Source organism: Anabrus simplex, chromosome 14, assembly GCF_040414725.1.
Source record: "Anabrus simplex isolate iqAnaSimp1 chromosome 14, ASM4041472v1, whole genome shotgun sequence".
Classification (NCBI taxonomy): Eukaryota; Metazoa; Arthropoda; class Insecta; order Orthoptera; family Tettigoniidae; genus Anabrus; species Anabrus simplex.
In genome coordinates, this window is record NC_090278.1 from 49,859,182 (window position 1) to 49,987,234 (window position 128,053).

Here is a 128,053-nt window from a genome sequence, read left to right on the forward strand (position 1 = left end):
CTGGGTTACCTTTCCTCATGTAGTTACTCCATCGTCGATTTTGATTACGTTGTAGTGTAGGATGGATGCGATGATTCTAGTGAGTGGGTGGTCACCAATCATTTGTTTTAGCTTTCCTATCAGCATATCTCTGTAAGGTCGAAGGCTTTTCTGTAGTCCAAGGTCGAAGGCTTTTCTGTAGTCCACAAATACGACAGCATTTCCCCCTAGGGTGTCTCAATGCCTCTTCTACTTTCTCTTTTAGGTATGCTGCGGCTTGTATCGTGCTTCTTCCTGTACGGAAACCTGGTTGGCATTCTGGTATGAACGCATCTACTTCTATGGTCAGGGGTTTACTAGAATGGTTGCAAAAGTTTTATACAGGTTGCTTTGGAGCACTATGTCTCTATACGATTTGGGGTTGTCAATATCTCCTTTTCCTTTGTAGAGTATCTTCAGCATTGCTGTTCTCCAGGTTTCTAGTATTTTGGCTGAGTTTAGGCATTGGTTGAATACATCTGCCCAAAGTGACAGTAAATAGTCTTGTGAGATTTTCAAGTGCTCTATGTAGATGTTATCCAGACCTGTCGCCTTCCCCACCTTGCCTTTACCGATTGCCTTCTGCACTTCATTTATAGTTAGTCCAATTTCGTGTACTTGGTCGTCATAGGGGTTTGCGGTGTTGCATGTTTCCTAGTTGTCTTTGTTTAGAAGTGTTGTGAAGTGTTTTTCCCATGTTCCCCTGGTTATTTCCCTCGGCCTGCAAATTTGTTTCTTCCTGTGAATAGTAAAAGAGTCCTTCCCGCACTCGGCATCGGCTATTAGCTTTATGGCTTCTTCCTCTAAATATTTGGCTCTCTTTATCTTTTAGGATTTTTTGTATTTCTTTCTTTTGTTCGCGTATGTCCCTAAGTGTTCAGAGGTCGCCGTCGTTCTCGTTGTCTGGAGTGCACGTAGAATGTCTTTGCGTGCAGTGTAGCACTGGCTGTCGAACCACTTTTATGCTCGCCTTTTCTTCGTTGGTAGGGTAGCTTCCTATATTAGATTTGTAGCTGTCTCCACTGCTTCATCTAGGTGCCCTTGAGCAACAATGGCTCTTGCTTTCTGTATTTTCAATTGGTCTTGCATTATTATTGTATCAAGTTTTCTTGAAAGTGGTACTTCCTTGTTATTGGGGGGTCGTGGCTTCCATTTCTCTCTGCGTTCAAATTCTCTGTAATTAGGTATATGCTTTCTGATTGGAGCTGAGACTGAGGACCGTAAACCTTCTTGTTTCTTGACTGTAAATCTTACTCCTCTGTAGAACACAGGGCCAATTGCGCTCATGCCATTTGGGGCCACAGGCATATAGTACATAGACTGGCAGCGATCTATCTCGTAGCATTGGTGCTAGTGAAGCCGGAACTTGCCACCGCCGCCACCCCACGTCACTACACACCTACTGTAAACATGTGTGTTACCGTGTTATGTGCAGTTTTGGCTTATGCTGTTTTTATGTATATTTCGCATTAATTATTCGACAAACTACTGTGTGGCAGAATGGTGAATACCTGCGTAGTGTTTGGGTGTCTTTTTTCATTCACGAAGTGGGGTAGTAGTAGTAGTGGTAGTAGTAATGATAATAGTAATAGTTGGTACAACACTGATTATAGGTTAAGATTTTGTTTTGGTTATGTTAGTAATTGAATAATAGTAGTCTCGGTCAATCAATCACTACTGATCTGCATTTAGAGCAGTCGCCCAGGTGGCAGTCAACGGCCGTAGCCGTGGTGAAACACTGGATCCCGTGAGATCTCCGAAGTTAAGCAACATTGGGCGTGGTCAAGATTTGGATGGGTTGTCACGCATTGTTGGTGGGGGTAAGGGAATGCAGGAGCGGAAAGGAACTGGCCATCCTACCGTACGTAAACTCCGGCTCAGGCACACCTCTGCGGACAGAATACAACCTTACTTTAGCCAGGTGGCAGATTCCTTACCTGTTGTTTTTCCTACCCTTTTCTTAAATTATTGCAAAGAAATTGGAAATTTATTGAACACCTCCCTTGGTAAGTTATTCCTGTCCCTAACTCCCCTTCTTATAAACAAATATTTCCCAAATTTGTCATCTTGAATTCCAGCTTTACTTCATATTGTGATCTTTCCTACCTTTGAAGACACCACTCAAAATTATTCGTCTACTAACGCCATGCCACGTCATCTCTCCACTGAGTGCTCAGAACTTGTCACTTAATTTAAATAATAACAATAAGTTATTTTATTAGATTGGCCACCCAATCAATACAATAAATCTTGTCTTTGTTGAATTACATTGACATGCTAATTAAAATGGTAGGTACATGTTTCGCCTTACATATAGGCATCATCAGCCATAGTTTTAACCTCGAAATAAAATCAGGCACCTGATTTACTTATGGACTAATAATAAAATAAAACTAATTTATAGAAAGCCGTGAAGAGGCTTGCAAGAAAATTAATATATGGTAAGAGACTAGTACAATGCTGATTTAAAAAACTATTACTATGAAAGTATTGGTGAAAGTATTAGCAATAGTGATTTTGGAAGACTATTATTATAAGTAAAATGAATAAAGCAACAGTTTGTTATAGACAAGGGGTAAAATTGCTATAAAATGATGTTGAGCGTTTAATGGTTAAAACTTTAAAAAAAAGAGAAATGACGATCAAAGTCGTACTTTAAAAACAAAATGTTGAATAAAATAATGTTGACAGGTGGTCAAGTGACCTGTTATTATTTATCACATGTAACATGCCACTTAGTCCAACAGCTCGTCCTCTATCTTCCTGGTCTTCCTAACCAAAAACTTTGCAACATTTTCGTAACGCTACTCTTTTGTTGAAAATCACCCAGGACAAATCAAGGTGCTTTTCTTTGGATTATTTCCAGTTCCTAAATCAGGTAATCCTGGTGAGGGAACCATACTCTAGTTGGGGTCTTACCAGAGATTTATATTCCCTCTCTTTTACATACTACAACCCGTAAATACCCTCATAATAATATACAAAGGTCTGTACCCTTTATTTACAACCCCATGTGGTAAAATCTGACCAAACTCAATGAAGCACTAGCACATAATGCACGGCACTAATAGCCTCTAGTTTCTAAAACTAAATACATCATTAACACACATCCTTCAAGATATGTCAATAATATTGTTAAAATTAGAGTGAAAGTATTACTAACCTTGTATAAATCGAAATAGCTGTTAGGTTTATTATAACAGAATATTATTTGAAAACCGTATATCTCAGAATTTGTGGTAGAGATGTGATACTTGTAAGTAAGTACCAGTAGTTGTTCAAAAAGAACATTCTTATTCATTCATTTCTTTTAAAAATGGGGTAAATTGTAGGCCTATGTTCGTACGAAAGATGTTGTTCATGTGTAGGCCTACAAACTTCCCGAGATGTATTTCAGACCGAATACATGTAATGGTTTATGTTCAGGCTTGAAACGGAACATACCTATTGAAGTCACAGCTCAGTTGTATGAAACAAATTTGTTTTGAAGGCTAAGCTCACATGCCTTAGATCTAAACCCAATAGACAGGTGTGTTTATCGCCTTATTAGTATCTAATAATAACATTCTTCGTATTTTTCTACCACTTTTCCCGTGCGAACTGTGTCGCCCGTGTGGATTTGGCCCTGTTTTAGGCCGGATGCCCTTCCTGACCCCAACGCTATATGGAGGGTTGTAATCACTATTGCATGTTTCTGTGGTGGTTGTTAGTGTGTTAATATGAAGAGGAAAGTGTTGGAACAAACACAAAGACCCAGTCCCCGAGCCAGAAAAATTAATTTGAGACGATTAAAGTACCTGGGCCGGCCGGGAATCGAACCGTGGACCCTCTGAACCGAAGGCCTCAACACTGACCATTCAGCCAACGAGTCGGACAATAATAATAATAATAATAATAATAATAATAATAATAATAATAATAATAATAATAATAATATGTAGGTACTAATAATAATGATGTTATTGGCGTTACGTCCCACTAACTACTTTTACCGTTTTCGGAGACGCTGAGGTGCCGGAATTTAGTCCTGCAGGAGATGTTTTACGTGCCAGTAAATCTACCGACACGAGGCTGACGTATCTGAGCACGTTCAGATACCACCGGACTGAGCCACGATCAAACCTGCCAAGTTGGAATCAGAAGGACAACCGTCTGAACCACTTAGCCCGGCACGCCTTATTAGTGTAATTGCATCACTGTACTTGAAGATATATGCGAATCATGCGGTAAGAGAGTGAGTGGAAACAGAACCGTAGATCCGTCTATAACAGCCTGGCTATTTTAAAGCATTTGTAAATTGATATACCCGTGTTTCTTCCTTTTGAGGGTAAAATAATGGACCTAATACGCCTACGTCTAATTAATCAGTCTATTGTTCTTATTTCTATGTGCTTTTAACTATTTTAATTATATGCTGTCGATTATTCCTGTTTCGGGCACTGGTTTACATTAATGCATTAGGATAGTGTAATGATGTAAGGTGGCGGCGGCCGCACGCTTCCGGCTTCAGAATCATGCTGCTCATTACCAGTCTAGATTTATATGTCTGTGTTTGGGGCGAAGTACCTAAGTTTTAAGCTCTTTTCTGTTTATCATTATGAAGCCTTTTCCTCTCACAACTGGGGTAACTATTTCCGATTTTATGTTCGGCTTGTTTATCCTGCAATTGAGGTCTCCCGCGATTATTACTTCTTCATCAGCATTTACTTTCTGTACTGTGTCGACCAGTGTTTCAACGACGTCATCTGTTGGTTGTCCGGTGCAATATATATTCCTATTGTTGTCAGTTCGCTGATCTTAATTATAAAAGTGTTTACTCCTCTTCGGACTTCCTTTACTGGCCCAAAAGTCGGTTTGACGAAACATGAGACTCCTCCTGCCGGTCTGCCCGCTGTTAGGATTGCATATGTGTGGTACCCGTAAAATGTTGGCATGTTTGTTCGTTCTAATAGAAAAGTTTCCTTGGTTATCATGATATCAAACTGTTCTAATGCCTTCGGGGCTTGTATATTAAGGCGTTCCTTAGCCATTCAGTGTTCCAGAGGAGGATTGTGGTTTTTGCACTACATTCGAGGGACACTCCAATGTTGCGTTTTTGCCTCGAAATGAAAATCTTCTAACGAGGGTCTCTGCAGGCCAAAAGCCCGGGTTATCCGTCATTTGTAGGAAATGAAAGGGGATTCCCAGTTTGCAGGCTTTCATGGGACCAGCTGTGTTAAGCGTCTCACATGCCTTTATCTGCGGAAGGCCATCTTTTATTAGATAGTTTTTTATGTTCTCTTCTGTGGTTCCTTCTTTTATCTTTCTCACGTATAGCAACATGGTTTGCTTGCCGGTTGTAGTTAGTCGTTTCTTTGTTTTGTGCCGATGATGGTCGTACGTTTCCGTTTGGCCTTTTCACCATTGTGCTCCAGAGCGTCTTTTCCTCAGGTCCGATGTCCTCAGTCATTGGTTGAGAGCCATGGTAATTTAATGCAACCCTTGTATTCTTGTCTTCGGGGTCAACATATGAGCAGGGTGTAGGTTGGGTGTTTTGGGCTGTTGGTGTTCCGTCTTCGTGTATTTCTTGATTATCTGCCACTGAGAGAGTTGGCACATTCGATGCTTCATCCTTGTGTGCTGATTGAATATCTCTTGTTAATTTTTCTTCTGGTGGTGTAGGAGCTACGTCTTAGAATATAATGAACCAGAAACTGTTAGTGCGTTTTCATCCAGGATTCAGATCGATCGGAGTATACCGTATTTCCCTAACTTGAAAACGCCATGTAAACGAGGACTCACTTCGGATTGAGTCTGAAGATCAATACGGTAGAGTCTGGGATTGTATCGCACTCGGTTCGAATTGAATTCCATGTAAACGCGCATCGTACTGAGATCGTACTGAAAACGACTGCGCACACACTGTTATGTTTGTTCTGTCGAAAATAATGTTGAAAATCGATTCTGTTCTATTCATTTTCATTCATAATGGATAATACGACCATTCTACTGACGATTGTTTTGGTTTCTGAAGCCGTGTATTGATTTGTGCGATCGTTGTCTAAAGCAGAGATCAGTTTGGTTCGAGCATTCATATAGTGTACGATTCTCAGCATCGGTTAAATCACGTGCGAGGGGCTAAGTGAATAATTGTACATGCCTTACTGTAGTAGTATGGTTCTATTCGATAGTGGGGGCGGAGGAACAAACCGCTCACCAGGCATAGACTCTTCTGGTAACATCAATGATGAGGAAACAGTGCAGTCGGCAAATAATGGTGAAATTTTCAGTCATACCCTCAGTGGTAATCATAATTCATCCAATATTCAAACTGATCAGCTGATCCACTATTCTACTATCCTTATCAAAGGGGTCTATATGTAGTATACGTGGAATCAGCAGATGACAAAATTATTGACAATATAAATCCAATGGCGCTTGGTAGGATTTTATATGATAAAAAAAGATCAGAAAAATTATTGTTAAGAGCATTCAACTTCTCTTCAGTTCCAGTTACCATGCCAACAGTTTTCTTCTCCACGCAATTTTGGAATCTAAAAGTCTTAAAGCTTTCACACTGGAGTCCAGCATTTTTCGCATTCGGTTAATTCGGGGAGATGATAGGAATTTGGTGGAGGAGGATGTTACGGGGATACTGAGCTGGACAGAGATGAAAGAAGGTGCGAGAATGAATGGGTGGATTGAGAAAAGACCGAATTTTAGTTAAAAACTTTAAAATTAGTAAATTTATTTTTCCTTTTGCTTTTTCTTTTCTTTTCAAATTTTAAACATTGCTAGACAAGAACAAAATTCAGGTACAAATGTCTAGCTTGTGATCTCAAGAAACATTGTCGGAAACTCCTAGAACATTAGAGAACATTAAATAACAACACGAGCTTGACGCTGCCCAGTTACAATTTGACAAGGGCACTACTGTTCCTTTCAGTCAATACTCAAGGAGACTGAGCTCGAAAATTTACAATACTAGAAAGATCGCCTTTGCTACATGTTACCGTGGTTTGGTGGATTAGCAGAGGTGAAAGAAGGTGCCGGGGTGAATGGGTCTAACTACGAAGCCGAGATATGAATTAAAATTTCATTAAAGGTTATATTTTCGAAAATAGCAAAACTTAACAATTTTCACATAGAATTTCAAAGTTTAACAAATAACAACATGCCAACAAATAACCGACAATCAGGTACAAGACCAGGAAAAGCCAAGATTTAGAGATAATTTAACAATCAGGGCTTCAAGTCCCAAGTTTTACAATTTCTGAGTTCTCAGCTCACACAACACATATTTACCAAAGGACCGAAATGCCCTCCATACATGGAGCACTTACTCTCAGCTTTTAATATCAAGCCTCTCTGAGGCACTTTTTACCACAAATAAAAGAGCTGACCCGCTCTCAATTTTCTGAGCCTATTAAAGGCCACAACAGCCTTTACCATTAACTGCCCTCAAGGCACACTTACAAGGAAACAGGGGTATCTTGTACCCAACCTACTGGGCCTTAGCAGAAAAGAACAGGTTAAGTAAATGGCCCAAAATACAAAGATGAATGGAGGCGTGCACTTGCACTCCTATATGAAACTTCTTAAAACCTAAGAGGCACTAGCCCGATGAAACAGGGGCTATTCCCAAAGTATGGAGGTGACTCGTATAAGAAAAATTTTAAGGTATTACAGAAGGGAAGAAAACCAGTTACAAGACGTAGTCACCTCAAACCAATATGAAGGGGAGCTCGAGAGGGTAAAGCACTCTCTATCCGCGAATTGCAGTTACAGATTTAATGACGTTTTTACATCAAGCGGCAAAAAAATTACATGTCGAAAAGATAGTTTACATTGTAAAGGGATTCGGACCTTTCCCGAGGGTTAAACTGCTGAGCTAGCAAGAAAAAAAGATGTTAAACGGCCATTACCTTACTGAAGAGCTGCTGCCTGATGAAAGAGCCGCTTCCCGCCTCCTGCTACATGTCCATACACTAGGTTAGATGTTGATGAAGTGGCCGAGAAACAACAAAATCAGCAGTTTTTATACCCTCGGGGAAAACTCGAGACCTTTCATGAATAAGACAGCCACACCCTCTCAATTTTATTGGTCAGTGTAGACAGTAGACTCAAAATCGAAGAAGAAAGACATGATTGGTCAAAAATTAATTACAGATATTCTGGATTGGCTCAATTCATAACTGGCGGAAAGAAAAGATTAATATTGCCAACCCACAAATGAATGAACGAAATTTAGTAAAGAGAAAACTTATGAATACAAAATTCCTTCAAAGAAATTCCTTCACTTCGCGACGTGGAGCCCGAAAATTACTCGAGGACGGAGGGGTCTCCTTTGCGACACGCAAGGTGTCGGCATATCTAACTTCTTCGGCTGAGACTGCCATAGCCTCTAATTCAGCAAAGGTTTGAGGACTCGACGCAAAAAACAGATATGACCTGTAGGGTGGTGAAATCCCTTCCACAATGGCCTGAACAATTTGATCTTCTGGGAAATGAAGAGCAAATACCCTAGTGTAAAACTTAATATTTTGGATGAAATCGGCAAGGTTTTCATCCAGACGCTGTACTCGGTAATAATATTTTTGAATTAGAGATGACCTAGCTCGAGCCGGAATGAAATCAGCTAGCAGATGGGCGTGAAAGTCTTCTATAGAGGATTGATCAGCAATGGCTCTTACTATTTTGTCTGAGAGGACACCAATGGAATAGGGATAAATAATCTGAAGAATTTGACACGTAGAAAGATAAAAGACAAAGGCGTGATTCGGAACTTGACTAAAAATCTTAAAAATGAAATGACATCATTAGTAGAGTTAACGGAAAACTTAGAAATACCCCTAAGCAACATCGCTAAAGGATGAGGCAAACTACTGAACCCCGGTGACATAGTAGGTAAAGGCCTAGGGTGCGGAGAAGCTGTTTCAGAGAGTGCATTATTCAAGACAAATGTTGGAATGGATGTACAACGATCGGACTCAGTTTCTAATGGGGCAGATGTTTGTTGGACTCCTACGGATTTCCTACTTTCTTCTCCCTTGGGGGAATCCTCCTCACTTACGATATTTACCACCGTGGTCTGGTCGGTTTTGGGAGTAGCAGATCCAGATAACAATTGACTAACCTTACTAGACATTTTAGAAAGGTGTTCAACAATAGCACTAGCCTCCTTCCCCTGAACGTCATTTAATTTAAGAGACAATAGATCACTAACCCTATGGTAAAATTGAAACAGTCTAGCTTGCACACGTTTAAGTTGATTTGGAGATGGATCACTCACTTCAAATAAACTAACTACAGATGCTAGCTCAATAATATTGTCAGTGAGAGTGGAGAGAGCCTCATCAATATCCTTCTCTCCCAAAGTAGGGATACTAATTGGCAATGCAAGGGATTCTTTAAGCTTGGCGGTATCGGCCGCAACCGTGCCTCCAGGTTGAACATTTCTAATGGTTAATTCATAAATCAGTTCCTTCTTGCGCAAATAGCCGGGATGGAGGACTTCGCGAAGGCCGGAGATGATGACAGAAGTTGACAAATTTAGCAACTGAGAAAATTGTTAGAGTTCAAATTAAATGCAATGTTTAGCAGTCAATAGGGGCTTAATTGAGACCCATTCAACCACGCTCTGCTACCAACTGTTACCGTGGTTTGGTGGATTAGCAGAGGTGAAAGAAGGTGCCAGGGTGAATAGTTCTAACTACAAAGCCGAGATATGAATTAAAATTTCATTAAATGTTATATTTTCGAAAATAGCAAAACAACAATCTTCACATAGAATTTCAAAGTTTAACAAATAACAACATGCCAACAAATAACCGACAATCAGGTACAAGACCAGGAAAAGCCAAGATTTAGAGATAATTTAACAATCTGGGCTTCAAGTCCCAAGTTTTACAATTTCTGAGCTCTCAGCTCACACAACACATATTTACCAAAGGACAGAAATCCCCTCCATACATGGAGCACTTACTCTCAACTTTTAATATCAAGCCTCTCTGAGGCACTTTTTACCACAAATAAAAGAGCTGACCCGCTCTCAATTTTCTGAGCCTATTAAAGGCCACAACAGCCTTTGCCATTAACTGCCCTCAAGGCACACTTACAAGGAAACAGGGGTATCTTGTACCCAACCTACTGGGCCTTAGCAGAAAAGAACAGGTTAAGTAAATGGCCCAAAATACAAAGATGAATGGAGGCGTGCACTTGCACTCCTATATGAAACTTCTTAAAACCTAAGAGGCACTAGCCCGATGAAACAGGGGCTATTCCCAAAGTATGGAGGTGACTCGTATAAGAAAAATTTTAAGGTATTACAGAAGGGAAGAAAACCAGTTACAAAACGTAGTCACCTCAAACCAATATGAAGGGGAGCTCGAGAGGGTAAAGCACTCTCTATCCGCGAATTGCAGTTACAGATTTAATGACGTTTTTACATCAAGCGGCAAAAAAATTACATGTCGAAAAGATAGTTTACATTGTAAAGGGATTCGGACCTTTCCCGAGGGTTAAACTGCTGAGCTAGCAAGAAAAAAAGATGTTAAACGGCCATTACCTTACTGAAGAGCTGCTGCCTGATGAAAGAGCCGCTTCCCGCCTCCTGCTACATGTCCATACACTAGGTTAGATGTTGATGAAGTGGCCGAGAAACAACAAAATCAGCAGTTTTTATACCCTCGGGGAAAATTCGAGACTTTTCATGAATAAAACAGCCACACCCTCTCAATTTTATTGGTCAGTGTAGACAGTAGACTCAAAATCGAAGAAGAAAGACATGATTGGTCAAAAATTAATTACAGAAATTCTGGATTGGCTCAATTCAAAACTGGCGGAATGAAAAGATTAATATTGCCAACCCACAAATGAATGAACGAAATTTAGTAAAGAGAAAACTTATGAATACAAAATTTCTTCAAAAAAGTTCCTTCACTTCGCACCAGAGTGCATGATCATAGTTTTTTTGGTAGAGGCATCTATAAGAGAATGTCCACACTTCTTGATCAATGTAAAACAAAACAAGTTGAAATCCACACAGTATTGACAACTTCGTAATCACAAAATTTACGGTAGTGACATCTTCTGAGAAACTTATGAGTTGATCCATTCAGAATTCAGAATTTCCCCTGTAGAGGTGGATTATTTGTCGCAAGATTTAAAACTGCGTCATAGGGGTGTACCGCCCAGTACAATCCACATAATAACTCTCTAGGAGAATGTTCTCCAAAATTTTCAAGGATAGCCCTCTTAAAGCCACAATCTACATTTTACTGAAACCAAACTGTATTCAGTGTCTTATGAGCTTGACAGTCAGACTTACATTTGAAAGGGAAGTGAATAATAGGAGTTAACTTTCAGAGGGGTAATAATAACTCATTCTACATGGCCTAAGTTAACAAAGAAAAGGTTAAAGTTACTGGCCGAAAATATAAATGTTACGAGGCGAACTCTTGCACTCTTTTGGAATTCACCAGAACATCATTAAAACCCTGTGTGGGCTGATGACCCTACGTTACAGAGGCTAAGCCTATACTACGGAGGTTACTAGATGGAGAGAATGTTTAAATTACAGGGAAAAGATAAATTTAAGGTGTACAAAATCATTGTCACCTGAATACCAGGTTGATAGGGAATACAAGAGGGTTACCGCTCTTTGTTTCCTAAGTTCCATTAAGTTCTCTAGAATGGTTTGAAAGTTTTCACCTAGAAATGGAAGTTTACATTCCCAAAGAATTTGGAAACCTTCCCCTCGAACTAGCTTTCTGAGACTATTACATACTTATAAAATATCTGCCATTACCTTGATCTGTTGGACCTTCCGCAGATGGATGGGGCAAGCCCTCCCCTGCCTCCTCTACTAACATACTCTACTGCTGGACTGGAGCGATCGAAAGACAATATGGCCCCAACAGTCCCAGCTTTTATAGCGGAGAGGAAGGTTCCAGATCCTCTGGGCCGAAGCCCTGACACACCCACAATTCCCATTGGAAAATCAAATAAATATCAAACATTTTTTATTGGTAACTTAAATAAATGTACAAAATTTCCTATTGGCTACAATTTTAAGTCGGCAGGAAGAGATAGAATTGCTAGTAACCTTAGAACACCAAAAACAATATATAAACAATTCAGTTTAGGAAACCTTAACACACAAAATTACTTTGAAAATTACTTGTTCATCTTCGCCCCCGTGGGCGTACATAAGTAGAGACATCTGTCGATAAATGTTCAAATTTCTTCCGCTAGCGGTATCAGAGTTTATTATAGATCGCCTTCTAAAAGGCGCTTAATTTAAATGCACCGAGCGGGTGTACCTCCGGTACAGAGGATATTGTCGAATAAATACGACCCTCAGTTCCTATTGTCAGGACACAAGGGTTAAACAGAACAGCGACAGTTCACAGTCAAATTAACTACATTCTCAACCGAATAGTAAGGATCACCTGCAAATGCCAAACGTTACCCGTCGCCATTTTTCATGTAATGGTAGAAGTACAGAATTTTATTTTTTGCCCCATTGTTTGCGGTAATGTCAAAGGTATGAGCATACTGCCAAGAACTGTTAAACTAGAATCCCGCGATATGGTCACTGACTCATGAAACTGACAAATGCTCTGATGAACTAAGGAAATGCCTCCATTGTGGCCTGAATCACAGTGTGGGTTCAGATCGCTGTCAAATTCACAAGCAACGAACAGTGATTAAGCACATTATGTGTGTTGACAATATATATTTCCAACAAGCACAAAAAACTACAGCCAAAGGAATTTCCCCGTCTTTGGGTTCCACATCACTTTCTTCCGATTCGTGAACCCGATTATACGTCTCCACATGAGACACCACGAAAGCGCAAATTAATTGAGGTGGTCCACAAACACAAACGACCAGCCCCGATTCCATGTTTCGACAAGACACGGTATCATGCTATATTGCTATATCCTACTTTGGAGTATGTCCCATGAGAATCAATACCACAATCTCTACTGAAAAAAGTGCATGTTGTGCCTTCAACTAACACAGCTTCAAATTCATCTAATCATCAGACTCCATCAGATCTCAATAACCTCCCTAGCTCAAGTGACCAAGCTGAAATCCAGAGAGATTCCCAACGGTTAGCCGAGGTTTACTTAAAATCTTCTTTGATAAAGTAAGTCCTTTTTTCCTAGAGGAGGATCCTAGTAATGCAATGGAATAGTAGGAGTATTACTCGAAAGAACATGAATTAATACTATTAATTCAAGAATATCACCCCAACATCTCGTGGCTAAAACCTGATTCCAACTTTTATGTATCAGGTTACAATGCTGAACGCATGGGTGACTGTGGTCATGGGGACGTGCTTACTTTAATTGAAGCTAATATACCATATAAAACAAAAGTACTAAATAATATTATCCTTTCTGGACATATATTTTCTACCTGCAATACAAGGAAACACCATTAAATGGAATCAGTACTTTGCTCAGTTTTCATCCCAAAAAATTTTAATTATAGCCGACGATCTAAATGGACATCACATTGACTGGGGAGGTATCAATACGACAAGAAAAGGTCGCAATATTTTAAATGCAGTATTAGATAACCAGATGTGCATTTTAAACGACGGCTCACCTACGCATCTATCACCACCGGGACATCTTAATAGTGCTGTAGATTTATCGATTTGTTCTGGGAATATAGCATAAAAATCAAGATGGTATACGAATAAAGATACCTTATCACAGTGATCATTTTCCAATATTCATAGACATGGGTACACAACTTCATTCACAAAAACATATTTATCAACTCAGCGTCGAACTAGAAATTTGCGCGATTCTGATTCTTGACTATTCCATGACTATATGTTAATACTTTAAATTCCATATCAAAGACCTCGTCAGCATATAATACCTTAAACAACAATATTCAACGCTATCTCGATATATAACACTCTTTTCAATTTCGGAACTATAGGAACACTCAAAGAAGTATTAATATTCATTGGTGAAAAAAGCAATGTACGGCAATGCTGACACAGTGAAGAAGCCTGCTAAAATATAAAAACAAATTTTACACTTGACAATTATGTTCGACTCAAAAGGTACACTGCACACCTACGGCAATTTTTCAATCATAGACGGCGAGAAGCTTGGGAATGTTTCATCAACAACCTCAACAGAAACATTAATATAAAAGACATATGGTCTGGTATTAACAAACTAGCTCATAAGGGAAACTACAAAATAGGAAACATGCACTTACAAAGTATCAACACATTCTATCATACACTTAATAAAATGGAAATTGCAACACCATGAAAGCATTGGTCGTTTGTGTTGATTTTCAAGATATCGAACGATACCATGTAGGTATGTAAACGATCAAAGTTTCAGACCCATTGGATTGCTGCTACAGGTCTCCCCACGTGATTGATTGCGGAAGAATTAACTCCAGTATACGGACTCTGGTGTTGCGTAGTTGACTTGCAGTCTGTGCAGTGGAGTGTTCCCCGTCAAACATGCCTCGACGACAGAGAAGAGCACGCTGTCAACAACTGTCGCCGTTTGAGAGGGCTCGGATAATTAGGCTGTATGAGACTGGATTATCGCTAAGGACTGTCGCTGCACGTGTTGGCCGACAGGCATCTACGGTACAAAGTGTATGGCAGCAGTGGTCAAATGAAGGTACCCACACTCGTAGACCTGTCACAGGCCCAGAGTGACAGACAACTGTGAGAGAGGATCGCCGCATCATTCGGTTGGCCCGGCTGGAACCCCATGCAACAGCAGCGCAAATTCGAGCAGCTATGGCTCCCCACGTTACACAACAAGCAGTTGGTAATCGCCTACGTGCAGCTGGCTTACAAGCCCGTGTCCCTGCAGAAGGTGTTCCATTGACCCCACAACAGTGTCGTGTAAGGCTGGCCTGGTGTCGAGAAAGATCGACGTGGGTCGACGAATGGCATAGGGTCGTCTTTTAGAGATGAATCGCGCTTCTGTCTTGCCCGCAGTGATCGCCGGAATCGTGTGCGCCGACGTACCGGGAAGAGGGTCCGCCCAGATCTTATTGTCGAGAGGCACACAGGGCCAACACCAAGCATTATGGTCTGGGGAGCTATTGGTTTTAATGTGAAATCACAATTAGTGCTTGTTGAGGGCACTATGACTGCTCGACTGTACGTTGATAGGGTACTCAAGCCAGTGGTTGTCCCTATGATGGCAAAATTGCTAATAGGATGTTTCAGCAGGACAATGCCCGGGTTCACACTGCACGCATCTCCAGAGAAGCTCTCCACGACATCACAACCGTAGATTGGCCCGCCAGATCCCCGGACCTCAATCCTATTGAGCATGTGTGGGACATGATGGGTCGACAACTGGCCAACCGTCCTCAGCCACCCACAACTCTGGAAGAACTGACCCGTGCAGTGCAGCAAGCATGGCCCACACTTCCTCAGGAAGCGATCCAGGGCTTTATTGACTCCATGCCCCGACGAATTCATCAAGCTATTGCAACTCGTGGTGGGCATATCCTGTATTGATTGTTGTCCAAACTTGCGGTCAGAGGGACCTAAAGGTGTAATTATCGAATCACAACCGAACACTCGTCCTGCATGTTCAATTGCAGTAATGTAGCACCACACCTTCTGGGTGTTGCAATTTCCATTTTCTTCAGTGTACCTCAACACCGGATTCTGATATCACAAATTATAGACAGAATAATACAGAGCCTATTTCTGATAAATTTGCCACACTTTCACAACCTATTATTTATCTTGAATTCTTTAATATTCTAAAAAGAAGCCTACTTCAGCACCAGGCCCAATCCTCTCAAATGATCATCCACCTCCTTACCATGCACACAGGACAATAACAGAAGGTTAGAAACAAACACTAAAAACAACTAGTACTCCTTCCGAATGGAATGCATTTACTCTTGTACCAACACAGAAACAAAACTCTCACCCAAAAATTTAATAGAATATAATAGAATCTTTTCAACACGTACTATATGTACTTAACACGACCTAAAAGAATGAAAGTCTATTTCGATTACAATTCGGTCGTGAAAGTTTCAATATTCATTGACTTGGCCCTCAACGGGTGACTTGATCGCACTCTACAGTGTGATAGCAATTGTGCCAGACCTATCGCCTAATTCCTTTCCAACAGAACAAAGATGCCCTAGGCCACCATAGCTCAATTGTTAGAGCAACTGTCGCGAAATCGGGTGGTTGAGGGTTCGGATCCCGTTGGTGTCTGATTGGCCATTTTTGCTCTGTATTTAACATCTTTTCAACACATACTAAATGTACGTAACCCGACCTAATAGGTTAAAAGTCTATTTCGATTAGAGGAATCTGTTCAGGATCCTGTTTAAGGAAGGTGTTCCTCAGCATTCTGTTAGAAAGACGTTTTGGTGCCTATCTTATTACAATTTACTGCACAAATATTAATACGTTTTAATGAAATGGAGGAACACAGCAGACACCATAAATATTTTATTCATAGATCTGTTGCTCACGAAACAATGTTAACAAGGAACAATTGCGTTATAAGCTGCATACGACAACGTGCCCATACACGTCTTATTAATACAACTCAATAAATTGAACCTCCTCAATATTGTAACGAGTTGGCGTGGTAGTAGGATCAATTAACGCTAGACTGGTGGCTTCAATACTAAGAATTATTTGCTACGCACTAAACTACAGAAGACTACACGCAACGTTTGCTCATAACACACACTCACACACTTCGCGCGCTCTCTCTCCCTTACTTTCACACTTGTTCTCAACTACACAGTTTTACACTCACACACAAGGTCCCACGTCGCACGGTTACACGTTTTCTCCTTCGCCGACAGTCCGCACTGGAGCACACTAGTCCGATAATCAGTGCAGTTCACACACTTCACTACACTGGCAGTCGCTCACGACTAAACCACACCAACTTATAACTCAGTCCAACTCTCACTAACTCCAGACAGGTCGTTCCTCTCTTATATATCTGCGCTGGCCCTTCCAGAATAGTCCGGATGCTCTATGGATCCAGGAATCTCGCGAGATGGAACATTCCAGATTAATCGTGGAGTCATTTCCATACTCCTCTGTTACGGGACCGCGGGCGGAAGCGAGTGGGGCTGGCATAGCACTTAAATGCTGCTTGTGATAGGCGTGGTTGAAGGGTAAGGGGTGGGCCGATACGGTAACGGGCCGGGCACACTGCCAGTTGGCATGGCGGACGCTATAACTATTACACTGCCCCCTTCTCAAGGATGCTCGTCCCGAGCTGCTCGACGATACGGTGCCAAGCGATCCAGGTGAACAACCATCATCTTCCCTCGGGGAGGTCGCCGGATCCGGTAGACCACGTCGTTGATCCTGGTGACGATAGTATATGGGCCTTCCCATTGTGGCTGCAGTTTCGCACCGGACGGTACAGCCACACTCTGTCACTTTCCTGGAAACACGAAGAGTTCGCGAGCATGTCGTAGCGGGCTTTCATTCGGTCGCTGGCTACCCTTGGATTATGTCGTGCATAATCGTGGATGCCGTTGAGACGAACTGCCAACTCCCATGCATTGTCTGTCGCTGGTTGCTGCTGGTCTGGTGCAGACCCGAACATTAGATCGCATGGCAGGCGGAGCTGCCTTCCGAAGACCATGTTGGCAGGTGTCACACCCGTCGTCTCATGGGTGGACGCTCGATAGGCCATCAAGAAGAAGGGGACCCTCTCGTCCTAGTCCTTCTGGTGCGCTGAAACCACCTTCCTGAGGTGCTCCTCGACGGTTTTCACAAAACGCTCCATTATACCATCTGACTGAGGGTGGAGAGGCCTCGTACGTGTCTTGTGCACTCCTAAGCGTTGCAGAACCTCTTGCATCAGCCTGGACTCAATGTTTCTGCCTTGGTCGCTATGAAGTTTCCTCGGGATACCGAATCGACAGAAGAAGTTCTTGACCAAGACGTCGGCTACTGTCGATGCCTCTCGAATCGTGCCCCAACGTTGTACTGCATCATTTGGCCCCTACTCCTGGTACGTGGGCCCCGGCTCGCCGTGGAGGTGTCACACAGCTGGCACATCCTCTCAACATCGTTCCTCAAGTGCATCCAGTAATAACGCTGTCGAGCACGAGCTAGTGTCTTATTCACTCCCAAGTGGCCGGCAGTAGTGCCCACATGAAACTCAGTCAGCACCTCTTTTCTCATGCTCCTCTGGATTATCAGCTGTGCAATGTGCTTCTTTCCGTCGGTTGATTCCCACGTGCGGGTAAGTATTCCGTCACTAACTATGAGAGATTACCACTGGGCCCAGTACGCCTTACAGGTTGGACTGCGTTCGGCGATGTCTTTCCATTCCGGCCTCTGCCCCGACTCTACTTCTCGTAAGATCAGCCCGATTTCGTCGTCCTTCAGCTGCTCCCTCCTGCTGGCGTCTCGATCCCATCCTTCAGCGGCGGTGGCCCTCACGGCCCGGACGTCCACGATGCCTGCCTGTCTCTCCACTTTCTGGCAGTGTGTACAGTTCGCAGGGCACGGTCTTCTCGATAGAGCGTCGGCGTTGCAGTGCTTCTTTCCTTGTCGGTGCTCGGTGGTGAAGGCGTACTCCTGAAGGCGTTGAATCCAGCGAGCTGTCTGTCCTTCCAGGTTTCTGAAGCTTAGGAGCCAGGTCAATGCGGAGTGGTCGGTGCGCAGGCGGAAAGGTTGCCCATACAGATACTTGTGGAAGTGCTCCGAGGCCTTCACGATGGCCAGCAATTCCCGACGCACCACGCAGTAATTTCTCTCAGCTTTTGACAACGTCTTGCTGAAATAGGCGATCACCTTCTCCTGGCCGTCTTGCGCTTGTGACAGTACCCCACCAATTCCTACGTCGCTGGCGTCGGTTTCGACGATGAACTTCTCCCCAGGCTTGGGGTATACGAGGATGGATGTAGTACACAGCGACTCCTTCAGCTTCCGGAAGGTAGCCTCCGCCTCGCTGGACCATTGGAAATATCTCCTCTCCTCGGTGAGCCCTGTAGGAGGCTTTGAGATGTCTGCGTAGCCAGCTATAAATCTGCAGTAATACGTGCAAAGGCTGAGAAAACTCCTTAGTTCTCACTTGTCCTTCGGCACCGGCCAGTCCCTGACAACTTCTAACTTCTCCGGATCGGTGGCTACTCCCTCCGATGACACGATGTGACCCAGGTAGCGGACCTCCTTCTGGAACAGCTGGCATTTTCCGGGATTTATTTTTAGGTGGGCCCCACGTAGCGTCTCGAACACTTTCCTCAGGTTCTCCACGTGCTCTTTGAACGTGCGTCCCACAATAATTATGTCGTCCAGGTACAGGAGGCAAGCGTCGTGAGTTAGCCCTCTCAGCACGGCCTTCATCTGTGGCTCGAAAGTCGCCGGCGCGTTGCAGAGGCCGAAGGGCATCAGGGTGAACTGGTAGAGCCCTTGGCCGGTTGAGAACGCCGTCTTCTCCTTGTCTTCCGGATGGAGTGCTACTTGCCAATATCCAGACTTCAGGTCCAAAGTCCAGATAACATGTCCAGTGTGTCATCTATCAGAGGTAACGGCAGACAGTCCTTCTTCGTGACGTCGTTTAACTTCCAGTAATCAACGCAGAAACGAAGTTGACCGTTATTTTTTCTTCACCAGGACGACTGGCGATGACCACGGGTTGTTTGAGTCCTCGATAACTCCCTGCTGATTCATGTCATCTAGCATCTGTTCGATATCCACCTTCTTCGACAGGGGTACCCTACGAGGTGGCTGTCGGATTGGAGCGTCATCGCCGATATTAATGCGATGGTACACTCTGTCCGTCTTTCCGTAGTCACCTCCGGTAGCAGTGAAGATGTCCTGAAACTCATGGATTAGTTCCTTAACCTCCCTGACCTGTCTCGCCTCTAAATGTTTCCGGGCGTCGGATATAATCTTCCGGAGCTTATCCAATCCTTCGCCTCCTTCCAGGGTCTGTGCGTCTTCGTCGTCCACTGGCACGACGCGCACGACTGGTTCACAAATCCCAAGCTCGGTCCCGCTGGGTACCCTCTGCTCCCGCGACGTCGAATTCAATATTCATAACGGCACGCAGCTTCCTGCCGGAACGAGCGTCCTGGCCAGGTAGAGTCCTTGATCGGTGTTCAGCGAACCGGGTTCCACGAGCAGGCTGTCCCCTTGTATGGGTTCCTCTAACCGTGCCGTAACCATCACCTCGCTGTTGGCTGGCATCACTTCGTCGCTGGCCAACGTTACCCACGCTATTCGAGGTTGCGTCCCTGGGCGTCGCAGCATTACCTCTTGTTTGCCGAGCCACAGTACACGTCGTCTCACGTCGACAGTCACCTCGTATGCCCGTAGAGCGTCTAGGCCCAGGATTACCTCATTCGTGATGGCGGCGACGAAGGCCCAGACCCGTAGGCGTCGTTGTCCCGGTGTCAGTTGAAGTAGCACCTCCTTCAAGACAGGGATGGTGTCTCCTGGGAGCGTTCGCAGCAGGTAAGGGCGGTGGTAGTCCCTCTCTGGCTATCCTTCAGCGATGTCTGGCCTGGCGATGGTCAATGCCGCCCCCCGTGTCTATCGTGACTCGGCACGGTCTGTCTCCCAGCCACCCGTCGGCGATCAATCTGTCGTCGCTCCGCTCGCTGACCACATTTAGCGTGAAACGAGGGGACGGTAGTGACGGTGCCGGTGAGCTCCTCTCCTTGTCGGCCCTTTCTCGTTTCCCTGACCAGGGGCAACCTCCATACGGCAGTTCCTCCGCAGGTGGCCACGCTCGCCGCAATTCAAGCGAGTGATCTCGCTGGTGTGTCGGCGTCTCAGCGGCGGCGTGCGTCGTTCTCCCGTAACGGCGCCTCCTCGCTTCTCACGGCTCGTTTTGAGGCAGTCTATCCAGAACCTTGTGGGCTAGCTGCTTCACATCTTGCGCGAATTCTTGAAGCATCTCATTAGCACGCTGGATCCTCTTCCTCTGCTGGACTCGGTAGGCGGCTGCCAGCTGGTGGTTACCGTATCGGCTGTCGAGTGCTCTAACAATCTCGTCGTAAGTGGTACCCGGCTGAAGGCTGTGTAGTACTTCCGCTGCTAGTCCTTGCAGTCCAGCGATTAGGTACACGGCCCTTTCCTCCAATGTCCAACCGAAGTGCCCGCACACGGTCTCGAATTGGGCCCGGAAGGTCCGCCAAGATGTTGTCCCGTCGAAGCGCGGGCGTTTGACTTTCCCGGCGCTGGAGCCGCTGTCGCTGCAGGTGGCCCTAGCACAAGTCTCCATGGCGGTCACTCTCGTATACAGGGCACTTACTTCTTCTTTCAGGTCTCGAACCACTGACTCCACAACCTGCGGTATTTCTTTGATCTGTTTGTCAACCAGTTCCTGTACGTCCTGCATAATGTCACTCTTTAATTTTCTTTCGAGAGAGCTCATTTCCTGTTCTAATTTACCTTGTCCACCCTTAAGTTCGTTTAATTCCAATTTCAGTTCGCTCTTGATTTCGTCCTGTTTGGATGAGAGTTCGGTGAACTTATTGACGAGAGCCTGAAAGTGTTCGCTATCCATTTTACGATTCACTAGAAATTCCTAGTTACGAAATTACTGCTACCAGTCGATCCAGATACTGACACCAGTTGTAACGAGTTGGCGGGGTAGTAGGATCAATTAACACTAGACTGATAGCTTCAATACTAAGTATTTCGAGGTATCTGTGGAACAGCAGAGGTGAAAGAAGGTGCCGGGGTGAATGGGTCTAACTACAAAGCCGAGATATGAATTAAAATTTCATTAAAGGTTATATTTTCGAAAATAGAAAAACTTAACAATTTTCACATAGAATTTCAAAATTTAACAAATAACAACAAGTCAACAAATAATCGACAATCAGCTACAAGACCAGGAAAAGCCAAGATTTAGAGACAATTTAACAATCTGGGCTTCGAGCCCCAAGTTTTACAATTTCTGAGCTCTCAGCTCACAAACACATATTTACCAAAGGACAGAAATCCCCTAATAACATGGAGCATTTCCTCCCACCTAGCAATGTCAAGCCTCCTATTCTCCGGACCACCTTTTGAGCAGACTAAAACGGAAGTGACGTCATTGTCTCGTCACACTCGCCGTGGTTGCCAAATGAGCCGGCGCGCGATTCAAACTTGTACTCCACCGCTATAATACTGCACAGCTCACGGATTGAACCTCGAATGGATTTAAAATGATTAATACATTCACGTATGCGTGTTAGAATCCCATACAGTTTTTTAACGGCTTACATGTTTAAACAATTAATTTACTGAATTACATTTTAAATGTAAAAACCTACAATCTGTTTTCCAGTCAATGATTGGGTCAGGAATGGAATAAATGAAGCCCCATCTTGCGGCGAGGACAGGAATTGAGCCGGCTGCCGAAGCCTGTTTCACTCCTCTGGGGCAATGATTAATGACTGACAGATGAAATTAAGATGATACTGGAGAGTGACGCTGGAATGAAAGATGACAGGGAAAACCGGAGTACCCGGAGAAAAACCTGTCCCGCCTCCGTTTTGTCCAGCAAAATTCTCACTTGGAGAGACCGGGATTTGAACCACGGGACCCAGCGTTGAGAGGCCGGCGCGCTGCCACCTGAGCCATGGAGGCTTTCACAATTTTAATGTATTAACTACAATTTCACGCTTAAAGCATTGCGAACGAATTCTTTTGACATAAACAGTAAGCATTACATTCATTAAATTATTATTATTATTATTATTATTATTATTATTATTATTATTAGTATCAATATACAGTATATATAATATTTTATTATTTATTATTCACTATCCGCCTCTGCGGTGTAGTGATTAGCGTGATTAGCTGCCACCCACGGAGGCCCGGGTTCGATTCCCGTCTCTGCCACGAAATTTGAAAAGTGGTACGAGGGCTGGAACGGGGTCCACTCAGCCTCGGGAGGTCAACTGAGTAGAGGTGGGTTCGATTCCCACCTCAGCCATCCTCGAAGTGGTTTTCAGTGGTTTCCCACTTCTCCTCCAGGCGAATGCCGGGATGGTACCTCACTTAAGGCCACGGCCGCTTCCTTCCCTCTTCCTTGTCTATTCCTTCCAGTCTTCCCATCCCTCCACAAGGCCCCTGTTCAGCATAGCAGGTGAGGCCGCCTGGGCGAGGTACTGGTCATACTCCCCAGTTGTATCCCCCGACCAAGAGTCTGAAGCTCCAGGACACTGCCCTTGAGGCGGTAGAGGTGGGATCCCTCGCTCAGTCCGAGGGAAAAACCGAACCTGGAGGGTAAACAGATGATGATGATGATGATTATTATTCACTATTATTATCTAAATATATGGCCTGATTCCTAATTGAAATGAGCTGCTACTCACGGGCGATTTATGAAAAAGCGAGAGAAGTGAGGATTATGTAGGGGCCTACTCGTACTGGAATTAACTTGAAACTGACAGATGAAGTTGGAGATCCAGGCGAAAACCTGTCCCACCTCCGCTTTGTCCAGTACAATTTCAACAGTCCACCTCTGTGGTGTAGTGGTTAGCGTGATTAGCTGCCACCCCCGGAGGTCCGGGTTCGATTCCCGGCTCTGCCACGAAATGTGAAAAGTGGTATGAGGGCTGAAACGGGGTCCACTCAGCCTCGGGAGGTCAACTGAGTAGAGGTGGGTTCGATTCCTACCTCCGTGGTTTCCCACTTCTCCTCCAGGCTAAATGCCGGGAAGGTACCTAACTCAAAGCCACGGCCGCTTCCTTCCCTCTTCCTTGCCTGTCCCATCCAATCTTCCCATCACTCGACAAGGCCCCTGTTCAGCATAACAGGTGAGGCCGCCTGGGCGAGGTACAGGTCATTCTCCCCAGTTGTAACCCCGACCCAAAAGTCTGAATCTCCTGGACACTGCCCTTGAGGCGGTAGAGGTGGGATCCCTCGCTGAGTCTGAGGGAAAAACCGACGCTGGAGGGTAAACAGATTACGAACGAACGAACAATTTCAATAAATTAATTATTACAAATATATTTTTATAAAAAATATTATTACATATTATTATTATTCAGGAGGTTTCAACGTCAATTTACCTTGTGCCTCAGTAATTAATCTGTGTCACTATCGAGTGGCTGCACACCCAAGTCGGAATCAGAGCCGGTGTCAGCACAACAGGTAAACTAATCCCGCCGTCAATACTATTCGCTCGGAAATGCTTATAAACAGACAGAATCATATTTCTCTCGCCTGAAGTAAAAATCTTGCGTTTCTTCTTCAACTGATAACAGTCTGGTGAATTTTTGTTCGGATCCATTGCACAATAATATCCTGTAACGAGTAAGAAGTAACCCACAAACGTACAAGAGACTACAAGAATATTATGAATTAGCACACAATATGCACATACACTGTTTTTGTAAAAGCGAAGCACACTGATAAAATTCTCTCACTGCTGTTTTAAACAGACTATGATTGGAACTGCACTCACGTGTTTAGGACATCCATTGAGTGAGTAAGTATGGCAGATCCGCATTGACTGCACCATTGCCAAAACTCGCTCTGAGTGGCGCACCCCCCTTGCCCCCTCACCTACCGTGTGGCAACACCGTAGGCGCTGTCCCTGTCACCCGCTCCATCCCCTGGTCTATACACTCACTTCCGCTTTAGTCTGCTCAAAAGGTGGTCCGGAGAATAGAGGCACATTTCCAATACTTAAAAGAGCTGACCCGCTCTCAGTTTTCCAAGCCTATTAGAGGCGATACCAGGCTTTACCCTAAATTGCCATCAAGGCACAACTTACACAAAATGAAACGGGGGTATCTTGTACCCAGCCTATTGGGCCTTAGTAGGAAAATAATAGCTTCAGTAAATGGCCCAAAATGCAAAAATGAATGGAGGCGTGAATTTGTACTCCTACATGAAACTTCTTAAAAGCTAAGAGGCACTAGGCCGATGAAACAGGGGCTATTCCCAAACTATGGAGGTGACTCGTATAATGAATAAATTTAACACATTAAGGAAGAGTAGAAAATCAGTTACGAAAACGTAGTCACCTCAAATCATAATGAAGGGGAGCTCAAGAGGGTAAAGCACGCTCTATCCCCGATTTACAGTTAAAGATATATGAAGTTTTTACATAAACTGGAAGAAATTTACATGTTAATAAAGATAGGTTACATGGTAAAGGTTTCGGACCTTCCCCGCGGGTTAAACTGCTGAGCTAGCAAGAAATAAAGATGTTAAGCGGCCATTACCTTACTGAAGAACTGCTGCCTGAAGAAAGAGGCGCTTCCCGCCTCCCGCTACACATCTATACACTAAGTTAGATGTTGATGAAGTGGCCGGGAGACAAGAAAATCAGCAGTTTTTATACCCTCAGGGAAGATTCGAGACCTTTCATGAATAATTAAGACACACCCACAGGCTTTTATTGGCTACAGTACACAGTTACACACAAAATCGAAGAAGACAGACACGATTGGTCAAAAATTAATTACAGAAATTCTGGTTTGGCTAAGTTCAAAATTGGCAGGAGGAAAGATTAATATTGCCAACCCACAAATGAAAGAACGAAATTTAGTAAAGACAAAACTTATGAGTACAAAATTTCTTCAAATAAAGTTCCTTCACTTCGCACCACAGTGCATGGTCATAGGTTTTTAGTAGAGACATCTATAAGAGAATGTCCACACTTCTTGATAAATAGTAAACAAAACAAGATGAATTTCACACAGTGACATCTGCAGAGGAAAAATTTAAGTAGGTCCAGTTTTAAGTTCAGTGTTTCTCCAGTAGAGGAGTTCTTTAAGGCGGAAATTCAAATGTGCGGCGAAGAGGTGTACCAGCCGGTACATTATGAATTATTTGCTACGCACTAAACCACAGAAGACTTTTGCTCATAACACACACTTACACAGTTCGCGCGCTCTCTCTCCTTTACTTTCACACTTGTTCTCAACTACACAGTTTTACACTCACACACAAGGTCCCACGTCGCACGGTTACACATTCTCTCCTTCGCCGACAGTCCGCACTGGAGCACATTAGTCTGATAATCACGGCAGTTCACACACTTCACTACACTGGCAGTCGCTCACGACTAAACCACACCAACTTCTAACTCAGTCCAACTCTCACTAACTCCAGGCAGGTCTTTCCTCTCTTATATATCTGCCCTGGCGCTTCTAGAATAGTCCGGATGCTCTATGGATCCAGGAATCTCGCGAGATGGAACATTCCAGATTAATCGTGGAGTCATTTCCATACTCCTCTGTTACGGGACCGCGGGTGGAAGTGAGTGGGGCTGGCATAGCACTTAAGTGCTGCTTGTGATTGGCGTGGTTGAAGGGTAAGGGGTGGGCCTATATGGTGCCAGGCCGGGCACACTGCCAGTTGGCATGGCAGACGCTATAACCATTACAATATCTTTAGTAACATATTAAAAAATCCTGTTTACCTGTCATATTAATGTCTGGTATGCATCAAATGGATTGCCTCAAGGCGATGTTTTAGGTGGTCTATTACTTGCTTTATACTTAAAAGAATTGGAAGACATAGTCATAACAGATGCTTTAATATTAATTTAGACAGATTATATGGTAATTTACTCTTCTAATGCATGTCTGGAAGTGTGCAGAAAAAATATTAATAAAGCTTTAAATAATGCTAAGGCATGGTTAAACAATCAAGGCTTCGATTAATCCCCTACCGGGAATGTGGCCATGATTTTCATGCATAAACGTAACTACAATAAAGAATCTTTTAGATTCAATAATATTACAATTCCAATTGTAGGAGTACAGAAATATTTACGCATATATTTAGATATCAAACTGTCTTGGAGATCCCATTTTGAACACCTAAAGATGAAAGCACAAAAGTCTACTAATATATTAAAAATATCAATTAGACGAAAATGGGGTGCTGATGGAGTACCAGCTTTGCGACTTTACAGGCATACCATACAATCACATCTAGATTGTGGGTTCTTTTATTTTGATATTACATCATCTACTGTTATTCAAAAGCTCAACGTAATTCATTATAAAGAGCTCCAATTATGCATTTGGGCCTAAATTCTACCCCGATTAATGCACTACTTGTTGAAACATGCAAAATGCCTCTAAGCTGTCAACGATTGTATTAGCTCCCAAATATTTACTTCAAAGAATGACCCTAGCCCAACATCCTGTACTATCTAAAATAACACTACCGGTATTTGCGGAATATAGGCAACATACTCAACAGCAATCAAGGAACCCTGCCCTGTTAGAAGCCTTTCAGATGACACGACAATATCAAAATGGTATTGAACAAAGTCTTTCGCTTCCACATAATACAATGTCCTATAACGTTATGTATTATAACCTAATATTATAGTGACCCGTCATATTCTCTTTAATAACAGTACAATGCAATTTCCAGAATGCCGAATCTGGTGGTTGAAATGGCAATATCTAAACCTTACTCTCACAATATAAACCGATGGATCCAAACATAATGAAGCCACTGGTGCCACATATTATATCCCAAATGGTAACGTCAGAGAGCAATTTATCCTTCTTAAAAATGCCTCAATATTTACTGCTGAGGCTTTTGCTATCAGACAGGCTATGTAAAACATCACTAAATCCCCAATGCTATCATTTTTACAGATTCCTTAAGTGTCCTTCATACCTTAATGTCACACAAATCATATAAAAATTGGTACATAAGACGACTGTTTTTTGAATTAGAGAAAATGGCTATGATATGACTCTAATATGGATAAAGGTACATTCAAACAACACCGGTAATGATCAGGCCGATACAATGGCAAAACATGCTGCATATGGAAAAAATATCAATGCTTCAATTGCCCTTCCATTCACAGATTACACCCCGTTATTTAAACTTACTATTAAACAAAAAGGGCAACACAACTGGATACAATCCACTAAATTAAAGGGAAAGTATTACCATCAAAAGCAACTGCTCATTCCTTTTCTCCTGAGGTTTTATAAAACCAAAATGTGTTCACGAAAACATGTTACTACCATTATCAGATTAAGATTTAATCATGCTCTTACCCCAGTTTATAAATTCAAATTTAAACTGACAAACTCAACCACGTGTTCATGAAATAATAGAATTGCAGACGTCAATAATTTTTTCAATGCTCCCATTTCACGCTACATAGAAAAAAGTTTTTTTACAGAAACTGATATTGCAAAAAATACAAGTTCCAACAACAGCTGGAGATTTACTAGGTAAAAGGTTTAAGAACAGTCTAATATACAAGTTAGTGCAGCAAGAAATGGAAAGGAGAGGCTACACTACAAAAAAATGCCAAAAACTAAAAACTAAATTGAAAATTGGAAGTCATATAACTGCTTCTTAAAAGATAGAAGTAGAAGCAGTGCGGGCAGAACAGGATGTGAATTTTTTCAAAATCTGGAGCCACCGGCAGTGCCAATGCACTATGAGAGACTTAGTCTCATTACAAGATATTGATGCCTGCCTGGCCAACGTCCCACTAACTACTTCTTTTACGGTTTTCAGAGACACTGGCGTGCCAGCACCTTAACCGTCTGAGACACTCAGGCCAGTGAATGACATTGGTAGAAGAATAAGCTGAAAAGACCTCTATCATCTTATGACCAGGCAAGCATCAATTTTTGGTCATGAGACTCTCTCATAGTGCATTGGCACTGCCAGTGGCTCCAAGTAGCCTATGCAGTGGCCTCCACGAGAGGAGCCGGACTGTAACAGTGATATCGCTCATAGAAAACATACAATTGTACAATTCTGTAGAAGAAAATAAGCAAAAACCTATAAATAAAGGATAAACTAAATAAGCATTCAGATACCGTACATAATTTTAGAAGCAATAAATCTGTTGAATATATATTTTAAGAAGCCTTGAAATTTGTATTTTAGATTGTAAACTGAATATACCATTTGCTGTAAAACTATTGACCTTGATCCTATTGGTTTTTTTCCTTCTGTATTTTAATGTAAGATTTTGTAGTGTACTGCAGTTTGAATTTAAATATAAATCACTTGTATCAGTGTCCTTATAATGACAAGTCTTGCATGAATTTCTATGGAACACTTTTTTGCCTTGTCAGTACTTCACATTTTATTATAATTACCTACCATACATGTTTCGAGAGCTGAACTGCTCTCTTCTTCATCGGTGCAAAATATCAAACAAAAGTCCTTGGACTTGACACATTTGTATAATACAGTCATCAATGAAACATACTATACATAAAAATTTTGAAATCATTAAAATATGGTATCTCTTTTGTGACTTTGGGAGTGGCGACCCCATCGTACTAACAGCCTATATCTGTTTCATTCATTACATCCCTGACCCGGTCAATGACTGGAAAACAGGTTGTAGGTTTTCATCTCTTTTGGGACAAGCTGTTTTACACTTACCATATCATTTGGTAAAAACTTTTAAAATAGAATAATTTTCAAATTATAAAATGAATAAAACCTATTAAGTTAGTCACTATATACTAAAATTTGAAATGCTGTCTGCTCTGCTCTTGAAATCTACTTCTTTCCTTAAATCCTTTCTTGGTACCTAAAAAAGAAAAACATTATATTTAATCCATTTATGCCCGGAACTTTTTATTTTGATTTTTAAAGTCAAAATGAGATATATTTATTAAATTTTAATTTTCTCAAATATAGTTTCCTGCACGCAATACGGGAGTGGGTATGAATGTGCCCATTGATCATGAGTCCTATTAGAATACCATGGAAGGATATTTTGAATATAAATATAGTTGATAATGATAAATTACATTTCTTTACCGTTAAATAACTTTTTTATTTCATTACAGACACTATTTTGCAAATCTTTTATTAAATCATCTATTTCAACTAACGTTTGAGTATAGTCTCAAAGTTAACAATTCTGAATATTTTCACCATATTCATTTAGAGTATATGACACTCAAGTTTTCTCTTTGTGATATTCAACAAAGCAATATCTGTAAAGTGGTCTTGGCATCTCTCATTTGCCATTACTGTCTTCACCTTGTGACAAAGGTCACATCTCTTAGCTTGACCTTTTTTGATGAGATGACTTTCACGGGTCTCACGAGCAGGTTTGCTTATCCTGTAAGAATATCGCATTGGCCCTGGTGTCTTCAGAGCAGTGTCATACTTCTGTAGAAGTGTTGCTCAAATCTTCATCTGAGCTACGCCTTCATGATGTCCAATACAAACATCAGTACCAAGAGCATCTGGCAAATCTAGCGTCTGAAGCTTCTCAGTTATCTTTGCCACAGTAAATGCAATGTGCTAAAAGATGGATGTTGAGATATAATGTTAATATTCTGTGCAGGAACATAACAGAAACAAGACCAAGGGTGCCTCATAAGCAGACTAGTTATCCTTTGAAATTCAACAGATATAACAAACATAATGATATCAACATTATTTTTTTTGAATCTGATTTTGATTTTTGGATCTTTTTCTTAATTATTTTGTATAAAGGTTTAGATAATTGTTGGACAACCATATCTTCAAGCATTATGTGCCAGAAATATTTCAGTTACTTTGGCAAAAAATGCCAAATAGGTTACGAACATGTTTGTAGGACTCATGTCCAATGGGCACCTTCATGCCCACCTTAAGTTTTTCGTATCATAGAATCACACTGAGTGCACATGAACACAATCTAGTTACAATTATATCATTGCACATGTTGGTATGATCTTTCTCAGCTAACAAATTATTTACACAGATTATAGTTTATGAAGCTTACCTCCTCTTTGGAGCTTGTGATGGCATTCCAAACATCCTTCCTTCCTTCCAATTGTCAATAAATGATCAAATGTGATAGTTGATAGGCACACATGCATACATCCTCATTGTTGTGTCTATTTCTTGCTGAGAATGCCCAGCCATAATTGAAACATTGTACATTAAATTTCCTATAGGGCCCAAAAGTGCCCATTGAGCACAAATGGGTTAAATTTCTAATCTGTAATTCAAATATCTTATTTGTGTATTTTATTCCAAGAATTGTCAATTAACTTACTGCTACAGTTCTCTTTCAAATAAATCATATTTTCTCCTGTTAATCTCGTCCAACCACATGAGCCATTTTAACCGTCAACCATCAAAACAAATTTAGAGCCTTTTGTTTTGTGAAAAAGGTGATAACTCAGGCGACTAGTGATTTTCTTTACTTATATCACTTTCAGCTGGAACCAAATTTGTCAAAATTAAAATAAAATTACACTTGTCTTAACCAAACAAACATGTCCCTGCTCCTGTGCTTGCTGCCATTGACATCACGAAGACAGCTGCTACTTGTCACTATGCAGCCAGTTATATATTGTAGGGGAGGGATGGGGAAGCACAGAACTGTTTCTTTCACTCTTTCTTTCTCTCCTGATGAATGAAGAAAATGGGATGTACAAATCAGCACATAATAATATAAGGAAAAAGTAGAGAAAGAGAGAACGAAAGAACTAGTTCTGGTTGACATGCTTCCCCCCCCCCCCCCTCTTCATTATGAAACCAATAGCATAGTGACAAGTAGTAGCTGTCCTCATAAGGTCAATGGTAGCAAGCATAGGAACAGGGACATGTTTGTTTGGTTCAGACAGGCATTTGTTTTAATTTTGACAAATTGGGTACCAGCTGATACTTAAGTACAAAGAAAAATAATTCACTATTCATCTGAGTTGTTGTCTTTTTCATGAAAAAGTCTAAAATTGTTTCAGGATTATTTATTTAAAAAGGAAATTGATGCTTAAAACTGGCTCGCATGGTCGTACGAGATTAAGTGGAGAAACTTTTAATTACATGAAAGGTCTTAGAACTGTAGCAGTAAGTTAATCAACAATTTTCGGAATAAAATACACCAACAAGATATTTGCATTACAGATTAGAAATTTAAATACTGGTATTATGTTTTTCTTTTTCAGGTATAAATAAAGCTTTAAGGAAAGGAGAAGTTTTTAAGAACAGAGCAGACAGCATTTCAAATTTTCGTATATAGTGACTAACTTAATAGGTTTTATTCATTTCTGATTTGAAAATTATTCTATTTTTAAAGTTTTTACCAAATTACGTTGTAAGTCTATGTATAATTTGTTTTGTTGATGACTGTATTGTACAAATGTGTCAGGTCCAGGCATGAACATGTACGGTAGGTAATTATAATAAAATGTGAAGTATTGACAAGGTGGAAAAGTCATAGAAATTGAATGTAAGTCAATATGGACAAGATTGAACCATCATGGTTAAAATAATCAAGTCTTGCATGCATGCACCACACAAGCACAAGTACCTTCATTGTGTTCTAGCAGTTTGTAACTATAACCCCACCATCGGCCGGTACTACATACAATATTATCTTTTTAATATAATATACACTTAAGATATGTAAATCATGAGGATTATTCAAAATGCTATTGAGAAAATCATTAATACTTTATTTTTATTTCAAGATGGGAAAATAATATCTGAATAATTCAATGCTTTTAATTTTGACAACTCAGCAAATCTGCATTGTCATATTTAAGGTACTATGGGTGATAAAGACATTAAGATGATAGAGCTCGGCAACTCGAAGTGAAACCATGTAAGAAATGCAAACTTGGAATAACTCCCTCCTGCCTTTCCCTCCTTAGTCATAAAAGATGTGATGATCACCCAACATTGCCAAATAGTGACCGTAGGTCAATGCTTGCCCACCTCTTATCGGAAACCTTTCCGTTAAGCCAGCATTGAAGTGCTCTAGGTCTGTGCTTTGTCCGTCACTTGGCACGGCTTGGCAACACCAAGCATGAATCAGACCTAAACAGCCAGCACTGGCAGCATTCATATGCCAAGTGTTGCACTGTACTGAGTGCGAGATTTTCCTGATGTCCTTGTTGGAATGTGATATTTTACCCTATCAGAAGGATAATTATTATATCCCAGTGTTAAGTGATGGCAAGTGCTGAAAACAAAGTTGTTCATAGGAAAGGAAAAGAGATATTATGCAAGCCACTAAATGAGCTTCAGTGGCAACAGGAATATCCAAGACATTTATTAAGGAAATTATGGAAACATTAAGAAAATTAAAATCTATGTTCCATGATAACATGGATTACAAGGGGGTTCGCGAGCATGTGAGGTAAGTGTTTTTTTGGTAGCTTTAAATTTAAGGAGTGTCAAACTAAAAGGAAAATGCTGATGGAAAGAAATGATATTGAGTTTAAGAGATCAATGTGTCTGAGAACTTTTCTAGAGAATGACAAGCTGGGTGACAAGAAGTGTTTTTGTACAGTAAATTGTTTTCATCAGGTTTAACAGTTGACTGTGGCTGTTGTGTGTGTTTTGCTACATCAGCAACAGCGCGCTCACAGTCTTCTCTCTCATACACGCCATCCTCTCTCTGTTACTCCAACTGATGGAACTAGCACTCACATTGCTTGGATTCCAGGGTGTATTCATATAGTTTTGCCTTAAGGTTACATTTTCAAAGAAGACATATTACTCATATATTTTAATCGTGACACTTAAGTGTTAATGAACACTGTTTGTCAATAAGTTTCATATATATTTCAGTAAAATATTGGTGACTGTATGGAATAAGGTTTTATATGTTTTTCTAACTGGTAATTAAGGCTGATGATGAATCAGTTTACAGGTTTGAGACCAGACTCTTATATCTAATAAAGATATTTGGTATTAAATCAAATGGTATTGAACAGGTGGGCTTTCCTTCCTCTATCACTGCTCATTGTCAGTACAGAACAAAATGAAGTTTATTACATATGAGTTTTGTGGCAATGATGGGATAGGAAAGGGCTAGGAGTGGGAAGGAAGCAGCCCTGGCCTTACTTAAGGTATAGCCCCAGTTAAATTAAAGTAAGTCAGTAACCAAAGTCAAAACATTTTCCATAGATGAGCGTTCTTTTCTACTGTACAAGCCGTGATGGACAGCACCCACCAAGTGTTGAGCTATGTATTTATTTAAATACAGTGTAGGGACCCATTTGACAAAGCTGGTAAAGAACAACGCATCAAGTCGAGGGAGTCCACAGAATTTGCGAGCGGTTGTGTGGTGGAAGTGATTCTGGTGTTGCGAGATGTTACACATAATTAATACCAGAGAGGACAAGAAAACAAAATACGGTAATTATGCTATACTTTCAGATAAGAAAGTGAAGGGTAGTAATGAAGAGATGTCGTGTTTCTGTAGAACCTGTCCAAGGAATCCAAGACCCCATCCTAATGAAATTCTTCTAAATATCTCAGACGTTGTGTATTGTTGACTGATTCAAAAATATAAAATTGTGTGTAGATTTAATTTTAAAGGGTGAATCATATAAAATAAATATATGTATTTTTACAAAAATTTGCCTGACTTTGGTGTAGGGGTAGCATACCTGCCTCTCACCTGGAAGTCTAGGGTTTTATTCCCAGGCAGTTCAGGAATTTTAATTCTTGATCAAGAACTTGAACAGGGTTCACTCAGCCTCATGGGACAAACTGAGGAACTGTCTGATACCATTGATGAAAACCAAGGAATACAGTTGAAAATGTTATCACGACCTCTTGGCACTACATTATCTGCAGGCAATCTTCCTGGACAGCAGTCATCTTGGCAGACCAAGGAATAAGCTGTTGTGCCATGGGTTTGTTGTTTATAATTACAAAAGACTGAATTTTTGCAGCCCTCTTATGTCAATCTCTAGAAGAGGAATATTTATCCACCAACAATTCCTTACTACATGGAGAAATACCAGCTGGAGGAAATCAACATAGTGAGTCTGATGATTGGAGTGAGGGGAACAATTCCCGTTTTTGCCACCAATGTTTGGAAACAGATTTCTCTGCCAGTTACAAGGTTTTTCACAATTCCCATCATAGCCTTGTTAATAATTTGAAGAAGTCATTGTTATAATTAGGTTAGCATCTAAATTTCTCAAGTATTACAATTTCTTTTCTAAAAATGAATGTAGATGTATACTTTGTCACAAGGCAGTCTCTGCATGAGAGGAAGTACTTTATAAAGTAAAATTATACTGCCAATTAATTTTATATTTGATGAAACTAATATCTTATTCTTAAGCACTTCAGTATAATTACTGGGTGAACTGGAGGTACGAAGTATATAGCTTTGTCTCACTCCTCATCTTATTAGCAGTAGCTCTGATATCCTGCACAGTTTGCTAACTTATCTTTATACTGAATACTTAAATCCTGTTCCCAAACAATTTAAAATCTTTTTTTGTCTGCAGTTCGTTTATTGAAAGCAATGTTATTACTTTTGAGACTGAACTCATTAATGTTGTATTTCATATGGATGGCAGCATTAAAAATAGTTGCTCATGCAGTCATATGATTTTTATCAATGTTAAATTAATAGTACCATCTATGAGCCAGTGACTTTGCAGTTTTCACTGAACAAGCCAAGAACAACTGTAATATTATCATAGGGTGAATATGATTTAGAATAGTTTTACAGCTGGTGCTGATTGATATGTTCTGCCACAATGGGGCACAAGTGTAGCTAATTAGGGCACAGCAGACTGTGAATGAGTGTTCTGAAATCAGTTGTAAAACAGCGACCCTGTACCATCATGACATCAAGAAACTAAAATAGTTTTATCAGCAGAAACTTTGTTCAGTCTTAAATATTAGATGGCAGAACCTTCAAACTTGCAGTTCCTGAGAAAGCATGTATGAACAGTGCAAAAGCCTCCGTTATTGGTCATTAGTTTCTGTAGGCCAGGCATGGTACCATATGAGAAACACTAGACTTCTTTGCCATTTTTTAATGGTGAATTTTCCTCAGGCACAAGACCCTGTGGTGCCCCTTTCAAGTGGTAAGGACAAGCTTAAACAAACCATTAAGATCACAAACATCAGCTCTCAAACGTGAGACACAGTTACTAAAGATCGCTTGCTTTGGCACTAGTCTACCTCTACTGCTGTTGAACTGTTTGAGCAAGAGCGTTGAAGGCATGAAGAGGCTAAACGACAGTTACCCATACTCCATTCGGATGCAACCTTCTCCTCCCCCATCCATTGAGTGCAATCTATGTGGATGCCTGTTTCACACTAGAATTGGCTTGTTCGGTCATTAGAAGTAAAGCAAAAACAGCACTGAATGCTAGTGGGTTATAACCAGAAGAATTTGTATACTCAGGAACAAGTAGCATCTCCTGGCACAGTTGACTATAATATCATGGTCAAAATGACATAAGTTATCCTCTATACTTAATGCAACCATTATTATGTGTGAATTATTCATCCCATATGAATAGAGGCATCTGTTTGTGTTGAAAATTTTTGCCTAATTTTGTCAATTTTTAACAGTTATTTTGGTATAATTTAGCTGCTTTCATTTTATTTCATCAATAATTTTGCTAAATTTTATTTCCACTTTTCAACAATAAAAGGTAAACCAATAACTTAGTTAATAGCATATTTGCAGTGTAACAATATTGTATTTTTGCATGAGTATATAAATACATGAGTTATGCTTCTACTTAAAACACATACAGTATTACACATTATATTAAAGCATGGAAGTTTGAAAAAATGTTATCAGCTGTCACTCTAAAAAGTAGGACCTAGCCTAAGTATATAATTCACATATCAGTCTGGAAAGGACAGAGATACCATGAGTTCCATATTACTGGGAGTCAGAACTGTTCTCCTGTCAGACATTACAATACAATATATTGAGATTGCCTCTTCACTATCAACATTGCTAACTGAGATCCATATGGTCTTCACTGCAGCTTTCACAAAATGCTCATACTCTGGTTTCAGGGAAAGTAGAATGGCAGTTACATCATTATCTCTACCGGGTCTACATGAACTAGTAACTAGATCCCTAAACACTGTGTATGGTTCAAGGTATTCTGGCATTGAAAGTTCTTGCAGGATGGGGAATTTGCTTTATTAGATGAGAGAGTTCATCATTTTCTAAATCACCTACCATTATGCTTCTTGGAACAAAAAGTATACCGAGAGAAGAAACGATCAATTTTCCTGTGTCAAACTCTATTCATTCGTTCAGCTTTTTCAGGCTTGCTCTACCTACAGAATGAAACAAAGAAGTTGAATGCATCTGCATTTGTTTTGGTAGTTTGGAAAGTTTATCCAAGGTTGTTTTAAAAATAAATGTATCCTCTAGGAATTTAAAGCCCTTTGAAGGGTCACTAATTTTTTTGCTAGTTGTTTTACGTCGCACCGACACAGATAGGTCTTATGGCGACGATTGGACAGGAAAGGGCTAGGAGTGGGAAGGAAGCGGCCGTGGCCTTAATTAAGGTACAGCCCCAGCATTTGCCTGGTGTGAAAATGGGAAACCACGGAAAACCATTTTCAGGGCTGCCGACAGTGGGGTTCGAACCTACTATCTCCCGAATACTGGATACTGGCCGCACTTAAGCGACTGCAGCTATCGAGCTTGGTGAAGGGTCACTAAGCTTAGATTTAACTATAAGAATTAACGGCATGTTGGAACTCTCTAATGTGAGCAGCAAGGTACAACATTTTGAGCAATGCTCAACAGTTAAAATAGCTATGTAATGAATTTTTGTTACTTAATTCAGGGTCAAGGCTTTAAAATAGTTTACAGCAATGCTCTCATCTCCAATAGTTTTAACAGTCTACTAGATCATGAAGATATTCTATAAGGTACTCAACACTTTTAAACCAAAAGTACTACCTGGTGATCACAGGAATAGGGTAAAGTTGAGCTTTAGTGGAATCATCTTCATATTTGTTTCATGAATTGAATGTATGCATGTTTTCTCTTTCGTATATTAAGGAAGATGTGTTTTGCCTGTACAACACTGCCCACCAAATTCAGTTTATGAGCCTAGCACTGTGTGTGTACCAACCCTTCTGAAATTAAAACCCTAATTGCGTTTATACACTTGCCCATGTAACGTGCTGAATCTGAAGTTCTAGAAACAACATTCTGGTTCCGAATTTCAAGTTTCGTAAATTACACTGATAATTGCTTGTGAACATTCTGTAGCATTAGCATTTGCAGTAACTTTCATTTCCCTACAAATAACTTCTTAACTGTACTATCTCCATAACTAAGCACTTTTATCAGAACCATAAATACACATTGCCTTTTCTCACAAAGAATTGAAACTCTCTCATCTCTCATAGCTTCTTTTAATCCTTCCTTCTCCTCTTTGATGGTTTGAGGTAGAGAATCTTCTCTCAGTCTTCCAGCTGTGTGCAGTAAGCCCAATATTAGAGGGCTATTTCACATTATATTTAATGAATTAAATAATTTATAATTGTAAGTAAATGAGAGATCCAGCATGCATTATCTAGGCCTAAATGTCACTAAATAAGGGAACTAGCATAACCGCACAAAGTTATTAGAAAAGCATAAACTCATATCTCTTCCTCAGAAAAAATTTATAGTATTGCACAAACGTGGTATATATTTATCTATCCACTCTCTGTTTTGAATGGTCAATCTTTTCCAGCGGAATATTTGCCTACATAAAAGCTTGAGTTGTAGATAAAAAGAATGCATCTTTATTGTATATTGCTCATTTTACAGCTGAACTAGTGCCTCTGAGACTAGCTTTTCTCCTGATGCCTGTCATCGTTAGGATATTTTCCTTGTTCTTCTTATGTAAAACTCTGTTATTAATGTTTCAGGCTCATGTCTTTCTCTGCCACTCAACTCACACATTGCAGTATTTGCACATCAGTATCTTTCTAGTTTTGTCAAACACATAAAATCCTTCCAATGCAAATTCTTTTTCTCAATAAAAAACTGTCAAAACCATTTTAATAAACTGAGCACAAAATAGGAAACTAAATGCACAGATCAGCAGCGATTTTCAACAGGCATGAAAAAATACACCACCACGATATACGTAATTATGAATAGGATAAATTTCTCGCTTCACAGGAAGCTAATTTAGCTATAATCGATTCACTATATCTTAGTTTTTTATATATATCAGAAGGGTGTGTGTTCAGTCTTCAGCCCTAAGGCTGGTTGGATCCTCAACAGCTCTGCCATCAGCTGTCATAGATGGCCTAGGCATCACTGAAGAGGCATACTAGGGAAATGAGGAGTGAGGTAGTTTCCCGTTGCTTTCCTCACCGAGCCAGAAGTTGCTACTACATTTCAGTCTGCCAAGCCCACTGAAATGCATGCACCAACCGACCCTATGAGCAACGTTTTCACACCATTCATAGCAGGAACTGGCTGCACAAGGAATGGCATTACTAGCATCGCTCATACCTCACTTTCATATTGTCAAAGCCAAGGATAAGACAGAGACAGATCAATGAAAGTAACAAAATTGCTCTAGCGCATACCAGAAGACATAGTGCACTGTAAACACTAGGTACTGCCAGCAAAATAAAGTCGATTTGTGGTAACAATTATCAGATTTTATTGCAAACTCGCTTCGAACCTCCATCGTAAACTTCAAATGATGCAATTATGTATCTTTTTGCAAATTATTTTGTGATTTTGCTTAAACACAAATAATTTTGTGTTTTGAGCTAAATTTGAAAAATTTCACACAAATTTTGCAGTTTCACTCTTTTCCAAAAACAGGTGCTTCTATCTATGAATCATGCAGTTTTCCTTTTGATTGATAGTAGAATTAAGATCTGATATATTATAGTCAGTCATGACTAGTGGAATGGAGTATGAAATAATCAAAGGTAGAAAAAGCATCTGATCTGGTTGACTGGTATTAAAATGGAGATCCTTTTACTAGGTTGTTTCATCATAAATATTTTGGAAAGTTTGGAAAAATGTGTGGGACAGCTGTGGGATCTATTTTCCACCTCTGACTTGGAATTTCCCCTTTTTCACCATTAATAATGAAACAGTCACATTCTGGATATGTTTGGCTGCAAAATGGGCATCACAGACACAACTTTTATCATGTAGGCTGAACCACATTAAAGCATACAGACAACCTGGAACTGCCCAAGACAAAATGTTTATGGTGGGTTAAAATAACTGCAATAAACATACAGCAGATGCATTGAGTCATAAATGTCTTTGGAGGGGGAAAACATTGATGAATGTATACCATTACTGTGGTAGTGGTTACTTTTAAATGAATATTAATGACAAAAGATTGTTTTCATCTTTCAAATAATATCATAGTGTACCTTTTATATGAACTGCACAATTATGAAGATAAGTTTCTTAATTGCACAAGATGAGTTGTGCAAGTTTTTATTTCCTACTTTGATGAAGAATAAGATTAGGAAAGAAGTCACCAAATTAAAAAAAGAACCCAAATGAAAGAAAATGAATTAAAATGCATGTTTTAAGGAAAATCATTAATTTATTTTTTCTTACAAATATATACACTGAGTGGCCAAAAGTCATAGGAAGGGGTGTCCCATTAGAAAATGTGTCATGAATGACCCCCGAGCGTTGCAGCTAGCTGCAGTGTAGCTGAGCAGTCTGTCACAAACACCAGCATCGTAAAGACGGCAACTGTTATGTGGCCCACTTGTATTACCAGTGTTCTCTGACTACAGAGTCAAGCTCTCAACTGATGTGCTCCCACAGTTGAAATGTACGATGTATGTAACACTAGAAAACAGACGGTTCATCTTCACTAACAACTCACATATGTCAGCCTATGACTGAATACAATAATTAAAATAACTGTGTACAGATATCAGTTGAACTACATCAGGGGACAACAAGAATATTACAACAAAAAGGCCTCCAGCTCAAAAACTGTTTTAATGACCACCATCTAATATTTTGAAAATTTTCATCATGTTTTTAAGGAAAATTTTTTAACAAGTACTTCATTTTATGTATCTAATGTTTAGTTTATTATATATGTATTTTACTGAGGATGACTCTATGCCAGGTCGGAAAATGTCTATCTATGTGGGTTACTGTAGTCACGTCCTAGTTCGTGAACCATGGGCAACGGCTGAGTGGCCTAGTAAGTGGTCCTGAGAGTCGGGATACCAGTTGCTATGGAATGGGAGTGGGCATCTCGGACATATTCTCAGTCCTGGCCCTCCTTGTGCTCAGGCGGCTAGGACTATACAATCCACCGGTGGTCCATAACCCGTTAGAGGAGAGATCCTCACTTGGACTACATGTAAGTACGGTAGCATCCTGCTTCATGAATCTACCGAGCTCAGAACATTTTAAGCAAGCCTCGGACCTATGGGAGTAACGGAGTCCCACTCCCATTTGACAGGCGAGGGACTCCTTGGAAACAACTTGGCGAACGAAATGGAATTCGATGGGGAGCTATCAATATTAATGGGGCTTATGGAAGAAAGAAAGTAGAACTGGCTGAGTCAGCAAAGAGGATGCATCTGAATGTGCTAGGAGTAAGTGATATTCGGGTAAGGGGAGATAACGAGGAAGATATAGGAGATTATAAAGTGCACTTGACGGGTGTTAGAAAGGGAAGGGCAGAGTCTAGGGTAGGGCTCTTTATCAGGAATACCATTGCACGCAACATAGTTCCTGTTAGGCACGTAAATGAGCGAATGATGTAGGTAGATTTGTCATTTGGAGGAATTAGGACTAGAATTGTGTCCGTGTATTCACCATGTGAGGGTGCGGATGAGGATGAAGTTGACAAGTTTTATGAAGCATTGAGTGACATCGTGGTCAGGGTCAACAGCAAGGATAGAATAGTGCTAATGGGCGATTTCAATGCAAGAGTTGGGAATAGAACTGAAGGATACGAAAGGGTGATTGGTAAATGTGGGGAAGATATGGAAGCTAATGGGAATGGAAAGTGTTTGCTGGACTTCTGTGCTAGTATGGATTTAGCTGTTATGAATACATTCTTCAAGCATAAGGCTATTCACCGCTACACATGGGAGGCTGGGGGTACCAGATCCATAATAGACTATATCTTAACAGACTTCGAATTCAGGAAATATGTTAGGAATGTACGAGTTTTTCGCGGATTTTTCAATGATACAGACCACTATCTGATCTGTAGTGAACTAAGTATCTCTAGGCCTAGGGTGGAGAAAGTGAAATCTGTCTGCAAACGAATAAGGGTAGAAAATCTCCAGGACGAGAACATTAGACAGAAGTACATGGATATGATTAGTGAGAAGTTTCGAACAGTAGACAGTAAGCAGGTTCAGGATATAGAAAGTGAATGGATGGCATACAGGGATGCTGTAGTAGAAACAGCAAGGGAATTCCTAGGAACAACTGTGTGTAAAGATGAGAAAAGGCGAATATCTTGGTGGAATGATGAAGTGAGAGCAGCTTGTAAACGTAAATTAAGGCTTATCAGAAATGGCTCCAAACAAGGGCCGAGGCAGACAGGGAGTTGTACGTAGATGAAAGAAACAGAGCGAAACAAATAGTTGTTGAATAAAAAAAGAAGTCCTGGGAAGATTTTGGTAACAACCTGGAAAGGCTAGGTCAAGCAGCAGGGAAACCTTTCTGGACAGTAATAAAAAATCTTAGGAAGGGAGGGAAAAACGAAATGAACAGTGTTTTGAGTAATTCAGGTGAACTCATAATAGATCCCAGGGAATCACTGGAGAGGTGGAGGGAATATTTTGAACATCTTCCCAATGTGAAAGAAAATCATCCTCGTGGTGTTGTGAACAGCCAAGCTCATGGGGAGGAGGAACATGATGTTGGTGAAATTATGCTTGAGGAAGTGGAAAGGATAGTAAATAAACTCCATTGTCATAAGGCAGCAGGAATAGATGAAATTAGACCTGAAATGGTGAAGTATAGTGGGAAGGCAGGGATGAAATGGCTTCACAGAGTAGTAAAATTAGCATGGAGTGTTGGTAAGGTACCTTCAGATTGGGCAAAAGCAGTAACTGCACGTATCTATAAGCAAGGGAACAGGAAGGATTGCAACAACTATCGAGGTATCTCATTGATTAGTATACCAGGCAAAGTATTCACTAGCATCTTGGAAGGGAGGGTGCGATCAGTCGTTGAGAGGAAGCTGGATGAAAACCAGTGTGGTTTCAGACCACAGAGAGGCTGTCAGGATCAGATTTTCAGTATGCGCCAGGTAATTGAAAAATGCTACGAGAGGAATAGGCAGTTGTGTTTATATGTTTTGTAGATCTAGAGAAAGCATATGACAGGGTACCAAGGGAAAAGATGTTCACCATACTGGGGGACTATGGAATTAAAGGCAGATTATTAAAAGCAATCAAAGGCATTTATGTTGACAATTAGGCTTCAGTGAGAATTGATGGTAGAATGAGTTCTTGGTTCAGGGTACTTACAGGGGTTAGACAAGGCTATAATCTATCACCTTTGCTGTTCGTAGTTTACATGGCTCATCTTCTGAAAGGTATAAAATGGCAGGGAGGGATTCAATTAGGTGGAAATGTAGTAAGCAGTCTGGCCTATGCTGACGATTTGGTTTAATGGCAGATTGTGCCGAAAGCCCACAGTCTAATATCTTGGAACTAGAAAATAGGTGCAATGAGTATGGTATGAAAATTAGCCTCTCGAAGACTAAATTGATGTCAGTAGGTAAGAAATTCAACAGAATTGAATGTCAGATCGGTGATACAAAGCTAGAACAGGTCGATAATTTCAAGTATTTAGGTTGTGTGTTCTCCCAGGATGGTAATATAGTAAGTGAGATTGAATCAAGTTGTCGTAAAGCTAATGCAGTGTGCTCACAGCTGCGATCAACAGTATTCTGTAAGAAGGAAGTCAGCTCCCAGACGAAACTATCTTTACATTGGTCTGTTTTCAGACCAACTTTGCTTTACGGGAGCAAATGCTGGGTGGACTCAGGATATCTTATTCACAAGTTAGAAGTAACAGACATGAAAGTAGCAAGAATGATTGCTGGGACAAACAGGAGGGAACGATGGCAGGAGGGTACTCGGAATGAGGATATAAAGGCTAATTTAGGAATGAACTCGATGGATGAAGCTGTACGCATGAACCGGCTTCGGTGGTGGGGTCATGTGAGGCGAATGGAGGAGGATAGTTTACCTAGAAGAATAATGGACTCTGCTATGGAGGGTAAAAGAAGTAGAGGTAGACCAAGACGACGATGGTTAGGCTCGGTTTCTAGCGATTTAAAGATAAGAGGTATATAACTAATGAGGCCACAACACTAGTTGCAAATCGAGGATTGTGGCGACGTTTAGTAAATTCACAGAGGCTTGCAGACTGAACGCTGAAAGGCCTAACAGTCTATAATGATAATGTATGTATGTAAAATTTTGTATTAATTGGATGTAATATGGAGTACTGACTAAAAGGATAATGAACACATTCTTGTACAATTTGTAAGAAGTTCAACCGGCAATACGGATATAACATGAGATTTATAGTCTGTAATTCCCCTGTCTCGAGAACTGGATGTTTGTGCCCTTTTGAATATTAGATATAATTCTAGGTAAGACCCTTCCCTAACAGGTGTACAGGCTGCCCGTGAGTGTCAACTCGAAAGACCTCTGTCAGGCCTCTCCTGAGGCTACATGTCATCAAATACTTCTTTTGTGATGATGACCAACAGCTTTAAATGAAATATTGTGGATCAAATTTTTGGCAGAAAGTATTTTATTTCTGTCTCCACTGGTTAGCCATTTTGAGGCATTAATTCAGTGCCTTTATTTCTTGAATATAATAATCACTTGTAAGTGCATTATTAATTTGTTTTAAGAAGGTAATTACTAATTAATCACAAATGTGTTCTGTTTACAGTTCAATATCACTTAACTTAGGAATTGTTTTCAGCAAAACTAAGAAACTGAAAAACACCATGTTTTAGGACACTAATAAATCCATATCAATGAATCAATGAGATGTACAAATTTCATTTTGATAATGATGATGCCATCCATTGTTTAGTCTGACCTTTGGTGATTCTACAAATCATAGCTCTCCAAGTTTTATTCCACTCTGCCTCCTTTAGTTGTCCCAGGCTGAGGGTGGTGTCTATGCCACATGTCCTCTGCAAGCAAATCTCCTTGTTCTATTATCATTCCAAGCATGACTGGTTTTTATTCCAAGGAATCTGATCTCATAACATGGATAACGAATGTTAGTCTGAGCTCCCCAATCTTGCCAACCAGAATAATGTAACTTGACACACTCTAAAACTTCCTCACTGGTGACTTTTGTGGTCCAACATATTTGTAACCGCCTTTGCCAACACCACAGCTCAAAAAATGCCAAATTTTCTCTGCTCTACTTTTTCAGCATCCAGCTCTTGCATCCACACATGAATATTCGGAAGATGATCACATCTGTATTTGGTGGTTAAAGTGATATCTCTGCTCTTCTAGATTGGGAACAAAATTCTTCAAAGTGCTCTGAACAAGTCAAATTTGTCTTAATTTCAGGACCACTGTCTCCACTTAGATTGATTTTGGCACCTAAGAAAACAAAGTCACACACTCTCTACCTCCTTTTCATTCTGCTTTACACAAGATGTATCACATTTCTTTGATTTCATAATTTTGGTCTTTAAAAAAATTTAATTTTTTGCTTTCATCTTTAAAACAAGAAATTATGAGCTTTTCCCTTCAGTTTTTGGCAACATATCTCAAATTATTGATCACTCTTCCTCCAATCTTCACACCAATTCTGCATAATAGATAACTGCAAATTTCAGTTTTTCTGTTAATTTGGAGAAGTTCCCTCTGTCTCCTGCATAAGGAACAGGCAGAGATATTTCCTTTCACCACAGCAAGGTGTGCCTTGGCCATTTAAATATATCGAAGTGAAAAGAAACTCCTTTGTCTACTGACCAATTCATACATTCTTGACGTGTTTAAGTCAATATTAAATTGCTGATAATTCTCAAAGTTTTTTTCAAAATTCTACTTGAGCATGAATGTTAATTTCCCACAGAATAAAGTAATGTGTGTTTATTTCATTACTATTACAAAATGAGTTTCTAAAATGTGAACTTAGGAAGGCATTATTTGAATGTGTAGTTCTAATCCAACTGCAAATGGGAGGGTGTAATGTATTGTGTGAGCTGAGGGAGGAAAATGTGAATTGCTCTACAATAACACTTGGCCATTGTTTGATGGCAAAGGTGTGTGAAAGATGAGAAGAGTTACCAGCAACAAATTGGACTTCAGGCAGTTAATTGTGATGGTATTAGTACTGCTTGTGACAAGTGTACAGAAAAGGTCAAGGCAACAGGAAAGAAACTTATCAGGCTGAACACACGAGAGAGCCAATCCATGAATAACATAATAAAATGGGTAAAAGGAGGGTGAAAAAAGAACCTGATCTGGAAAATTAGAAATGCCGAAGGCTCAAGTGAAGGGTTTAAAGGGAGAGTTAGGACAAATAAAATGTTCAACCAGTAAGGAAAAATACAAATTCTCGTCTATAGTGTTTTTTTACAATGTAATCTTAAATGCTTCTTAAGATTGGCTACCTCACGGAAAGCTTTGCCACACTGTGCACAACTGAACGGACGGAGTCCTGTGTGTATCATGGAATGCTTCTTCAAATTTCCTTTTGACCGGAACGCCATATTACACGTACTGCAGGAGTAAGGTCTTCCCTCGCTATGCAATTTAACGTGATGCTTTAAATTACATGCCATTTTAAACATTTTCCCACACAGGGGGCATTCAAATTCTCGTTCTCCTGTATGTACAATCATATGCCGCCGTAAGTCCGCCGATCGAATGAAGGCCTTCGCGCAGAGTTCACAATGGAATGATTTTTTACCACGATGTCTTTTAATGTGGACCCACAAATTCTGACGCCATGTAAACAATCTATTACATTCATTACATTTGTATGTACCTTTTGGAACATGTGTGTCATTCTTGTGTGTCTCAAGATTTGCTTCACTTCCAAACACTTTGTCACACTGAAGGTGTGGATAATTGGATTCATCCTCACGTTTCAAGTCCTTATTGAAATTCAAATCTTGCACACTTTCTTGATAGATGTTCAAGGATGCTGCTGCTGCTGATGCCTTTAAATCAAGATCACTGAAAATAGAAAATTATTTGTTATATATAGTTATTTTAGCAGCAATAGATGAAATTAGACTTGAAATGGTGAAGTATACTGGGAAGGTAGGGATGAAATGGCTTCAAAGAAGTAGTGGGATTAGCATGGAGTGTTGGTAAGGTACCTCCAGATTGAACAAAAGCTGTAACTGCACCTATCTATAAGCAAGGGAAAAGGAAGGATTGCAACAACTATGGAGGTATCACCAGGCAAAGTATTCACTGGCATCTTGGAACGGAGGCTGCGATCAGTAGTTGAGAGGATGTTGGACGAAAACCAGTATGGTTTCAGACCACAGAGGGCCTGTCAGGATCAAATTTTCAGTATGCGCCAAGTAACTGAAAAATGCTACGAGAGTAATAGGTAGTTGTGTTTATGTTTCGTAGATCTAGAGAGCATATGACAGGGTACCGAGGAAAAAGATGTTCACCATATTGGGGGACTATGGAATTAAAGGTAGATTATTAAAATCAATCAAAGGCAGTTATGTTGACAATTGGGCTTCAGTGAGAATTGATGGTATTATGAGTTCTTGGTTCAGGGTACTTATAGGGGTTAGACAAGGCTGTAATCTTTCATCTCTGCTGTTCGTAGTTTACATGGATCATCTGCTGAAAGGTATAAAATGGCAGGGAGGTATTCAGTTAGGTGGAAATGTAGTAAGCAGTCTGGCCTATGCTGTCGACTTGGTCTTAATGGCAGATTGTGCCGAAAGCCTGCAGTCTAATATCTTGGAACTTGAAAATAGGTGCAATGAGTATGGTATGAAAATTAGTCTTTCAAAGACTAAATTGATGTCAGTAGGTAAGAAATTCAACAGGATTGAATGTCAGATTGGTGATACAAAGCTAGAACAGGTCAATAATTTCAAGTAATTAGGTTGTGTGTTCTCCCAGGATGGTAATATAGTAAGTGAGATTGCATCAAGGTGTAGTAAAGCTAATCCAGTGAGCTCACAGTTGTGATCAACAATATTCTGTAAGAAGGAAGTCAGCTCCCCGATGAAACTATCCTTACATCAGTTTGTTTTCAGACCAACTTTGCTTTACGGGAGCAAAAGCTGGGTGGACTCAGGATATCTTATTCATAAGTTAGAAGTAACAGACATGAAAGTAGCGAGAATGATTGCTGGTACAAACAGGTGGGAACAATGGTAGGAGGGTACTTGGAGTGAGGAGATAAAGGCTAAGTTAGGAATGAACTTGATGGATGAAGCCATACACACAAAACTGGCTTTGGTGGTAGGGTCATGTGAGGCAAATGGAGGAGGATACGTTATCTAGGAGAATAATGGGCTCTGTTATGAAGTGTAAGAGAAGTAGAGGGAGACCACGATGATGATGGTTAGAATCAGTTTCTAGCAATTTAAAGATAAGAGGTATAGAACTAATTGAGGCCAGAGCACTAGTTGCAAACAGAGGATTGTGGCGACGTTGAATAAATTCACAGAGGCTTGCAGACTGAACACTGAAAGGGATAACAGTCTTTAATGATGATGTATGCATATATAGGTTATACAATGGGAAGTATTTCAGGACGAAGTGGAATATACAAAACCATTAGAAACTTCTTAAATTATTTGTACCTCGTCTTTAATTGCTTGGAGAATGGAGGAACATATTTTTGTGTCAGTCAAAGTACAACATACATACGAGGCTATGCTTAATTTGTTTTCGTTGCAAAATCAATGCCTGATATTCAGTAGGCGATACTAGAGTCAAACAGATAATGGTTAATGGTAATTATTCGAGTGCACTGAATTGGCTTGACATTCTGACAGTATTATAATGTACTGTCACACAAAAATGAATGCATCAGTTTGCACATTCCTTGTTTTTAATGTTTTATCAAACTTTATTTCCATTCTTATTGAAACACAATTCATATATCATCTAGACACAATCTGTTTTAACACCTACAACAAATTATAGCAGCCACATACTCAATTGTTCTTAAGAAAAAACAGGAAATTATACACTAACATTTGCTCATTTTCTTTTTAAAACCAAATCAATGCCATTAAATTTATTTTCAGTTGAGCTTTCTCTCTTACATAACTTCTTTTCTAACTAACTTTGTTCATGGATTCATTATTACAGTCACTTTCAAGCCACTTCAATATAACGTTGTTGCACCATGAAATAATGTTACGTGACAATGTTGAGGGGAGAAATACTAACTCGCAGTTCGTGTGTCACTTAGAGCAGGGCCTCTCAAAGTGAATGCACTGGTGCATTGCATGGCACAAGGTGCAAAAGATGACTTCACAAGGTTGATCAGAGTGCAGAATCCCAACTCCTCGAATTTGAGCAATAGCACTGTCTTTCTCTTTCTCAACATTTGTCTCGCTCGCTCCACCTGTCTCCCCCATCCTCACTTGCTCAGCAGCACTGCACTGTCCGAGCAGAGTTAGTCGAGTCGCCCCAAAACGCTGGTCTGAACCGAGCAGAAGATGGACCTTTGCACATTGCATATAACCAGTATGCCTCGGTTTGCTTTTTTTTTTTTTTTGCTAGGGGGCTTTACGTCGCACCGACACAGATAGGTCTTATGGCGACGATGGGATAGGAAAGGCCTAGGAGTTGGAAGGAAGCGGCCGTGGCCTTAATTAAGGTACAGCCCCAGCATTTGCCTGGTGTGAAAATGGGAAACCACGGAAAACCATTTTCAGGGCTGCCGATAGTGGGATTCGAACCTACTATCTCCCGGATGCAAGCTCACAGCCGCGCGCCTCTACGCGCACGGCCAACTCGCCCGGTGCCTCGGTTTGCACGTGTGAGATTATACCATTTGAGAGGCTCTGACTTAGAGTGAAAATTTGTTGATATATTACATGCAATAGTGAAACTGAGATGGCAGAACCTTTCTGGTCAGAGTTCTAAATTGAAATATTATCATGTAGTGTTTTTCTCTGCTTGGTTGTAAAGAAAAAGGACTTCATTAAGATAAAATCCAGATTTCAACTTCATAATTATTTAAACAAAATAAACATAACTGTTTATATATTTCTAAATATTTGAGTGTGTTCTGATAGAATCTGATGACATTCTTACAAGAAAAAGAAACATTTCATTCGAATTACTCAAAATTAGTGTCAACATACATACATACATACATACATACATACATACATAATCATTATAGACTGTTATGCCTTTCAGCATTCCGTCTGCAAGCCTCTGTGAATTTACTAAACATCGCCACAGTCCTCGATTTGCAACTAGTGTTGTGGCCTCATTTAGTTGTATACCTCTTATCTTTAAATCGTTAGACACCGAGTCTAACAATCGTTGTCTTGGTCTACCTCTACTTCTCTTACCCTTCATAGCAGAGTCCATTACTCTCCTAGGTAACCCTCCTCCATTCGCCTCACACGTCCCTACCACTGAAGGTGGTTTATGCATACAGCTTCATCCATCGAGTTCATTCCTAAATTAGCCTTTATCACCTCATTCTGAATACCCTCCGGCCATTGTTCCCACATGTTTGTACAAGCAATCATTCTTGCTACTTTCATGTTCTTTACTTCTAACTTATGAATACGATATCCTGAGTCCACCCAGCTTTTGCTCCCATAAAGCAAAGTTGATCTGAAAACAGAGCGATGTAAATATAGTTTCGTATGGGAGCTGACTTCCTTCTTACAGAATACTGTTGATCGCAACTGCGAGCTCACTGCATTAGATTTACTACACATTGATTCAATCTCACTTTCTATATTACCAACCTGGGAGAACACAACCTAAATACTTGAAATTATCGACCTATTCTAGCCTTGTATCACCAATCTGACATTCACCTGACATAACAGTTAAAATAAATTAAAGGAACAAAAACCTGATATGATACTTACTCATCCAAAGGACTTCTTCTGTTGATGTCTTCTTCTTCCTTAATAATTTCTTCTTTCAGAATCTAAAGAGAGGAAATTTTACAGAGTATTGTTAACTGCAATAGAAATTTTTCACTATTTTAAACACACAAGGCGGTATTGTTAATGAAAGGAAAGAAATCAATTCTTATGTTTAAGACAGTTTCATTGATTTATTTATGTATAGGTCTTTCTGGACTAGGAACTCTGAGAATGAATATCGGATCATTTTGACAGTTTCATGTCCACTGAATTAATGATGAGAAAAATAACTTATTGCAAGCATGTACATAAACTTTGTAGCTCTGAGACATTGCTGCTTAGTCATCAAGATATCTGTGGCCAATGCGTGTGTGAGTTTTGAAACAAAGACATGTCCCTAGGATTTCAATTGCAAATAAGAACTGAAAGGGGAAAGTGTTCTATGGCAAACTGCAGACTCTTCATAGTGCTGACCATAAAGTAAATTTGTGTTCCTGTCCTGAGGTGGTGCAGCTCAATTCAGGCATATCCCAATGGAGGCAAGTTTCATGTACGATTTTAACCAGAGACCAGCCCTCTTGCCTTAAATTTCTGGCAGTACCGGGAATCGATCCTGGGTCTCCGGTAATGAGAGCTAACAGCACTAACCATTATGCTACTTTTTATATCATCAATTTCCTTTTCAAACTCCAGCCAAGTCAAGATATTAATAGCAGCTTTCCATCTTCCTCTATCCAAACAATATTGCTACTCCTCACCTGTGTTGCAGTCCAAGTTCGTTCTTATTATACTTTTCGTGTTCTAGGTCTTAGCCTCAACCATCCACTTCAATATCCTTCCCTCTTCCATCCTCTTGAACCATTTTATTTCTGTCCATTCTGTCAGAAGGCTTTTCTACCTTGATTTCCTTCTCAACATCATTTCTTATTCTGTCCTTTCTTGTCTTTCCTATAACAGATGTTCCAACTCCCCCAATTTAAGTGAGAGACTCCCTATTTTTGTCTTTCCTCCCTCTTTCCTGACTGTAGAGACTTATTTCCTGATTTTGTGAACAGATTTAGTATTCCTGTATCTTTTGAAAATCCCAGGTGTTTTGCTATCCTTTAAGTAGGTAGAGAGAATTGATGTTCAGTGGTTGCTAGCAAGACAGATGCAATAAGCTGGTGGTGTTGTTAAATATGACAGAATCTTAATGTAATGTTTATTTTATGATTTCCACATAACAGTGCTGAATATAGGACTATTTTTAGCATATTTACAAGGACAAAACTCAATTCAGATCAAAGCTTCCCAAAAAAGAATTCTGGAAAAAAGATAAACCTTAAAACCCGTTCAACAATGTTAGTGCTTTGAGTATTAAAAAAATTGTTGTTCAGAAATTTATGAAGATGCCTAAGGCAGTTACAGTCATGTGTTCTAAAGCTCAGGTACATGCAGTATTTCAGTATTTATAAAATACATGCAATATTTCAGTATTTATTAATTATTAATAAGAGAAATTATATAATTAGGTAGTAAATGTATTAAATATTCTGAACGTTATGTCATCGATGATGTGTCAGAATATGCGGCAACAAAACTTCTACCATATTTCTTAAAAATTGAATATGTTTACCTATCTTTTCATCAGTGCCCAGGTCTGTAGCACATATGTCAGTATTGTAAATTGCATTTCCCTGCTGTATCCCTTTATACCAAACTCCCATGTCCAATCCTGCATCCTGTAGCAGTTTGCTTCAAACAGAACATGAAGCTTTTAACAATTTCAAGGTCTTCTCCCCTTATTCTTATGATACTTTTTTTTTTGCTATTTACTTTACGTCACACCGATACAGATATATGCCTGAAAAGCCTTACATCTGATCTGTTTTTGACATTTTTGACATGCTCTATTGGTGAAAAATATCTACTTCCCTCCATGGGAATTTAGAATTTTTCATTCGGAAATGCTAGGCAGGCAATAATTCCATTGTGGAGATTTATCTCCCGTATGCAGTTATCAGACTCTGCCTCTTATAAGGGCTTCCGATAAGTTCACCTGCATACACCCCAGCGTCAGTGGGTAGGGTCTGACACATCCCACTCTGATGAGTCTAGTGTCAGACCTAAGACGAAATGCTGGTTAATAGAGCAAACGCCTGAAAAGCCTTACATCTGATCTGTTTTTGACATTTTTGACATGCCCTATTGGTGAAAAATATCTAATTTCCTCCATGGGAATTTAGAATTTCTCATACAGAAATGTCTTATGGCGACGATGGGATGGGAAAGGCCTAGGAATTGGAAGGAAGCATCCGTGGCCTTAATTAAGGTATGGCCACGGCATTTGCCTGGTGTGAAAATGGGAAACAATGGAAAATCATCTTCAGGGCTGCCGACAGTGGGGCTCGAACCCTCTATCTCCCAATTACTGGAAACTGGCTGCACTTAAGCAACTGTGCAGCTATCGAGCTTGGTCTTATGATACTTCTGCCTTCCCTTTCACACTAATTAAATCAAACACTGTACCACACATTAAAGTCACACTGAATGGACTATGTTATTCAATAAACTCTGCATGAAGTATTAAATTTGGAAATGTATTCCCAGTCATAACAAAGGATCCATTATAGATGGAAGAGCCAGACTGAGTATTAAAAATACAGAATGGGGACAATATACAAAATTTCCAATAAATATACTGGGGGACATTTTCATTCAAGTTCAATGTACGAAGGGAGTTCTAAGTATAATGCAACACATTTTTTTTTTTCCTAATAGCAGGTCGGTTTTATTGAGGATTCAAATATTCCATGTTATTCCCCATCCTTTTGCTACAAAACCATTTTAAATAGGACTGAATAAATTCATTCACCCTGTGCTGAGTGGCTCAGACAGTTCAGGCGTTGGCCTTCTGACTCCAACTTGGCAGGTTCGATCCTGGCTCAGTCTGGTGGTATTTGAATGTGTCCAAATACATCAGCCTTGTGTTGGTAGATTTACTGGCACATAAGGAACTCCTGTAGGACAAAATTCTGGCACCTCAGCATCTCCAAAAACCATAAAAAATGTAGTTAGTGGGACATAAGGACAACAGCATTATTATTATTATTATTAAATTTATTCCCAAAAAGATAATTAGGGAAATTTCAGATACACTGTATTACATCTTAGCTATTAAGAAGCTTAAACCTAACACTAGGAGCAACTTATAAATCTCATTTTTTGTCCCCTACTGGCATCAACTCAACTAAGGTTAGGCTGAAGGAAGAATCCCACCTTCCAATACTTGTTTATTTTTTAATGCTAGTCTATGTAATTATAAAACATATTCTAATCGAAACCAACTTTCAACCTATTAGGTCATGTTGCGTACATTTAGTACGTGTTGAAGAGATGTTAAGTACAGAACAAAAATGGCCAACCAGACACCAGTGGGATCCAAACCCACAACCTCCCAATTTCGCGTCGGTAAATCTGTAAACGACAGACACTGAATTTGTGATTTTCTGCTGGATTTAGAATGTTAAAATAGCAGTATTTCTTGTAATATTTTCTGTCCATTAAAATCGCTTGTTGTACTCTTGGTGTTGTAGTTGTTGTTGTTGTTGTTATTGGGTAATTATATATTTTAAAAATTTTCTTTATAATCACTTGTAATTTTAAGCTAGTAGTAAGATCAACCTACAGTACTGTAAGCCGTAGTGTTAAGTACTGGAAATATTTAAGTTGTGTGTCAATTTATATATAATAATGCTGCATTTTTAAAGTTAAACTAGTAGTATTTCTTGTCATATATTTTCCATGGAATTGCTTGTTGTTATTGTTGTTGTAGGGTAATTATGATTTAACTTCACTTTATTATCACTTGTAATGTTAAGCTAGTAGTAAGCTCAACCTATAGTATTGTAAGCCGTAGTGTTAAGCACTGAAATAGTCATGTTGTGTGTGAATTTGTATGTCACGATGCTGGATTTAGAATGTTAAACTAGTAGCAGTTTTTGTCAAATTTTCTTTCCACGGAATTGCTTGTTGTACTCTTATTGTTGTTTGTTGTTGTTGGGTAATTATATTAACTTTATTTTATTATTACACCACTGTAAGTGACCATTGCCAGTGGGATATTTCCCATTTGCAATATATTTGTTAATAATATTAAAATAACTATTATATTTTATCACACGGGTTAGGATATATGATTCGCACTGTCACTGGCTTTTCACTATGGCAGCCGTGATTTGAATATTTGTGAGAACTTTGCAATGAAAGTCATGTCCCTGTGATTTGTATTCCATATCAGGTAGTTAAGACATTACATAAACAGTTATTTAAAACTACAATACCCTCTTCTTCAACATAATCTCTGTTCAATGCTATGGCCCTACAACACCGTAATGTGAGGGCATGTATGCTTGCATAATACTGTACCATTCGGCTGGTTGATGTCACAGCCAACGTCGTGCTGCATCGATAACTTTTTCTATCATCCATGTAGTGGTTCGCATGGAGTGCATCCTTCAGTGGGCCAAACACATGGAAGTTGGAAGGTGGCACGAGATCCGGGCTGTAGGGTAGATAAGGAAGAACAGTCCACTGAAGTTTTGTGAGCTCCTGTCGGGTGCGCAGACTTGTGTGAGGTCTTGTGTTGTCGTGGGGAAGGAGAAGTTTGTTTGCATTTTTGTGGCTACGAACACGCTGAAGTTGATTCTTCAATTTCCTTAGAGTAGCACAATACACTTCAGAGTTGATCGTTTCACCACAAGGGAGGACATCAAACAGAATAACCCCTTCAGTGCACCAGAAGACCGTATACATGACTTAACCAGCTTAGGGTACAGTTTTGAATATTTCCTTCATGGGAGCTTTGGTGTGGTGCCACCACAAGGATTGCTGCTTTGTTTCCAATTCTAAGGGATGAATTCATGTTTCATCGGCTGTGACAATGCCTGAAAAGAAATTGTTACCTTCAGGATTATCACAAGCAAGCAATTCCACACAGATGTTTCTTCTTTGCTCTTTACTGTGTGGTCTTGCGTTAGGTGTCTAGGATCCCAGCAAGAACAAAGCTTTGAATACTCCCAACAGGTAGATAATTGTGTGAACACTACTAACAGAAACATCAAGTTCAGCAGCGACGTTGACTATTATCCGTCGATCACCTCGAATAAGGGTATCCGCACATTCTAAGTCTGCAGGCGTCACAGCTGTGATCGGCCGGCCAGCATGCGGGAGATCAGACAGGTTTGCTTGACTTTGTTGTGACGATGAAACACATCTTACCCAACGACTCACCGTGCTTTTGTCCACTGCCAGATCTCCATAGACATTCTGCAAGTGCCTATGAATATCTGTGATGCCCTGGTTTTCCACCAAAAGAAACTGAATAATTGCTTTCTGTTTGGTACGCACCTCCATTACAGACACAATTTTGAAGGCTAGTTATAGCGCTGTCACCTATAGGAAATTAATGAAACTTTTGAGACGAAACAGGAATATTCAAATATGTCCCAAATAAAATTCCAATTTTGTTGAACCGAAATTGGCTGAGATATAAAATGTCTTGCATTATAAATTGAACACACCTCATATCAATGTCAATATATAAAACTCTGCCTCCATAGCATAACTGTTAGCACTAACAAACTGCAATCTTCAGAGGACTGGGTTTAATTCCTGGTACTATCAAATATATATGAATGGCAAGAGGGTTGGTATGTGGTTAAAAAGATACGTGCAGCTCACCTTCTTTGGGGGTGTGCTTCAAAACAGCTGCACTAACGAAGATATGAGTTTGTTCACCTCCATGTCTAAATGGTTGGCATGCTAACTTTTTGTTCAAGGGTTCCCAGGGTTGTTTCCCCGCCAGGTCATGGATTTTAACCTTCATTGGTTAATTGCTCTTGCTGACGGACTGGGTGAAATGTGTACTGTCTTCATCATCATAGACAGGGCCTCAATCTCACATATGTACATGTTGCCCCTAGCCATCCATTTGAAAGATCTATACCAGACTTTTCTGGAGGTCATACCTCATCAATTATTATTAGTACAAATAGCAACTTCTGTCGTCTATTGTGTTTTGGCCAGAAAAAGTTTTAAAGCCAGGGATTTTATGAGCATCATAATTCCCTTTAAAAGTACATCAAACAGCTGAGTTTGATGCTTGTTGCAGTTTCATGATTTGTTTGCAAGTCATATCAATGAAGGTAACGTGACTGCAGTCAGATAGTGATAGTATCACAGTTTGTGGCAAAACGTTCATATGGTGTTCAAGTGGGTTTAACCTCATTTTTGTCTTCCTAAAAGTATTTCTTACAGTCAAGAATTTCAGTTTGGGTCATATCAAAGTTCTCTACTATGATACTAAGCAACATTACAGTTGCATGTAATATTTAATGATGGAGATCTACATTTGTTCTTTACAGGTTTAGAGAAATCATTTCACAGAGTCCTACATAGAAATAATAGAGAATATTAATGGAAAAAAATGGAAAATTGATGAAAGCAATACAAAGTTTGCTAATGACATTGTACCATTTACCAGATCACAAGCAACTATGCAGAGAAATTTGAAAGTAGTAAAAAGGGAATCATAAAGAGAAATAAGGTTATGAATTGGGAAAAGAATAAGATGATAATGATAGGAAGACTTAAGGAACCCTGTATAGTATATAAACTTCATAGGAAAGGAACTAGAACAAGTAGAAGATTTCAGCTATATGAAAGTTACAATTAATGAGAACGAAAGGATTGAAGAAGGAGTACAAAGCAAACTTTCAAACACAAGCTGACTTTATTTTAATATTAACAGAGGATTTCTAGAAGAGAAGAATATAAGTCAGAAGACAATGATGATGATACATAATTTACTACAACCCAACATGTCTGTAAGGGAGAGAATAGTGGACACTGGTTAGAAAACAAAAACATAAACAGTAAAAAATAAAGTATCTGAGAAGAGTTACAAGCAAAATAATATCCAGCGCCTGGAAAATTATGTGAAACAAGAACAACATATGTGGTTTGGACACCTGAACAGAGCTGATGACACAAACAGGCTTGGGAAAACATATCAAAGGGAACTGGGAGAGAGATATTCAAAAGAAGACCGCAGGCAGGCTTGGAATGACACCAGACGAGACATTTTAGAGAGGAAGAACATATCATGGAAAACAACCCAAGAAGTTATCTTTAACTTTGGCACAGAATTATAGAAGAGGATCGGGTGAAGTTAATAAGTAAACAATAATGGTATGACCTGAGCTAACAAGCTTAAAAATGACGAGATAAGGAAGGTCTCATCTTCTGAGAATACATAGCAGCATTACACTTCAGTTCCAGTGGATTGTGTGTACACTGCTTAAAATTTTGCATGTAATATACAAGAAGATCAGTCAGTTAATACAAGGAAACAATTACTTGAGTTTCACATTGAAGGAATGAATCCTGGTTTTCTTCTCCAGCCTTTAATTCAGGATCAGATGAATGTACACTCTCAGTCTTGACCCTCGTGAGATTGCCAGAAAGAAAATAATCTTCCGATTCCTGAAAATGCAGAAGAAATAATTACAGATAATTTGAGTAAAAATATTAGCAGTACCATTACCATATGTATCTGGTGGAGGAAACAGCAGTCATATTGTTTCAATGTACTCCCTCCACCACCACGTGGAGACCATTGGACATCTCTGACAACGTCTTGCAGTGATGATGGCTTCTCTTTGCGTAGTAATGCTTAAAACTAAATCTAATTTAGCTTTTTAAAGTCCAGTCTAGTAATAAGAAAATAGACAAGATTTCAAATGGATAGAGAGATAAGAGTCTGTATTTGTGTCAAATTCAGAGGTCTAGGCCATTTCTTACACTTAACCACCCTGGAACATGGGCCAACTCCAAGCATTCTAAAAAAATGTGAATACTGCCTTGAATGCGATACCGTAGACCAACAAATGTTGAAAAGATATACTACACCATCTCCTGTTCGACAGCAAGTAGCACCTGAAACCGAGAAATTGAAACAAGACGAGACAACTGTCATCCTGTGTACAGCCACCATGCAGTAAGTCTATTATGTCTCAAGTTATGGAAGAGTTTCATGAATAGCATCCAGCCAGAAACAGGAACAGGTGAAGCAAGTGCAAAGTATTACACTCACTGAAAACAATACAAATTGCAAGAAAATTCACAGTCACAATAAATTACCAAAAAGGTAAAGATACAACTCTCTCTCTAATATTTGTTTGTAAACAGAAGTAACCCTGTGGCATGGTAATCTGTAGCAATCACAAATATTACACAAATAGAATTAGTTCATTTACTGATGTTTTATAGGCAACTAGAATGACTCATAAAAAAAAATAAAAAAAAAATCTAAATGCCAAATTTCCTCATGTCGACTGACAACAAAATTTAATTTTCAAACATTTGAAGTATTTATATATTTCACACAGTAACATTGCCTAATCCAATGCTGGATACTAGCACAATGCAGGGTCAGTAGTACAAGGGTATTTCAAATCTGTTTCATAATTATCCAATGAGAAATGCATTAAAAGCATGTACAGAATAATATTCTGTGTGAAACGATCCGAAAGAGTCATTTAAATGTCTTGCTGTGCCTTTAAAAACAATGGAACATCAAAAATCACACTGCTAAATCACCTGCAATGGTCAGGGTACAGCAATACATTGAAATTGAAATATTTGAAAAAATATGCCTAAAACTCAGTCCCAGTGTTCCTTAACCTGTTACTCATTTTTGGTGTAGGCTGAGTGAACCTCAGGGCCATGTGCACATCTGGAAGTGGAAATCTTGTTTCTTCTATTTTTCAACTTCCTAATGGGGAATCAAAGCCACGTCTTTCCGGGTGAACCAAGCATGACTTTACCACCTCGGTCAGGCAGTCCCTAAAAACTAGGACCAATCCAAAAAAAATAATTAAAAATGGCTCTAACTCTGTAACTCTGGTGCTTTCCAAGACGTGGAGGACCTGTGCCATTACCCAAATTGCCCTGTGCAAACTCAGCCTGAATATTTTGATATAGTCGGTGGCACGGCTATATGTATTAGCCGCTTCATACTGGAGAGATCTCAACATCTGAGTGAAAATGAGATATGAGCATTATCATCACTGCATTTACAATGTACCATGTTAAAATTATGCAACAGAAATAATAAAAGACAACAAATAATGAAAAAATTAAATAATTTATTACTAATAGCAATAAATAATGAAGATAAGTCTTCTTAATTTTGCCTTCCAAGGACAGTCTGGTTTCACTCAAAGCAGCAACATCGATATTAAGTCTAGAGAGCTTTTCTTCTCTGAGACCTGTCATTATCTGACATATCAAGTAAAGAAAGCAACAATTATGACACCACTATCACCACCTGATGATGGAGGAAAGTCTGTGAAATGCATATTGGAGTAAATCATTTAATAAAACTTATGACTGGTATAGTTCTCTGAATTTCTTTGTTAACAAATAACCGGTGACTAACATTCAACAGTATCCACCCCTTGACAGCAGCCAGATTTATGACTGTCTACAGTCACCTCTGCTGTGGCTATTGACAGTCCAGATGGAGTAATTCAAAAGCGTGTTGGTCCTGAAGTCGACTCGGCTGTCAGGTCTCCAATGTTACACAGCTGTAGGCAGTTCTGTCCAGTCTCACTGCTTGCTCTCAGTTGCTATATACTTAAAATGGAGAGTCGACAATGCTGTGTTTCAAGTTGGGGATAACCTTGCATTTGGGGGACAAGGAATTTAAACACAGTTGGCCAACAGGGCCTCAAAAGCATGCTGGTCATTAACAAGGAAATTGCAAGAACTACAACAGTTTTTGTGTGTATGTTGGGTATTCAGCCCAAAGGCTGGTTGGATCCTCAACAGGTTTACCATTAGCTGTCATAGATGGCCTAGGTGTCACTGAAGAGGCGTACTAAGGATATGAGGAGTGAGGTAGTTTCCCGTTGTTTTCCTCACTGAGCCAGAAGTTCCTATTGCACATCAGTCTGCCAAGCCCACTGAAATGCCTGCACCAACCGACCCTATGAGTGACATTTTCACACCATTCATAGCAGGGACTGGCTGCATAAGGAATGGCATTACTAGCATCACTCATACCTCAGCCACTTTCATATTGTCAAAGCCAAGGAAGAGACTGAGACAGGTCAATGAAAGTAACACTTTTATTCTAGCCCATACCAGAAGACATAGCGCACTACAACAGTTTTTATTACTTCATAAAGAATTGATTCAGTCATGGACAAGGCCTTTCTTATGAAAAACAGGTTCATGTTTAATAGTACCATTTAGATTATAACTGTATTTGGGTCAGTGTTACAATTATTGTTCTCCCATTATTATTATATGTTGTATTACTTAATTTAATTTTTGTAGCATTTTAATCACAGGAAAAACAACAAGAAAAGGGCCCAGAGCCATAACTTAACAATAATCAAATATGATATTTAATCAAATCTGCTAAGGGGCTCTATAATTTTAGCAGAGAGATCATGAATGCACATCAATCTAAAGATACAGGTACTATCTGCAAAAGTTTTAGTGACACTTCATTTTACTGGGGTGACGGGCAAGTTGGGAACTGAACTCTTCCAGTAGAACTGCCAACTGAATGGAACTGAAATTTAAATAGAATCAATAGTGTGATCAATATGAATTACCCAAACCTTTATTATCTAAAGCCCACAATTGCTTCACACATGCACAAACACAAATCATGTCTTGTTGTGACATTTTCATTATTATCATAATTATATCTGTAATAATATCAATCATAAGTGAAATGGAGTGGCTTACCTCTTTTTACTAGGGGTGCATGGAGAGGCAGGAGATGTTTTAATTCTCTTAACTGTGGAAACAGATTTTCCCGTATGTGCAGCAGATCGTTCAATCGACTCACTGAGGGGAAGAGCAACTGTATATTTTCTCCTTTCTGTATCACATCAGTTATCTACAACTGCTATTATTTTCCTGCTCTCACTGTATATATATACTAAAATGTTCTTTTCAAGGTAGGAGATCTAAGGTGTTCATGTGATTTACTTGGATTTTCCTCAGCCATTGGAATAGGTTTCAAAAGTTCATTTTTCACCTATATTTCTTTGCTTTAGTGTAAAAAATAACAATAGTAATATAAGTTTGTGATTACAATCAATCAATCAATCAATCAATCAATCAATCAATCAATCAATCAATCAATCAATCAATCAATCAATCAATCAATCAATCAATCAATCAATCAATCAATCAATCAATCAATCAATCAATCAATCAATCAATCAATCAATCAATCAATCAATCAATCAATCAATCAATCAATCAATCAATCAATCAATCAATCAATCAATCAATCAATCAATCAATCAATCAATCAATCAATCAATCAATCAATCAATCAATCAATCAATCAATCAATCAATCAATCAATCAATCAATCAATCAATCAATCAATCAATCAATCAATCAATCAATCAATCAATCAATCAATCAATCAATCAATCAATCAATCAATCAATCAATCAATCAATCAATCAATCAATCAATCAATCAATCAATCAATCAATCAATCAATCAATCAATCAATCAATCAATCAATCAATCAATCAATCAATCAATCAATCAATCAATCAATCAATCAATCAATCAATCAATCAATCAATCAATCAATCAATCAATCAATCAATCAATCAATCAATCAATCAATCAATCAATCAATCAATCAATCAATCAATCAATCAATCAATCAATCAATCAATCAATCAATCAATCAATCAATAATGATCTGCATTTAGGGCAGTTGCCCAGGTGGCAGATTCCCTATCTGTTGCTTTCCTAGCCTTTTCCTAAATGATTTCAAAGAAATTGGAAATTTACTGAACATCTCCCTTGGTAAGTTATTCCAATCCCTAACTCCCCTACCTATAAATGAATATTTGCCCCAGTTTGTCCTCTTGAATTCCAACTTTATCTTCATATTATGATCTTTCCTACTTTTATAAACGCCATTCAAACTTATTCGTCTACTAATGTCATTCCACGCCATTTCTCCGCTGACAGCTCGGAACATACCACTTAATTGAAATAATAACATTAAGTTATTTATTAGACCACCTAATCAATACAAAGTTGTCTTGGATGATTTACATAAATTTGTTAACTAATAGTGGTACATGTTTCGCCTTCCCTGAAGGCATCATCAGCCATAGTCTTAACCTTAAATTAAAAATAAGCGTCTAAATAACATGTAGTAATGAAATGAATTTTAATCTTGAAGAGATTTGAAGTAAAATAACATTAAAAATAACAATGATGGTTTGAAAATACAATGTGATGAGATATAAAAGTGGATGTATTAACAAAATTAACATTAGAAGGCTGCTAAAATAAGTGCAATGGATAAAACAACAGATTGTTATACAACAAGTAGTAAGATTGCATAAAAGTAAAGTTGATAGTCTGGCGGTTATAATTAGACGATGGCGAAAAATCGTATATAATCAAAGTAAAGAAGAGAGAATAAAAGTCATAGTTAGTCGAGAGATCCGAAGTTAATCATGATCTTGAAGTTAAAAGACGAAAGTCACATGCATATGGTGAAGTTGTAGAACACGTTGAGGATATGAAGTTGGTGAATAGAAGTTGAAGAACAGTTTCAAATAGGATCACTATGGACCATCTCAAAATTTGAAGTGATGTTCAAATGTTGTAAATTGTGAGTTTGTAGATATTCTAGTTGAAAAAGCATATAAAAGTGGAATCATTTGACGGTGACAAAGATAGCTTGTAACATTATGAGTTAGAAGTATTTGCAACAGTAGACTTCTTGCTACGTGTGTTATAACTGAAGGTTTCGCACAAACCTTCTAACTGTTCTTCAACTTCTATTCACCAACTTCATATCCTCAATGTGTTCTACAACTTCACCATATGCATGTGACTTTCGTCTTTTATCTTCAAGATCATGATTAACTTCGGATCTCTCGACTAACTATGACTTTTATTCTCTCTTCTTTACTTTGATTATATACGATTTTTCGCCATCGTCTAACTATAACCGCCAGACTATCAACTTTACTTTTATGCAATCTTACTACTTGTTGTATAACAATCTGTTGTTTTATCCATTGCACTTATTTTAGCAGCCTTCTAATGTTAATTTTGTTAATACTTCCACTTTTATATCTCATCACATTGTATCTTCAAACCATCATTGTTATTTTTAATGTTATTTTACTTCAAATCTCTTCAAGATTTTAAAATTCATTTCATTACTACATGTTATTTAGACGCTTATTTTTAATTTAAGGCTAAGACTATGGCTGATGATGCCTTCAGGGAAGGCGAAACATGTACCACTATTAGTTAAAAATTTATGTAAATCATCCAAGACAACTTTGTATTGATTAGGTGGTCTAATAAACAACTTAATGTTATTCTTTCAATCAAATATCATCAATACGGACCAAAAATGATATTTATTACATGTAACATACCACTTAGTCGAGCAACTCTTCTTCTTTCTCTCAATTCTTCCCAACCCAAACATTGCAACATTTTTGTAACGCTACTCTTTTGTCGGAAATCCCCCAGAACAAATCGAGCTGCCTTTCTTTGGATTTTTTCCAGTTCTTGAATCAGGTAATCCTGGTGAGGGTCCCATACACTGGAACCATACTCTAGTTGGGGTCTTACCAGAGACTTATATGCCCTCTCCTTTACATCCTTACTACAACCCCTAAACACCCTCATAACCATGTGCAGAGATCTGTACCCTTTATTTACAACCCCATTTATGTGATTACCATAATGAAGATCTTTCTGTATATTAACACCCAGATACTTACAATGATCCCCAAAAGGAACTTTCACTCCATCAACGCAGTAATTAAAACTGAGAGGACTTATCCTATTTGTGAAACTCACAACCTGACTTTTAACCCCGTTTATCAACATACCATTGCCTGCTGTCCATCGCACAACATTTTCGAGGTCACGTTGCAGTTGCTCACAATCTTGTAACTTATTTATCACTCTATAGAGAATAACATCATCCGCAAAAAGCCTTACCTCTGATTCCACTCCTTTACTCATATCATTTATATATATAAGAAAACATAAAGGTCCGATAATACTGCCTTGAGGAATTCCCCTCTTAATTTTTACAGGGTCAGATAAAGGTTCACCTACTCTAATTCTCTGAGATCTATTTTCTAGAAATATAGCAACCCATTCAGTCACTCTTTTGTCTAGTCCAATTGCACTCATTTTTGCCAGTAGTCTCCCATGATCCACCCTATCAAATGCTTTAGACAGGTCAATCGCGATACAGTCCATTTGACCTCCAGAATCCAAGATATCTGCTATATCTTGGTGGAATCCTACAAGTTGAGCTTCAGTGGTATAACCTTTCCTAAAACCGAATTGCCTACTATCGAACCAGTTATTAATTTCACAAACATGTCTAATATAATCAGAAAGAATGCCTTCCCAAAGCTTACATACAATGCATGTCAACTTACCGGCCTGTAATTTTCAGCTTTATGTCTATCACCCTTTCCTTTATATACAGGGGCTACTATAGCAACTCTCCATTCATCTGGTATAGCTCCTCCGACTAAACAATAATCAAATAAGTACTTCAGATATGGTACTATATCCCAACCCATTGTCTTTAGTATATCCCCAGAAATCTGATCAATTCCAGCCGCTTTTCTAGTTTTCAACTTTTGTATCTTATTGTAAATGTCATTGTTATCATATGTAAATTTTATTACTGCTTTGGCCTTAGTCTCCTCCTCTATCTCAACATTATCCTTGTAACCAACAATCTTTTCATACTGCTGACTGAATACTTCGGCCTTTTGAAGATCCTCACATACACACTCCCCTTGTTCATTAATTATTCCTGGAATGTCCTTCTTGGAACCTGTTTCTGCCTTAAAATACCTACACATACCCTTCCATTTTTCACTAAAATTCGTATGACTGCCAATTATGCTTGCCATCATGTTATCCTTAGCTGCCTTCTTTGCTAGATTCAATTTTCTAGTAAGTTCCTTCAATTTCTCCTTACTTCCACAGCCATTTCTAACTCTATTTCTTTCCAGTCTGCATCTCCTTCTTAGTCTCTTTATTTCTCTATTATAATAAGGTGGGTCTTTACCATTCCTTACCACCCTTAATGGTACAAACCTGTTTTCGCATTCCTCAACAATTTCTTTAAACCCATCCCAGAGTCTGTTTACATTTTTATTTACCATTTTCCACCGATCATAGTTACTTTTCAGAAACTGCCTCATGCCTGCTTTATCAGCCATATGGTACTGCCTAACAGTCCTACTTTTAAGACATTCCTTTCTATCACATTTATTTCTAACTACCACAAAAACAGCTTCATGATCACTAATACCATCTATTACTTCAGTTTCCCTATAGAGCTCATCTGGTTTTATCAGCATGACATCCAGGTTATTTTTCCCTCTGGTTGGTTCCATCACTTTCTGAATCAGCTGTCCTTCCCATATTAACTTATTTGCCATTTGCTGGTCATGCTTCCTGTCGTTCGCATTTCCTTCCCAATTGACATCTGGCAAATTCAGATCTCCCGTTACAATCACATTTCTTTCCATGTCGTTTCCCACATAGCTGACTATCCTATCAAATAATTCGGAATCCGCGTCAGTGCTACCCTTTCCCGATCTGTACACTACAAATATATCAAGTTGCCTATTATCTTTAGAAATGAGCCTTACACCTAGAATTTCGTGTGTCTCATCTTTAACTTTTTCGTAGCTTACAAATTCTTCTTTCACCAGAATGAACACTCCCCCTCCCACCCTTCCTATCCTATCTCTACGATACACAGTCCATTGCCGTGAGAAAATTTCTGTATCCATTATATCATTTCTCAGCCATGATTCAACTCCTACTACAATATCTGGTAAATATATATCTATTCAATTACTTAATTCTATTCCTTTCCTTACAATACTTCTACAGTTCAACACTAACAATTTTATGTCATCCCTACTTTATTTCCAGTTCCCTGTTCCCTTATCACCGCTCCCTAGGCCATCCCGTTTCCCTGAATGTACCTCCCTATTACCCTTCCAAACAGATTTCCTAACTTATACGTACCACTGCGGTTTAAATGAAGGCCATCTGAGCGCAGATCCCTATCTCCTACCCACCCATTAGGATCTAGAAATTTCACTCGCAGTTTCCCACATACCCAATCCATAGTCTCATTTAAATCCCCAATCACCCTCCAGTCAGTATCCCTTCTACACAGTATTCCACTAATAACAATCTCCGCTTTCTTAAACTTCACCCGTGCTGCATTTACCAGATCCCAGACATCTCCAACTATGTTGGTACTTATATCACCTTGCCTTATGTTGTTGGTACCAACGTGAAACACTACCACCTTCTCCTTCCCCTCCTCCCTCTCTTCTACTTTCCTCAACATCTGCCACAACCTAATTCCTGGATAACACTCTACCCTGGTACCCTTTCCTCCACACACTTTCCCCACGTGTCTAATGATGGAATCCCCCATGACCAGAGCCTCAACCCTACCCACCTCATTTGATCCCCTCCCGTCCTGGTCAGCCCTATCTTTCCTGATAGCTGCAGAAGCTACTTCCTCCTCCCTTTTCTCCTTCCCATGACCCTGTTCCACCTGTCTTTTCCTATCCTCTACTGTACATTTTCCTTTCCTACCTTTTCCCTTCCTCCTACTTCCACACATCTCAGCAACAGTTCCCTGTCCCTCATCTTCCCTCTGTTGTTCTACCTGGAGTGACTCGTACCGATTTCGCACAGACACCTGTCCTGAATTCTGATCCTGAATAGAGCCGTTAGCCTGCAATCTCCTTCCCCTTAGAACATTAGACCACCTGTCTTCTACAAATACTCCCTTTCCTTCCCCTCCCTCTTGTACACCTACTGTAACCTGTACATTGTTTGAGGGAGTCCTATCTTCCTTCCTGTCTTCTGTGAGAGTCCTAATTATCTCCCTCAAATTTTCCAACTCCTCCCTCATACCCCTCAATGCCTCACCACACTCACAGTAAGTACACTCGCGCTCCTTAGCCATTCTTTACGGGGGAAAAAATGAAATTAAAAATAAAATAACTTATTTGCAAAAAATAAATGAACGGAGGTATATATTGTCTGGGATAGTACACAACAATACGGTAATTAATATACGACAACACTACAATACTACTTAGTCGTGTTCTATTTTTTTAAAATCCTACAACCCCTGACAGGATAAAAACTGCTGTTAATTACTGAATATCGAAAGTAATAGCCTACACAAGAACTACACAATTCCAAACTGCAATTAAGCCTATTCTAATTACAACAACAGTATTTTAGTAAGAGTTTCTATGGATACCTCTATTACACCAGTACTACACAAATATTTTACAATAATAAAATAATCACACTAAATTCTAATAGGATATTACTCGTATACTACTGTACAGTACACTACAGTAATTTTAAACTACTTTCAGACGTATCCTAATTACGATACCGGTTCCGTGCCGTATGTCACTAAACTAAGCACAACAGAAATGAAATTTGCAAGAACTACTGTACTCAAAGATTACCAACGAAGCTAAATGCTTAGACAAATTATTATTAGTATTACGGTCTAATAGATACACACGAAAAATAACACACGAATATAGCAGGCAAGATACGCCACTATCTAAATGTACTGTATCTATACTACAATGTATCTACACTACACTACACAGCGTTTGGTTAAATGCTTAAGTATCGAAAGGATTGCCGTGCACGAAGAAAAACACGAATATAACTGGCAAGATACTATCTAATATATTATACCTTATCTTCACTACAATTCTACTGAAATGTGGTTATGTGATTATTACAGCTGGTGGATTACTATTATTTTCCGTACTCCACGGGATGGAGAATAAAAGTGTCCTTAATTAGGCCTACTGAAAAATACGAGGTTGTCTACAGTAATTTCTCAAATATTTCTATCAAAACTACTACTACTACTCCAGGGACTTGAACTGCAATTACTGGGATATATGAACTTTATTATTATTAGCTAACTGCTCATAAATACTGAAAGATCGAGGGAGCGAAATATAAATTACGGATACTGTAACTACCTACTCAGAAGTACAAATGAATGGAATACAGGGTCAGCTGATTTTTATTTATATTTACTTGACTACACTACACCCTTTGTTCACGATTGTAACCAACAATGCAATATTTGAATATGAGGAGCGACAATAATCAATAACAATACAACTGTTAACTATTACCGTGTAATCTCTTTAACTTCTTTTTAAATGGAAGTTTACAGGTATATTGTGTTTTTTAATGTAGTAAATTATTACCTTCGCGATAGTTTGAACGGATATCTATACGAAATACCGGAGAAGTTGCTGCAGAAGTCACGGTATTATTCCTTATGATAATCTGCCTTTGTAAGTATAACCAACGAACCTACAGATATTTACAAATATTTTTAAAGTTAATATTATTACCTAAAATATTTCCTAAACCTAACCTAAAATCAAAACAAGCAGAGACAGACACCACCTTTCATGAGTGTGGCAGAAGGTGGCTAAGAGTACGGTTACAGACAATATGTTACACAGAGCAACCAATCATCCTCATTTAACCTTTTCACTATGGTTAACTGCTGTAGCATTTGGGAGGGAGCTGCACCGCATACCTGGTGGACTGCTGTAGCAGTCATAGTGGAGCACCTCATGGCCAGTCAACTGCTGTCGAAGCTGCGTGACTTAGGGCTATTTTCCATTTTGCTACGATAGACTGCTGGGAAAGTTCGCCCTTGGAGGTCTCTCATGGCTGACTTGGGACTCTATACGTACGGCTATGGTATACAGAAGCCAGGAGTAACCAGTTCGAAGACAAAAGGAATGTGCCTTCTTTGTGATAGGCCTCCTCACTTCATGCCTCGTTGCTCCTGTATGCTCAAGTACGAGTGCGTATCGACTTTGCTTTCAACTGCATTGAAATTTTGAAGACCTCATCTTTCCTCGAGTCTGACAGCAAGATTTCATCTTTCTGACGAGTGGAGAACGTACAAAACCTTTACTGTATTGTCTGCAAAGCACAGACGAGGAAGCAGACAAAAATGTATTGTAAGGAATACAATGTAGCATTATACACCTTTTCCTGCTTCCAAACTTATCATAAGCTGAAGAATTATAAAAAACAGTCAGCTTATGACTTGCAAATTAATGTACGTAAATAATTTGTAATTTTGAAATTAATGCTTAAATTAAGTTATAACATGCAATTAACAACATTGAAATAATGGTAAGTGAAGATAACATTTACAATAAAACCAAAACAAGTTCTAACTCCGCCAGGACCTGTAAAATAACTGTTAAATTATGTATGCAAATTAACGTCAGTAAACAAATTGTAATTTGAAGTTAATAACAATAACAAACAAAACAAGCTTTTACTCAGATAGTGCTGTGCCCAAAGCTATGGATCTAAAAGGAGGATGGGAGCTTCAACTGTATAAAAAGTGCTATATATATGATCATAAGCATTTGAATAAATATGGATTATAAATAAAATAAAATACTTTTAAACTCTGTGTGTCCTCTCTTAACATTGCAAGCCAGCTGTGGATGGGATAGTGGAGCGAGACGTGTATCCCACACAGGGGGCTCGGTGAGCCATCCACTGCATACGTCCAGATGGTCACGCTTCCTTACTTGCTATGCCGGAATTAGAGGGTTAACTTGGAGAGTTACAATATTTTATATTACATCTGGTGTCATCAATTTTCCTGTTAAAACTAAACTTCACAACCCTTATTTACTGGATATATACCTTCCTATATTTTAATATTTTAGAACAGGAGCATTTGAGAACAAAATAATCACACCTTAGTTATGACTGAGGAATGGAGATATATTGTCAACTGCTCTAAATAGAGCAGATGGCTTGATTGATTACAAGGGAGTTACAACGACAGCAGCTTCATAGTGATGGCTTTATTATTTATTTAATTATTTATTTACTGACATGAAAATTGCCACTAAAATGCTATTCATCTCTTGCTGTAGTTACCATTAATCACTAGTGAATGCTGTACTGAATTGTCAATCTAACATGACATCCATTTCACCCACTGTCAGAAGTCAGGCGAGTCAAGAAAAGTCTATCCATCTGCCCCACCCTTTAAAATAAAAAAATGCGCACAGTACAAGCACACATGATGTGTGCTCAATTAATGCCATTGAGAGTAACTCTTCTTTTTTCTTTTATACACAGTACTGCCATAAGTTCTGTGAGTATTTTCAGTACTGTTAGTAACAGTAAATAAAACCTTTTTTTTTTTTTTTGCTAGTTGTTTTACATCGCACCGACACAGATAGGTCTTATGGCGACGATGGGACAGGAAAGGGCTAGGAGTGGGAAGGAAGCGGCCGTGGCCTTAATTAAGGTACAGCCCCAGCATTTGCCTGGTGTGAAAATGGGAAACCACGGAAAACCATTTTCAGATCTCTAAATAAAACTAAGCAAACCCTTTAACATAAATATACTCTGAAAAAACACACACACACAAAAAAAAAAAAAAACTACAGAATGAACATACTCTTATTTGAAGTGATCACCATGTGCGACAACACAGCGGCAATGACATTGAAGCCACTCATCAATAGGTGCACAAATCGTGTCCAGTATAATTTTTTTTGACAGCTGACCTGATTTTTTTTTAACATCTCAATATTGTGGTGCTGTTTTTGACATGTTATTACCTTGAGCTTCTGGTGCAGAGAATAATCCAATGGATTGAGGTCCGGACTTCCACTAGGCCAGTCAACAACAGCGATGAACCATGGGACATTGGTTGCCAACCATTCCTGCAACATTTTTGCTACTGTCTGGGATCGAACCAAGCGTATCTCCTTTAGTTTTTCAGCTAGTAAATGTCATATGTACCTTTTATATGCACCAATATGCAAATCATCCTTCAAAATTTGTGACATAGTTCTTGTAGATATATTCATTTCTGAGGTAAAATCATTTGTTTATGCAAATGATTGCATCAAATCCTCACACAGACAGCTTTCATAACTTCTTTCCTGTGTACGTACCTAGAATGGCCTGATCTGATGTGATCAACAGATGCACCTGTTTGTTTAAACCATGCTATTGTCCAAAACATAAATCATTCATTGATACAGAGAGGTTTCAGCATAGAAAAAATTTCTTTAGCTTGCTTTCCGCGATGAAATAAGACCAATACAGCGATGCAATTCTCATACATTCCCCACTCCATCTTTCACTGCTGCCGGCTGTTGGCACACTGCAAGCTGGTTACTGACAGAGTCATGAAGGTGACCTTGCAGACGATGACATACATCATTGCTATGCTGCTTCATTTACAATTAATGATGATGATGATGATGATGCTTGTTGTTTCAAGGGGCCTAACATCGAAGGTCATTGGCCCCTCATTCACAATTACCACACTACAGCGCATTTAGATTTTCCTGACAGAACTTATGGCAGTACTGTGTAAATTCCAGCTATGACCCTATGTACTAAGTACAGAACTGAAGTATCAAAATATTTTCACTCACCGATCCGAGCAATTCTTCGGTGTCTGGTGACCATGTGGGCTCACATTTTATAAAGTGAGACTCCTCCATAACTCAAGCTAGAAGAAAAATTAAACATGTAAAAGAAAAGGAAATAACCCATAACAGACATTTAATGGAATAGAATCTGTTAAAACAATGGAATCCGTAATCACCATGAACTTTTGCTTGCAAGCCACACAACTTAATGCAGATTGTTGAACACATTTCTTTTGTTTTAAATTCAATCAGAGAACCCTAGCTTAAACTTCAATTATTACAAAAACAGGTCAGTAGTTCTTTTTCCTTGGACCTGTTGATTGACATCACCATGCTTCAGCTAGTTACAAGACTAATAGAAATAATAGAAGGCATGTAATTAGGCATTACGATGCATACATTCTGTCTACTATTGGATTGATGGATTTGGAAGTTTTATTTGTGGCTTAGCACTACCATGGCAGCTCATATATATATTGCAATGCTTTTTGCTGAGTTACTGTTGTCATTTTCAAGATTGATTACTATTATAACTCCCATACACACTTTCTCAGTAGTAATATTTCACATGAATTCCAGTGGACATTCTGCCATAGCTGGAGGTTTCTTTTCTTTTACTTTGCTGTTGTGCAAACACAGCACTGAGGGTTCTGGCATTATATGACCTAAGAGAGGGGTAATAAAAAAAAGGACTTTAGGGCACATCAAAACACTTTGAAGAAGGGTGAAATTATATAAATGAGAAGTGAGAAAGTACACCTTGTATCATGGATGGACAAGAAGTTAACTATTTTCGTATCCACAATGTACTCCGCAATTATCATGGTAGTTTCCAAAAATTGTTTTGGCCAGATAACAAACCTAAAACAAAGACCTACAACTCACTACAGTCAGTACATGCATGGAGTGGACATAGCAGACTCGTACCTATCACTGTATCCCTTCGAGCAAGAAACAGCCAAATAATCTAAGAAGGTACTTTATTTACTGCTCTGCATACTTTTCAATGCATTCCATTTATTCCAGTTATAAAGTCCTTGGAGAAATACTACCTACTTGCAGTTCATGCAGATTGTGTGTAGGAACTTCTTACAAGGCAAGAAAGAACCAGAATGTAGTGTGGCTGTTTCACCAGTTCTATGTCTGCCTCCATAGGATAACGGTTAGCACTATCAGCTGCTGTCCTCGGAGGCCTACGTTCGATTCCCGGTACTGCTAGAAATTTAAGAATGGCAGGAGGGCTGGTATGTAGTTCAAATGGCACATGCAGCTCACCTCCATTGGAGATATGCCTGAGAAGAGTTGCACCACCTCGGGATGAGGACACGAGTTTACTTTCTTACCAGTTCCATCTGGAAGCCGCTAGTGCATCATTATCAGAGCCAGGTTCCAACATCCCATCACCAAAAAGGGAAACTGCTAAGGATCCATCTTTTCTTCTTGATAATAAAAGGGAACATGTACTCATAAAATTTTCTCCAGTCAAGAGTGATAGTTCTCCCACAAGAAGATGCAGAATGTGTTCAAAAAGAAAACAGTCAGTGAAAACTGAATCTCCTGAATGTATATACCAAATGTTAGATTTTTAAATTCAGTACCCTAAGAGCAGTGATCAAAAATAATCTATGATGTACAACATGAGTTAGAAATAGCTTGGCATATAGGGGCTGACTGGCCGAGGCGGTAAAGGCATGCTCGGTTCACCTGGACGGATGTGGGCTTGAATTCCCGTCCGGAAGTCATAAAATTTAAGATGAGATTTCCACTTCTGGAGGTGTATATGGCCCTGAGGTTCATTCAGCCTACACCACAAATGAGCACCAGGTTAATTCCTGGGGAAAAGGCAGACAGGCATAGAACTAACCACTCTACTCCATCAAGTGCTGAGGTTACAGATAGTGGAAGCCTTTACCTTCCACCCCTCCAAGGGCCTTCATGGCCTGTACGGAGATGGCTTTGCTTTGCTATATAAATGGCTGGCTATGCTAGGCAACTAAATCGCCCAGGTAGTAGCCATAGATTATTAGCTTCATTAGACCCGTATTGATAGTTCCAACAATCACAATTATAAAGCTGGATTCCCACCAAATGAATACTTTTTATTTATTTTGGTGTATTTAATACATTTTACAGCACAGCACAGGTTTGGCCTGTATTCTAGGCCATCTTCAGCTGCTCAAGAACCTTAATTTTGTAAAATAACGTTCAACTACAATGTTAATATACACTTCCATTGGGCAACACATACAAGAATCCAAACACGAATTTCCCAATATTGAAGGCAATATGGAAATTCCAAAAATAATTTCAAAGGGCCCTTTGCTCAATATCTTTGAGGAATTTTATATCAACATGGACCAGTTTACCAATCTGGACTTCAATCTTGATGGGATAATGGAAAAAACCAACATTATTTTTGATGCCGCCATTCCCCTGTTAAAAAATATTTATTTAAAGAATGTTAACAAACAGAAACAAAAACACACAAACAAGACTCCACGGAACACACCACACCTACCCAAATTCTTCCTCAAGCCCTCCCCTCTACTCTACCGCTTTTCCCCTCCATTGCCACAAATGCCAGTCCTCGCTCACAAGGAGCAGTATACAACACGTTCCCGACAAGCACGTATGCGGTTGGCTCGGACAACAGGAGAGTAAATCAAAACACACTTATGCTTACAATGCATATTATATAGACATTCTCTAACAGAAAACCCTTTCCTCATTTTTTAATTTTAGAAATTCTGATATATCTTATTCCAAGTTTCTAACAGATCACAACTTATGCAAAAGGAGTGTTCTCAACATATTACTCCAAAACATTGGATATTAAACTCACAAGACAATCTGATGTCGACCAATAACCTACTATAGGAAGATTTTAAATCATCTTATTCATTTCACCAAAATTTGCATCTTTCAAACATGCTAAACATGTACTTCTTTTAATATAGAAATGTACAATTCGCTAAGAGTGTGTTAATAGAGCATCAAGACCACACCAGTGACACTTTACAAACAAACTTTTAGATATAATTTTAGACCTTTATAACTCCAAATTAATGCAAGTTTTATTAGAAATTGTATCATTTAAACTTAGAAATAAGTCATGTTTAAACTTAGAAATAAATATTATCTTATAGACATGATATTGTATAGGCTTTTGGGCTTGTGCCATATCAAGAAAATAAGGTAAAATTCTTAACGTTTTGCAGAAAACTGTGCTCTGCATCCTCAGAAGAATTCTCGAGTGTCCATGAGAAAGGCTTCTTAAACAATGACACTTTTGAATTTGGAACGCTATAATAGAAGTAGAAGTGGAAATGGTACGTTCATTCACCACCAGGTGGCCCCCCAGGATGTGGCACAACGCTAGCGTTTGAAGCGGAAGCTGACCAAACTATCACAATCAGACTAAGCGTTTCATATAACGTGTTTGCGTAACATATGACAGGTGTAAAGACACAGACATAAGCCTGGAACGAAACATCTGGCGACGAGGAACGTACGAATTTGGAAAAAACACTGAGACAAAATAACAATAGTGAAGGGGCAGGGAAGGGAACTACCTACGTAAATTCTTAATGGCTGGCAACCAAGTATTACTTAATTGATAGCTGGTGTCCCTGTTGAAATTGTTAGGATTTCTACATATTTCCACAGCTTCCCGTATAATCCGGGACCTGTAGTTTCTAGTGTGGGTAAGAGCTCGAGCATCTTGGAACATGACCCGACGATAGAGCGTGCTCAGCTATTGCCGATTTGTCAGGTTGGTTGAGACGAATATTACGTCCATGTTCTTTGCTACGGGTACCAATGGACCGGCATGTTTGGCCGATGTATACTTTGCTGTACGTACAGGGAATTTCGTATACCCCAGGATGTAAAAGTATGTAAAAGTATTGTATGTTATTTTATCAAATTAAGGTTCTTCAGCAGCTGAAGATTACCTATAATACAGGTCGAAACTGGAACTGCAAAACATATTAAACACACCAAAATAAATAAAAACTATCGATTGGGTGAGAAATCCTGGTTTATAATTGCGACATGTAGCAGCCAGTCGTGAACATGTTCAGAGACGGGTTTGGTAAAATGGGATTTTAGAGACGAAGAAAATGTTATGCAACAAGGCATTTCCAAGTGTTAGAAGATATAATGTGAAATAAGCAAAGATCTTTGTGGCTGAACATGTTAAATGACACTTTTGGAAAGACTAAGAATTTTTAGTGTAGAAGAAATTGTTTATTGCATACTCTGCAAAATACGTTTTTCTTCTATGTATAAAGTTGATTCTCAATATATCCCTTACTGAATCAGAATACTATTAGCTGCTTTTTAAAAAAATTGACATGATTTCTAGTGTTTACTGGTCTTCATACAAAATAAATGAAGGTGCATATTATAGATTCAACATACCAGGTGTATGCATAAGTTTTTGCCAGTTTTTATGATAAAGAAAACATGTATTTTTCAGGGGAAATTCATTCTATGTTTATTCAAAATATTGGCCATCAGCTTCTTCAAACTTCGCCCATCCTTCAGGTAAGTTATGAATACCATGCTAGAAAACATGCTTGCCTTTTGCAGCAAAAGCATTCGTCGAGCCATTTTCCAACTTCCTCAAGATTGCTGAAGTGCTGCTCTGTGAGCTTGTGCCCCACTGATTCGAAGAGGTGATAGATGGCGCCAGGTTGGGGCAGAACGGCAGTTGCAGAAGGATGACCAATCAAAGCAATTTCAAGGTGTCTTTCCCTGGTTTTGCTATGCGAGACGGTGCACTGTTTTGTAACAAAATCACTTTGCCATGTCTTCTGACCCATTCCTGTTCTTTCGATCAATGAGCAATTTAAAAGAATCACTTGTTGGTGATAGCGGTGTGCATTACCGGTTTCGCCGGGCTTCAATTGCAATTGCTTGTCTTCGCACTTTTGTGGCCTACCACCAGAGCACGAACTGTCTTTCAGATTGAAATCACAACGTTTATATTGCTGAAATTGCCGAAACCATGTCTCAGATGTTCTAATCGATGGAGCATGTTCACCATATGTTTCTACCAGCAAAAGAGGACTTTCCACAAACTTTTTTTTTGATGAAGTAAGAAAAGCAATGCATGCCACAAATGTTCTTTTTCAGACACAAACGTTGACATGATCACTAAACGATACAACACAGATGCTAGTGTTTGGTGGACTCAACTTGTGTGTGATTTTGCATGTAAGAAAAATGAACCGGTTTCACAGTTTCATTTGATTGCATCTCATACAGTTTCTTGATAAAATCACCATTTATATCTTGGGAACCATCAAACATAGATTTTTTTTTTTTAGTAAAGTATTTCTTACTTTTCAGAATGTGCCATTTGTCGAAAGCAAGAAGAGGTTTTCACTATCAACAGGATGATAGATTTTCGGTTTGTGTGTTTTGAAGAAGACATTCTTATCCTGCAAAAATTAGTCTTATGATTGTCACTCACAATGCGCAACACGAAAAAACTGCAAGCTTCGACTTCCTTTATTGTTTTGAGTGTTAAAGTATGTAGCTCTGTACTTAAAAGCCTCTTAAAGAAGAAAAATGCTGTTGTAACCTTTATTTTCTAGTCACAGCAGAAATGATAAAACAGAAAAGGTTATTGACTAGGGTAATTTGATTTCTACTTTCGCTTGGATGACGGTCACCTTGAGTAGCTTTTATTCGCTCAACATGGAATGAAGCGTCTTTCTGTTGAAAGAAGGTGCCGAGTTTCTTGTCATATAACATCTGCTGTTTGATGGACTACTGACAATCACAATCTCTCTGCTTCGTTTAGGAACTGACTTTCTGCTAAGGGGCGCTCCTTTACTAAGAGTGTTATTGCAGACTCAGAGTTTATATCTCCTACGTAGCGTGAAAGTGTGGATTTATTCGGCATGGCAAACATATCATTTCGATGGTCTTGAACTAAAATTCGGTGAGAAATCCTTTGTTGAAATAAAATTTAGCCATTTATGACGTTGCTCGTTGAGAGAAAATTCATGAAACAAAATCCCACTTCCCAATCTGCTTTTCATCTTACATTACAGTACACAGCATTAAACAATAATATGTATAGTACGCGAACCTTTTCTTGAGCCCTGAGCCCCATAGTGGTGAATGGAAACTGTGGCTCAAGAAAAGGTTCCCCTACTATACATAAATTTAAAACGGTTCACGACCAAAGAAATGACCATATTATAAGGTAAATACAGGCTCAAATTACACCAGCACTCTTAGCAATGATCACTGAGCTTGTCTCGTCAAGCAGACTAATGCCAGCTTCTCTGCGCTCCAAGCGCCTAAACTGGTAACTACGCCGTGTTCACTCGTTTGCATGTGTGAGTGGGCGAATAAGAAGGCGTATTAGCGGAGTCATAGTAGAGGGTGACGCCCATGGTGACTGAAGTTATATTATTACCACTAATCAAATCAAAAACAAAAACCAAACTTTAACAAGTAAACTTAGTAAAGTTACTACGGTATAATTTAATTAATACACAAACACTATTACTCAGCTAGAACATTAAGATCGAAGATAAAACAGACAAATAAACGTTGCTGTGAATGACAATATTAGCAATTAACATTGTTACAACAATAAAGGAAGGGTGACGAGACAAACGTACGAGGGGGAGTTAGACGGGCAATCTCAACAACCGCACGGTCTTCCCATGTAGACAAGAATAGTGCGGGTTCTTGAAAGAAATGTAAATTGTCTATTATGTTACTTACAAACACGAGAATATAAAGATAGCCGCTAATAAATTTAGGCGTTCCGCAAATATGGTCAGGAATTTTTGATGGCGTATTTCAGTTACTTTTCACTTTTTTTAAATTCATTTAGATATCTTTTTGCTCCCAAGGAAGGCCCGGGCCTCGGAAAAATGACCCGAGAAAACCGTAAACCGGTCTGTCTATGGCCCTGCAGATATCAACGTAGGCCTATGACCATCATATATTACAACAAGACACACAATCTTTATACGGACTAGGTTACTTAACTAAATGGTGAGCACCATTGCTTGCTGAACGATAAGAATTTTTGAGAGAAGATCTCAATCTTTCTAAGAACTATGTTTCTTTACTAAATGGTGAATACCGTTGCTTGCTGAACGTCTTACCGTTTTGCGACGCTACAGTATCCCAGTTCATAAGGCTGTAAACGTTATCACTGAAGAAATAGCACATCACACATAAACAAAGTCTGTGGTTTACTTTGGAAATGAATCGTTATGACCCGGCACGTCATATTAACATATCGCCGCACGTTGCGTGAGGGTACTCTGCAGCCACGGTGGAAATTTGCATTCTGGTTCGAATCATACGATTAGTTATATGCAAGTCAGTTTCTTCTTCTTCCTGGCTGAGTCGTCTTGTTTGTTGTTTTCAATGTATTGCGTATAATAATATGCCGACGTTTCGAATTCATTGCATTACGGTAATCATTGTTAAGGCTACTGAAATGCCCCTACTCGATGAGAGGTAATCAGTCTCCCAGGCAGCAATCAAACTACGAGAGAAGTTACTGACCGTGGTCTTACGTATCTCATCTTTCAAAACTGGAAGATATATTATCAGGTACGTATATTAGAGTGGTAGATGAAGTGTTGGGTTTTTTAAAAGAGCTTCAATAACTTGAACACTTTCATTTCTTTTGTTTAGAATGTAGATCATGGTAGCAAGACTAGGTGTTAACCATGTCTTCTCAGGGCAGGAATAAAGCCATAAACCAGTATTCATGACGATGTCTACTATACTATAATTATACTACTCGTATAATTCTTCTTCTTTCCTTCCGCTTTTACCACACTTATGGGGCCGCGGGTGTGAAAATGTGTCGCACTTGTGGATTTGGCTCTGTTTTACGGCCGGATGCCCTTCCTAACGCCAAGCCTATATGGAGGGATGTAATCACTATTGCGTGTTTCTCTGGTGGTTGGTAGTATAGTGTGTTGTGTGAATATGAAGAGGAAAGTGTTAGGACAAACAGTAGCGGCGTTACGCTGCTCGCTCCCCTCCCACCCCTGCAATAATTGAAAATGGGCCTCTTGTTTCCTGATTAATAATAATAATAATAATAAAGCATTTGTATGACGCTTTTTAAGGCACCGATTCTCTTATTTGTAGCTTTTTAGGTCAGATTTTGTTAAGACTACAGAAAGAAAACGTCTGGGGATCTCATAAGAATACCGTTCCTGGCAACGACAATGAGAAAGGGATTTGCAGGACAGCCAATGTGGGATTAGAACCTGCTGTCTCCCGAGTACATTCATAGTCCCAGACACCACACAAACGTTCAGACATAAGTTGGTTGAAGCTGATAAAGTTCATTTTACCACTTACTTCGCTTTCGGATATGAACTCGGGAGTTGAGTGTTGAGATGAGATTCACATAATAGGCTACTGGATTACATAGAGAGCAGCAGCAAAATGGGTGAAACTAGGTAGTAGTGAAGTGTATGGGCAGACTGAAACTGGAAGACATGCATCGCTTACACTTTCAAAATATGTTGAAATAGCACTGGGGCTTTTAGGCTTATTGTGGTATCATATGTATATGTTGTTATGTATACAGATGAAGAAGGATGAAGTACAACAGATAGCCTACTAACATCAATTCCTCAAGCAAGAGGAATTTGCTATTCACACTTATGATCTTCTGGAAATCAAACTCAAGACCAGTGTTCTGGTCACTTGACTAAAAAGCTTCCATTTTGACTAGCAAAACTGCTTTCGAACCGACCAGGAATCGAAACCAGGCTTCAGCAGTAAAATGATAGTGACTAACCGCTTCACTAATGTATTCTACTAGGAAGAATAGCAGAACAATCGAGAACCAAATTTCAGATATAAAGCATAAGTGGAAAGATATTTTTATCCACATAATTGATGTAATTTGAACATTAGCCGTCTGTTCTTCACTGCTCCATGGGCATAGGCAGGATCTTTGTACCATCGCACCAGAAAGTGTAAGAATCAGTCATGGCCCCAGTCCCACGGGGTCTGCGGGGTTCTTATTGCCATTACTGCGGACAAACACAAACATCCAGTCTCCGAGTCAAAATAATTAATCTGGCGTGATTAAAATCTCCAACCTGTCTGGGAATCGAACCTGGGACCCTCTGAACTGAAGGCCTCAACGCTGACCATTCAGCCAAGAAGTTGAACAGTACTCGAATATACCGGGCGAGTTAGCCGTGCGCGCAGAGGCGTGCGGCTGTGAGCTTGCATCCGGGAGATAGTAGGTTCGAATCCCGCTATCGGCAGCCCTGAAAATGGTTTTCCGTGGTTTCCCATTTTCACACCAGGCAAATGCTGGGGCTGTACCTTAATTAAGGCCACGGCCGCTTCCTTCCAACTCCTAGGCCTTTCCTATCCCATCGTCGCCATAAGACCTATCTGTGTCGGTGCGACGTAAAGCCCGTAGCAAAAAAAGTACTCGAATAAGTATTTAGTTAAATTCATTGTTTGCTGTATTCAAATAGTGTTTTTATCTGCACCTGTTTTGACACTTCATGATGTGATATCCATGACATAGGGTACGAACACAGTTATCCATTGTGTTGTGGAATGTTGTCTTTGCACATATTTGTGGTAAAAGCTGTAATAAAAGTGGAAGGAAGACTGATAGTGCTGCCATCTAGCGGATGTGGTCTGATGTCAGTATCTGATGGCTTTTTATAATGGTAATTTACAGATGATGCATTGTAAGCGACTCAGGGATATCTCAGAAGAGGATCTGATGGCATTTTTACAAATATACTTTACCCAGCCCTGCAGTCTTCAGTTGGCGTGCTTGCCTTGTACCAGGAGGTCACTTGTTCGATTCTTGGCTAGGCCAGAGGTTTTTACTTGGACCTGAGTGTTAATTTGAGATCCATTCAGCCTATGTGGTCATAATCCATGAGATGGCGACACCGGTCTACAAAATCAATAATAACTGTCGAGAGGATTCATCGCACGGATAATGCATCACTTCATTATCTGCAGGCCTTCGGGCTGAACAGCTGTCGCTTGGTACGCCAAGGCCTATCAAGGCTCTAGCGCCATAGTGTTTGTCTTTTATTTTATTCACTACAATTTCAGGTTGATAATCATGAAGTAATGAGATGGGAATAAATATTAATTTCTGCTTTAGTAAAACCAACATATTACTTGCCTTTTTCTGGACTGTACTTCTTCACTGAATGTGAAGAAGTTGTCAAGTCTGTCTCCTCTGCTGAATGGTCTACTGATTCAGATGGTTCTGGGCTTGATTCCCAGCTGGGTCGGGATTGTGTCTGCAAGTGGTTGATTCCTCTAGCTCGGAAGCTAGGTGTTTCTGTTTGTCTTAACCTAAATGTTGATAAACTTAACCATAATAGGTATTTGTAACTATTTCTGTACTGACTTGTCTAAAGCTACTAAAAATTATTTAAAATAGTATATGCTTGGTCCACCTTGTCAGTACACTTTTATAACTGAAAATCATTGAACTAAGGTTAGGTTGAATAGTGAATTCCACCTTCCAATACTTATTTGTTTTTTATTGGTAAAGGTAGTCAATGTATTTATCTAAAATAATCCAGCTTAAGATCTAATTACATTAGTAAAAAGTACACATTTCATTTCTAATGTGGGACATCTTCAGGTAAAAAAGATACAAAAATTGACATAAACTAAATAAAAATACTTATAATGATGATAATAATAAGATAAAATGTTCCTTCATGTTGGGTTAAAACCTCAACAAGTCAGTGTTCGAGTCTGAGGTAAAATCTAATGTAAGGGATCTTCTTTCTTCAAAAGTGTGCACTTATAGTGTCTTGAGGATAGACTTAAAATGTAAAATTTTAAAATACAATGTTTGGGAGAACTTCTGAAGAATAAAGCAAGTTGAGATTGATTTTTTTGTTTTAAATTTTAATATGTTTGAAGGAGTCTGTAACAAGAGAACTGAAAAAAAGAAAAAAAAAGAAAATAAAGAAAAAACCTTGTAAATGTACAGTGGTGAATTGTTTAAGGAACAATGAAAATGCTTACCCACCAGCCGGTTCAGCTATGTTTACTTCTTCCTTTACGCTGTCAGCTGACTGAGTGTGTATATATATGGCTGTGACAGGAGCATGAGGTGAAAGGGGAGAAATGGAGGGGAAAGTAGGGGAAATGTCATGGGGAGTTAAGCTGATGGGAGGGAAATGTACGGGATGTTTGCTTGGATCCTTTTTGATGGATTCTGCATACAACCTAACCTTAGTTGAGTTTTATGCCAATATGGTAAAAAAACAAAAGATATTTATAACTTGAAAATCATTCATTCAGACATGTTTCAGGAACATAGATATTTTAGCAAACATATTCATGAATTACATGGAATTTTTTTTTAAATGTCAATGAAATAGATGGATTGATTACATGATTACATTGATTATGTATTTGTTATTATCCAATGAACGATGAACAGAAATGTAAAAGCTGATGGATTAGGGTATTTGAATATTTAAATACTTTGGATAAACACGTATGTTTTACGATGGAATCTGAGAATGATGAAACTTTGAGTTATTTGGATTTAACAATTACTTGAAATTTTGGTCATTTTGATTTTCAAATTTTCAGAAATTCTACTCAAACAGATACTATTATCACAAACAATTCCAATCATCCAGGTCAACTAACAAAAGCAACATTTTACAGCTTAATTAATAGAGCTATGAACATACTTATGTCTAAGAAGAATTATAACGGAGAAATAAATGTAATCCACCAAATTGCTCATAAAAACGGATACTCCAGAAAATGTGTTAATAGAAGGTAAATAAAGTGAAAAATGAACCTAAAACAACTTTAGTTAAAGGTCAAAAAGAGAAAAGGAAATTTGCAGTTCTGATGTTTCAAAATAGGCACGCTTATCTACTGGCCAAAATTTCCAGAAATAAAGAACATCAAAATCACATACAAGACTGATAATAATACTAATAAGATGATTTTCTATTCAGGTAAAATTGAGAATAAATGTATAATTAATAAGTCATGAATTTACAAATTGACATGCCAAACTGTTGGCAGTGTCTAGAAGAAATTTGTCTATAAGGTACAAAGAACATGCTAATGCGGTCAAACATGAAGGATATTCAGCAATAGGAGAGCATATGGTTATAAAGAATCATAAATGTACAAACATTTCTAATGATGTGTAATTAATATATTTGTCCTAGAAGGGAAAATTCATGAATGCTTTAGAAAGTTTAGAAATTTATCTTGCTTAAAAGAAGTTACTTTGAATCAAATTTGAATGAAAGAAATACAGATGAGAACCCGTTGTATAAACCAGCGTTTAATCATTTAAGGAAGAAAAGGAGAAAAAGATAAAACTTGGAGATCTTAAATTTATTTTGTTATTCTCATTCAACATCATTTCAGTATTAACATTATGCTCCATGGCTAAGTGGTTAGCGTGCTGGCCTTTGGTCACAGGGGTCCCAGATGCGATTCCCGGCAGGGTCGGGAATTTTAACCATCATTGGTTAATTTCTCTGGCACGGGGACTGGGTGTATGTGTCGTCTTCATCATCATTTCATCCTCATCCTGACGTGCTGATCGCCTAAGGGCATCAAATAGAAAGACCTGCACCTGGTGAGCCGAACATGTCATCGGACACTCCCGGCATTAAAAGCCATATGCCATTTCATGTAATGATAAATTTCCTACTATATCACAAATGTTTCTTTGTTAATTGATGGGTGTGTTTAGCTCAGTGGCTTAGCTGCTGGCTTCCCACCCGGAAGGCTGATGTTCGAATCCTGGTCGATCCTGGATCGAGATTTTCATCTCAAGGATCTCGTGGTGTCAGGACGTGGCGTCAGCCAAAACAAAAAAATATGAGGGTGGGAGGCTCCAGCAAACCCAGAAATACCTGGGATAAGCTGAAGAATGTTTTAAAAGTTTTGTTTAATCATTGATGTGGTGAATTATGATATAATACTTCTTTAGATTTGGGCTAAACAAACGATAGTGTTATATTGTTTTTATTCTTTGATTGAACTTCACTTATGAAGGGAATGTACAATGTTCATGAAACATATTTGATTAAATGATTTTCAATTATAAAAGTTTATTGACAAGGTGGAACAAATACACATTATTTTAAATTGTTTTTAATAGCTTTAACCTAGACGCTTATTTAACATAGAGCACATCTCACTACAAACCACCATAAGCACGCAATAATGAATATATCTTTTCCAGTACTGGTAACACAAATAGGCATGGCTTTATAATACGATTTACAGAGCTGCAGAACCACTAGAATGTAAGATATAATATACAGCAAAGAGCAAACCCATCCTTCATATTGAGTGTTGTTATCAAGCCAGAGATCGATACCCATTCAGGTACTGGTGATCTGAGAACCTAGCTTGGATCTGCGAAGGACAGAACATTAGATTGAAAGCATGACAGCACACTAAACCACAGCTTTCTCCAGTAGGTGGCTAAGAGTCGCCCATAAGGTTCTGTATAAACCGCATGTTTGCAGCATAGCTGGCCTACTTGTGTGTATATACCGGGCGAGTTGGCCGTGTGGTTAGGAGCATGCAGTTGTGAGCTCGGATCCGGGAGATAGTGGGTTCAAATACCACTGTCGGCAGCCCTGAAGATGGTTTTCCATGGTTTCCCATTTTCACACCAGGCAAATGCTGGGGCTGTACCTTAATTAAGGCCGCTTCCTTCCCATTCCTAGGCCTTTCCTGTCCCATCGTCGCCATAAGACCTATCTGTGTCGGAGCAATGTAAAGCAACTAGCAAAAAAAAACTTGTGTGTATTGGAGGAGCTGTGTTGCTGAGTTGTCCCAGTTCTTGGAATCATTGACATTTCTTCCCCAAGCGCAGCTGTAAATCACACGCTTTCTTCTCTTGAACTATCACTCTCTCTGGGATGACTTTGTGCTGTTGAATGTGAAAGGAAAGAAGGGCTTTTAGACCTGGTTTGATGAGTTGTATTGAAATGTCACTGCTCCAAGTTGCCACCTTTGCTGTTAGACAATGCTGTCCTAGGGAATAATTTCCTTTCAACAAAGGTTTTAACACTATGCACCCGGCGGTAATGATATTACTACCACACGGCGTGCACCTCAGTGCCGTTGTTAGTAATACTACTACCATGAAATTTGAAATCCAGCCACTCGAGAGCTATTCACGTTATTGAATTAGTTTTTGTTTCAGCATGTTTTCGATTTCCTTTACTGTTGCCCGATAGTGATTGGTGGTGCAACCTAAGGATCGTGTATTACCCACAATGAAATCGTAATCTAAAAACCTTATGTAATATTGAGTTGAAAGGTGGTTCCTTCACAAAAGTTATGTATGTAGAGCAAAATGACTTAGAGAGTTCTGGGTAAATCCAGTGTTGAATTTTGAAGCTTACCAAAATGGGACATGTATATTAGATTTTTGTAGTAGTATAAAATAGAGACCGAACTAAATAAGACTGCAGAACTAGTTACATGAATGCACAGACATGTGACAGAAACCATTGGTGAATTGAAATCATGGTTCCAAGAAATTCCTGTGATGGGCAGTTCTCCTTTTCATTAACGAGGATCAGTTCCGTGTCAGTATTTTAAATATTTTCCGGGCTACTTTTTTTTGCCTGCCCTGTATTACTGAATATCCAAAATAGTTAAACAAAATTATTGTGATTATTTTGCTTTTGTATAACACTGATATGCTTTTCTTTGGTTTTTTTTTTTTCCAGATTCCAGTGGATCATGGAGGAATCAGTTTTCGTCAAATGTGAGCTTGGATGGGTATCGGGTACCATAGAACTGAATAATGCTGTAAGTATAATTAATATCATATTTGCTTCCTTTATTGTTTCAATCACATTTTTTAAATTCTTTTTTGGTTCAGTTTCAACTTAGTTAATTTATAAATGTGAACTTTTTGAGTTTCTTGAGACTAATTCCATATTCAAGTAATTCAGTTGAATATAAATCAGAAAAAAGAAAACATTTGTTAACAGATGAAAGGTAACATTTTCATGTATTATCTGTTTGTACATTTTTTCAGGTATTTTCGTAAATTGATTTAGTTGAATATTGGGTTAGTTTTGACGGACTGAAGAACATCACAGTTGTCAAATTTAAACAAGCCCCAGGTAGTGATGGGACATTTGATTCATTATACTGAATTGATTCATTTGATTCTGTTCATCTTACTGAATCGATTCACGCCACATTAGAGTCACTGCTCCTACTGCATCTGTGTATTATGTACTGGTAAGACAGCAGCAACAGCATTAATTGCTCACTGTTGCCATCTGGTTTTCATACTATGAACTCCTTTCTTAGAAAAAAATGCTAGTCACTTTAATACATCAAAGGATTCCGGTGACGCAGGATGGGAAAGGTCTGGGTTTAGGAAGGTAGCAGCCATGGCCTTAATTAAGGAACAGCCCCAGCATATCCTGGTGTGAAAATGGGGAAACTACGGAAAACCATCTTAACGGCTGCCGACGGTGGGATTCAAACCCACCATGCAAGCGCATAACTACGCAATACTAACTGTACATCCAACTCGCTCATTCATTTTGAAAATATGTATTTTTCTATCAGCAGAGGATTTTTTTAATTGTCGTATTTTGTAAAGGCTACCCGAGATGTACAGTAGCCCACTGGTTTTCTGATTCAACATACTGTAGGTTAAGTTATTGCATCAGTTGGCTCACTTACTGTCCACATATGATTAAAGTCTTGTGCAACGATGTGACATACGAACTGAGAGAATACTGAGCATTATTCCCAATATAAAACAGGTACTTTTGAGTGGTCATGAGCATGACTCATAACCATAGGGCAGGCTAGAGTAGAGTTTCATTAATTGTCAAATGTCAACTAAGTTATAATACAAATATTCATTAAACTAATAAATAGTATAACCTAATAGCCTATCTACTTACTAGCTACTTTAGAATTATGTTTTGACTACCTTTTTAACACTGCAAACAAGTCCATCTATTATTTACCGAGCTCAATAGCTGCAGTCGCTTAAGTGCGGCCAGTATCCAGTATTTGGGAGATAGTAGGTTCGAACCCCACTGTCGGCAGCCCTGAAAATGGTTTTCCGTGGTTTCCCATTTTCACACCAGGCAAATGCTGGGGCTGTACCTTAATTAAGGCTACGGCCGCTTCCTTCCCACTCCTAGCCCTTTCCTGTCACATCGTCGCCGTAAGACCTATCTGTGTCAGTGCGACGTAAAACAACTAGCATCTATTATTTAAACCTCCTTGTAAGAAGAGGACAGTGAATGCAAGTGGGTATTATTTTCAAATGAGCTGAGTTCGAGAGTCCATTATAGCATATGATTCTCTCAGTGTACGATGGCTCTGTATGTATTGCTTCAGAGGAAGTTCGGCTCCCCGCCAATGTCCACTGTGATATAGATGTTGATTCCCATAGGGAACCCAAAACATCTGTCCCGAATGAGTAAATTTATAATACCAATATAAATGGTCCGTTATTGGACATTATAAATTTTCCAGCTTACTCATTCTTGATTGCCAGCATTTCACCCTTGTGTGCTAGGGTGGGGGTCATGAGTTGGTACCTAGCACACCTACCAATGCGCTGGACAGTGCATACCGTGGAGGCCACTGCGTAGGCTACTTGGATCCACCGGCAGTGCCATTGCACTCAGAGACTTTGTCTCATTACCAAAAATTGATGCCTGCTTGGCCATCAGATGATATAGATGTTGATTCCCATAGGGAACCCGAAACATCTGTCCCAAATGAGTAAATTTATAATACCAATATAAATGGTCCGTTATTGGACATTATAAATTTTCCAGTAGGTTCGAATCCCACTATCGGCAGCCCTGAAGATGGTTTTCTGTGGTTTCCCATTTTCATACCAGGCAAATGCTGGGGCTGTACCTTAATTAAGGCCACGGCCGATTCCTTCCAACTCCTAGGCCTTTCCTATCCCATCATCGCCATAAGACCTATCTGTGTCGGTGTGACGTAAAGCCCCTAGCAAAAAAAAAATTCCAGCTAACTCATTCTTGGTTGCCAGCGTTTCGCCCTCGTGTGCTAGGGTGGGCTCATCATTTGGTACCTAGCACACCTACCAATACGCTGGCTAGTGCATACCGTGGAGGCCTCTGCGTAGGCTACTTGGAGCCACTGGCAGTGCCAATGAACTCTGAGACGTTGTCTCATTACCAGAGGGCAAAACGCTGGCAACCAAGAATGAGTTAGCTGGAAAATTTATTATGTCCAATAATGGACCACTTATATTGGTATTATAAATTTACTCATTCGGGACAGATGTTTCGGGTTTCCTATGGGAATCATCATCTATATCATCTGATGGCCAAGCAAGCATCAATTTTTTGTAATGAGACAAATTTTCTCAGTGCATTGGCACTGCCAGTGGCTCCAAGTAGCCTACGCAGTGGCCTCCACGGTATGCACTAGCCAGCGTATTGGTAGGTGTGCTAGGTATCAACTGATGAGCCCACCCTAGTACACAAAGGCAAAACGCTGCCAACCAAGAATGTGTTAGCTGAAAAATTTATTATGTCCAATAACGGACCATTTATATTGGTATTATAAATTTACTCATTTGGGATAGATGTTTCGGGTTCCCTATAGGAATCAACATTTATATCATCTGATGGCCAAGCAGGCATCAATTTTTGGTAATGAGACAAAGTCTCTTAGTGCATTGGCACTGCCGGTGACTCCAAGTAACCTACACAGTGGCCCCCACGATATGCACTAGCCAGCATATTTGTAGGTGTGCTAGGTACCAGCTGATGAGCCCACCCTAGCACACGAGGGCAAAACGCTGGCTACCAAGAATGAGTTAGCTGGAAAATTTATAATGTCCAATAACGGACCATTTACATTGGTATAATTAATGTCCAGTGTACCGATAATGAACCATGTGTGTATTGTGTCTCACTGATCCGTGACTGCGTACAATTCTTTCGGTGCAACATGGCTCACTGTATGTCTCGCTGCAGCGGAAGCTCGGCTCTCCGCCAGTGTCCAGACAATACCTATACCTTAATTAACAAAGATCCAACAAACAAAATACAGCGTAACTTAAAGAACCTTCTTAAAAATTCTAACTTCATTTTAAATGATCAAGATTATCAGAAATTAACTGTAATGAACCCAAAATTACCTACAGTCAGATCACTGCCCAAAATTCATAAAAATGATGTCCCCATTCGGCCTATAATTAATAGTATCAATAGTCCTACCTATAAAACCTCTCAATTCCTACACAAATTCCTAAAAAAACACTTCAAATTTCACAACTCCAACCCCATAAAGAACTCGATCGAACTTTGTAATTCCCTAAATAATTTCAGTCTACAACCAAACCACGTTTTATGTTCTTTTGACATCACCAACATGTATACTAATATCCCTATCAACAATACTATTAACATCATAAAAAACAATCTGTTGAAACATAGCACATTGAGTAAAATCGAAATTGATGAATGGTTAAAATTACTTAATTTCGTTTTAGACAACAACTATTTTACCTTCAATAAGAAAATTTACAAACAAGAAGGTCTAGCGATGGGAGACCCATTGTCTGGAATACTAGCCGATATATACTTAGATAATCTCGAACATAGTAAGATTATTAATAACATCAACGGACTCTGTCTTTGGCATCGCTATGTTGATGATACCATAGCTATCATTGATAAACAAATCAACAACAGCAATAACATACTATCATTCCTCAACAACTTAGATAATAATATTAAATTCACTAAAGAAGATGAGTTCAATAACTCTTTGAACTTCTTAGATATCAAAATCACACGAGCATTGAACAAATTCGACTTCCAAATATACAGAAAACCCACCTTTTCTCCAACAACCATAAAAAATGATTCTTTACATCCCAACTCACATAAAAAAGCCACTTATCACAGTTTAATATATAGAGCATTAAAGATCCCTATGTCCTCTACTAATTTAAAGAAAGAATTACTATTCATCAAGGAAATAGCTAAATTCAATGGATTTAACATGAGTATGATTGATAAAATCATCAATAAAACTAAACTGAAACTAGCTACCAATTTAACCCCATTAAAACCCGTCAAACCAAAATACGCTAAATTCACGTTCACTAACCATAGCATTTACCCGATAACCAATTCATTAATGAAGCACGAAATAAAAATAGCCTACACAACAAAAAACACTAATCGTAATTTATTCTTCAATCACAACTCTATCAACATCACAGACAATAGTTACTCTGGATCAGGAATATACAGACTGAAATGCTCTACATGTAATTTTTCCTATGTTGGCCAAACTGGCCGCAGCTTCTCTACCAGATATGCCGAGCATTACAATGCCCAAAGACACAACAAATTCTCCGCAATGGCCAACCATATGAGGGACACCGGGCATAAATTCACCACAATAGAACAAGACCTCCATATCCTAAAAAGAGTCGATAAAAGCAAACTCATGACAGAATATGAAAACTTATTTATTTTCCTCGACCAACATTTTAATAAAGATAATAATCTAAACGACACTATTGATAAAAAAGCCCCTTGTATGAACAGATCCTTATTTTATTACGAGAATCAACTTCCCTCACCAACAAATTCTTAAAAATCTTCAACCTCACATCAATTAGAGTTCCCACCTCCCCTACAGCTAATATACCCCCCTCCCTTCCCCCCGCCGCTAGTACCTCTAATTCAAATACAACCAATAAACCCATAGCCACACCCACCGGAACATCGCTCCCTCCAATAGCCTTACACCGTTACAACACGCGCAGTAATACACTCTCTTCCTTCCCTCCCACCAATAGCAGCCCCCCTCCAATAGTTACGTCAACGCAAACAGATCCCCCTCCAGCACAAAACTTCAGTTATAACACACGTAGCAAGAAGTCTACGGTTGCAAATTCTTCTAACTCATAATATTACAAGCTATCTTTGTCACCGTCAAATGGTAAGTGCATACGATTCTACTTCAATATTTTTCAAATATCTTTTCACACAATTAACTCTACGTTTCTTGCTTCCATTTACAGATTCCACTTTTATATGCTTTTTCAACTAGAATATCTACAAACTCACAATTTACAACATTTGAACATCACTTCAAATTTTGAGATGGTCCATAGTGATCCTATTTGAAACTGTTCTTCAACTTCTATTCACCAACTTCATATCCTCAACGTGTTCTACAACTTCACCATTTGCATCTGACTTTCGTCTTTTATCTTCAAGATCATGATGAACTTTGGATCTCTCGACTAACTTCGACTTTTATTCTCTCCTCTTTACTTTGATTATATAAGATTTTTCGCCATCGTCTAATTATAACCGCCATGACTATCAACTTTACTTTTATGCAATCTTACTACTTGTTGTATAACAATCTGTTGTTTTATCCATTGTACTTATTTTAGCAGCCTTCTAATGTTAATTTTGTTAATACTTCCACTATTGTATCTCATCACATTGTATTTTCAAACCATCATTGTTATTTTTAATGTTATTTTACTTCAAATCTCTTCAAGATTTTTAAAATTCATTTCATTACTACATGTTATTTAGACGCTTATTTTTAATTTAAGGTTAAGACTATGGCTGATGATGCCTTCAGGGAAGGCGAAACATGTCCCATTATTAGTTAACAAATTTATGTAAATCATCCAAGACGATTTTGTATTGATTAGGTGGTCTAATAAATAACTTAATGTTATTATTTCAAGTGTCCAGTGTGCCGATAAGCAGCCGTGTGTATCTTGTGTCTCAGTGAGCCGTGGTTGCGCACGATTCTTTTGGTGGGCCATGATTCACTGTCTCACTGCAATGGAAGCTCGACTCCCCACCAATGTCCAATGTCCCGCTAGTGAGCCGTGAGTGCGCCACTTAACACTGTCCGTTGGGAGTAAGCTGAATCGTGTGCCGTGAGCTTGCCGTTCTTGTGAATCAGTTCACTCAGACACTTGAATGAATTGATACACTGCTTCAAATCATGCATTCAGTAGCCAACACTAGCCCCTGTGGGTGGGGGATGCAAATGAAGAATACACTCATGGTATCCCCTGCCTTACAATATCTCACTCTTGTGGCTAGATCAGCAGGTTTTAAACAGTGGGCCTGTGTAAACCTGTATGGTTTGATGTATAATGGCTTTGTAGCCTTATGTGCGGAAGAAACCAAAACCTCTACTTGTTGTGCTAATTGTTTGAGTGATTTATTCAGTGACCATTCAAGATTCCCACCAATGTCATCTAGCTTTTCCTCTGTTGAAAGTCTTTGTGTGCGAACATGTTTTTTATTAAGCACTGAGCTGTTAGTTTCAAATTTATTTACAATTATGCAAATCTGTGTTCTTAATGTGGCACTTCACCAGGAAATTGTCGAACAAATGCATCGCGTATCTGTCGAACCTACTCGTACTTAAAATAACTTTTACATACAATGTTAACAGCTGACATTCAGACTGGCTTACTGGGTTGAACATATGCATGCTCCTTGCAGGGTCAAGAACTATGCATGCCTTCTGTATAGCTGCTTAGGTATCAAAGAGTAGAAATGCCGCTGGGAGGGCTGGGTTTATAGGACAGACCCTCTACTATAATCTTAGCATAATAAAAGCTCAGCATGTCCTTAGTGGCTATGCATTGGATATGTTGTGAATTGTTTCTGTGCTGTGTTCTTACATGATCCCTACTTTCAACAGTGCAAGTGTTATGTATTTACTGCTTTGGGCTTTGTTTGTTCCCCTGATTTGTGATATTTAATCCTTTCGCACTCAGCGCGCCGCTAATCGGCGCGAGAGGTTATGGCTATGGTTATCGGCTCTGTCCTATTTAGGGATTTTCATCATTTGCGTGGCTGTTAAATCATAACAGTTGATTGTGACAGTACCTTAAAGCATTGAATATGCATTTTACCCTACAGATATATCCACCAGCACTACAAAAAAAATTTTTCGACAAATGAAATCTGTTGACCGTGAGTGTTTATGTTGTGGTTATTTGAAGTTGTTACTGTGTGGATCTGTTTTGGTTGGCATATGAATACAACAATTTGATCTTGATATGAGTTTAGTATAGAGTATATTTCATTTCCTTGGTGTATCGTGTGTTCGCTGTACTTCACAAACTATAATTTTACTCTATTTCATAACTCCGTTGTTGCACGTGCTTGCGTCATCTTTTTATCGTAATGGCTAGGCCATATTCAAGGCCGAATAAGGCCGATATCCTTGAATTTTCAGATGATTTAGACAGTAATAATGACCTCCTTTTGCCAAAAGTGATTCGCATTATTTGGGAAATGACACAGTCACAGCTGCTCACCGTGCATCGGACCACGAGGACTTGACATCGATGACCGTTATACATGTACAATGAATAACTATGTGCCCTGCTTCATGAATGAATTGCAGTACACACATCATATTGATATCAAATTATTCAGAATTAAATGTTCTTTCTTTCACGTCTAAGAGTAAAGAAGGAAGACTCAATAATGTCTGATTTTTAAGTCATTGAAAATCAAAAATTATTTTTTAAATTTATTTTCAAAATTTAATAATGTTTTTTGGCTTTACCTATAACAATACATTCTAGGTATATTCATTTCTGAAATGCTCATAGTTTCCTGTATTAGTGTGATTTATTTTGTTTTAATGTGTGTTAAACTCTTTACGTGTTGATTTTTTGTAATTTGGTTTGGAAAATGACAGAAATTAGTCTGAGTGTCTTCGAGCAAACTCCTGCATATAGGCTGAGTACCAAAGGGTTAATGACTTGTGCCACATAGCAGTAAGGTATTAAGCTTCTCTATTGTGTAATTTGAAATCCTTTTAATTTACTGTATTTTGTTGCTGATGTGGAAAACTTGGATTTTTGTTCCACAAAATTGGCAGGTTTGCTCTTATATTTGTACTTGAACTTTTATCTCTTATATTTTTAGGATACTAATATGAAGTTGCCTTCTGAGGAAGAGACAAAGGTGAAGATAGAACCTGAAGATGTATTTTCTAAACCACTTCTAGAAGAGGAAATTGAAATTGAGGTTGGGTACAGCTCAGTGCAAGGATTACTTTCATTCTTAGATATGTTTAGATGGTACAGTTTTCTGTTTAACACCAGGCAAGTTGGCCATGTGGTTAGGGGCACAAGCTGTGAGCTTGCATCCGGGAGATAGTAGGTTTGAACTCAACTTGGCAGCCCTGAAGATGGTTTTCTGTGTGCCAGTAATCATTATTAACCTTTGGACATGGCTTGATGGCCTAACAGCACTAGACCTCGTATTGAGTTTGATGCCCTTAGAGCCAGTTGTACGAACAAGGAATAAATCTCTGTATAGCTATTCCCAGTATAGCCCATTCCTGGTATATCCTCGAGAGTCTGTTGTACCATTCCACATTATTCTGTGGTTAGCTATACCTGGTGTAACGCCAGTGATGAAAAAGGTTGGCAGTGCTTGCATTATAAAATCGTCCTGCACTGCGATCTTCTACTGTTACTTTTTGACAACATCAACATCACCACACGTGCATTATTAATATCTGATTCATTTTTAGCTTGTGTTTGAAGTAGTTATTGAACATCATGTCGCAGCAGCAGAAGAAAAGGGCTCAAAATTACACTTATGAAGAAGCTTTACAGCTAATACGCACTGTAGAGTGCTATAATAATGTTGTGGAAAATAAGAGAATGGATGCAGTGACGTCTAACGAAAAGGTTAGTGTTTGTTTAGTATTATTTCATTGTGCAGTCAAATTGTAATCTATTTTAGTATTACAATAGACTGCTGACCATTAACAATTTAATTCAGATTTGTTCATTGTAGCAATGGTTCTAGTCTACAATAAGTTAGTAAGAGTCTGTATTATCAAATGCAGTAAAGTCAATATAGGTATACATCTGGACCTTAAGTTAATTGTTCTCATTTTTATAGACAAAGGCTTGGGAGAAAATTGCTGCAGATTTCAATGCTCAGACCACAACAGGAAGAACGGGTGAGCAGCTACGCCAAAAATTTGACTCCCTTAAAAAGGAAATGAGAAAGTACTGTTCAAAGCTGAGGCAGCAGAGACTGTAAACTGGTGGTGGGCCACACACAGAAATTAAGGCCAACCCTCTGTATGATAGAGTTCAGGGACTCATAAAACTATCTGCAGAGGGTTATCAAAGTGTCTTCGATTCTGATGCAACATTTCTTTGTGAAGGTTCGTTTTCATTATGTAATTGATCAAAAATCGTATTCGTATTATGAAAAATAACATAAATATGAATTTCCAGAATAATGTAAGTTGATCTACAATTCTGTATTTTCAGTGCCAATAGAATCTGCAAGTGGTGATTCATTGCAGTTGCCAGATGTTGAATTAGAAAGTCTTTAACAAGCAAGATTTGTATAGAGGTAACTTACCATGGATAACATGCTTTGTTTAAGTGCGTGGGTAGCAATTAATTTATGTAGCCTACTCAGTTTTATAAATATTGTATATTTTTTAACCCATTCATGAACTGTGTGGGTTCACACAGAAACTCTGATGGCTTGGTGACAACTGCCTTCTTGCTACCTATATGCAAGTTGATACCGTAATATTAATTCAGTATCTTCTACCTAATAAAGCAACATGTCACCTTCTTTTACTGTAAGGATTTAGTTTGGAAACTAGCCTGCATGGTGACCATGATCGTTAACTTGTCAAGTCTTTATGGTCTCATGCTGTGGTTAGTCTGTTCAAGTTTAGTTGGTGGAAAAATTTCACCATCTGAATGCTGGTCATGCCAAAAGCTCAGTTTCAGTGCTCAAATGGAATAAGGGCATGTGATGCTGTTGGTAATGATTCATCCATCAGACGTTGCGCTTTGAGCAGGACCCTTCGTGCTATTCGACAGGGATAAGCTATGTGCCAACACTGGGTTTCACATTCTCCGTATGGGCGGCGGTGGGGGGAGGACAGTAGCTATAATTGGTCGCAGTGCAAGATTATGCAGTAACCTCCCACTTGTAACCTACTCTAAGCAAGGAAAAGAGATTGCAGTAGGTAAGCAAGGAAAAGAGATTGCAGTATAATTAAATATGTAATCAGTATGAATTTAAACAAGAAAGGAAGGGAGTGGTGTAGATTGGATAATAGCTGTACCTAAATATCAGAAGGATAATTCCTTGCAAAGTGAGGAAGTGTTACGAAAAAATACAGTGCAGGGCCTGCATTGATTCTATCTTTTGAACAGTATAAATTTGAGTAGGTAAATTGAATTCCTGTGCTGCTATACCTGGGATGACAATGGAACATGTGTCCAAAGGTGATTTTAAATACTATTTTGTTAATGTTCAATCCTTGGTTCCTAAATTCATGACAACTTTACCTGGGAATCAGTCTGCAAAAATAAAGAATGCAGATTTTACTGAATTTTATATAGTTGTTATGTCCATTATGTCATCTGTCCTATATAGAACCATTAACCATCAGCAGTTTGTTATTTTGTTTTGTTTTTTACACAGTAAGTGATACACAGTAATGATTTGCTGGTATGTTGAAGTGTTCCTTTGCAGTCAGGATATGCTATTTCTGGGGTGAAAAGGTTTATTCTTTGAGGAATGCATACAGATGTTGTCAAGCTGAAGTTATCTCAGTGCCAATCAGTCACTACAGATCCGCATTCAGGGCAGTCACCCAGGTGGCAGATACCCTATCTGTTGTTTTCCTAGCCTTTTCTTAATTGATTTTGAAGAAATTGGAAATTTATTGAACATCTCCCTTGTTAAGTTATTCCAATCCGTTAATGTCCTTCCTATAAACAAATATATGCCCCAATTTGTCCTCTTGAATTCCAAATGTATCTTCATATTGTGATGTTTCCTACTTTTAAAGACACCACAAACTTATTCATCTACTAATCTCCCCACTGACAGCTCGGTACATACTGCTTATGATATAGATGTTGATTCTCATAGTAAACCTGAAATATTTGTCCCGAATGAGTAAATTTATAATACCAATTTAATTGGTCCATTATTGGATATTATAAATTTTCCAGCTAACTCATTCCTGGTTGCCAGCGTTTTGCCCCCCGTGTACTAAGTTGGGCTCATCAGTCGGTACTTAGCACACTCACCAAGATGCATGGCTAGTGCATACCGTGGAGGCCAGTGCATAGGCCACTTGGAGCTACTGGCAGTGTCAATTCAGTATGAGAGACTAAGCGTCTTGGTGGGTGTGCAAAGTATCAACTGATGAGCCCAACTTAGCACACAGGGGCAAAACGCTGACAACCAGGAATGAGTTAGCTGGGAAATTTATAATTGCCAGTAACGGACCATTTATATTGGTTTTACATTTGCATTGCAAGTTATGAATCTTTTACATACCACTTAGTCGAGCCCCTCGTCTCCTTTCTCCCAAGTCTTCCCAGCCCAGGCTTTGCAACATTTTTGTAATGTTATTCTTTTGTCGGAAATCACCCAGAACAAATCAAGCTGTTTTTCTTCGGAAGTTTCCAGTTCTCGAATCAAGTAATCCTGGTAAGGGTCCTATACACAGAAACCATACTCTACTTGGGTTCTTACCAGAGACATATGCCCTCTCCTTTACATCCTTACTACAACCCCAAAATACCCTCGTAACCATGTTCAGAAATCTGTGCCCTTTATTTACAATCCCATTTATGTGATTACCCCAATGAAGATCTTTCCTTATACATACAATGATGCCCATAAGGAACTTTCACCCCATCAACGCAGTAATTAAAACTGAGAGGACTTTTCCTATTTGTGAAAGTCACACCCTGACTTTTAACCTCAACTGGTATTATGGATCCTCACATCCAATAAAGATCTGAGTGTGAGGCTGATGAACATTCTCCGGTTCCTTCTGAGCAAAGGCATTTTATTCTCTACTAGCAGTTTCCCACTGGCTTCGCCTGCAATGTACAAAGTATGGTGTTGTTCGTTACTGTCCTCATGGATGTATTTGCAAAGTTTCGAGTTAATGAAATAAAGCACATGATCTGCTGTGGTAATGGAATATTATATCAACAAAACACTTAAAAATACATCACACAAAGAAATTGAATTAAACGTTCCTTGGAACAACACTGCACGTCGAATTGTTAAAAGTCCTTTAAATATCTTCGTCATGGAGACAAATGTACTCATAACTTTTCTCAGAATCTACCAATTTAATTAGTTATTACCTTAAAAGAAAGTGCTTGATCCACTGAGTGTTTCTAGACCAAAACCAACTGTGTACCTTAATTAGAATGAAAGATATGATTGCTTCAATGAGAAAAAATGAAATGAGATGTCAAATTGAATGTCCACTCATAACTTTCCTCAGAATCAACTCATTTAAATAGTTAAGAGCTGAAATGAAAGAACACAATCCACAGAGTGTTCTGAGGTCAAAACGAACTCCATACCTCAATTAGAACCAATGATATGATTGCTTCAAAGAGGCAGAAAATTGAAAAAATCAAATAATTTGAGGAAGGCAGAAGTTGTGTGATTTACAGTACTTGATAACAAATCTGTGCATGAATACCTTTTAGTTTTTAAAAAAATGAAGGAAATCGACCGGATAGAATGGTTGGACTGACTGACTTTAGTTTTCATAAAAAAAATTAACATATAGATTTTTTTCCTGTACGATTGTACAGTGAAATTATATGCTATGCCAGTACATTGGTTCCACATTTTAAGAGAATTAAGTTTCACAATTTATTGAATTAAAATGCAGTCTGTATCAGTTCACTTGGTAAAAATCATTTACTCCGGAACTGACTTTCAGAAACTACTGAAGATTCAATGTAGTTTCTGAAAGCCAGTTCTGAATTAAATGATTTTTACAACGTGGGTTGATACACACTGTTTTGTAATGTAGTCAATTTTATCAAGCCATCATCACTGTAATAATTATGGCTCTAATTTTTTATAAAGTTACACAGTTCAAGATTTAAAAATGAATGTAATTCCTAACATGGGTCTCATGAAATGGTCCAGACATCCCTCTGTAGACAATGCTAGGTTTAGGTTACGCATTATGTCAAGTGTTGACCAATTTATGTTACTCTTGCCAATACTCTTTCCAGTTGAACCATACCAAAGAGAAAGAAAGTGTCATCACTTGACTTGAGGGTTGAACTTTTATTTTATGATCTGTTGTAGGTAATCATTTAATTAGACAACTTATCTTGCCAAGAACATTAATATTTATCAGAGAACTGCCCTAATAAACACCATTGCAGTTGGAAAACATAATATTGCATTACCAGTTGAATCATAAACAAAGATGGATAAAAGTGAATTGAGAAGCGATCATTACTGTACTGTTAATACAAGCATACCGAGTTAAGTAATCACACTTTCTCTTCTGTTTGTTATGATTAACCCTTTATTTTTAATGGCTTTTGTGGTTTCCATACATGATATTATGAGCATTTTCTTTTATGTTTAGGATACAGACATTCAAATTGAGGAAGATGGTAGTTTCTCCCTGCCGTTTGATGACCTCCCAAGTAGTAGTTCTGGTATGTATTATGCACTCTTTGCAGAAGATACAATAATGTTAATGTAGGCAGTCTCGTAGATATGAATTTAACAATGAATTCAATTTGTTTAAAAAGAATGCTAGGTAATTTGTAATGTCTGTAATGTGGGTGCTAGAGTTCACCAAAATGGATACCTCAAATTTAGATAGAGCATGGTAAATATCTCCTATTTACTGGTACATTTGTTATAGGCCTTACCTAACCCTCTGAAAACAAGTAAACGGGTGGGGACTGCATCTAGGTTGTGCAGTAACTTCTCCATGTTAATTTAAAATAAGTTTTCTATATTCTGACATATACATAATCTGAGGAGGAGCATCTCATCGACACATATAACAAATTATATTGACAAAAGACTTGATTTTTCCCTATTCATATACAGTACAACAAAAACTGGATCTGTACTTGAGAAATACAGCAGGCCCTAGATTTTCAAACACACATTCCACTGAAAAAGTAGTACATGCTGTGCATAGGCAACGCATTGTCTACCCATGTAAGAACGCTGTAAAAACTTCTACGTGTAACACATATTGTCTTGGAAATGAAGCTGTACATTGAAAAGACTATTTATAACATATCCCTATATGGGCATCCACCTTTTCTTTCCAAATTGTCATGACATACATAGTATGAGGGAGTGTTGTCAGTCTGGAGAGGCAGATCTCCTCCACTTACAAATGAGTCATCTTAAGAATTGTATCGACCAAATTTCACGTGATTTTCTGCCTTTTTTAAAAGCTCTAATTTTCTTAAGTACTCTAGACTATACAAAATTAACAAACAGCATCTGATATGGAGACCTTCCTGCTTATAAACTTTCATTTGTGAATAATTTATTTTTTGAATAAATCTTAATAATAATAAATGTAATGCAGGGGTGTAATATATGTATTATCACATTGTATATAATTATTATTTTAGTGACTTACACATTTTTACACATTTTTTTATTTTCAGAAATCACTTGGAACAAATATTCACCAGGAATGCTAAGGACTCCAAAACATCATGCTTTAAATGCTGGCAGCTACTCGATTGACTCGGTACCGATCCCTGATGTTCTCAAAGGTAAGAATCGTGACTAACACACACATTGAGGGATGCCGCCTCTGGGGCACTGTCCTGGAGCGTGAGATTTTGGGTTGAGGTTACAACTGGAGATGAGGTCCTGTACCTACCCCGTGATGCTGAACAGGGGCCTTGTGGGGGAATGGAAAGATTGGAAGGGGTAGACAAGGAAGGTAGAGGAAAGGAAGTGGCCGTAAGTTAGGTACCATCCTGGCATTTGCCTGAAAGAGAAGTGGGGAGACCACGGAAGACCGCTTCGATGATGACTGAGGAGGAAATCGAATCCCATTCTACTTAGTTGACTTTCCAAGGCTGAATCCTTGTACCAGATTTCAAATGACTCTTAATTTAATTATGATCAAAATTTAATTTCTCTCCATTTTAAATACAAACTTTGTGAGTACCCACAACAAACATTATATCTACAGTATAGTTTCAGTTGTTTCTCAGACAAGTTTACATGCAAGGAACTTTTGCAATACTGTGCATTTGTTCATGTTTCGAGCGAGTGTGCATTCAGTGAACTGTCTCACACTACACAAACTATATACCTTACATTTAAAAAAAATACCTTTTTAGTGATAGATTATGCAAACAGCCCAGTTACTAACATTAATTAAATTAAATCATTAACTGTAGATAATCTTGTCAATTTGTGTCCCACTGCAATTACATTCTGCTGGCAGGTAGGTGGAAATAATAAATGGTACAATATTATAATAGGCTTCATTTCTCTTATTCAACAGACCAATCAAGTCGTCCCACTCTGCCATTGCAGATGGAAAATCATGATGGTATGTACCTATTATGACAAAAAAATTTCCTTTTCCATACTAACAGTTAGTATGAAAATATAAGATTGCTTTTATAGTTGCAGGTACTTCGGGTACCAACACAAGAGAGGCGGAGGTGGAACGTTCTCTACTTCATTGGCGTAAGCCAATATTTAGAAGGATGAACTTACCACTGTCTGCAATGGGGAAAAAAATTGAACCATGGGTTATAGCGAAGACTGAAGTAGCTGAGCTGCAGAAGAGGCTGCTGGGGAAACAATTGCGAGAAATGGAGGAAAGAGATGAAAGAGAAGAAGCTCTCTTTCTTATAAAGAAAAGAAGCTTAGAACTGGATATAAAAATTAAGGAGGAGACCCTTAAAAATCTGAAAAAATAAAAGATTTAAATATGAAGAAAAGTTGTTTCATACGGTTCTGATTGAAAACCTAAAGCCTAGATCCAAAGTAATCCACAAAGTTATCCCTAACAGCACCATATCCCACATCCTCATTTGCCACTGCTCCTCTCTTATCTTCAGTTGCAGCATTGATAGCTTCCTGAAGCTGGAGGTCTATTTCAGGTAAGTTCTCGTTCATTTCGACTGCTAAATTGTGAAGCACAGCACTTGCCACAACTACTGCTTCCACCCTTTCAGTCTTCAATCTAATTCCATTTACCAGTACTGGAAAACGCCTCTTCCACACCCCATATGTCCTCTCAACTATATTCTTTGTTCTTATCTATGACTCATTATACAGATTTTCTGCAGGTGTCCTTGGGCGTGTAATGGGAGTTAAAAGGTAGGGTGTTGCTGTATACCCTGAATCACTTAGAAGGACACGATTCCCCATTAGACCACGTTCAAATTGAGCTCTGAGTGCAGAATTATTAAAATTTGTTTGATCATGACAGCACCTGGCCACCTTACAACTACGTCAATATATTTTAAGTCTGCACTGCTCACAGTCTGCACATTATAGGAAAAGAAACCTTTCCTTCCCCTATATTCCTCTGCATTTTCTCCTCCTGGAGATCTGATTTTTATGTGTGTGCAATTTATTGCTCCTGTCACTCGAGGAAAAGCAGCTATTTAAAAAAGTCTTGTTGTACACAAGCAGTTTCCATCTGTGTGTCTGGAAATTTTATGAATCTTAGAGCTAGACAAGCGATTGACTCTACAACTTTGTCCATGATTCTGCTTGCAGTTCCTTCGTCAATGCTGCAGAAGTCTGCTGCACATATAACAAAATCTCCGCAAGCAAAATATCTTAGTGTTAGCAGCAGCTGGTTCATCGGGGAGACGAAATGATTCCTGAAAAGGAGAAGCTATTATTATTCCTTTATTTTACTTTTTTTACTTTTAAAACTATGACACCTTATCCATTACAGTGCAGGTATTCAACTGTTGTTCTAACCTAACTGAGCCGGAAGTTGATATTGCATATCAGTTAACCAAGCCCACTGAAATGCATGCACCAACTGACCATTTGAGAGACATTTTCCCACCATTCCAAACAGGGACTGGCTGCACAAGGAATGGCATTAATAGCATCACTCATACCCACATACATACATACATACATACTTCACACTAAACATTAGGTCACGCCAGCATAATGAACACTTTTCTAAGAGAGTTACGAAGAATATTATTTAATGTTCCATTATGTACAGTAGGTACTAACATATCATAGACATGAAATTTTTTTGAGACTAGAACAATGAAATAGAACTATAGCCTTCTATCTGCAGTGCTCTTTCTTTCATATAGGCCTATAGTGATTAACAATTATATTTTTCGAATGAAGTATTCATGTGGAAGCAAATTCCTTTTTAAACAATATACCGGTAATTGTACGGTACTACATTGTTTGTACTGTGATATTAAGAATTGACTTTTCAAATGCCAGCAATTTCATATAGGCTACAGTTATTTTGTTTTTCTTCAAGAGATGCTAATGTAATAGGCCTACTGTGGAACATTAATTAGAAACACCTTTTTATACTCTGCAATTGTTCATAATTTTCGTAGAACTGGCCTAAATTCATTCTATTTTAACCCCACTTTTGTTAAACTTCTGTAGAATTTAAGGCATTACCATACATTCCAAAATGCAGTAATAAAAATATAGGAAAACTATAAGTAAACTCAAACATAGCAGAAGAACACACAAATACATGGTGCAAATTCTAACAGTTTACTAAAGATTATGAAAACCTCTTAAATCCTCACAAATGTTTTCCTGTTCCATACAACATTAAAACGCGATCTAGGAAGCCAAGAATAACGGCCGAGAGGATTTGTCATGCTGACCACACGACACGTCGTAATCTGTAGGCCTTCAGGCTGAGCAGAGGTTGCTTGGTAGGCCAAGGCCCTTCAAGGGCTGTAGTGCCATGGGGGTTTTGTTTTTTGGTTTTATGCAACATTAAAAACTGTAGAAGAATTACAGGTTCACAAATTAAGAAATCCTGCAGAACTACTGTAATGAAGCACTACTAGTTTTCTATATGAGCACATGTCTAACAAATTCCTAGCAATATGCAATTCCACAAAGTTGAAGAATGAACATCTACCTGTTCATGAGGATATCAGACAGAAATGCACACGCCTTAAGTCTCGCCAGCCTGCTTGGAAGACTGCCGTGAAGATAACATCCAGTGATTTCAACCCCACCTCTAAATGGTTAACAGAGTGGTCTTTATCCCCACCTCGGGCAATAGTGGATATTAATAACCCATCCACAAAACTGGCAGGCCTCGATCTGCCACGCTGCACCTAGAGTAGACTAAATCGCATGAGATGTGGAGTAGGTAGAACAGCATCTACTTTACACACCTGGGGCTGGTCAGTTTCTCCATACTGTGATTGTGGGGAGGTTCGACAAACAATGAAACATGTAGTGCAGGAATGTCTACTCGGTGCTTTTACTGGCACCATGGAAGGTCTCAACTTAGCAACACCCGAAGCAGTGAAGTGGGTGGCGGGTTTAGACATTCACATTTAGTGAGATGTACATCACTCGCACTCATTGTGTATATACAAACTGTCAGAGTTGATAGGTGGATAGTGATGTAAATATATTGTTTTTTCTTGTCCTTTCAAACTTTGTAAATTGTTTTCTTTGACTGTATAGATATGATAATTTGTATTTGCTTTGTACTCATCTTTCACTGGTTGTGTAAATAGTTTATAGGTTGTCATTATCCATCATACGCCAAATAAATAAATAATTCCACAAAGTAACTTATTAAACTTAAAACAGGCCTACTTCCAACAACAGTAATAAACCTAGTTCTATATTTGATGATTAAGCGTTGCTACACTATAATTTAGACACAGCAGATTAATTCAAATCAATTAAAAATAATATTAGGCTAACCTATCTGTCAGTCATATGCTCCAAGCGATCATTGATCATATCCAGAAGACGCAAAACAGTCTCTTTCATCAAGCAAAATCTGATGAAAAACTCATCATCAAATTTATTAAACAAATCTGGATGAGGTCTCACATACCGCTCCTTCCTTGTTCTTAAAAATAAATCACAAAGGATTTCATCATCACCATCAGACTCTATTACCATATTTGCCATGTTTATTCTCGGAATAACGCACTATCCCTCAGTCTCACGCCCGTATAACTTTTCTGAGGTTATACTCGGAATGCAATTTATCCAGTCGTCGTACAACTGGTTTCTGGCGCTAGCGCTGGAATAAGAGTTATCCCAGCTGTATTCCTTGTTCGTACAACTAGCCCTTAGGAATGTTTGGAAATCAGAACACAGTCATAAGTTGGGTTAGCCACTCATAGGCATCTGGTTATTTTAAATTGCTTCTTCACTATCTATTGATGTGATTTTGAATCTATTTGAAAACCTGTCTTGTATATTAGGTTTGAGTATTATTTATGTTTTTGTGGATTGTCTGACTCATGTCAGATGAATAGTCCACGTCAGTAGGGCAGCCATATGTCCCATATGAAACTGACTCACCAGGTGTTTACTTGCCACTTTTTTTTTTGTATATCCTTGGTGTTATATTCATGAAATTGGCCATTACTTGTGCATAATTTCTTGTTTGTATCCTGTTTTATATCAGTGGGTATGGAGAAACTTTTGAGAGTACTGCAAATATGGTTTGGGATTGCAAAGGACTCTTTGATTGAGGAGGTGGCTGTGCGGTTAGGGCCATGCAGCTGTGAGTTTGTATTCAGGAGATAGTGGTTCCACACCCCACTGTCTGGAGCCCTGAAGATGATTTTCCATGGTTTCCTATTTTCACACCAGGCAAATGCTGGGGCTGTGCCTTACTTAAGACCACGGCCGCTTCCTTCCCATTCCTAGTCGTTTCCTAGTGGCCAATGACCTTAGATGTTAGGCCCCTTTCAACAACAAGTATCACAGTTCTTTCCTTCCCATTGTTGCGATAAGACCTATCTGTGTAAGTGTGATGCAAAGCAAATTGTAAAAAATGAAAAGGGCTCCATTCATTGAATATGAAATAATGAAACGTGTATTAGACCAACCATTTCCTATCTATCCCTCACAGACCCCTCGGGGGCTATGACGATATTCCAAGGGGCCCGCAATAATAATGTAAGTTGTAATTTTACTTGAGAAATGAAATTTTATCATACACACAGAATTTATAGACCATTATACTAAATTTAGGAATGATGTCTTCACTGCGGCGTAACTTAAAAACAGTATATATAACTCTTAACTTGGCCAATAGATGGGACAATTTGGCAATGGAAAAATAAGAAATACTACAAGGCTGTGTAAGTGGCTTTATCGTGAGACACTTGGAATTGCTTGTATCCACCTCCAGTTGAAAAAATCTCGTGTACCAGATATCCCTTCTTTGAAACTGAACATGAACTGCCCTCCCCTGAGGAAGATCAAGTAGGTAGTCGAAGTATCTTGATAGAGAGAATGTGAAAAATAAACTGAAGTGTGATATGGGTTGAGAATCAGATGGAGTGGCATGTTTATCTGCAAGAAGTTGCATGAATTTATCACAAGTCCACGCCTCTGATCGCCTTTTGGGTCCGTGACATCCCTTATACCCTACAATTTCTAGAAAGGAAATACTGCGTTTAATGCCCTTTATGAAAACGTGTGTGAGTGTACCTTTTCTGCTCTCATACAAACAAAAACGAGGTACAGAAAGAGAGCTAATCAAGAGGCTGATATTCAGTTCGAATGACTACGCTTGTAAAACATTTGGTCTCTGGAAAACATTACCATCTCTCCCATTGATCCAACAACTGCAACAAGTGAATTTTTCAAGTTGGTTCTCAGATCCAGACTGCTGTAATTATTAGTCAAGTGTCACATTGTTTTATAATTTCTGGGCATTTATTAAGTAACACTATGTAAATGAAATTAAACTTAACTTTCAAAGGATGTAAATTTTAGTCCTAATAGTATACGAATAAAATCATATGTGGGATCATTACAAACTTCTGCTTTTGTTTACTCAAAACAGTGTTATGTTCTGTGGCTAAGCAGTACTTGGACATGCATGCGATATGCTCAGGAGGCCTCGGAGAGGAAAAGTTTGGGGAATCCAGAATTAGACGATAGTGACAGGGACGGAATAAGTGAATCTGAAATGATCAGTCTGATGGAGAAAGACCTTTGAGCAGACAAAGTAAACAGGAATAGTTTACCACTTGTTTATAGTTAGATGCTTCTCCATTGTATCCTTCCATTATCATATTAGATGGATATATTTTAGGTGAATCTTCTTTCCTCCTATTTTTTTTATAAATACAGAACTCTATTCGTGTGGCTGTTGGTCACAATATTGTGAAGATTGTTTCTCCGCGTGCTCACATATAAACATGTGCACGCTGTGCTGAGGCACTCAGTCTTGGCTTGGAGCTCCCATCAGATGTTAGCACCAAGTGTGAAGTGCGCGCAGTTATTCATTTTCTGAAGTCAAAAGGCACTGAACCGATTGAAATCCATTGCCAATTGACAGAAGTGTATGTTGAATCAATGCATGGATGTCAAAAAATGTTCGTAAGTGGTGTAGAGAGTTTGCGGCCGGTTGGACTGAAATTCATGACGAACGAAGAAAGGAGCGGGAGACCGTCAATTTCCGTTGAGACAGTCGTAAAGGTTGAGCAAATCATGCATGTAGATTGGCGGATCACCCTGGATGATCTCTGCACTTTGATTCCTGAGGTTTCCCGAAGCGCCGATTACAACTTCCTGAACAGCATGGCGGCAAGCTGGTATGACATAGGGATACAAAAACTGTCACAGCGTCTACAAGAATGCATCAACCAAAATGGTGATTATATAGGAAAATAGCTAAATGTTCAAGTTGTAAAATGATGTAAACCATTGTGGAAAAAACAGGTCTATGTATTTATGAAAAAGTAGGAGACCTTATTTTTGGGATTACCTTCGTATATTTGTTTATGGCGATTTGAGACGATGTTGAGCAACACTCACACATTATTGGAAGCCTTCTTTGCAGCCCAAAATCTTTGCATTCTTTTTCTGGCAGCCTGTCTTGTTTCCTGTAGTTTCTGTTTATCATGGAAGCCTCTGAAGCTGTCGATCACTGATCTATACTTTGTTTCATGTGGGATGTTTTCCCAATTTAATCCAGACTGCTCAAGATCCATTCTTACCGACGTGAACCATTTGCAGAAACTGTAGATCAGCTGCCAAGTTTTTTTAAAATCTGTGTTTTCAGCTTTGTCTCATCCACTGTCAGCAGCCCTGAAGGTGGTTTTCCATGGTTTCCCATTTTCACACCAGGCAAATGGGGCTGTACCTTAATTAAGGCCACGGCCACTTCCTTCCAACTCTTGGATCTTTAGTATCCCATCGTTGTCATAAGGCCAATCTGTGTTGGTGCGACGTAAAGTCACTAGCAAAATGAAAAATGTCTCATCCATAAAATTTGAGTCTTCTTTCCTTCATTGACTGAATCAATCTTTTGCTTTCTTGGTATAATTCTCCCCTTCCTCATAACCTACACTGGCCATCCACTATTTTAGGACCCATTATCTTGCAGAGGATCTTTCTCTCAAATTTCGTGGCTTCTCTTAGCCCCAACATTCCTGTCGTTTGGAGGCATCCACTAGCATACAGACACACTGTTTTAATTACTGTATTGTAGTATTAGTTTAACTCGCCTTGAGATTGCTTTCCTCTTGCATAAAGCATGTGTCCTGCAAAAAGCAGCATCCATCTTCTCTCGCCTGGTGCAGTTGGCTTCTCTGTCGCTAGTTTTCAGCTGTACAATTTCTCCTAGGTACTTGAAGCTGTCAACTCTTTCTATCCTGCATTACACTATTATTCATAACATAGTCAAATAAAAAATTTAAATAATGCACTATATACCACCCCATTGTCTGTAGTACCTCCCCAGAAATTAGATAACTTCCTGTTGCTTTTCCTTGCTGAAGCAGTTGGATTTCTCTGAAAATATCCTTATGTGTGAATGAGAAGCTTCTTGTTTCCTTATGTGTCTCCTCCTCTCTATCTTCTGTTTTGGTTTCCAACTCCTGACAATCTTCTATTGCACCTATGAATTCTCTACTAAATCGATTTGCTTTCTCATTATCTGTAAAAAAGGTTCATCCACTTCTTCCACCATTGTAGGAATTTAGATTCCATTTCCCTTTTGATTCCTAATATATCAATAAAGTTTTTTCCACTTTCTTTTGTGGTCATTACCCTTATGAAGTATGCTATTCATGTAATTCTCTTTTGTTTCCTTTTTCACTCTGTTAAGTTCCCTTAGTTGTTTCCTAGTTTCTCTATTCTCTCTACCCTCTTTGATTTTCCTGTTTACTATTTTACATTTTGACATGTTAAGGATATGAAAGAGGAAAGGATGAATGGGACCAAATAGAAGGGAGGGAGAGTGAAAGGGAGACCCAGACTAATTTAGCCAAAAACTATTAATAATTTAATGAGAAGGTCCCTAGACTGAAAAACAGTTAACCCTTGAGAACTTGTGTGGGGTAAATTTATACCAAGAAGAAGAAGGACCCAGGTGTTTCATGGTGAGGTTATTTTTGAAGAGCTTGAGAACTTATCTACTTTCAAGTAAACTCATCCAGCACTTGTCTTACTATGATTCCTTTCTTTCCAACAGTTGGTTCAGCTGTGATAGTTGTTTTATGCAATTGTTGCTATGTATGTAAAGTTTTTACCCTACGCGCGCCTGTCTACTGCCAGTAATTGTGGTTCTAGTTTATTGCCGAATAGTGTAATATCAAAAACTGAACAAAGGAAGAAGATTGGCAGATCAAGAAATTGAAACTTGTGTTGAGGCATCAGATGATGATGTTGGTGCAGATACGTCTTCATCAGAAGAGGAACGTATGCAAGACCATGATCTTGACTCAAACTCAATACAAAGTGAAGAAAATGATCAGGAAGATATGTCAAAAGATAAAAGTAGTTTACGCTCCGTAGACCTTTCTGAGGATGATATTTTTTTGGTTATACGACTTCATTGTTTGAAACAGAAATATGGTACGATCTGGTATAAGGAACCTTTAGATACTAGAGGAAGAACACATGCTTCAAATATTGTGACAGATTGGTCTGGAAAGAAATGGCAAAAAGCAACGCCTTACGGAAACCTCTTTAGGTAAAAATAAAGTATCTGATTGAATCTAAGGAATCTTCTGAACTAGTAACCATAAGGAAAGGAGGAAGACACTGCTATTATCCTAGAGCCAGGGATCGCAAGACTAGAAAGTGTTGTACTAACTGTGGGAAGCTAATCTGGAACGATCATATAGTAGAGTCCTGCCCAGACTGTGTTCCGGGAAAGTGATAATGTGTGTATGACCACATGATGGAGTATTCTTTGGAAAGTTTCTCAGTGAGGCAAAAATGTGCCCTAGTATGTAAATGAGTGTTTAGTGCATAATTTTCAATAAAAAGTTCATTCATAATTAATTATAAATTAAGTGTTTGTTGATTAGTGTACGTTTCTCTATAAAAACCTGATTCTTAATGACCAAAAATGAGTCTAAAAATGAACATCAGTTAATGGCAAAAATTTACCTCATATGAGTCCTAACATAAATCGTGCAGGCGCGTTTCCTCAAGGGTTAAGGAGGAACAGTGGTGGTTGGATAGAGAAAGATGGTAAGGAAAATGGATAATGATGATGATGATAGATGTGGGCTTTTATTGCAGTTTTCTGTTGTATCTCTTATATTACTTTAAGTTGAGTATTGTTATGGAGTTCATTATTTTATTTTTGAAATTTCCTTTTTGCATATACACTGCTCTGGTATTTATGAATCTGAAAGGATTTCAACATTCAAGTTTTTAATGTCCATTTTTGTATGTTCTTCTTCAAAACATAAAAATGTGCCATCTGAAACTGTTCTCAGTGCATGAAAAACAGTTATTTGAATAACATATTTGCTTGCATACCACATGCCTTCTCGCACACCCATTTTTTTAGAGACATAATCTGGACAAATGTTTATGATGACAATCAATCACATATCTGTAAAGGATTAAGAGTTTCTCTCTATACACTTCTTGCATATGTTGCAAAATAGTGGGGCGCATATGAATTGAAAGGTTATTTCTCACAAACAGTCTAGGTAGCCAGCCCCTGCATACTTTAAAATGGTAGTTACTGGACTGAGCATTATGCATTCATCTAGATCTCTATTTATTTATTTAGCTTATGGCTAGTTCATAACTTTATATACAAACATTAAAAAAATATAACAAACAATATAACACTTCAAACAATCTACCAATCTCAAAAACAGATTGCAAACTGAAATCTAAATTGCACAACCCCATCAGAAGCACACACAAACTCCTTCAGCTTACGGAATATGACCTCCTTTGGACATTGAATGGCAATATGACGGATGGTCTGTTTCTTCTCACCAGTTGCACTCAGGGTAGGAGTGCATAACCCACTTTTGCAACAATGGACCACATCGACCATGATTGATATGGACTCTGTTGAGAAGAACTCAAGTTCTGCTGGGGTGATTAAAACCAAGCGGTGTATGTTGAAGACTAAAGAGTGTCTGCCATTCATCTAGAGCTGTGTTGGTCCACTCTAATTGCCATTCATCAGAACCATTAAAGTTCCTAATGATGAGTTCCCTTGCAGTCTGAATGGGCAGAGATCTTGATTTCAGATGTCCATACCTTATAACCATGTCTTCATGAATGGGAACACTTGGGTTCATTGTTATCTTCCTGAACCCTCATATTAGGTTGTTTTGTCTGCTTATTCTTGAAGGTTTCATATGGCTCAAGAGTGGCAACCAAAAACAAAAAAAAGAAGAAGAAGAAGAGTGAATCTGACTTTGACGCTGACAATGTGCATCGTCTGATTCAGAATAACATCAATATTCTTAACATAAGGGCTATTCAGCCAAACAGAAGAACAATGCTTGCCTGTAGAGTATACCAGTCCCAAAGCTGATGACCTAATAGTGGATGCTGATGCTCTCCTTGTAGAACCTGCAAGTTTCTTAATGATATTGTTCTTGGTCTTCAGTTTAGCAGCGGTATTCATTAAATGTTTCCTGAAGGATAGTATCCGATCAAGAGTTACTCCAAGGTACTTGGGGTGAGGATTGTGAAGTAGACAAGAGTTGTTGAAGGAAAAATTCAAAGTAATGTTTGCGTGCCTGTTATGAAGGTGAAAGAGACAGGTTTCTGTTTTATTGCTGTTAGGTATCAAACACCACTTATCAAAGTACTCACTTAAAATGCCAAGGTCTCTCTTTAGAATTGCTTCTATCTCATTCACTTTGGATTGCTGATTAACTATTGCTAGGTCGTCCGCATAAGCAAATTGGTGTGATGTAGTATATCGACAATGTACATGTTAAACAGCAATGGAGAGAGCACAGATCCTTGAGGGAGACCATTGTTGAGCTTTTTAACTTTACAATGTTTGTTATCCGTAACTACCTGGATCATTCTATCTGATAGCATGCTGTTTATGAGTTGTGACATTACTCTGCATCCAACAAGTTTAAAAAACTTATACACAACTCTCCAAACTGTATCATAAGCAGCTGTAAGGTCTATGAACACCGCACCACTCTTCAGTCATTTTTAAAAACCTGCTTCAGTGTGGGTTGTTAATGCAAGAACTTGGTCTTCATAACTATGGTTAGGTCTAAGACCGGCTTGTTCTGCTGGGAGTGATCATAAAATTAGTGAGCTTATTTTATTGTAGATGGGCCATTCCCGAAGTTTGTAACAAACACTCATTAGAGCAATTGCACGGTAACTTTCGGGACAATCAGAAGGTTTACATGGTTTCAGAATAGCCAGAATCTTGGTTCATTCGAACTCTGGAGGAAGTTTGCCTGTAATCAGAATATTTGAGAAAAACTGTGACAATCATTTCCTTGTGTTCTTCTCACAATGCTTGAGGAAGTCAGGGTGAATACCATCACATCCAGGTGATTTGCGGTTCTTTGTTGTCTTCAGAGCAGAGGGGTGCTCTTCTTTGATGAAAGGGGCAGAAATATTTGATGAACCAATATTTTGTCTTTTCATGAAGGTTAGTTCTTTTCTTATTAACCAATTGAGTTCTTTCTTGGGTTTCACTTTAGACAATCCAGCAATCCGTTTGACAACTTGATCAGGTGGTACAGCAGATTTGGGCTGTGGAATGTGAGGTGATCTCCTCAACTGCTCCAAGCCTTTCTGCTAGAATGTTTTAAATCCATAGTCTCCATAGTTTCTGTCCACTAGTTTAGTCTGGCTTCATCTAAGTTGTTCACGAGTTCATCAGCAACATCTGTTTCACCATTCTTTTAAATATCACTAGAGTTTTTCACATGTTTCATTCCATCCGGGTATATACTCCTTCCTAACTCCTCTAGGAACATGTATTTTTGCAACAGCAAGTATTGCTTTAACCAATATACAGTAATTGTTGACAACAGGAGGAATCCATCTTATGCTGCTATCAAGATCAGCAGAGAAACTCTTCCAGTTAGCTTTGGCAAAATTCCACCATGGAAGAGGAGAAGATCTAGTAATGGGGATCTGAGTGCCTATTTCTAAAAGGACAGGATGGTGCTGACTGTGTAGGAAGTTTGTGAGCACTCTACGAATAGCAGGTAAACTGTATCCGTGGTGATCTGTGGACATAAAACAAAAGTCAGGATTGGTTTATGTGTTCCACCTTGCTGATTTAAAGGAGCCTTTTTCCTTTGGGTTGAGGATGAGCTGAATGTTGGACAAGTCTGACCATTCAGTAATTTTCTTTCCACAAAGATCAATTGAACTGTACCCTCATTGGGTGTTGTGGCTGTTAAAGTCACCCACATAGACAGCAGGATGTACAAAGTTTGGAAGAACATCATCAGGCTATGGCATGCCTGGAGGCTTTTAAGTGTTCACAACTGTTAAGCTGTTAACCTGAGTCACAATGTTGAAAATGTTGTTCTCATAGTGTGAAGAGATGGGATGAGGATCTGTGATGGAGTTGCAAACATGGGTCGCAGAACCATATGATTGATGATAAGTAACCCGCAATATTCTGTAACCATGGATCTTTCCTCTTGAGTGCATTTGTGACTCATCAGAGATATGAGTTTCTTGAACACAGATCGAATACATTTTATTTTCTAATGACAGTTTGGACAAATAGTTGGCCTTAGATTTAGTCATGCCTTCTATCTTAATTTGAAGGACTCTTAATACAGGACCCAAGGGTTTGGTTGATTGGCTCTGAAAAGAGCTTCTGTGAGCTGTCTTATTTTTGTGTAGCATTGGTCAGGAGATCTCGAGAGACAGTCTGACCGCCAAGTGCTGATGTTCAGTTCAGTAATGGGAATTTAATTCCAACTACCTTAGCATATAATATTTTACCTCAAGAGGGTGAGAATATTCATTATTGTTTCAAAGTTCCTGATAGCTTGGCTGTTAACATCTCAGCTCATAAATAAAACTTCACTCTTAGCCTTTGTAATGTAAATTACCATTTTCTTCTCTTGCATTTCACAAAAGTTCTCAGGTATTCTCCCTTTGGGAATATCAAATGATCATAAATATGCCTTTCGGTAAAATGTGTGAAGTGTTGTTACCTAGCAACTCTGCAGGTGGTGATGTGAAGTATTAACAGATTACCATGGCATGCAGATCCATGGCCTCTACAGCTCTAGAGGTACTGTCTCTAGGTAACATTGCATCACACATTTTGCTACATGACAATATTTCGTTACACAAATTTTCACATGATCCCTAGCTGTAAAACATATTTTTGTCAGAATATCATATGCTGGCCATGACCTTTGTTCTCCCTCTCATATTGGTTTTTATAGTGTAGAATGTTTCCAATTAATGTAATCTTCTCCCTGTTTGATAGGATATGAAGATTGAAACTTGTGAAGAAGAGAATGATGGAAGTGAAGATTGTTTGCATGAGTAAGTAATCAGATTAAGTTTACTTCCAGGAATGTTCTGTAACACTTCCACTAGCATGATTAGCTTGGTCTTATTTCACCAGCACTGATACCAATTTTGTAAATATTGCTCATTGAGCACTTGAGGGTGTAGTTAGTGGTGGATTTTGTTTTAGTTATCCACCTGGTTGATCTTTGGTTTCAATATTCATTTGGAAAACCATGTTGGGTAAGAGGTACTAGCCTTAAAGCCTCAGCCAATACAAAAAAAACCCCTCTGGGTGGGGATAGTAGAATATATCCAAAAAATACGGAAGTACTTCTGAGCAGTTCGGCTGTGCAGGGTGCTGGGAAAGTCATACAAATGACAGGAACAGATATATCCGAGTGAATTGAAATGGTTTACTTATTTTCCTTTTTTCAGTCTCGTGCTTGCAGTCAATGAAGATCTGCTGTATTTTTGCCATTAATTTCTTTAAACACTGTGTCTGTGAAGTACTAATTTATATTTAATTTGCAGGAGTCAGAATTTGCCTGCATCCTCTGAAGGTTCACAGACTATCTCCACCAAGAATCAAAAGAGGGACAAGAAACCAGTTCAGTGTAATATATGCGGGAAACTGTTCACGTCCATATGGTTTTTAAGAGAACACCTTCTTGTACATTCGAAGAGCAGGCCTTTTAAATGCAAGGAATGCGGAAAGGAATTTGCAGAGATTGGTCATTGGAGTAATCATCAGGTAGTCCATTCTGGCGTGAAAAATCATTCTTGCCCTATTTGTGGTGATAAATTTGGTTGGGTAACAAGTTTAAACCGTCATATCAGAACTCATTTAAATGAGACACCATATAAGTGTGTGCATTGCCCAAAGACTTTCACCCATAAAGAATACTTAACGCGCCACATGCTTGTACACTCCAGTGAGAAACCTTATTCATGTGATACTTGTGGAAAGATGTTTAGTCGGCGATATGCTTTAACACGACATATTCCAATACATTCTCGTGACCAATCCTGCTCGTGTAGTACGTGCGGAATGGCTTTTGCCACTCGCGCTAATTTGTCAAAACATAGTGTTGTACATTTAGGGGAGAGAAACAATGCAGCAGTGGTAAGACGAAATGAACAAAGTGAGAACAGTGGAATTCAGCTGGATAGTCAATAACTCAGTTGGTATCATAATTTTAATCCTTTCATTTTCAAGCAGCTAAGTGATGGAAGTGTGAAAAAAGTTTCCCATATTTAAAAAAAAAAAAAAAAAAAAGGCACATATTTTCAAAATGACAGATACAATAATGAAGGCACCAGTGTGAAATTTAGTATGCTTCCAAATAATAAACCTTTGATTTACGCTAAATAGTGTTTGAGTCACTAACCTGCAAGTTAAAAAAAGCACCCTCCAAAATAATTGTTTTAAAGATTGAATGATATTTATTCAAATAATGTTTTAATATCAAGCTTTATACACAGGCATATACTTTAAGAACTCTATAAAAATTTTCAACTACTTCTACAAGATTTTTTGCTTACTGCATATTAGGAAAAAACTTAAAATTCCTTCATGCCAGGTTTTGCTGAAAAAGTTGTGTTTTGGAAGTATAGGTGCAGAAAAAACTGTTAGATATTCCCAATTTGAACATTCTTATTAAAGTAATTTCTAATGTCAAGATGGGTCAAAAAGAATGAGGAGGAATGGGAGATGGAGGTATATATGCACTACATCGTAGAGTATCATGTTATGTCATATTCCTTTTAGTTTTTGATGGATGTGGTGGGAATGCTAGATACAAAGAGATTGAACAAGGCCTGGCACGTCCTACTCTGAAACTCTACTGTATCTGACTCATTGGTTGAATGGTTGGCGTACTGGGCTTCGGTTTCAGAGGGTTCCGGGTTCGATTCCTGGCCGGGTCATGGATGTTAACCTTCATTGGTTAATTCCAATGTCCCGGGGGCTGAATGTTCGTGCTGTCCCGAACATCCCTGCAACTCACACACCACACATAACACTATCCTCCACAGCATTAACACAGAGTTACCTACACATGGCAAATGCCGCCCACCCTCATCAGAGGGTCTGCCGTACAAGGGCTGCACTTGGCTAGAGATAGCCACACAAAATTATTTTGCTCCTTTATAACTAGTTGTGCATTTGGGCATGCCAGTACAGTACAGTGTTCAAGCGTTAATCTTGCAATATTCCTCCAAAGTGCAGTGTTACTTCTCTAGACTCTTATTTTTGTTTCAAATGTGGTGAATTTACTGTTCCAACATAACAATATAACATAAGTGATTTTATGAAGAAACTTTATATTGCATACTTCAAAATACAACTTGGGATTCAGTCAATCAATCAATCAATCAATTCTGATCTGCAGTTAGGGCAGTCGCCCAGGTGGCAGATTCCCCATCTGTTGCTTTCCTAGCCTTTTCCTAAGTGATTTCAAAGAAATTGAAAATTTATTGAACTTCTCCGAAGTTATTCCAATCCCTAACTTCCCTTCCTATAAATGAATATTTGCCCCAGTTTGTCCTCTTGAATTCCAACTTTATCTTCATATTGTGATCTTTCCTACTTTTATAAACGCCATTCAAACTTATTTGTCTACTAATGTCATTCCACGCCATCTCTTCGCTGACAGCTCAGAACCGATCTGAGCTCACATACGATGTGCAGATGTGTAAATTTCCACTTGTGATATAAAAGTTAGAAGCCATCCTTTGGTTTGTCATTTCAGTGAATTGGTGTGAACTGCAGGATCACAGTAATGACTATTAATTTTGTTCAGTCAGTGTTAAACTTTTCAATGGACAAAACAAAAATTGACTAACCTATCCTAATCTAACATGCGCTATTCATTCAGTAGTTCACAGCAGAAAACTACTGTTATATAAAGATTTGAAGTGATTGTACATATTGTAATAGGCTAAGTGGATTTGCATTAATATGTTGCAAAGCTAAAACAGTGAGCTTGCAGTTTCAAGCAAACTTCAGAAAATTCAAAAATCAGTAAAGGATGGCATACTGCGATATGTTACGATCCATCATTGATGATGCAACTTGCATCAATTGAATATTTAACATATTATACTTCTCTATTACATCATTTCTCTCATTTATTTATATATTTATATTGCATATATCTGATCTATAGAACACACGACTCTTCATTGTAAGTGCCTTAGACATCTTTAAAAATTCTGAACTAAACTATTTGCTCAAAGCACTTTCATTGCTGAATATATTTTAAAGTTAAAATTTTTTCCAGAGTTCATTTCTCAGGAAGCATTGATCTGAATTTTACTTTTGTCCTTATGAATATGCAAAAAATCTCTCAGTCCCCACTGTTGTGTGGAAATGATAAAACAGAAAGTACTACTGTAGAGATTCCGTCATATTTAAGGTAATATTTAAGGTAATATCAGCAGTTTAAATCTGCCTTGCCAGTGCCCACTGAAAATCAGTTCTCGGCAAATACTTAAAGAATAATGAAAAGTATGGCATTTTCAAACAATAAAGAAATATGCTCTCAGATTCGGGAGATAAGTCTCTGCAGTTAGGAGAGTGGGAGGAAGGACCAGAAAACATCAGTCTCCTGCTTAAGTCGGGGAGTTGGCACGTCTGGGTAATGCTATATCGAAGTGAAAGCTGGGTGCATTAGGGATATGAAAATGAAAATCAACCGCCTGTTTCCGGTCGTTCGACCGGGTCAGGAATGGAATGAATTAAGCCCCTATGCAGCAGCGAGGATAGGAATTGTTCCAGCTGCTGAAGCCTGTTGCACTCCTCTGGGGCAATGATTAATTAATGACAGGTGAAATGAAATGAAATTGGAGAGTGCTGCTGGAATGAATTATGACAGGGAAATCCAGAGTACCTGGAAAAAACCTGTCCCACCTCTGCTTTGTCAAGCACAAATCTCACATGGAGTGACTGGGTTTTGAACCAGGGAACCCAGCAGTGAGATGCCGGCGTGCTGCCACCTGAGTCACGGAGGCTTCTGCATTAGGGATCTACCATTCATAAATTAGAAGTAATGGACATGAAGTAAGCAAGAGTGATTGCTGGTACAAACAGGTATGCTGTGCGCATAAACTAACATCAGTCATGGGGACATGTGAAGTGATTGCAGGAGGATAATGGCATTGGCCATGGAGTGTAATAGAATTGGGAGACCGGGAATACAAGAGGCATGGATTTAATTGAGACCACATAGCTAGTTGTAAGTAGGGGATTGTAAAAGCACATTGTTAATTCACAGAGGCTTGCAGAGTGAATGCTAAACAGCATGACAGTCTATAATATTTATGTAGTTACTCAACTTCTGCATATGTCTATCAAGGACTAGAAGCCAATATAAGCATGTGTTTGTCATGTGGTTATTTTAATTTACTGTAAAATAATTGCTGTGATATTCATAGTTTCTTGAGTCTCTATGAGTGCTGCTGGTAATTCTTTATGTTTTCTGGTATTTGGTCATCACAATGTGATCTTAAATGAAACTTATCACCTTATTAGAGTAGTTATAGCAGAGCTGTTAACTGGAGTTCATTCGTCACAGTTGGAACTGCTGCCACTCAGCCAGTCTTGTAGATACACTCAATTTGCATACTCATTTAACATTTGTTATATTTGTTTCAATATTTATTATAAATAGAGTTTTACTTGGTTATGCTTATGATTCCTATTCCCTTGACTCATTGATTTTACCCCCATAAACAAGTTGATCATCTAGTGGATGAATTATCAGAAAATAATATATGTGTCTGGTGTATCTGATAACACAGAATTTGAGGTTGCAAGCAATCATCTGCATTTTCCATATCAATGTTATACACTATTAAAAGAAGTAAAGAACAAAACCGTTCAACCTGATTGATACTGTTTATATGCTTAAGGCAAATTAAAAACTGTATAATAAGTTTTGTCTACTTTGTAGACATCTTCAGTGACATATTGTGACCTTATCGGTCATGTACATATTTATTTATTAATTATTTGGCAGTGAAAAACCTTTGTAAAGCTCCCTAGTACTTGTTACAAAAAGTTGCATTAGGTTGCACATGCTTACACAACCTTTGTAACCTGCTAAACACCACTCCGTCTTAACTAAAAGGATACACAGATAGAGAGAGAGGGAAGAAAATCTCAAGCCAGAAAAATCGATAATGATACCGTCACCCGTTGAAAAAATGGCCGAACACGATGTTGCCAGCTTGCGAATCGCATTATTATGATGAGATTTCGAGACATGCATAATATTTAATATGGGAAACCTCGGGATGTGATATGATTTAATTATAGACATCTGCCAAAATTCTAATTCTTTATAATATATTAACGTGTGGAAGAATACGCAATCGTTCCATTATATAACAAGCTAAGCGTCCCTTGTACGCAGCACCTTCATGGAAGACATTGTTGGGGCATTATTTTGATAATTAATTTTAAATAAATGGCCGAACATTTCAGGTTCCGCACATAACCAGACTACTTAAGAATCTGAGTCACACGTTTGAGTGTATTACCGATGTCATACGACACATGGAACTATTAATTAAAAAAAGTAGTGGGGACTATCCATTGTCTCTTGCATGGAAGGGGGAGAGTTTATAAAAGGAACCGCGATGATGACAACCCATCCACTTTACGCGAAGGATCCAAAGCAGAACCACAGTTTGATGGTGTTCTGATCTATTCAGTGTTTCAGACTGTAAATGTACAGTTTATATCTTCGAGAATATTGTAATTGTCTACAAACAATAGTATTTAAAAACAGGTTGAAATAATGTGATCGCAAGAACGGTATAATTGTAACTTTTTAAGTGATGCAACAAGTATTAATTTCATTATAGTGCTATTAATTGTATTTTGTGTGTTAAAGTGATGCAACAAGTCTTAATCTCATAAAACTGTTATATAAGTGTAGAAGATAACCATTGGAATATGAACGTGCTCAGCGGGAGTAGCAACGGACATGAACCCGTGACCAACGTCAACACCATGGAAGCTTAAAAGGAAAGAATTAGGGTCTTACCCGGGACCCGAACCTTGGATTGTTACGACATGATGATAAGTACTAAAATGAAATAATTTTTTAATAAATGCGCGGTTATTCATTATGCAGATCACGTAAATTAGGTTAGACATGTAAATTGCATGTATTTCTTTTTAATTAGAAAGAGAACTTGTGAGTGGTCTTCATATTCATTTATGTTCATTTCATGGAATTTATAGTCTACTCCATGGGCTTAAATATATATAATTAACGTAATGCATGTATTTGACGTGATGATAAAATATTAGTTAGTCAGAGTGCTTAGATTAGGTAAATGTAATAGATAGTGGATTTGTTTTTGGCACTGAGCCGAGCCGTAATTTTGTATATTTATTTACGTGATATCCAAGCTTATTATCATAATGCATGGTGATTATGCTTGTAAAAATGGATTATCGACTGTTAACATTAGGATAGCAAGGCACTCTTATTTTCATGTAATTCGCATGATGATATATTTGTAGATGGCTGTATTAATTATATGCGTAACTTGTGACATGCCTAGATATCGAACAGACGCCTTCCTATTGAGATTAGCGTTTTCCTTTTATGTGAAATATTTTCCCTTTCTATATATGCGAAAAACGTTATGGATATGTTTAAAATCCATATTTGATTTTATTGATTTGATTTTAAAATGTAGGAAAAACCTAGGCTGTATTCTGTAATCGGATGGAATCGAAGCTGGTCATTCTGAGTTGATGGATGTGAATATGAGACAATGAACAGTGGATTGATATTGTATTATATAATTGTGGCAGGACAGTGAATTTATAAGCCAGTGGAGCTTTGGAAATATGATATGAGAATATATAATGAAATAAGATTATTTAACAAATATGTGTTCCAAGGGAAATGATTTGCTTTCACCTTGAGATGTTGAAAGGATATTTCTGCCACACCGAGCCATTATTAGCCGGGCTTTGACGTCCAGAGATTTACGATGAGGGGAGAGTGAAAAAGGGCTAGGCTCTTGTAGAGGGTTACCGTATGCTGTATTGTTCGAGCTATTCCGCTTAGAATGAAAGCTGTGCAACACCGATTATTGTTTAAAAGGGTTCTTTGACTTTTTCATGTATGATCTTATAATAATATTTAACTAACTGGAACGCCAGTATTATCATTTATTTGTTGACCATATGATTAATTAAGAAAGGCAGTTTTATTAGTCCCGTTTGTCGATGCTATCTTGGATATCATTGGTTCGAGTTCTGAGGCAACCATGGATTTTTGTTGTCACATTTTTTTTTATATACAGCCAATTGCATGTGTATATTGTTATTGATTATTTTCATATTGTGTACATATTTTCTTTTTTTTTATACATTCTTTTAGTCGTATTTCACTCTTTATGTGGATGACAAATCGAGTTTTATTTTCGTAATTTTTGTCATTGGATTCATTGGGATGTGGGTTCGATTTCTGGACCCGACATCAGTCATTTTATTTTGATTAGGATTATATCGACTAGCATTCATTTATTCTTTGTTTATTTTTTTAATATAATTAATTTAGCTAGGTGACCACTTCAAGTTATCTTCAATTTATTTTGTTGTATAAATAATTGCTTCTTCTGATAGTGAAGAAAGTTCGTAATGATAACCGTCGCATTTATAAGGATATTTCTGATTTTTAAAAAAAAAAGTATGTTATACAAATTATAATGTAATATTTATCATCATGTCGGGAAGAAGATAGAAGTAAAGGAGAAATAAATTTTTTTTTGACACTTTACAATTTGTATTTAGTCCGTTGGACATTGCATATTCAACATTGATATACTATAAATATTCAGGATCAACCTTTAATTAATTTGATTTATCAAGGCTCAATAAATAGGTATTTAAATTTTTGTCTGCCTGTCATTTTGCCGAATAACATTGTATCCCAGGTTTCCTTCCGTTCATTTATGCCTTTAAGCTAGTTATGTGTTATTTTCTTTGATCTTCTGCCGCGAACGTACCATGGCCTTGGGAGGTCGGTGGTTTGATTCTTTGGAACGGAAGGGTGCAGTAGACCCTTGCGCGGTCGGAAGAGCATTTGCTCACCCATCATTCTGAATTTTTTTGTTCCTTCCTGATGAGGTGGCATTTGACTCTAGACTAAAAAGGTCCCTTTCCATCAGGCGCTTTGGCGTATGGTGCTATATGGCAGTATCCCGATTTCATTTAGGGATTATCATGCAGTCATTTGGTCCTATGCGGCAAATGGCGTGGGGTGGAAAGGTAGCAATATGTTTGGGCTTATTGCATGTTTTGCAAGCACACATTACTGTTATCTTAAAGTTAAAATATGCATTGGAAACATTAACAAAAACATTAAGAAAATTTAAAATTTAATTATATTAAAACATATGTCTCGTGGTAAAAATCGGAGGAAGAATATAAATATATAGTACATTTATTATTTTCACTAAAATATCCTGTTAACATCAATAGTTTAAAGTGAAAATGTTTGCCGTTGTTACTGTTCATATGTTATGTAAAAACGTCTTGTGAAATCTTCATAATATATCAAGCTACAATACACTACGTGGACAATTATTTGGCATTCATTAGAATGTTATCCTTATTGTATACTGAAAGAGAGCCATTGTCTTGTTGAGAATCTTGTACTGTCTTGTATTTAACTGGTGGAAAATTTAGATGGTAGCTTGTGACCAGTTCAGCAGTTGGGAAGAAAGGAAAATGTATGAACACATGCATGCAGAAAGTATATGTGAAAATATCTGTTGTAATGTTAAGATGTGGCTTACCTTATGATTTCCTGGAGTTACCTATTTGATATATTTTTGAGGAGCAGTTTCTTGTTTAGTGCCTTAGCTCTATGCCTAGTGTTGTACTTGTGCATATATGCAGTCTCATTTGATACAGTAGCGAGGCAGAGAAGCAGAGGAGGGGGTGGGCGTGTCTTTAGCTGTCTCATCATTTGCTATTTCTTGTGGGGAGGGGACTTAAAATGTTGTGACCACTACCATTCTAACTTAATAGTATTGTTGAACACAAAATAGTATTTCATTGCCAGATCTCTCAAATGAAGTTAAAGAAGGCCATACAAGGGATTCTTATGCTCCAAAACTTAATCAAATTATTATCTTTATTAAAAAGTTTATCTACATTTATGTAGAAACACTCGTAATTATTCATTAGCCTCCTGCCCTTATTCAATCCTTTTATAATTTCGAGATATTATTCATTACTAACAAATTTGTGACCTATTGCATTTTATGAGCTCCCATTGCTGAAAACCTGTTATGCCTTCTTGCACTGACATGCTCTCAGTATCTAATCATGAAACTACAACCAGATTGCCCAATGTATGATTTTTTGCACTGTGAGCACATTAATCTGTAGATTCCTGAGTTGAGAAACTTATCGTTCTTAGAATTATTAACTTAATTGCGATTGAAAAATCTATGTTTTGTAATGTTATTGGTCAAAAATACACCTTTATAATTATTGTTATTGCATGTATACTGGGATTATTGTAAGTAAATTTGACATACTTCGGTTGCTTTTAATTCCGTAATAAGATTCATTTCCTATTTAATAGCAAATTTATTGATTACTCAAATCCTTAAGATTTAATCTGTTGAAAAGGGCCTGTTGGCAGATGAAATTGAGCTCTTTCTCCCATTCAGATTTCAAGAGAGGAATCATGAATGCCCTGTTAATAAAATTGAAATAGTCTGATCTTTTTTGAGCTTTAGGGTACAAGGAAACTTTTTTGATGGTATTTAAATCAAATGTGAGTTTTCTGTAAATCTTCAAGGAAAACTGTTTCACGGTTACATCTAGAAAATTAAGGGAACCCTCCTCTTTGTTCTCTAACAAAAATTTAATGTTCGGATTTAAATTGTTTATGATGTTCAGGATTTTGTTGCTGTCATTAAGCCTACTGTCTATTACTGCATAGACGTCATCCACATAATGAGTCCATATATCTAAACCTTTTATATTTCCAATAATATGAGCATGCTCAAGGTAATCAAGGTAAATATTTGCCAAGATGCCAGAAGCCGATGCTCCAGTTGGGAGGTCTTTTTGGTAATAAATTTATCATTAAAAGAAGAATAGTTATGTTTAAATACAAATTTAAGGATATTTAAAATATTGCCATTGATGCTTTCAAGGTCCGTACTTATAGACATGATATAGGCTTTCGGGCTCATACTGTGTCAAGAAAATAAGATGAAATTCTTTACGTTTCACAAAGAACTATTCTCTGTGTCATTAGTTGAAAATGTCGACTGTCCACGAAAAAAGCTTCTAAAACAATGAGGTTTGAATTTAGACGTTATCCAATAGAAGTGGAAATGGTACATTCATTCGTCACCAGATGGCTCCCCGGAAGTGGGGTACAGCGCTAGCATTCGAATGGAAGCTGACGGAAGCATCAGAATCAGTCTGAGAGGGTCACATAACATAATAGGCATATGCACATATGAAGGTGTCACATTGACAAGCCTGGAACATATGAATTTGGAAAACACCGAAACAAAATAACAATAGTGAAGGGACAGGGAAGGGAAATACCTATGTAAATCCTTAATGGCTGGCAACCAGGTATTACTTAATTGATAGCCAGTGTTCTAGTTGAAATTGTTAGAATTTCTACGTATTTCCACAGCTTCCCGTATAATCCTGGACCTCTAGCATTTGTGTTAGTAAGAGCTCAACCATCTTGGAACATGACATCATGACCTGACAATAGAGCATGCTCAGCTATTGGTGATTTGTCTGGCTGGTTGAGATGAATATTGCGTTCATGTTCCTCGATATGAGTAGCAATGGACCGGCATGTTTGGCCTATGTATACCTTACCACAAGTATAGGGAATTTCGTATACCCCAGAATGTAAAAGTGGGGACAATTTGTCCTTGGTTTTACCCAGACTGAAGTACAGGGAATTTTTTATACCCCAGGATGTAAAAGTGGGGACAATTTTTTATTTTTTTGCTACGGGCTTTACGTCGCACCGACACAGATAGGTCTTATGGCGACGATGGGATAGGAAAGGTCTAGGAGTTGGAAGGAAGCGGCCGTGGCCTTAATTAAGGTACAGCCCCAGCATTTGCCTGGTGTGAAAATGGGAAACCACGGAAAAACATTTTCAGGGCTGCCGATAGTGGGATTCGAACCTACTATCTCCCGGATGCAAGCTCACAGCCGCGCGCCTCTACGCGCACGGCCAACTCGCCCGGTGGGGGACAATTTGTCCTTGGTTTTACCCAGACTGGTCTGCTAACCCTATTGTGTTCCTACAAGTTCTTCTTAATAATGTTGATTGTTCTTTCAACAGGAACATTAGTATAAATGTCCTTGATATTGAAGAAACAAGTAGTGTGAAAGAGAGTTGCTATGAAATCTTTAATTTTCTTGCAGAAATCAACTGAATTTTTAATTGTTTTTTGTTTTTGAAAGAACAATCAAAGTTTAAAACTTACATGTATACTTGGAAACTCTATATGTAGGACTGTCTTGATAATTTATAATGGGTCTAATGGAGATATTTTCTGTATGCAATTTCGCTTGTGCTTTAGCTTTTGGGAACTTCGGATTCATGCAAATCAGCTTTTTTTTTTTTACCCCTTTCTCATTAAAAATAAAAGAGGATTTCTTGAGAAGCTCTTTTAGAGCATTTTGCTTACATGAGTAAATCCCAAATTCATTACTGTTAAAAAAATCTCTGTTTTGTCTATGTTTTATGTTGCACTTTTATTCAGAATTACTAATGATCCCCCTTTATGCACCTTAGTTAC

General features: G+C 38.6%; 2 protein-coding genes across 2 annotated transcripts; one reads left to right on the forward strand and one right to left on the reverse strand.

The window, feature by feature from the left end:
• Nucleotides 1-46,211: 46,211 nt before the first annotated feature.
• On the reverse strand, nucleotides 46,212-79,669 carry LOC136885590 (oocyte zinc finger protein XlCOF19-like). The gene is made up of 5 exons (XM_068230386.1): nucleotides 79,535-79,669; nucleotides 72,399-72,475; nucleotides 58,162-58,287; nucleotides 50,764-50,825; nucleotides 46,212-46,888 (listed from the first exon to the last, which is right to left on the reverse strand). Exons 2-5 carry the CDS (start codon nucleotides 72,465-72,467, stop codon nucleotides 46,270-46,272), a joined length of 876 nt encoding a protein of 291 aa, XP_068086487.1. The 5' UTR covers nucleotides 72,468-72,475; nucleotides 79,535-79,669; the 3' UTR covers nucleotides 46,212-46,269.
• A 189-nt stretch (nucleotides 79,670-79,858) lies between these two features.
• Nucleotides 79,859-103,227, forward strand: LOC136885452 (uncharacterized). Its single transcript, XM_067158013.2, has 7 exons — nucleotides 79,859-79,991; nucleotides 87,149-87,230; nucleotides 95,393-95,494; nucleotides 100,893-100,965; nucleotides 101,947-102,057; nucleotides 102,804-102,851; nucleotides 102,929-103,227. Exons 2-7 carry the CDS (start codon nucleotides 87,162-87,164, stop codon nucleotides 103,225-103,227), a joined length of 702 nt encoding a protein of 233 aa, XP_067014114.2. The 5' UTR covers nucleotides 79,859-79,991; nucleotides 87,149-87,161.
• Nucleotides 103,228-128,053: the final 24,826 nt, after the last annotated feature.

Excerpts from the sequence above, each read along its gene's own strand:
- LOC136885590 (XM_068230386.1), bottom strand. The coding sequence starts at position 72,467 with ATGGAGGAGTCTCACTTTATAAAATGTGAGCCCACATGGTCACCAGAC. Across the intron at positions 58,288-72,398 it reads CCGAAGAATTGCTCGGATCG|GAATCGGAAGATTATTTTCT; the intron begins GTGAGTGAAAAT and ends CTGCATTTTCAG. Across the intron at positions 50,826-58,161 it reads TCCTTCAATGTGAAACTCAA|ATTCTGAAAGAAGAAATTAT; the intron begins GTAATTGTTTCC and ends TCCTCTCTTTAG.
- LOC136885452 (XM_067158013.2), top strand. The coding sequence starts at position 87,162 with ATGGAGGAATCAGTTTTCGTCAAATGTGAGCTTGGATGGGTATCGGGT. Across the intron at positions 87,231-95,392 it reads CCATAGAACTGAATAATGCT|GATACTAATATGAAGTTGCC; the intron begins GTAAGTATAATT and ends TTATATTTTTAG. Across the intron at positions 102,058-102,803 it reads GATCCCTGATGTTCTCAAAG|ACCAATCAAGTCGTCCCACT; the intron begins GTAAGAATCGTG and ends CTTATTCAACAG.